The 103,239-nt window shown below is 45.3% G+C and overlaps 1 protein-coding gene across 13 annotated transcripts; it reads right to left on the bottom strand.

Moving 5' to 3' along the window:
* Positions 1 to 7,794: 7,794 nt before the first annotated feature.
* On the bottom strand, positions 7,795 to 102,944 carry MSANTD1 (Myb/SANT DNA binding domain containing 1). Of its 13 annotated transcripts, none has more exons than XM_090035481.1 (8): positions 102,894 to 102,921; positions 89,829 to 89,921; positions 58,261 to 58,354; positions 57,268 to 57,340; positions 49,156 to 49,248; positions 48,475 to 48,739; positions 27,088 to 27,372; positions 7,796 to 9,225 (listed from the first exon to the last, which is right to left on the bottom strand). In XM_090035481.1, the coding sequence occupies exons 6-8, from the start codon at positions 48,726 to 48,728 to the stop codon at positions 8,985 to 8,987; spliced, it is 780 nt and encodes a 259-aa protein (XP_089891607.1). In that variant the 5' UTR covers positions 48,729 to 48,739; positions 49,156 to 49,248; positions 57,268 to 57,340; positions 58,261 to 58,354; positions 89,829 to 89,921; positions 102,894 to 102,921; the 3' UTR covers positions 7,796 to 8,984. The 13 variants fall into 13 exon arrangements, 12 of the variants coding, with proteins under 12 accessions (XP_089891606.1, XP_089891605.1, XP_089891616.1 ...); XM_090035483.1 differs by having other exon boundaries at positions 57,294 to 57,340; XM_090035485.1 differs by lacking the exon at positions 49,156 to 49,248.
* Positions 102,945 to 103,239: the final 295 nt, after the last annotated feature.

Raw genomic sequence — 103,239 nt, 5'->3', positions numbered from 1 at the left:
TGTTCATCTTGTGGTCAATGATGACCCCTAAGTCTCTTTCTTCTGTAGTGCTATCCAACGTAGCACTGCCGAGCCTATAAGGATGCTGCAGGTTTTTCCTTCCAAGGTGGAGAACCTTGCATTTTTCGGTGTTAAACACCATCAAGGTCTCGTCTGCCCATTTGCTGAGCTTGTCCAGGTCAGCCTGGATCAGCCGCCTATCTTCTGGCGTGGATGCTTTGCCCCAAAGTTTGGTGTCATCGGCGAACTTGGCCAGTCCACTCCTGACTCCAATGTCCATATCATTAATGAAGATGTTGAACAGTATGGGTCCCAGGACAGAGCCTTGAGGGACCCCACTGGTCACAGGGCACCGCAAGGAGTGACTGCCATCAATTACAACCCTCTGGGTCCGACCACGGAGCCAGTTTCCCAGCCAGCGGATCGTGGTGGAGCCAAGGCCACAACTGGGCAGTTTGGCCAAGAGGTGATCATGGGATACCAGATCAAAAGCTTTTTTGAAGTCAAGATATATGACATCAATCTCTTCTCCCTTGTCCAGGTGATAGGTCACCTGGTCATAGAAGGAAATGAGATTGGTCAAACAAGACCTACCCGCAACAAACCTGTGCTGACTATCCCTTAGGATGTTAGCCTGGGCCAGTCCATCAAGGATGGTCTCCTTAATAAACTTTTCTAAGAACTTCCCCAGGATAGAAGTCAGGCTAATGGGCCTGTAGTTAGCCGGATCCACTCTCCTCCCTTTCTTGAAGATCAGCACCACATTGGCCTTCTTCCAGTCTTCGGGCACGACACCAGAGTGCCAGGAGTTTTCAGAGATCCGTGCCAAGGGCTGGGCTATGACGCTCGCCAGCTCCTTGAGTACCCTGGGGTACAGATTGTCAGGGCTGGCTGACTTGAAGGTATCCAGCTTCTCAAGATGTTCCTTCACAAGGTCAGCATTTATGGAGGGTAGGGGATCCCCATCACCCGGATCTCCCTGTCCCATAGCAGGCATGGGCGTCCCATGGGACTGATGAAAGACTGACGCAAAGTACCTATTTAATAGGTTGGCTTTTTCCTGGGCATCAGTTGCCAGTTGCCCCATCTGGTTTAGCAGGGGTCCAACGTTGCCCTTGCTTTTCCTCCGGCTCCCCACATATCTGAAAAAGGACTTTTTGTTGTCCTTGATGCTCGAAGCTAGTTGGAGTTCAGTTGCAGCCTTGGCTTTCCTGGTTTGCTCCCTGCAGGACCGGACCAACGCAGAATAATCCTCCTTGGAGGTGAATCCCATCCTCCATCCTTTGTAGGCTTTCCTTTTTAGCCATTGGGGGTCCGCTAGGTCCCTGGAGAGCCAGGAGCACTGCTGTGCCGCCTTGCTGCCTTTCCTCTGTGTTGGAATAGATTTAGCTTGTGCATTGAGGATCGCTTCCTTGAGAAGCATCCACTCTTCTTGAACTCCCCTCTACCTGGGGTCATGGTCCCTAAGGGCCTGACTGACAAGCCTCTTGAGCTTGTCAAAGTCGGCTTTTCTGAAGTCAAGGACTTCTGTGTTGCTGACTTACTTGCCAGCTACGGCGGATGGTGAAGGTGATCAGCTCGTGGTCGCTGTCACCCAGCTTCCCATCGAACACTGGGTCACCGATTAGGTCATCCCCCATAGCCAGTACCAGGTCGAGCAGCGCTTTGCCTCTCATTGGCCTATAGACTTCTTGAGTCAGGTAGAGGTCATCCACGCACAAGAGAAAGCTTTGCGACTGCTCGGATTTTGCTGAGTGATCTTCCCACGAGATGTCCGGGTAATTGAAGTCACCCATGACAACCAAGGTCCTGGAGCAGGCGGCCTCAGTCAGTTTCTGGACGAACTCCTGGTCAAGCTCAGGACTTTGAGTGGGAGGTCTGTAGTAGACTCCCACTGTTGTGTCCCCTGTGCTGTATTCCCCATGAATTTTTACCCAGAGGGTCTCTAGCTGTCCATGCCGGTCACCAACATCAGCTTGCAGGGACATGTAGCTTTCCTTCACATAGAGAGCTACACCCCCACCCCTTTTGTCAACACGATCCCTCCTGTACAGGGTATAGCCCTCTATACCTGTGGTCCAGTCATGGGTGGAGTCCCACCAGGTCTCCGTTATCCCAATGATGTCATAATTCTTTGCACTGAGCAGGAGGATGAGCTCCTCCTGCTTGTTGCCCAGGCTCCTGGCATTAGTTTACAGGCAGGCAAGTGTCCCCTTGGGGGCTCTTGCCTTGCCCACAGATTGTGCCTGGGCTGAGGCAGGGGTGGGCTCCTTTAAGTGCCTTGGTCTGCTGGCTTTTCAAGGGTTGCTCAGCGGGCCAGCAGTGGCAGTAGTCCTCCCATCCCCCAGCGGGCTTAGTTTAAAGCCTGGTGGAGCAGGTCAGCCAGCCTGGCTGAGAAGAGCCGCCTCCGCAGGGGGGAGAAGTGGAGGCCATCTCTTCCCAGCAGCTCGCTGCCTCTCTCGCCAAAGAGCGGGCTGTGGTCATGGAGCTTCCCCTGTCCCCTTTGCTCAGCAGGACATGGATCCAGCTGTAACTGTCCCTCCACCACCACCCCTACTGCTTTGTGGTACTGAGCAGCCCCAATATGTCAGTCCCCTGCCAATGCCATTGTCCCTCACTCCCAAGCCATAGCCCCTGACCCAGCTGGTGCCCCTCACTTCCCACCCAGAGCTCTCCAGCCCCTGCTGGTGCCCCTCACTCCCTACCCACATAGCAGCACAGGGCCCACAGCAGCAGCACCAAGCTTCCCCACCCCATTCTACCCTGCAGCACCTGGTCTCAGCCACTGAGCTGTGGAGGCCCCAAGGGAGGGCAGCGGGACAGGGAGCCCTGAGCCCACAGCAGGGAGCTCACCCCCATCTCACACACCAATCTGGGGGCACATGCCCCCCCATGAGCCCATGAGTAGTGGGGAGCCAGCCCTCCCACCCTGGACAAGCTGCCCACAGCTCCATCCCACTCCCCCCAAGGTCCCAAACCCTATGCACAGCCCCAGCTGGGCAGCAGCCCCAGCCCTGTCCAACTCCTTCCTTCCTTCACTATAGGGGCCTCAATTCCCCCACCCCTTTCCCCTACCAGATTTACCTGCAGGAAGCTGCTCTCCAGGCTGCACATACACACGGTGCCCACTGCCTGGTCACTCTCCTCCTGCTCCCCCCAGCCCCTTGCAGGCTGGAACTCTGCCAGCCTGCAAGAGGAAACCCACCATTTCCTATGTTTTTCTCTTGTAAGGCAAAAATCCAGGTTTTTCTCCTTAAAAACATGACCATTATTTTCCACATGACCAACCCCAACCTGATCTGCCTCACCCTGCCCCATCTTACCCCACGCCCCAACCTAGCAAAGGCTTCTGCCCTGGCAACCCTGTGGCTGTTCCCCAGCCCTCCCTCCATCAGAGAGTAGAAATTTAGGTAAGAATGGTCTGGGGAGGAGTAGGGATAGACCGCTAGTGATGGCCCCACTCCATGGGGCTCACAGGACTCTGGTTTTGTGCTTCTACGTGCCACTCCCAGCCAGAGTGCCAAGAGCACCACATGGCAACATGGAGCCAGCCCAGCCTGATGGTGTGGGACTTCCCATGGCTCCTGGCACTGTAGCGCACCCCAGGGCTGGGTTGGTTCTGTGCTGCACTGTGTGGGTCCTGGCCATGCAGCCAGAACTGTGTTCTGCTGGGAAGTACTTCCAAAGCAAGGGGAGGGACTTCCAGTGGCAAAGATCAGGGGTTAAGGGATGGGATTTCCAGTCCCAAGATGGCGACCAGGGGGCAGGGCACCAGTCAAGGGGCAGGCTAGCCTTGTGCCCCTCAACAGCTCACCAAAACTTGTTAAGTGGCCCTCCAGCCAAAACATTTGCCCACCCCTGCTTTGGAACCTTGTGAGGCGTGCAGAAATTCATCAGTCTTAGAAATGTAGCCCTTCAGCTGGGCCTTAATTGCAGAATAAGATCTGGGCTCAAATTTAGGTGGTTTTGACTCAAGGCCCCACCCAGAAACCTAGGAAAATTTCATCTCACCTGGGGGTCCTAAAAAAACAACTTCCCTATTCACAAGCAATTTGGATACCAAAAGTATATAAACATTTAATGGGGGACAAGAAAATAACCTTATCAAATATAACAAGTATAGAATGCCCCAATTATTAAATAACCCAAAATACTCCAAACAACAGAAGAAAATCCCCAAGTAACAAACAGCCCTAAACAACAAACCCTCTTGGTCTTTTGGTGTCAGCTTCTTTGAGAACTACTCCCACCCTGGGAGGTGGGATTGCTGCCTCATTCAGGAAAAGGTTGGGGAAAAAGAGTTTCTTTGGTTCACTGGGGAAGATTTCTATCCACTGGTTTCTGCTTGGGATCACTGCATACTGTGCCACTTCTCACCACTCAGGGATGCGACTTCTGCCATCATTCTGTGCAGTGCTGAAGCATGCTGCTTGCCACTTTTCAAAGTCACTGCTCTTCTGTTTCTTGCCATCAGGTTGACCAACTGCTGCTCTGTCAGCACTACTGGGGTAAGCTGAGGTATGCTGCCTGCTGCTTGGAGTCACTGCTGAGGATGCCCCTTTTGGATACCAGCTTGGGGTCTCACTAGTGATACAGCTCTCCCTCTCTCTTACCACTGAGATTTTACCAGCCTCTGCAAGAAAGCCCACTGTGAGACCCCTTGGCCTCTCCAAGCTCTTCAGTAACAGCCCTGAAGCTTTTCTCCCTTGGCCCTTCAGGGGACCCTCCTCTCCCAACTGTCATGGGACCTTCTCCTCCTGTATACCTAAGGAGGGCATTCAAAGTGGATCCACAGTGGAACAGAGCACATGATCATGCATGTATTAACACACACACACACACACACACACACACACGTACGTCTATGAAGTAGGCTTACAAAAATAAACACCCCTAAATCCTCAAAGGCAGGTCTTCCACAGTAGCCTGGCGCTCTGGAAAAGTAGAACCCTCCAAAAACCAGAACCCTGCAACCAAGAAGATCTATGCATTACAACTGCAAAAGCCATAGATCTGGCTCCAGCATCAGCTGCATCATCCAGACCTATCCGAGGAGCCTTCTTTGCCACTAGCTGACCCTCTGTGATTAGAGATACTGGGGGCAAGAGACTCTACCAGGTCTGCAATCTTCCCATAAACAAAAAAATCATTTTGGGTCAGGAAAAACCTGGTAGTAGTAGTCTTGAACTGGAGAATCACAGAAGAGTCCGGTCTCCTATTTTCTCTTTCCTCATTCAGTCTTACATTTTCATTTGCTGCCATCACAATTAGAGAAGGAACATTAGAAGGTGCACACAATCATTTGATACCTCTGGAGGGACTTTTGTTGCTTGTATCTGTTCTCTTGGCCCTGCAGCGGCAATAGGCTGGAGTTTGCTGTATCATCTTGGCTCAATCCACCTCATGAACGGGTAAGGCCAGTCTTGTAGGATCCAGCTGGTACAGTATGTCAGCTAGGGAGTGTGATTATTCTAATGTCTCCTTTGAGGAAATGGATGCTCTTCATGAATTCCTGAAGTTGCTTGAATAAGATTGCGCCCCCCCCCCCCCCAAGACAAATGTTCTTTTGAATTTCCATTTTCTGCTAAAGGGACTGAATGGCCACAGTGTCTCAAAGAGAAAAAAAGTGATCCTGATCCTGGGATCAGGAGGACAAATGTCCCTCTGTACTTGGAAGAAGCTGTTGAAAGCTTCCAAGCCAAAACTAGCCATACTGGCACTGGTAGGCATTTGAGCGGAAACATTAGTCTTCAAGGTGATCAGGGTCTGTCTTTTTATGAGCATATAGTGTTATAGCACTGGAATTAGTGCTGGCACTAATTAACTGGCACTCCAAACAAGCAGAATCAACAGTACCAAGGACTGAACCTGTGGCAGTACTGGGGCTTCTGACTGTGCCACTGGGGTATACAATCATATAGTGCCAGTGAAAAAAGGCACTGTGAGGTCTGCAATACCATGTACTGCTGTGTGCAGAATGCCTTAGTGCAGGCAGACAAGAGGTTGTGTGTTCTGGATTACTGGTGTCACAAGCAAAGTATCAGATTCAAATGGCACCATCCACTTTGATGAATGCTCTAGCCCAAGAGTAGGCAATTATTTTGGCTGGAGGACTATTTAATGAGTTCTGGTGTCCTTTCGAGGGTCACATCTATCTCTCTCTCTCCCTTCCCTCCCCCCTTTCCTGGAACTGTAGTACACCCTGATCCCCATCCTCTCTTTCCCCCTTCTCCCTGCTCTCTCCCCGGAGCTGTAGCATGCACTGATTACATCCCTTACATGGAACCTGCTGGCCCCATCTACAGTTTATGCCACCACCTGCTCATTGCAGCAGAAGCAGCCCTGGGTAGGAGCTGGCATCAGCTATGGACATGCCCAGCAGGTTCTGGGTGGGAATAGGGGCCTCCACCCAGGTCTAAAGCTGATGCGGTTGTGTCAGCACTGCACAGCAGTCCTGCCTGCTCATCTGGCATGGCAAAAACAGCCCTGCCTGCCCGCCTGGCACCACATGGTGGCCAGAGCCACTGGCAGGCCAGATCCCATGAGTTGGCGGCTGCCCACCCATGGGTCAGACACAAGCAGTTGAAGGCCCAGATCTGGCCTGCAGATCATATTTTGCCCACCCGTGCTCTAGCCCCTTATCTGATAAAGGTATCAAAGAGTTTCTTGCCTTTATGACTGAGCAGGGCTAGTTCTTGCATCTTTTCGACTCTGACCTGGCCATTGGCATTGGACGGTGATATGTTCATCTCTAGGTCTATCCAAATTTCGGCAGTCATCTTGCAGAACAGAGAAGTCCTAAGATCAGAGGTTCTGGTTCTTCAGGAACCTCTTCCATTTCATGTCCACCCCCAAGACTTCTCTGACCTGATAAGGGGGGGCTGGTCAAGGGCCACCAGGCTTTTAGTATCAGGATGAGGAAGAAAGGTACTGTGATATCCAAAAGCTTGCCTATGCCTATATCAACCATATAGTTGGTCCAATGCAAGATATCACCCACAAGAATTCTTGCCTCTTGCCTATCTCTTGTACCATTATGGCAATAACATCAGCTCAGCACTACTGAAGAATAGTCATTTCTCAAAATTGATAATAGCTTAATTTTTAGAGGCATGCCCAGGATGCATTTGATGTAAATAAGCATTACTCTTTGAAGTAAACATTACTACAACTTCATCTCCCAGGGTGTTTATAATAGAATAATAGAATTCATAGTTAGGCTAGCTCTATACTAAATAAAAATGGAAAAGCAAACATGAATTCAAGAACAAAATTTGGAGAGACGATGTAGCTTATAGTCAGAACAAGCATTAATCATTAAACAACCACTATTTGTGAAGGACAAATCTGCCCCTTCGCTTCCCTGTATCCATCATGGACATAAGTAGTTTCCTACCTCACCAGAACAGCTCAATTCTGAAGTGCCACAAATTTTCATTTTAGTTTCTTATGAGTGTCTAATCTGCTCTTAGATGAGCATTCTTGCTTTGAAAATGCAGGCAGAAAGCAGGGCGTGGTGGCACCAATTCTTTTAGAAATACGTGAGCTTTTGTAGGCAGCTCAGCTACTCTCAAAAGCTATTTTAATGTAGTACTGCATAAGACAATTAACAAGAACAATGCTTGGACTTCATCTTAATGGCTTCAACATCCTTGATATGATTTCAGCTCCCTCTTGTGGTATGTGAACGCTGACCACCATTTCTATCATCAAACTAGTCCATAAAACATACAGACTACTTCTATCAAAATAACTACACCAACAAGAAGATCTAGAAAAGTACTGAAAAATACAAATATTGCACGATGTTGAGACAGTCACATATTTGGATTATACAGTGTATTGTATCTCTGCATTGTACTCTAGAATGTAAACTCATCAAAGCAATAGTTGCATCCTCCAATATTTTGTACATTCTCAAGTACACTAGATGACTGGTAAATAATAAATAAGGTTCTCCTTTTCTTTATTTCAGTTGATATATATATTTATATACATACAATATAATATTTTTCTTTTGTGATGGAGAATAAATGAAATGTTTTAATTGTTGTTTTTTCATAAAGTCAACAAATTCCAGTTAATAATGAAAAAAATTATACATTTAATATCAAAATCAACTTCAAGTATTTTCAATACAGTTGAGTATTCAGGATATAGTAGTTTCATGTTACTATTTTTATCAAAAGTGTATTTGAGTAGATGATTTCATATTTCAGTTTTAGGGTACTATTTATATCAGGCATGGAATTTAAAATTATGTTTCATAGTCTCAGCTAGCTCTTCACAAGAACCAGAGTTCACACTGCAGAGCCACTGACTATATGTCAAAACTGGATTGCCTTTAGCAAAGTCAGAGATGCATTTAGTTGCTGGGGTAGGCAACCCCTGGCATGGGTGCCAGAGCATGGCACAAAGGCATTTTCCTTGGCATGCATGCCTCAGGGCAGACGTTGGGAAAGGGACTGAAGCTGCAGTGCCACAACAAGGATTGGGCCCTTGCAGCTCCCCTGACATCTGCTCCTAGCACACCAAAATCTTACAAGTCAAGGTTGCAAGTGTTTTTGGCACTCTGCCCAAAAACAGTGCAGACCCTGACTTACTTTATGTGGAAAATACACTATTTTGTTGTTCTACAATAGGTCAGGTTGACAATCCTTGGTGTAAACCAGTAGGCAACAATGCTGCTTGTAAATTAATAGCTGACCTAAGCATAAATAGTACAGGAAAAAAATTGTTTCCCAGAGCTACTCATTCCTTAACCTTTCAGTACAAAAATAGTTGAACTTAGGCATATATTGCACCGGTTTCCTAATCCTTATCAACTCCAGAAGGCTCTGGATAATTCTCACCCTGAATTAACTAGGATTACTCTAAGATTTTACTTTTCATGGAAAACCTGGGAAGATGGCAACCAACACTCATAAGGTATGCATTAGGGGATTTCTATAATATTAATACTTTGAGCAGCATTGACAAAAATCCTACACATTAGACTTGGAAATCATTTTCTCCAATAGGTTCATCATTCTTTCCTGTAGCTGTAAGCTTTGAACTTGAATGATGTTTTGCTGATCCAAGATCCTGCGCACCTCTCTACAGGTTTCTTCCATAGCTCTGCTTAATTTCTTTTGTTCTTCCAACATGGCTTCCATTAATTTTAGCTTCTTCTTTTGGAAACTGCAGCTCTGCAGTTTTCTTTTCTTAACTGGTCTTTCTTCAGCTCTGAAATACAAATAGTTTTAAAACATTAAACTCACATATCTTCAAAATGATCAGGAGCCTACAAGCTTTCTTGCAGTAGTGTAACTTAGGTTAGGCAACCTGGGCAGCAGCCACAGATACATACTTGGGGGAGGGCAAGAAAATAAAAGCCGCCATTGCAGCTGCACAGCTATGCCACCAGCACCACAGCTAGGAGCCACCACTACCACAGGCACCCAGCTGCCTTCTTAAACCTCTCTTTCTTGATCAAATTATATCTACTATGGCTGTTAGAAAAAATATATAAAATCCCCTCCCCCACCAAAGTATATATTTATAGAACTTCATTAGAAGTCAGTGGTAACCTGTGAAAGAGACCCTGGAATTTCCTTGCTTTCAACAAAAGTTATTTTTATATAATGCTTAAAATATTAGCCTTACACCCAGTCATTTCTTACTATAAGCACCAGGGTTATATAGACGAAGCATACTGATCCCCCACAAATAGCTCATCTTGTTGAAAAACTATTTATATTGGACTTAATACTGTAATTTTACAGCTGCAGTAACCATCCCCATCAGCAAGCACTGCTACCTTAGGATCAGTAACATATCACATTCTTGCCCTACAGACACTGCAGTGGTGAGCTTGCTCCCACATTGCTTCCTTCCAGTCTTCCTTGTGTGTCAATGGTTAGTGCTGCACCTTCTAAAGAAGTAAATGGGAAGGGTTCACCAGTATAACCTGATGCAACCTTGGAAAAAGTACATTTTTTATAGCACAATGTAGTCCTAAACTAAGAACCTTGTTTCCCTGGTTTATCTAGAGATGCTCTAGTTTGTCTTTGGTCAGGACCTCTCTGTTTCTGGAAAGATGCTAAAATTAAGCTGGCCATCACATCCCAGGTGGGCTGTCTCATTACTGCCTGAATGTGAGAAATGTGGCAGGATAAACTGCTACAGCTATGGGGGCACCACATAGTAAGAACATCAGAGGTAGAAGTGCTTTTTCTGAATCAGAACTTCCTAAACCTCAAAAGCCTGACTTCTATCCTGGGGAAGATCTTAGAAAAGTTTATTAAGGAGGCCATCCTTGAGGGACTGGCCCAGGCTAACATTCTAAGGGACAGCCAGCACGGGTTTGTTGCGGGTAGGTCTTGTTTGACCAATCTCATTTCCTTCTATGACCAGGTGACCTATCACCTGGACAAGGGAGAAGAGATTGATGTCATATATCTTGACTTCAAAAAAGCTTTTGATCTGGTATCCCATGATCACCTCTTGGCCAAACTGCCCAGTTGTGGCCTTGACTCCACCACGATCCACTGGCTGGGAAATTGGCTTTGTGGTCGGACCCAGAGGGTTGTGATTGACGGCAGTCACTCATCATGGTGCCCTGTAACCAGTGGGGTCCCTCAAGGCTCTGTCCTGGGACCCATACTGTTCAACATCTTCATTAACGATGTGGACATTGGAGTCAGGAGTGGACTGGCCAAGTTCGCCGATGACACCAAACTTTGGGGCAAAGCATCCACGCCAGAAGACAGGCGGGTGATCCAGGCTGACCTGGACAAGCTCAGCAAATGGGCAGACAAGAACCTGATGGTGTTTAACACTGAAAAATGCAAGGTTCTCCACCTTGGGAGGAAAAACCTGCAGCACCCTTATAGGCTCGGCAGTGCTACGTTGGATAGCACTACAGAAGAAAAAGACTTGGGGGTCATCATTGACCACAAGATGAACATGATGCAATGCGATGCTGCAGCTAGTAAAGCGACCAAAATGCTGGCGTGCATCCATAGATGCTTCTCGAGCAAATCCCGGGACGTCATTCTCCCCTTGTACTCGGCCTTGGTGAGGCCGCAGCTGGAGTACTGAGTCCAGTTTTGGGCTCCACAATTCAAAAAGGATGTGGAGAAGCTTGAGAGAGTCCAGAGGAGAGCCACGCGCATGATCAGAGGTCAGGAAAACAGATCTTACGATGACAGGCTGAGAGCCATGGGACTCTTTAGCCTGGAAAAGCGTAGGCTCAGGGGCGATCTGATGGCCACCTATAAGTTTCTCAGGGGTGACCACCAGGATCTGGGGGAACGTCTGTTCACCAGAGCGCCCCAAGGGATGGCGAGGTCGAACGGTCACAAACTCCTGCAAGACCGTTTCAGGCTGCACATAAGGAAGAATTTCTTTACTGTCCGAGCCCCCAAGTTCTGGAACAGTCTGCCAGCGGAGGTGGTTCAAGCACCTACATTGAACACCTTCAAGAGTAAATTGGATGCTTATCTTGCTGGGACCCTATGACCCCAGCTGGCTTCCTGCCCTTTGGGCAGGGGGCTGGACTCGATGATCTCCCGAGGTCCCTTCCAGCCCTAATGTCTATGAAATCTATGAAACTGCTACAGCTATGGGGGCACCACATAGTAAGAACATCAGAGGTAGAAGTGCTTTTTCTGAATCAGAACTTCCTAAACCTCAAAAGCTAGAAGCTTTAGCAGAAGAGAAGCAGGGGGCACATGCCCTGTTTGCCCTTCCCCTCAGCATCAATTATTTCCCACTGAGAGGGACAGGATACAGGGCTAGAGGGACCTAATCATCTGACCCAGTAAATTACTGTTCTTATCTACAGCCTGTGATATAATGTATGATTGCCCATAAGTGATGTAGGATTTGCATTGGTCACTCATTTGCATATCACATCTCAACAGTTGCAAAAATATGTAAGCTAGACAGAGTGCAGTCATGTTTCCTTCTGTTTGTGCAAGTCACAGAACATTTGCCCTTTGCCATTCCACTGCAGACCAAGTTCCTGAGCAATCTACCACATCAGTGTATGGCTGGTAATCATTTTAGCATATGACTTTATCTTTTTATCTAGATATAGATATTTAGCAGCAGCCAGTTATACAATACCTACCGTCTCATCTTTTTTTTTCTGCTCTTAGTTTCACTATGTAGCCTGTCAAATAGAGTTGTACACTATACCCCAATACATTTTACTTAAAACTTCTGACAAAAAAACTTTACTTCTGTCAACTCATAAATCAATACTTTCAGATTTCCCGATTTCCCATCATCATATGGGAAGGTAAGGTTATGTGTTTTGTACAGAAATTGTCTACTATTTGGATAAAATTAAATTCTTTAGAAAGTCAAATGGATTATTTATGGCATTTGGAGAAACCTTTGAAAAATCTATCATCTCAAAAGTTTTCTCAGGGAATTCCAGTATGCAGTCAGTTATACTACAAATTAGTCGACGCGTCCTCTCCTGAATGGTTCAGGTTCAGAGTTTCTCATTAGTTCCATAAGAGCTAGCAGCCTTGAGAGCATGTATTATGGTGTGCAAAACGGGCCCTATTCGATTCAGATTTGGCCCGAATCAGGAACAGTGATTTGATTAATTGATTCAGATCACTGTCCCCAGTTCAATTCAGCTGAATCCGAACCTGCAGATTCGATGCCAATTTGGAGAATCAGCGATTTAGCCACAGACACAGCTTTAAATGTTTTTTCGACATACCTCAAGGTACCAGGCACGGCTCATGAACACTGCGATGCTGGAACGGATGGAGCGTCCCACAGGAGTGCGGGGGAAGAGGGGGGGCCCACATGCTTGGTGGTGAACCCAGAAGTGGGCTGGAAATACTTCTGGTCCACTTCCGGGTCTACCAGGGAGCGCATGGGGGGGGGGCTTCCCTGCGCCTTCTCCCAACTCAGCAATCAGCCACAGGGGGACCCCGGGTGCTACTCCAGACCCAGGAGGCACCAGTCATCAAACTGGGGTAGCATGGCGGGGGGGGAAGCACGCTCCCTGGTAGACCAGGAATTGTTGGTGGACCATTTACTTCCGGGTCTGCTGTCGAGTGCTCTGGCAAGTTCCCCATGCTCCTGTGGGATGCTCCATCTGCCCCAGCATTGCAGTATTCACGAGCTGCCTGGTACCTTGAGGTATGTAGGAAAAACATTCAAAGCTGTGTCTATATCCAAATCACCGAATCTTTCCAAATCTCTCTGAATCAATTAGGAGGGTTGATTTGATTCAGAGAAATTAAAGGGTCTCCTGATTCAATTTGGATTTGGCAATTCAGCCACCAAATCAGGCCAAATCTCCACCAAAGCGACAGAAGCTTTGCACAGCCCTACCACATATCCATTGCACATCCTTATCTGAATATGTAGGACTGATCCATTTAATTTGGGTCTTATTTTCATAAATCCCATTTTCTCAACACTGCATCAAGTGTAGTTGTTTTTAGGAAGATAGTACTTCAATCATTATTCAATTAGCAACATTCCCCAGTGAAGACAACTAATGAAGGACAAAGGGATTAGTTACACAGAGGTGGTAACTAGTTTTCTTAATGTACAAACTCAATAGAAGCACAGTGACACTCCTTTGTGCTTAAAAATGAGACATTGTTACAGGGTGGAGTAAGGGAGTATATAGATTTCATAGATTTTTAGGGTTGGAAGGGACCTCAGTAGATCATCGAGTCCAACCCCCTGCTCTGGGCAGGAAAGAGCACTGGGGTCAGATAACCCCAGCTAGGTGCTTGTCCAGTATCCTCTTAAAGGCCTCCCAGGTAGGGGAGAGCACCACCTCCCTTGCATGCCCATTCCAGATTTTGGCAACCTTCACCATAAAGAAATTTTTCCTGATGTCTAATCTAAATCTGAAGTACTAGCTTCATCAGTCTCTGAAACACAATGCCTCTAGGAAACGATACGTTTCTCTTCACTGCTAACTACTTCAAGACATTTCTGTGGCCACATACGTACATATCTCTTCAAGCATGATTCGGTAGAGATAATGCAGTTAAAGAAAAAAGATTTTTTGCTGGCTTGATGGTCTGCAAGTAAATATAAAAATCAGTGCAGCTAAACATTTATGGATGATGCAAAGATTGGCAGAGTGATAAATGATGGCGGTCAGAGTGAAGTGATCTCCTGCTAGGTTATGCCTACTCAGTCTTTTAATACAGCAAAGGTATTTTAATACAGCAAAGGTCACAGTTATCCATCCACAGACGAAGAGTGTAGGTCATACCTATTTGTGAATGTCTTAGGAGTCAAGGTGGTGGCAGGTAGAAAGAGCTACCATCACCTGAGGTGCCTAGAAAGGCAGTCCAGCTACAGAGCCACCTCAGCCCCACTATGTGCCCAGGGGGCGGCAGAATGCACCACAGCGGATGGTGCGAAGCAGGCCAGGTCAGGGCTGTATCCAGGTTCTGGCTGATCCACTCTGGCAGGGATGAGTCTGGAGCAGAGGCAGGGCAGGGCCTGCATGCTATTGGTGCTGGTGGGGAGGCACTGCAGGGTGCATGGGCTCCAGGATGTTGCAGGGTGGGGGTGGGTGCTAACTGACTCAGGAGAGCACACATGGGGGGTCCCCATACACACCCCACCATACCCACAAACCCTTCCCCTCAAACTCCACAACCACACCCTTCCCCTCACAGAAATCACATACCCCACAAACACCCCCCCCCCCACATGCACACACCTCTGGGGGAAGCCCTGTTCACTGCTACACACACACCACCCCACCATACACATGCACCCACATCCCCCATACACACCCACCCCCACACACCCCAGCCACCCTCCCCCTCCAAATACCCCACAGCCCCCCACAAACCCCATACCCATCCACACATACCTTCACTTCCCCACAAATACCACCCACAAACCCCCACACACATCTACATACAACTCCCCCACACACACATCCACAGCCCCCCACAAACCCCATATACACCCACCTATGCCCCCCACACTCCTCCACACCTTCCAACAATATACAAGAGAAAGACTTCATTTTGAGCTATTATGCAATCACCTCTACAAACACCACACTGACGCACAAAAATCATGACACAATATACTTTTCAATAAAATTAAAATATGTTATTGTCATATGACAATATGTCAATGTTTTATTTTTAGTATATAATTTTTTTTTTCCAGTTTCAAGATGGCAAACCCCCTTCCCAAAAGAAGTATGTCTGGGGGCAAGGGGAGGGACTTCCAGTGACAAAGGTCAAGGGTTAGGCAGCAGGACCAAGATAGCAACCAGGAGGCAGGGCACCCTTCAAGAGGCAGGGCAACCTTTGCAGCTCACGACAGCTCACCAAAACTTGTTAAGTGGCCCTCCACCCAAAATAATTGCCCGCCCCTGTATTAAAGGGTGTTAAACTATGCTCAGTGCCCTCTAAACATCAAAGTTACACCATTTTAGGTGAGGCTTATCTTTGAACTGCTCTACCTATCTGGAGCTAGGTTATTCTTAGTCTGCTCCATGGAAATAAAGCAACCAATTTGCAGTCAATTCAGCATCCCAAAATTCAAAGCTCCCAGCCCCTCTACCCCTGACAAACTTTCCACCTTCCCAAGTTCTACTGCCCAGGGGGTGGTACTGGCCCCAAGCCAACACTTCTACCTTCCCCCAGTGGGTATGACCCCAGCCCACATGGCACCACACTACTGGGTCCAAGGACACCAAGAGACCTGATCCGGGCCCCTGGTTTGGGAGCCAGGCATACAGCTTCTCTTCAGAGGGCTAAGGCCTTTGCTCTGTATCTGGGTGGCTCTCCCCTAGCCAGGATAATTTGCAGGGGAGAGGGGTGGCTTTCCTCCACAGCCACCCGGTTTCCTGAGGTGGGAAAGAGGAGGGAAAAGGGCTGCCTAGCACCAAATGTGGCAAAAGCCTGGAGCCTGGGGAGGCATGCTTCCCTGGGGTCCATGCTGTTCCTATAGTTAACTCTCAGTAGCTCCAGGCTAGGAGCAGAGCTACCAGGCAGTGAGACTATGGAACCCAGGAAGGCATGCTTCCCTGGGCTCCATGCTCTCACCTTGGTTAACCTCAGAGGAGAGAAAGAGCCCTGGCTCCTGGCTTGCTAGGCCCTCTAGTGTCAAGTCACAGTTGTGCAGGGAGAAGACAGCATAAAGACTTAACCTGCTCTAAAACTGTTCAACTTCAACACCCCCTAGTTTTCCACAGATTTAGAATGGTCTAAGGGTAATCTGTAACAGCACCCTCAGTGTGATGCTGTGGTAAAAGGACCTAACATTATTCTTGCTAGTATTGAGAAGGGAGTAAGGAATAGGATCAAAGAGGCAATGTTCTGTCTGTATACAGCTTTGATTAAGCCTGTAAGAAAGTACTCTCCCCAGTTCTGATATCCACCTTTAAAATAAGGCACTGAAAAAGTAGAGAGCATGTAATAAAGAGCTGCAGGAATAATTGAGGACTGGAAAAAAATCCTTACAATTCTAGTGTGTTTGTATAGGGAATTAAGGCACTCAGGAAAGTTAAAACATATTAAAGTAAAGGTATGAAATAAAGGTAAAGTAAAGTAAAGGTGTGAAGTTAACGTGTATAAAACTAAACTACATTAAACCCCTGCATTAATGCTATCATTCAGCAACTGAGAAGCCTTCACTTGCTGTAACTGTAAGAAGGGACTAAAGCAACTTTACTTCTGAATGAGGACGTTCACATGGGACTTGAGTTTATTGTAAATTATATGAATTAACTTCACACCTTTAGTTAATTTGTCTTAGCTTTCATCAGCGTTCCCATCTGATCAGCCCTGAGAGACTAAAAAGCTCCTCAGTCTTTGTTAAAATAAAATAAAATAGATCCAGAGGTTATAGAATCATAGACAGTTAGGATTGGAAGGGACCTTAGGAGGTCATCTAAGCCAACCCCCTGCTCAAAGCAAGACCAGCCCCAACTAGATTATCCCAGCCAAGGCTTTGTTGAGCCAGGGTTTGAAAATCCCCAAGGATGGAGCTTCCACCACCTCTCTAGGTAACCTGTTCCAGTCTTTTACTACCCTCCTAGTGAGGAAATTCTTCTTAATATTGAACCTAAACTTCCCTGGCTACAACTTGAGACCATTGCTCCTTGCTGTGTCATCTGCCACCACTGAGAATAGCCTAGCTCCATCCTCTTTCTGACTCCCCTTCAGATAGTTGAAGGCTGCTATTAAGTTTCCTCTCAGTCTCCTGTTCTCTAGACTAAATAAGCTCAGTTCCCTCAGTCATTCCTCACAAGTCAGGTACCCCAGCAACCTCACCATTTTTGTTGCCCTCCACTGGACTATCTCCAATTTATCCAGATCCTTTCTGTAGTGTGGGCCCAAAACTGAACACAGTACTCCAGATGTGGCCTCATCAGTGCTGAATAGAGGGGAATTATTAGTTTCTTTGACCTACTGGCAACACACCTACCAATGCAGCCCAGAATGCTATTTGCCTTTTTGGCAACTAGGGCACACTGTTGGCTCATATTCAGCTTACTGTCCACTGTAACCCCCAGGTCCTTTGCTACAGAGCTGCTGCCCAGCCAGTCAGCCCCCAGCCTGTACTGGTGCATGGGATTGTTCCAGCCTCAGTGCAGGACTTTGCACTTGTCCTTGTTGAATTCCTTTTGGCCCAATCCTCCAATCTGTCTAAGTTACTCTGAATCCTAGTCCTAACCTCCAGCATACTTACTATACCCCCCAACTTGATGTCATATCTGTACCTACTACTCCCCCCAGCTTAGTGTCTTGATCACAGTGTATAAGTATTTTTGAAAGAAGAAAATACTGGATACTATAGGATTTTATCACTTCTTGGCCTTTCAGCTAAAATCCAGTATTGTAGAGAAAGACATAACAAGAACTAATGTCTGGGTGTTAAAGCAATTGCTGAAATTAGTAATTAGCCATTAAGGAGCAGGGTAGTCAGTCCAACCCACAATTCCTCCCGTCTGTCTTGCTGCTCAGCTGTCACCAATTGAGTCCCACATTCTTAGGACCAATTGTTTGGGACAGGAAGTGCTGATAGAGAGGAAGAGCTAGAGCTGATCAAGGATATGGCTTATGGCATTCTTCAGCAAGTACTTGCCTGTCACCTCCAAGAAATGTTCCACTGTACACAAGCTGCAAGCCACTGCAACCAACTTAACTTCTACAGGCCACAGGAGTTGCTTTGACCATAGTATCTAGGTAGTGAACCCCTAATACTGGGCAACCATGTCCTGCAAAGTAAGGAGCCAACATGGATCCACTCTGCAACTGAAATGGTAGCAACTGGTTAGCAGTGGAACTGCTGGGTGGTTTGGAACAGGAGTTGACTGGCCACTTCCACCAAAATCTAGTTGGCCATGCAGTGGGCACTTTTTCTCCATGCCAGGGAATCCTCAAGGCCCTCTGGAGACTAGAACACTGGGAGGGTCACTGAGATGTACGTTCTCACCAGCCACATAGTGGTGGAGAAGCACCACCACTCTCTGAGTAAAGTTTGGAATGGGCATGTGAATCTGTGCCAGTAGCAAAGCTTTTTCAATCCAGGTTATACAACCTGACAATCTGCACTGTGACAAATGCCATGTCTGTCCATACCCTAAATGACATAAACCCAGTAGATGTTATAAGCTGTCACTGCATTTCACGTCTGTCAAAAATAGCAACTTCCTATCCTTATCAACTAAATGGATCAGCAGTGTAGGGATGCATTTGGGTGCCAGGACAACATGGAAGCAGTGACTTTGGCTGCCACTGTGAACACAAATGTGCAGCTGCCAGCAGCAGCCTCTTGGTTTTTGCTCCACATGTCTCCAGAGTTGGTGCCAAAGGTAGCTGCCATATCAACCCATCTCTAATTATACCACTGGAATGGATGGACTGGTACGATCTGCTAAAAGATCAAGTTGTATTGCTTTTCAAAACACTATCATATGACAAATTAGAAGTCCTCCTTTTCTCCTGTCCAGGGTCTATTTAGAACAGTGATTTTCAACCAGGGTACCATGGCACTCTGGGGTTCCTTGAGATCCTTTCACGGACACCCTAGGGTGACACACACTGTTAAGGTGTGCAAACATGATTCACATGATAAACCCAGAAATTTCAAATAGCAATTTGTAGTGTTAAAAACATTCTGACTTGTAGTGGTCTTTGAGTTTTTTGTAAGAGAAGAATTGCTCTAGTATTTTTCTGTAGTCAAAAAACATGCAAACACTAATAGCTGACATTTTCTGAGGAGTGCCTCAGGTCTACCCAGGGGTGCCTCAAATCTAAAAAGGATGAGAACCACATATTTATATTATGTCTGTATGAGGGTGGCAGGTGATTCTGAGCAGGATATTCTTGAGTATGACTGCTGCCTCCCCTCCCATGTCCGGATTGGGACCAGGGCACTCCCCACCCCACTGGGTGGCCAAATTGGGATCAGGTTGCACTCTGCCCCCACCCCATGACTGGATCAGGCACCTGCCTCACCAGCCCCATGTGCTGATTCCAGCCCATGGACCGACCTGGCACTGCCCATTTGGCCTGCAAGGTGAAAAGGCTGGGTATCATTGACCTAGCCTGTTGGGATGTAGTAAGGTCAGCCAATGTATTTACACAGCCACAATCGCAAGAGGGCAGGAACAAACAGCCTGACTGATGGCAAGGATAAAACATCGTTAGCTGCCATATGGTCATACAGCATCTTTATGGTTAACTGTGTAATTGACTGTTTACATACCCTGAAGCATAAATGCCACATGCCCCCAGAGGCTGGGAGGGCATGGCGACTGCCCACAGGTGGTGGCGGCAGTGGGGGTGGCGAGCGCCGACCGGCAGTCAGCGGCCACCCACAGACGCCACCAGCAGTGGTGGTGGCAGCCAGCGGCAATCAGGGACTGCCCACAGAGACAGTGCTGGCAGTGGGGGGAGGGCGGTGCTGGTGAGTGGCAACCACACACAGGCACTGCCAGCAGTGTCAGCAGCGCTTTTTGCAGAGGGTGCACTGCTAAGCTCAGGGGGTGCACCCCCTACGCATTGCCAATGCCCTGAAGTTATAATAATCTGCTCTACAGATAGTCCTTAATGTTTAAACAACATGCAAGCAAAGTTAAACTGTTCGTTAAATTTTGTTAAAACCTTGTTTAGTTATCTTGGATGAAACCAAATAATTTAGAGGGGGATTCAAACTACATTCTAGCCTAGATTCTTCAGGCCTCATCCAGACAGGGAGGATTAAACTACTACAGTCCAAGTCCATTTTATTACTGAATAAGAAAATCCACGTGGGGGCTTAGCATGCATTACTTATACACACTGACTTCTTATTTAGTTGATGCACCTTAACTTACCCATATTAAATAGCTAAACTGCCATAGCTGATATCCAGCCACAGCAAAGTAGATCTGTGTAGTCCTGGAGGAAGCAGAAGCAGGAGGGGGCAACAGGGAAGGTCGCATTCTTCCTGACAAAGTAGGGCAATTGGCTAGTCACCTCAGGTTTCTGTATATGAATACATGAAGCCTGGGAAAAAAGCAGGAAGAACTGGAAGTCCTCATGCAGTCAAAGAACTATGACGTGACTGGAATAACAGAGACGTGGTAGGAGCTCACATGACTGAAGTACTGTCATGGATGGGTACAAACTGTGCAGGAAGAACAGGCAAGGATGAAGAGGAGGAGGAGTTACACTTAATGTCAAAGAGTTGTATGATTGCTCAGATCTCCAGTCTGAAACTGGAGATACGCCTCTTGAAAGTCTCTGGGTTAAGGTTAGAGAAGAGAGCAACAAGGATGATGTCATGGTGGGCGTCTGCTACAGACCACTAGACAAGGAGGATGAGGTAGATGAGGCTTTCTGCAGACAAGTTGCTGGAGTTTCCTGGTCACAGGCCCTGGTTCTCATGGGAAACTTCAGTCACTCTGCCATGTACTGGGAGGGCAATACAGCAGTGCACAGGCAATCCAGGAAATCTTTGGAGAGCATTGGCGACAACTTCCTGGTACAAGTGTTTGAGAGACCAACTAGGGGCCATGCTCTTCTTGACCTCCTGCTCAGGGAAGAATTGGTGGGGGATATAGAAGTGGATGGCAACTTGGGCAGCAGTGACCACAAGATGATCGAGTTCAGGATCCTGACAAAAGCAAGAAAGGAGAGCAGCACAGTATGGACCCTGGACTTCAGAAAAGCAGACTTTGACTCTCTCAGGAAACTGATAGTCAGGATCCCCTGGGGAACCAGCTTGAGGGGGAAAGGAGTTCAGGAGAGCTGGTTTAATTTTAAAAAACCTTACTGAAGGCACAGGAATAAACCATCTCAATGTGCAGGAAAAATAGCAAATATGGCAAGCGACCGGCTTGGCTTAGCAGAGAACTCTTTGGAGAACTTAAACACAAAAAGGAAGCTTACAAGTGGAAGCTTGGACAAACAACTCGGGAGGAGTATAAGAATATTGCTCAGGCATGCAGGGATGAAGTCAGGAAGGCCAAAGTGCAATTGGAGTTGCAACTAGCAAGGAGCATTAAGGGTAACAAGAAGAGTTTCTACAAGTAATTTAGCAACAAGAGGAAGATCAGGGAAAGCATGGGTCCCTTACTGAATGGGGGAGGCAACCTAGTGACAGATGAGAAGGAAAAAGCTGAAGTGCTCAGTGACTTTTTTGCCTCAGTCTTCACAGGCAAGGTCAGCTCCCAGACTACTGCAGCAGGCAGCACAGTTTGGGGAGGAGGCGAGCAGCCCTCAGTGGTGAAAGAATAAGTTAGGGACCATTTAGAAAAGCTGGGTGTGTACAAGTCAATGAGGTCAGATGCAAAGCATCCACGGGTGCTGAGGGAATTGGTTGATGTGACTACAGACGTTGGCGATGTGTAGGGGGTGCACGCGGGTGCACATGCACCCCCTGAGATTGGCAGTGCATCCCTTGCGATTGGCCACCACTTGCCAACCCCCCCCCCCACCAACACCACCGGCGGCATCCATGGGTGGTCGCCAATCAGTGCAGCTGGTATCAAGTGGAGTGCCCCAGGGGTCAGTCCTAGGGCCAGTTTTGTTCAATGTCTTAATCAATGACCTGGAAGATGGCATAGAGTATACCCTCAACAAGTCTGCAGATGACACCAAGCTGAGGGGTGTAGTAGATACATGGGAGGATAAGGCTAGAATTCAGAGTGACTCAGACAACTTAGAGGATTGGGCCAAAAAAAAAATCTCATGAGGTGCAGTAAGGACACGTGCAAAGTCCTGCACTTAGGATGGAAGAATCCCATGCACTGCTAGAGCCTGAGGACTGACTGGCTGGGCAGCAGCTCTGCAGAAAAGGACCTGAGGGTTACAGTGGACAATAAGATAGATATGAGTCAGCAGTGTGCACTTGTTGCCAAGAAGGCTAACAGCATGTTAGTAGGAGCATTGCCAGCAGATCAAGGGAAGCAATTATTCCCCTGTATTCTGCATTGGTAGGGCCACATCTGCTGTCCAGTTTCAGGCCCCCCACTATAGAAAGCATCTGGTCAAGTTGGAGAAAAACCAGCAGAGGGCAACAAAAATGGTTCAGGGGCTGGGGCACATGACTTATCCAGAGGCTGAGGGAACTGGGTTTATTTAGCTGGGGAAGAGACGACTGAGAGGGGATTTAATAGCAGCCGTCAACTACCTGAAGGGTCATTGCAAAGAGGACAGTCCTCAGTGGAGACATGACAGAACAAGGAGCAGTGGTCTCAAGTTGCAGCAAGGGAGGTTTAGGTTTAGGAAAACTCTCCCTGGGAGGGTGGTGAAGCACTGGAACAGGTTTCCTAGAGGGGTGGTCAAATCTCCACCCTTTGAGGTGAATAACAAGTCCCAGCTCAACAAAGCCCTGGCTGGAATGTTGTAATTGGGGCTGGTCCTACTTTGAGCAGAGGGTTGGACTAGATGGTCTCCTGAGGTCCCGTCCAACCCTAATTTTCTATGATTGATTCTATGATACAAGGCCTGAGAGGAAACGGCCAAAGTCTACCCTTACATAGCAGAAAGCTTCTCTTGCCATTTTAGCTTTAATCGTGCCACAATAAAAACTGTTGTATAGCTTTACTCAAAATAGGTTAGGTATCAGACTGATTGGAGGAATTTTTTTTTTTTAAATCCCAAAATTAATGCACCTTCTTCTACCAGCATAGCAGGAGCTCCACTGGGGCTAAAGTAACTTCAAGAGAATTCTCTAAAATATCATTATAGACGAGGAAAAGGTCTCTGAATGGCAGCTCCTGCTCACCTGATTAGTCAAGTAAAAGAAGGATTTGGGTATCTCATTTCCTAGTAGAATCTGGCCTTGTCTGGACTAGGTTCCCTCTTTAAAATTTTCTACCATTGCTGCTACTATCTTATCTCTGCTGACGGTAGCAAGAGGGGGAGCACTAGTATAGTCAGGGCTGCTTGCTCTGAGATTTAAAACTATGGGTCATTTATACATGTGCTCTGGGAGCAGGGAGCACATTAAACAGAGTGGTTCTGAGAGCTGCCCTAATTAAAGCACCGAGCGTCATGTTGATCAGTGTCCCCACACTGAAAAAGGGCAGCAGAGGCACTTTAACTGAAGCTCATCAAATGAGCTTTATTTAAAGCACCCCCACCACCATTCTTCAGTGTGGGGACACTGATACATGCGACACTGCAGTCTGCTGGAGCACAGTAATTACCACGTTCCAGCAGAGTTGATTAATCAAGTCTGCTCTAGGGGTGCACTGATACAAATTTTTTGGGCTGATACCAATGGCTGTTTTTTAACGAGCCATATCAGCTGCTACTGATCCTACTGCCGATATGCAGGTCTGGCTGGTAAGTCTGTTGTGGAGGAAGGGGGGAGGGGGGAGGGAAGGGACATGGGGGCGCAGATTGGGGCACTGTGGTGAGGGAGGGAGTGGGGCTGGGACTGGAGCTGGACCTGCGCTGCAGCTGCACACACGCATGGGGCATTTATCAGCTACATTAATCGGCCACATCAGCCAAAAAAAGCTGACTGCTGTCAATTTTCTTTATATTGGTGCCCATCTGATATGGGACCGATGTATTGGCACACCTCTAGCCTGCTGTGACGCGTTGTAATTACAGCACGTCAGAGCAACCTCTCTTCACGTGTATTGGCACCCATGGTTTTCAAAGCAATTCTGAGTAGGGTTAGAAAGCACAGTCAGTAAAATGCCAGAAACTAGCCTGCACAGGCAGTCTCACCACTGCCAGTGCTAGTGAAGCAGGACTTGTGGTAACAAGAGGAAGAAATTTTTAGGGGGAAAAAAGGCCAGTGAAGATAAAAACTAAAGTTAGTGAAGTGTTCTGAAATCTGACCTTACACAACTCATTACAATGCTCTCCCACACAGATAAGGGCAAGATTAAACACCAGGTCATATAATCATCCTGCCTCTTCCTTTGCAGCTCCACTAAGTTCCTGGCTCATCTCCTCTTACGTAGCTGAATCTTTTTTGTTACTCTTTAGAATCCACAGAGACTTTTCTAGTGTAAAATGAAGCTCAATCTATTCTCAGATACTTACAGCCGTAATACCTTTCATATAGGGCTTTCAGCTGCTTGTAATACAAAATGCAAATGTCCTGAAATTGTTCCTAAATAACAATAAATGAATACCTCAAATTTTTTTTTAAACTTCATTGAGTTCCAAAATTTTCTATGGTATGAATTTACTGGTAATGTTTGCAGACACAATTACTTAAGTTTACTATAAAAGAATATTCACAGAAATCAAGTTCTGAGGTGGCAAAAGAAAGTATTTGCATTAGAAATCTGATTCTAGGAGTTATGCATATCCAAGCCAAACTGAGTAGCAAAGACCTCAAATACTTATAGTGAATTGTTAGTGGAACAAGAATTGCAGCCATAAACCAATACAGTGTTATAGATCAAGAAATAGTCACAGAAATTATTCTATGAATTCTTTCAGACAAATACATTTGAGAAAATCATCAGCTGTTCAAAATAAATCTAAATATGCTTATTTATTGAATTAATTGGTCTCTCTGCTTTACTATTTACTCAAGTTCTCTCAAACAACTTCAAAATGTAGGCCTGAAAAGTCACTAATCCAGACTAGTTTGTCTGGTTTTAATTCTAGTTCAAAAGCTTCATGTTGCATGACTGACACACAATTTTACTGTTATCCTTCAGTACTAAACAGATACACCGTAAGGTTTTCTAGGATCACCTTATTTTTTTTTCTGATAGAAAAATGCAGTCAGATCTTATTTCCATCACATATTTTGGATGAAAAATGAGACTGGAAAAAACTGAAATGTATCAGGTCCACAGTATTGTCTTTGCTGATACCACGCTTTCTAGGGAATTCAAATATTTTCCACACAAGAAAAGCACATCTTTATTTCTTATGTTAATGATGACTTCAAATAAACACCATTTTAATTATATATAAAATGGCTGCAATGCACTTTAATGCACGAGTTGCAGTTTCTATCTTTAAAGTTGTTCTTTATACATTTTTAATAGGCAAATCTAGTGAAATGTCATTCTTACTACATTGAGGCTGATAGGAATAGCTGGAGAGAGACAAATTACTGTGCATCTAAACATGTTATTTTCCCCCGATTGTCATTTATATGCACTGCAGAGAACACTGGCATGTGTAGCGGGTGCACATGGGTGCACGTACACCCCCTGAGATTGGCCATGCCCCCCCTGAGAGAAGCACCGATGGCATTTCCGGCCACAGGCTGCTGCAGCAGGGGGGAGGGGCACGCAGCTGGCCCAGCACAGCAGGCAGGTAGGCAAGGTTTCTTTCTTTAGTTTCTGGGCTTGGGGGTGAGGGAGGAAGCGGGGTAGACAGGGTGAATCATTCACCCCTGACCCTGTCCCGCTCCCTGCTGCACTGTGGAGATTGTCCCACGACCCAGTCTGGCTGGGGCCCCACTCACAGTGAATGGAGCCCCGGTCAGGCTGGGTCATGGAACAAGTTGAGCCCAGTGACTCCTGCAGAGTCACAGTGCCAAGGGGGGCACATGCCCCCTCCCCCCCGATCTTTGCACAGGGCAAGGGTGGGCTGCAGCTGCAAGGCAAGCTGGGCTCTTCCTGCTCCATGCCCCGCTGCAGCCTTTGAAAGTGGTGTGGCACAGCGCCATGTGCCTCGCTGCCTGGGCTACCCAGCGGCAGGTCACATGGTGGCGCGCCGCTTTCAAAGGCTGCAGCAAGGCGCAGAGCAGGCAGAGCCCAGCTCACCTTGCAGCTGCAGCCCACACTTGCCCTGTGCAAAGATCAGGGGGGCCATGTGCCCCCCGTGGCTCCCTGGCACTGTGACTCCAAAGATCCACCGGGCTCTTCCTGGGGACAACTTAGATAGGGCAGGGTGGAGCAAGGGGCTCCGTCTCCTCCAGTCCAGCGCCACAACCAAAGCTGGCCCTGCTCCAGCTCCAGGTCCCGCTCTGGGCATTGCGGGGCTGGGGCCAGACCAGGGCCAGTGTGGGGAGGCAGCCAGAGCCAATGCAGGGCTAAGGGGAGGTGAACGCTGGAACCAGGCAAATGACCCCTGGCATGGGGGAAGGGGCAGCTGCACAGGTGCAGCAGACCCCGTCCCCAAGCCCGATCCCTGTCGGGTGCCAGCCCCAGCCTCGCTCCCTCCCCCGCCGATGGCCCTTTCCCCTCCCCTTCCCCCACAGGCTTTCACGCACAGCCTCCTTTCCCCCACCCCAATTTTTTTTTTCTCCCCCAGCCAGCAATCAGCTGCTTGGAGACTCCCCCTGTCATCAATCAGCCACTGGTGCCCCCCCAGTATTAGGAGGCACCAGTCACCCATGTCACAGAACCTGAGAGGCATCTGCTATCCCAGCGGAGTTATTGCATCTCATGATCTGAGTGACATTCACGCTAAGTTGGGGAACACTGTGCAGCATTTTTGGTATCAGTCCTAACCCAGTCTTTCCAAATCCCTTTAACCGCCCACAGATGAAAAACTTTAGTCCTGCAGTTAAGTTACTATCACATCTCACTTGTGATTTAAGAGCAGGAAAGACAGCACAAGAGCAACAGTGAAAGAGAGCAAAAGCGAGAGAAATGTAAGCAGTCTTACAGACCCAGCCTAATGTGACATGAGAGAGAATAAAAAAGGCTACCTAAGCTTGTAAGAAAGTAGGCTCGATGAGCTCTCTGAATGTTCATCTTCAAAACACTCTTCCCTTCCTTCATAAGTAAATTGGTTATATGGCAAGTAGAGAGGTGTAGACTTAGCTGATGGTGACTGTGAGGCTTCAGTCTGTGATGTAGAAGGACCTGGTTGCTGACTTTCATGCATTTTCACATCACTGTGTTCTGTTACTTTAGACAGGATCCTATCAATGGTTTTGTAATAAGGCCAGTCTGGTGCAACAGTTTCACTATCAGTCATGCATTTTAATTTCCTGTAATGAAAGACACATAACATTAAGGTCTGATAATACAAAATAAGCATTTCACGTAAATCTTACAGCTTCATTTAGTGTCGGAAGCAAATTTTCATATAAAACTTTGATCATTTGACAGTCAAACTAAAAATACTTAATGAGAACAAAGACAGTGTTTGGGAGTTTTAATTTCCAATAAGGTCATTAAAATTATGTTCAGGATTTTATCCTGTGATACAAAGATGCATATTTTCCAAAGCTGAGCTAGTACCACTGCAAAAGAACAACAGCTTCTACTAGTGAAGAGAAATATTTAAGTAATTTAAGTAACCAATATGCTTTTCAAACAGCGCTAGATATTTCCCCTTACCAGCTGCCAAACTGACCATCCTTACTGAGGTCTAACAGAATTTATTATTATAATAAAGACTACTGAGAGAGCCATCGCCTTTACACTAAATGGAACCAAATCTATGCCATGCCTTACTCCATTAACAAAAAATAGAGATTCCCTTTATACAAGTGATAGTGACATGGCACCAGCATGATGCAGGGAACAGTCATAGTGGGTGGGAACTATAGTAACAAGCATAATGCTGTAGATGTTTAGAGATGTGCCACAAAGTTTACGTCCATTTAGAAAGAGCTGAAGGATTCTTGACGGACTTGACTTGGAACTAGGCAGTTCTCAGTGGTGGCAGATGACAGAACAAGGAGCAATGGTCTCAAGTTGCAGCAAGGGAAGTTTAAGTTGGATATTAGGAAAAATTTTCTCACTAGAAGGGTGGTGAAGCACTGGAACAGGTTCAGGGGTGTACAAGATGTGGCCCACGGGCCGGATGCAGCCCACCAAGCCATTCTATCCAGCCCACAGGGCCCCTAAAAAATGTAGAAAATTAATATTAATCTGCCCTGAGCTGCTTGTCATGTGGCCCTCAACAGCTTGCCAGAACTCAGTAAGTGGCCCTTTGCCCAAAATAATTGCCCGCCCCTGGGTTACTGAGAGAGTTGGTAGAATCTCCATCCTTGGAGGTTTTTAAGGCCCGGGCCTGGCTGGGATGATCTAGTTGGGCCTGGGCCTGCTTTGAGCAGGGGCTGGACTCCATTGCCTCCTGAGGTCCCTTCCAGCCCTCAATTTTTATGATTCTATGACTTTGTCCTTCATATATATCCCTTTATGAAGGCATGTAAGGCAGTTACTTACCTGATCCAAACTTTCCTCCATCACACAGACTTGGTATTGTTTGTATACTTTTTGACCTCAAGAGCATATAACTTAAAACTGAAGTTCACAGAAAACTGTATGAACTGTAAAAAAAAAAATGGTCACTGAGAGCTTTATTTTTGGTTATATCCAGGGATCCAGGTTTTCCATTTCCTGCAGAAAAATGAGGATTTTCCCCTTTGAAGTGGAAAACCATGGGTTTCCCCTTTTGCAAACAGTTCTCCACAGGCAGAGTTTCAGCATGCAACAAGCTGCTTGCAAAAAGGATGCAAAACCCTAAACCCTGTCTGAAGGGAAGGGGGAGGAGGCATGGGCAGGGCCTGAGAATTTAAGACCAGCCAGGACTGGGTCAGACTTACTTTGCCTCCTGCAGCCTTTGGAGTAAGTAGGGCCTGGGGAGCTAGGGGGCTATGGGTTGGGAATGAGGGGGCCAGTGATTTCCTGGTCCCTGTGTGACCCCTGGATCTGATTTTACAGATTTTGGGGCCTGCTGATTGGCCCTGTAGGGAAAGGGTGGATGGGAGGTGACAGGCAGGGCAAGCGAGATGGAAGAGGGAAGGAAGAGGAGGAGGGGGAAAAGAAGTAGGAGAGGGTTACCCATGGGGCCAGATCGGGTTTGCCCCAGCCGCCACCCACCCGCTGTGCCCATGCTAGTCTCTGGCCCACTGCAGTCCCTACCTCTATCCTGCTGTTCCCAGGTGCTCACTGCCCAGATGGTCCCAAAAGGTGGCAGTGGGTACGTCAAAGTGCTCAGCATCCACAATGCCTGGACCAGATCAGGCTAGTGCAGAGCGTCTCGGCAGAGCAGCTCCATGATTTGCAGTGGGGACAAGTGCTGGCAGCCCCGGGCAGTGTGCAAGGGCTGGCCAGAGCCGCAATGAGCCTACAGCAGTCGGGGCAGCCCAACTCTGCCAGGACATGCTGCTGCCACCTGGAACCACTTGAGCGGTGGGTGCCTAGGAGCAGGAAAGCAAGGGCAGCAGGGCAGGGACTGTGGTGGACTGGGAACTCTCACTGGGACAGCAGTCTCCACTTGGTGGGGGCTAAAAGGTGGCCGGGGCAGACCCCACCTGGCCCCATGGGTGGCCCCACCTACATCCCCATCCCACTCCCCCTCCCTCTTCCTCTCCTCCCTCCCACCTGCCCTGCCTGCTGCTGGACTTCCCTTGGCTGGGGGACAGCAAAATGCAGGACACACATGGGGCACTGGCAGGGTTGGTGGGGTTATGGGTTGCAAATGAGGGGCAATGGCATAGGCAGGGGCAGGGCACTAGCATGTCAGGGCTGTTTAGTGTCCCAAAGCAGCAGGAGGTGACAACCAAAGTTGCACTTATGTCCTGGTTTAGGGGGACAGCTGCTCCCAGAAGGGAGTAAGTGCTGATTGGCCCTGTAGGCAGGGGCTGCAGATCAGAAGTGAGGGGCACTAGCAGGGCTGTGGCTTTGGAATGAGGGGCACTGGCATATCATGGCTGCTCAGTGCCACAAAACAGCAGGGGGGGCAGCTGCAGCTGGACCCGCATCCTGGTGAGCAAAGGGGGCAGGGAGAGCTGTGATTTTCCATAATAAAAAAAACCAAAATCAAATGCCAAAATACACAGGTATTTAGAATTTATTTTATTACAATACACATACACACACACACACAGAAGTACTCTTCACTTAACAACATCCCAGTTAATGTTGTTTTGTTATTACATCACTGGTCTATTAACATACTCGTTTAAATTTGTGCAATGTCCCGTTATAACATTGTTTGGCCACTGCCTGCTAGTGAGATGGGGGACGCCAAGTAAATGTATGTACATACATTTAGCCCCAGGCAGCCTGCAGAGCAGCTCCAGCAGGTAAGCGATGGGGGGAGAGGGGGATTGAGGCCCCTGTAAGGAGGGAGCTAGGCAAGGCTGGGACTGCTGCCCAGCTGGGTAGGGCTTGGGGCCCGAGGCCGCAATGCACAGCTGCAGGGCCCCAGCATGAAGCAGGATGGGGCTGCATGTGGCTGGTCTAGGGGAGAGGGAGAGCTGACTCCCCGCTGCCACATGCACTCCCAAGTCTGCACCCGGGGCAGGTACAGGCTGCAGGCCTGGGCTCCCACCCTGCTTCACTCCCCTGGGGCCTCCACAGCCCTGTGGGCATGACCCAGTGTGACTGGGGAAAGTGGGAATCTTCTCACCGCTGCTCACTGCCCCCCCACCCGCCGCCCTGGCGACACATCACCGATTTGTGCCGCTGCTTTGAGGGGCACAGCCCCGTGCACAGGAGATGCATTGCTAGGGCAGCAGGGGGGTAAGCAGCAGTGAGGAGATCCCTGCGCAGCCCTGCTGTCCCCAGCCATGCTAGGTCATGCCTGCCAGGCTGTGGAGGCTGCAGGAGAGTAAAGTAGGGCAGAGCTGGCAGTGGCTAGCAGCTTCTCGGCACAGGCTGCTCCCTGCCACCCTGCTTTCCTCCCCCGCAGCCTCTGCAGCCTGGCAGGCAGCAGCAGACCCATGCAGGGATCTCCTCGCTGCTGCTTGCCCTACCCTGCCTTGGCAATGTGCCTCCTGCGTGCGGGGCTGTGACCCTCAAAGCAGCAGCACGAGCAGGGGCACATCACCAGGGTGGGGGGAGGAGGGGGCAGCAGCGCAGAGATCCCCATGCAGACCCACTGTCCCAGGGGAGCAAAGCAGGGTGGAAGCCCAATCCCACAGCCTGCGCCTGCCTAGGGTACAGATCTGGGGGGCGTGGATCCCCACAGCCCCCTGGGATACGCGTGGCAGTGGAGAGCCGGCCCTCCCCTGGACGAGCCACCCACAGCCCTGTCCTGCTTCCCAATGGGGCCCTTCAGTCACACATTGCAGCCCCGGGCCCCAAGCCCCAAATGCCACCTGGCTGTGCAGCAGCCCCAGCCCTGCCCAGCTCCCTCCCTACAGGGGCCTCAATCCCCCTCTCCCCCTCACCACTTTCCTACAGGAGTGCACGCAGCAGTGGGGAGCCACCCCACCCAAGGCCGCAGCACAAGGAAAAGGGGGTGCTATATAATGGTTTTTGTCTGGGGAAAAAAATTTCCCTGGAACCTAACCCTTCCTATTTACATTAATTCTTATGGGAAATTGGATTCGCTTAACATCATTTCACTTAAAGTCGCATTTTTCAAGAACCTAACCACAACGTTAAGGTGTGTGCATATAAATGAATATATATATATAAATGAAACATCATATATTATACACATATATATGTACGTATGTAGACATACACATACATGTGTACATGTACATGTGTGACATTTCATTTTAAATCACAAAGAAACGCAGACCTTAGGTTTTTTAATCAGAGAACTTGGGGGATTTTATCAGAGCATTCTGGATTTTTTAACAGAGAAAACCAGGATCCCTAGTTATATCCCTCACTTTAGATCTTGCAACTGTTAAGCCAGATTGTTTCAAAGGGACAGGAGACAGATAAGAATAAAGATAAATGCTTCACATAAGTAAAATTTGAATTAACAGACCTAGAAAATAAACAAAAAACCGTTTCTGCCAGCAGAAAGCAGATTCCATCTGATGAAAATAGGAAAAGAACTGGATTTGATAGCTGACCTACCATTTTCATAAAATATGCACTCTGGTCTGGTGAATGGAGAGAAAGAATTTTTTCTTAGGTTTTGATGCACTTTAGCATGCATGCACGCTACAAGGTATGATGAGATCTTTAGCTATGGCAACTACATATAATCAAAATCAAAAGCAAAGCCTGTATCAAAGAAGTATTTTTATTCCCTCAATGCATTAAAATTTTTAATTATTTTTTTGTGTTTCGCAACCAGCTGATGTAATTTCATCAGAGAATATTTGACAGAACATGTATATTTATATATCTTTTAAACCTGGAATAGTTTGTCACAAAATAATTAAATACAGGACTGACAATAACTTGTCCACTTGATCTAATACCTTTTAACTTAGCTCTTTAAATTATTTGCAATAAAACATTTTTTAACTGTTTGGTTTACCTGGATCTGGAGGCGTGCACAGATTTAACAGCTTAAATATAGTACATCTCAATCTGCAATACTAAGAAGCTCACAATCTTAACAGCAAAGATTAATGATAATTAAAATGTGGGTTTTGTTGGGAGCTGGTGTTTGCTGAACTTGGACCTCTGATGGCAAACTGGTAACCCACATGAACCACATTAGCAGCATCTGTTGTCTGACGGAGCAGCTAACTACAAGTGTGGAGCAGCTGGCAACAGCCAATGATCTCCCCAGTGGTTAAAAACTCATCTCAATGGCAAGAGGGCAGATGAGCCCAAGCATGAGAGTCACTAATGGAAAAACGAGCGTATGAACTCATGTAGATCAACAACAGCTGAGACACTGGTGCCACAGTGTAGCTCTCCATACATAACAGGGCAATGTCACCAAGTAGCATGAACAACATCACTCTGAGGACATTTGAATTAACCTCACTGATAATCAAGGTCTGCATTTCCCTAGTCCTTCATAATTGCAGCAGCTTTTTTTCAGTTCCATTGGGCTTGAAGTATACTGGCGTTGGACTTCATTTGTAGTTTTATTTTTTATATAGCTTAGCATAAGCTAAAACTCCATTTTGTTTTAGCCATCTTAATGTTTTTATATTTTCTTGTTTTGTATGAATGTGGTATGTGTGTGGTCAGGAAAGAAAGAAAATGGAAACTAAAGATGCAAGCGGCAAGAAAGAAAATAAAAATATCACACCTACAGAAAAATGGCTGAAGATACAGATGGACAATCCAAAGCAAAAAATCCACTCTCTAAATCCAAAGGGCATCTTTAACCACAAAAGCTGAGAAGGAAACAAGTCATCACAGAGGTGCAGCTGACAACCCCGGTCTAGTGAACAAGCAACAGACATGCAGCTGCTACTCTAAAAGATGAGAGAGAGAAAAAAGACTTTGGTGAGAGGGTGGGGTGCGGACAACTTCTGCACGAGGCATCACTATGTGTCCGACAGACCCCCAGCCTTCTCTTCCTCATGCTCAGCTTGGTTGGCCACCAATCTGACTTGAGCACCTAAAGATGGGTAACATCCTAATATCTTGAATGACTACTTTGCCTCAGTCTTTCACCGGACCAAGGGGAAAACCATGCCAAGTAGAGTAGAGAATAAGCACAGTAGGAATATTTGCTTTCCTACTATTGCTGTAGAATTGATGTATGACCAATTAAAAAAACTAGGCGTATAAGTCAGCAAGACTGGATGATCTTCATCCAGAAGTGCTGAAGGACCTGGCCGAAGTCACTGCAGAACCCCTGGTGAAACTTCCACAACTCGTGCCACTCTGGAAAAGTCCCGGAGGACTGGAAGAGGGCCAGTGTTTTGCCCATCCACAAGAAGGGCAGGAGGGAGGACCCGGGTAACTATAGGCCAATCAGCCTAACTTCCATCCTAGGGAAAATCCTAGAAAAGTTCATAAGGAGTCTATCTGCAATAAGCTTGCAGAATGTAAGATTCTGAATGACAGCCAACATAGCTTTGTCATGGGCAGGTCTTGCCTTACCAACCTCATCTCCTTCTATGACCAGGTAACTCGCTACCCGGGCACAAGAGAGCAAGTTTTCATTGTGTACCTAGACTTCCAAAAGCCCTTTGTGATCTGGTATCCCACAATGTCCTCACGAGAAAACTGGAGGATTGTGGGCTTAACACGCAGGTGGGTGAGAAACTGGCTGCAGGACAGAACCCAGAGAGTCGTAGTGAATGGATCTTTGTCATCCTGGTGAGAAGTGGGCAGTGGTGTCCCACAGGGGTCAGTGCTCGGTCCAGTACTTTTCAACAGCTTTATTAATGATTTGTATGTGGGGGTGAAGAGCTCACTGGCCAAGTTCACGAATGACACCAAGTTACAGGGAAGTGTGGTCACACTTGAAGATAGGTTACAGATATAGGCGGACCTAGACAGGCTAGCAAGTTGGACAGAGCAGAATTTAATGTAGTTCAATGTCGAGAAATGCAAAGTGCTCCACCTTGGAATGAGCAACCCCCAACACACCTACAGGCTTGGTGGCACCAAACTGACTAGCATCATGAATGAAAGGGGGTAATAATAGACCACGGTATGACTGAGCCAGCAATGCAATGCTGTAGCCAGCAGGGCAAATAATACTCTGGCATGCATCAATCGATGCAACTCCAGCAAAGCCAAGGAGGCGATTGTTCTGCTCTATTCAGCACTGGTGAGACCACAGCTGGAGTACTGCATCCAGTACTAGGCACTGCACTTTAACAAGGGCATGGACAAGCCTGAGAGAGTCCAAAGAAGAGCCACTCATATGATCAGAGTCTTAAAAGGCAAGCCATATGAAAAAAGGCTGAGGGATCTGGGACTCTTCAGCCTGAGGAAAAGGGGGTGAGAGGGGACCTGGTACCAGCTTACCACTATACCAGGGCAGTACATAAAGGGCTCAGTGAACAACTGTTTACCAGGGCACCTGAGAGGAAAACCAAGAGTAATGGCCACAAACTCCTGGAAGATCAATTCAGGCTCAACCTTAGAAAAAACTTCTTCACAGTCAGGGTGTCCACACTGGAATAAACTCCCTCCAGAGGTGGCGCAATCACCTACCCTGGAAATCTTCAAGAGGAGACTAGACAGTCACTTCGCTGGGGTCACCTGACCCCCCCAGTTATCTTTCCTGCTTGGCGCAGGGGGCTGGACCTGATGATCCTCCAAGGTCCCTTCCAGCCTCACAATCTATGAATCTGCAGAATGGGGGTGTGTGCGTGTGTGTGTGCATGTGTTAATATGTGTCTATAAGTATAATGATTTAAGCAATAAGGATATCATGGCTTAATAGTTTGTGTTTTCAACAAACATGGTCACATACTACCCCTGAAAATAGATCCTGCTTGTCTTTCTTTATACACAGTACTCTTTGTGCGTACCACACTGGCACAAAACAGCAGTGGTGGCACTGTGCAAACTACCATCACTTTAATCCAATCACACACTCCCACAGTCATGGCATCCTTGTGAAAATCTTTAAGGATATATGAGTGACGGTGACAGACATGGCAACACTGGAAGTAATAGTCATGAACCTGCACTCAGATAGCAGTGGCTGTAATTACTGGATGTCTGAAGCAAACATAGCAGTTTCATCCAGTAAACTGCTGGGTGATTGAGGAGCCTTATTTGGAGAAAGCCCTTGGCTCATTCCAAATTAGGGGTAGCGCAAACAAGATGAGATGCCTTTAAACAACCTTTCACATAGACTGGACCAGATTGCCACATCAGCTGGGTTAATTTGTGCACTTGAACATCAAACAAAAATGTTTGCTTCCTTTATGTAGCCTCATGGAAAGTCCACACCCTATTGAATATACCTGAAGAAAACCAGCCTGCTCAGAGGACAGCCTGTCACCAGAAAACTGTAATAATAGAGATCCTCTCCTTGGACTGTAACCTTGTTGTGGTAAAGAGGCTTGTGTACCAATGACTCTTAGAGTTATGTCATTTGGTGCCTTGTACTCCTAGTAGGGTCTCTCCTGGCAAACAGGTTTGAGGCGAGGTCCCAGTCTAAGCATGGTCCAAACTCCTGAAGACTCCAACAGCAGAACACCTGAGGGCCTGCTGGTTCTCTGCGGCTGTGAAGGTGGATGAGGGTTGCCAAGGGATGGATCCTTGCCACTGGGTTCAGGGCTCTTTCCTGTTGAGTTCGTGTGGCTGTGGCTTGTGCACCAGCTTCCCCACATTAAAAGATGTCATGCGTAGGTCTCTGCCAGGCGTGTTAACATATCCCACAAACCAAGTCCTGTGGCGACAGATGAGCTGGGGTGGGGATAGGAACAGTGATCCCTGGGAGTCCCTGGTCCCAAGCCTGAACATAGGTGGTGGTCGTGTGATGATCTTTTTGCACTTACCAAGACAGAAATACAATTTGGCATCTGCAGCCATGACTGAGCAGTCCTCTTTTGGATCCCCTCTACTCACCTTGAATGGGGAAGGGGCCAGAAAAGGTGCCCTAAACATAGGCTGCATTGCTGCATCCAGTGGGATCACTCTACCTGTGGCTGAAACCAACAAAATTAAGCACTGAAATTTGTCACATGTAATGTCAACACTCCCATGGATTCCCTGAACAGTGAATGTCCTGAAAGAAGAACTGCTATAGATGTTACAGAACTTGCAAGATATGACATCAGTATTGCTGCTAAGTGAGACTCACTACGCAGATGAAGGCTAACTGCAAGAAGGAGGTGGCTACACCTTTTTTTTGGAAAGGAAAGTCACCTGAAGAGAGGCACATTCACAGGGTTGGCTTTGCCATCAAGAACTAGATTGTTAGCTTTCAGAACTCCTGTGAGCATTAACAAATGCCTTATAATTCTCTGCCTTAAGCTCAGTATGCCCCAACACATGACTATGAAGAAGTCAACAAGGAACAGTTCTACTGTGCTCTTGACACAGTCCTGACTGCCACTGGCAAGGAAAACAAGCTCATCCTCATGAGTGACTTCAACACAAGAGTTGGGTGACACTGAACTCTAGAGTGGTAAAACTGGGAAAGAGAGGGTGGGGAAGTCAATTCCAATGGTACCCTTCTCCTCAGAAAATGTGCAGAGCATGAATTGCTCATCATGAATACCATCTTCAGACAGTGTGACAAATATAAAACTACTTGGAAGCACCCATGCTCTAATCACTGGCACCTTCTCGACTCAGAGCCTTTGATCATACCAATGCCCATATCACCCAAGCCCTGAGAGGTGCAGATGATTGTTGGATGGACCACCTTTTAGACCAATCAAGGCAACTCATACGGCTTGCACTACAACAACATAAACAACCAAAAGGAATGTGGAAGAGATTCAAAATCAAGGCACTCCAAGACCAAGCTAGATATGAGGCTCTTCAGCAATGCCTTACTGAGAGGCTGTCTGACCCACCTGACTACATTGAGGACATCCAGGCACATTGGGAGCAAGTTAAGAACATAATTCACAAGGCATGCACTGAATCAATTGGATACTCCACTTACCATCACAAAGATTAGTTTGACAAAAGTAATGAAGCACTTATCCACCAGAAGAGAACCACGTTCTACAGTTGGCAAAATGAACCCTTCAACCAGCAAAAACAACAGGCTTACCACTGACCTAAAGGTATAGTTCAGAGGAGGTTGCAGGATATCAAGAACCAGTGGTGGCAAGCAAAAGCCATGAAGATCTAAAGTTTCACTGATCAACATGACATGAGAAGCTTCTTTCAAGCAATAAAAACCATCCACGGGTGACATTCCAATGACCCAACCCCTTGTGATCCCAGGATGGCTCCACCCGTCTCACAGAGAGTGTATCCATCAAACAACACTGAAAGGAGCACTTTGAGATTCTACTCAACTGTGAATCTGAGGTCCCATCTACCATCATCAAGTCCATCCCTCAACACCCAATAATAGAATCTCTTGCTGATCCCCCATCCTTCAAGGGAGTCTGGCGTCTCATCACTCAGACCAAGAACAATCAGGTACCAGGACCAGGTGGCATTCCTACAGAGGTCTTCAAAGCTAGCAGTGCAAAAACTTCATCAACTTCTCATCAAAATATGGGTTACTGAGGAAGCTCCATCTGACTTAAAGAATGCCAGCCAACATTGTGACCACCTGCAAAAAAGTGGACATGTCAATGTGTGAGAACTACTGAAGCATTGCCCTCCTCTCCATTGCTGAGAAGATTCTTACTTGCATCCTTCCAAATCGCCTCCTCCCCCTTGCTGAAGATGTCTTTCCAGAATCCTGTACAGGCATCAGATCTACCAATGCCAGCTGCACATCATGGGTGAGCTGGTCGTTGCAGACAGAGGTTTTCAACAAGCCCATCAATGGCAACTAAATGCAACAGAGACCGTAATGATGTCAGGGTCACTCAAGTCATGCAAGGGGCTGACTGCTGCTTGGATTTGCAGATAATTCAGTCAAAGCTAACTGAAAATTCAGCTGAAATACTGCATTGTTACAGATAAGTAAAATCATAAAAACTGGCAAGGAATGGATTCCTGCATTCTAGCCAATCCTGTTAGACATTGCTGATAAAATATTGGTTCAGATACCCTTTAACTGACTGCTGAACCATGCTTGAACATGATGACCCTGTGATATCTAACATGGCTTTCACTGTCTTCAAAAAAACCTTTGACACAGTCATTTCAGTCTCTGAAATCTGGTGGACAGGCTCAGGGGTTCTGAAAAGTTTCTTACAGTTTTGTGTCAGTTCCAAGAAGGACTGCATCGCAGCACAAGGATTGTCCCTGGTCTAACTGAAACTATTCCTGTCATTAATGAAATGAAACAAGGTTGTATTCTTGGAATCAAAATCAATTTTGTTCACAGTGCTATATGCAAGACTTGAAGAAGGCAATTAGCAACATTCCAGTTATTAAGATTCTGCACCTCTGAAATGTTGTTCAGTTATACATGATTGCAAGAAAGATTATGTCACTACTCAACTGCTCCATGAGTTGCTCTGTCTAGATGACTGTGCATCCAGGTTTTGGGCTCAAGGTTATATTTTAATGAAGACTGAAGTCATGCAATACTTGGTAAGTTACATGCTGTCCACATAGTATATTGATGGATAGTGGCTTCCTATAGTTCATGAGTTCCACTACCTGGATAGTATGCTGAAAAATCAACTTAGTATCAATGAGAAAGTTGCTTTTCCATGACAAAAAAGTTTGAGCATTTGGTAAGTTGACCAAAGCAGTTCTGGAGGCAACCAGAAAGAAAACTCTAAACACGATTACGCTTAGTAAGGCTATACTATTTTGTTTCATAGGTGAAAAATCTGGACATTATACAAGGCAACTTTGGCCATAGCTGGAGAGAGTTAACCGATGTGTCTTGCATACCTTCCTGAGGACCAGATGGCTTGACCAAGTACCCAGTGTTGAAATGCTGCAGTGAACCAGTTGGCACAGCACTGAAACCTTGATAACAATGACCTAGTTCCTCTAAGCTTGCCGTGCTATACACATGGGCAATAACTGCATGCCTAAGCAGCTGTGGTATGGTTAACTGGAGTGTGGTCAGCAAAAGCAAGGCTGGCTGAAAAAGCATTCTGCAACCCTACTAGATTTCCATCTTGTTTGAAGCAGTATAGCAGCTGACTTCTGGGAACTACAGCTGCAGGTACAGTGATGGCATGTGAAGTTCAAAGAAGATGTTGACCTTTTCAAGCAGCAAAACAGTTGCTGATCTGCAGGAAAAGCATGTCAGGCTTAAGAAGCAACAGCAGCAAAAATTACAGATCACATATTATCACAGGCTTTGTGGGCAGCATTAAAGGAAAGTAGTTGAAGCTTTTTGTCACAAACTAGCCTAGTAAATTATATGGCATGCTGGCACTGCTAGGAATTCTCCCAAGGATATTCCTGAGGCTAAAAAGGGTAGATTGCTTGGCTTTAAACGTCCTTAGCTGGATCATCCCAGCCATAATGGAAACAGGCTTTTGAGGAAGTATCCAGTTCTGCATCTGCCTACAACTGTAAGGATGCTGCTGCTATACACCACCAGACAAGACGGGGGACATGTGGCTTTAAATGCATTTGGTGAATACACCTTCTGCCTCTTCCTTACACTTATAACAGCACCAGACTACAGTAATCCTAACAAAGTGAGGTGGGAGCACTATGTTGGCTTGAGAGGCAGAAGCAGCAGCCACCGACTGTAAGAAATCTGGACTCAGGGGTTGGTAAGAACGACAGGAGAAGTGGAGATGGAGAACGAAGAATGGAAAAGAAAAAAAAGAGGTTAGAACTTTAAAAGAAGAAATGGGAACACGGCAGATGGAGACTGACAGCATTTTGTGATATAGTGGGTATAGTACTATTTTATTCCAACTCCCAACTCTACTCCACTGTAATGGACTAGAGCACAGGTAGGTCCATCCCGTCAGCAAGAGTTGAGATCCAGAGCCATCCAGAACCAGGAAGTAAGTCAAACAGCCAAAATCAGGTACCAGGAAACAAGCTGAAGATCAGAAGCCAAAAAGTCAAGACCAGGAGGTCAGACTGGATACAAGGCTGGAAAGGGCTTAAATATTGACCAGCTAGGTGCAGGCCTTAATACCTGGGCTGCTATCTTCAGTTGTTAACTACTAGTTCCACAGGATGACCAATTACTCCAAACACAGCTGCAAAGACTACTTTCTTCAGGTAATAGTTTCATAGTCAGTAGGGTCGGAAGGGACCTGAGCAGATCATCAAGTCTGACCTCGTGTCATGGCAGGAAAGATTACTGGGGTCAAACGACCCCAGCCAGGTGATTATCTAGCCTCCTTTTGAAGACCCCCAGGGTAGGAGCAAGCACAACTTCTCTTGGAAGTTGGCTCCAGATCCTAGCCGCCCTGACTGTGAAGTAGCGCTTCCTGATGTCTAGCTTGAACCTACTCTCAGTCAACTTATGGCTGTTATTCCTAGTTACTCCAGGTAGTGCTCAGGGGAACAGGGTCTTTCCCATTCCCCGCTGGTTCCCCTTGGAAAGTTTATAGACAGCCACTAGACCCCCCCTCAGCCTTCTCTTGTGGAGGCTGACCAGGTTCAGGTCCTGTAGCCTCCGCTCATAGGGCCTGCCTTGCTGCCCCCTGACCATGCAAGTGGCCCTCCTCTGGACCCTCCCAATGCTGGCCACATCCCTCCTGAAGTGCAGCCCCCAGAACTGGATGCAGTAATTTCGAGCTGGTTCTAGTTAGGGCAGATTTTTGCCCAGATTGTTTGTTAGCCCTGTAATCCTGACATCCAGAAAAGATTGCATTCTGATAGAATAGTCAGCTATAAAATCATTTACAATTATCATTATTAACTGGTCAATACCCAAATTCAGCTTTCACTCTACTCATTTAAAAATGTTTCCTAGAATTGGAGCTGGAGTCTGGAACAGTGGACACCTCTCACTGCTTTGGATCAAATGTCCCTCCAGTATAATTCAACTAAAATTAGTAGCAGGGATGAATATACTTTGCTACTATGGTCTCTCCCAACCCAATGCATCAGCACAGCACTAAGTGAAAAGAAGGTTTTACGTCAGCACCAATGTAAGGGCAAGATTTTTTTTAAAGAAAGCAAAAATGAAACTCTACAGGAACCAATAAATGCTGGGACAAAGACGTATAAAACATCTCCTTAGTTTAGGAATGGGCAAAATACAGCTCATGGGTCAGATCCGGCCTACCAAGTTGTTCTGTCCATCTCATGACAAGTCCCTGAGCCCTGCCCATTCCAAGTGCAAGGGGCAATGCAGGCCATGGCACATGCAGTCTGTCCTGCTGCCCCTGGGCATACAGCAGGGCTGGGGCAGGCCAGCAGTCCCTGCAACAGCAGCTCCTTCCAGCTGCTGTCACCAGTGATACCACCATTGCCAGACCCAGCCCCGCTACCCAGGCACCCTGGCCCATCTGCCTGCACCCAAGACCAGGTGCATCAGATACAGTGGGCAAGCAGGTAGGGTCTCCATGGAGACCAGACAGGGACCTGTGCGGGCAGGGCACACTCGGCTGGGTGCATGGATGGGGCCATAGGCGGGCAGGGACCAGCATATAGGCATGGGACGGACCAGCCTGGCCGGGGCTCAGGCTGGGATCGCAGGGCGATGACAGTGTGAGGCTGTGCAGGGAATGCATCATGGCTCTGCCCTGGCCCCAGCCCCAGCCCCAGCCACCCATCACACTCCCAGACACCGCTCCCCACCGGCCCATGGTCCTATCCCATGCGCCCAGCTGAGCGCACCCTGCCTGTGTGGGTCCTGGCCTGGTCTCCATGGGGACCCCACCTGCCTCCTCCATCCGGCACCCCTGGACCACTTAGAGAGTTTTGGTGAGCTATTGTGCGATAGGGTGCTGACCCAGCCCACAATAGCTCATCAAACCTCCCTAAGTGGCCCTCCAGCCCAAATAATCACCCTCTCTCCACCTTAGCTGATCCCCTTGGAGCAATACAGAGCTGAAGCAATAAGAGTGAAGAAAACCAAAATATCCAACAGTGACAGATCACCAGCTGCACCCAGTACAACAAAAGGGAGCCCAGGCCTATACTGGAAAGGAACCAATGGGATATGGGAGCTTTACAGAGCCCAATAAAGGAACTTGACTTGTCTGAAGTTAATTACTCTCAGTTGCTAAATAAAATATGGACACTTTTGATATCCAGAGTTAGTTCAAAACCACGTCAAATCAGAAATGACTGAAAATTCTCTCCAGTGAGTTAGTAATTCAGTGACTTAGCAGTCCAGTTCCAAATAAACAGATATTTAAGGTACAGAAACCATTACCACCGCAGCTGAGAGTCTAGCTGGCCATGTGGGAGCCCACAACCAAATAAGCACTAAGGGCCCATGCCAGAGCCTTCTACCTCCTGGACTGAAACCTGATAACAGAGCAACCTGCCCCAGCCTGATCCTTTCTTGAGGATAACACATTCTCCCCTGTGTATATTAATCAAGCATGAGCGTTATAACGCCTTTAAAATAAAATTATCAGAACATTATATTTTAGAATTTAAAAAAAATAGTATTTAGTTAATATAAACATAGACAATTGTAACTTGATTTTTTACTCTCTCTCTGCAGCACACTATTGCTGTTTTTAGTTCTATTATTATATTTGATATTACTACTTGCCTTGAAGAATGGAAACACGACTCATCTCCTGGGGTTTCTAGAAAAAGCTTTTAAAATAAATAATAAATAGCGCTGTTCCCGAACCAATCAATGATGAAGGAAAAAAGATATATGAAAGTACAGTACTTAAGTTGTGTATTTGTTATGAATTATTGAAACTGAAGAGAAAGCTGGTAAAATATTCAAATCGCATGTTCTCCAGTAATTTGCCTGCACTTATCTTTGACCATTTGCTGCAGCAAAGGTCAAAAATTCCAGTCACAACGCCATAGACTGTAGTGAAGAATTATACAAGCTGCCATGTTTTATTGTTATCATATACACGTAAAAATAAATAAATAAATATAAACTAATCTTTATTCAAATCTTGCATCTGATTCAAATTTACCAATCATTACCATTAATTGACTGCAATTTGAATTAAAAAGTAACAGCTGCATCCTGTTTCCATAGTCTTTGGGGTGGGGGAGGGGGAAAGGGGATGCGGAGGGATAATGGCAGCTTTGCAAATAATAAAATTTATATTCACTCAGTTATTTTTAAAACATCAGAAGGAATTGGTCAAAACCATCACATGGGATAATGTGCAAGCTCTATAAACCTTGTATTATATTTACAAGACTGCATATTATTTGAGCACGAATTTAACAGCAGCCAATACACATTGCATTGTCACATATTAAGATCAGTATATTAGTGGTGACAGGAATGCATTTTCTTTTGGAAGGAATAATTACTGGGTTATATGTGGTGAATGTCTCAAATAAACCATATAACAGAAAGATTTCAACGTTGATTCTAAACTGCTGGAGATGGCTTAGTAATCTATGCAGTACTTTGAAATCTAGTCTATCTGAAACTAACTCTGAATCCCAGCAGGACCGTCTCAGCCCTTCATCTTTCCAAGACAGATAAATGGGAGTCCACGCCATTTACTACACAGGTGTCTTTCAAAGACAGCATTAAAAACTGGTGGCCTGCCTGTCTTGAATGGATACATGAAATACTGTTGCACTTTCTGTGAAAGTTGAACGTTGCCTAAGTGGACCTGCCCAAAGTTTTCGTCCAGTACAGGCCCTCAAGCCCCTGAGACAGCTATATTCCAGGAGCGCATGGCGTAATTCCTAAATGCATTGCAATCCTGCTAACAGTTATTTCAAAGCTTAGTTCTTATTACCATGAAATGATCCCTCTGAATCACTAGAATTATCCATGGTAGTGCAACGGAAAACAGAAATTGTCCACCAGATCAGACTGGTGGCATCCGTATTTATTGCAGAGCCAGAAGTAACAATTACTTCTGAACGCAATGCAAGGGACCTGTTTGTGATAATTTGTTAGTAACGGTAACTCATTTCTAGTTCCAGACAGCGGTGCCCTGAAACATATCATTTTAAAAATACTGAATATCGACAAATCATCATCCTGTCAAATGTCTAACCTTTTGTAAATACTAGCAACTATTTTGCAGGTATATCTCAGTGATACCCAGAGGGAACGAGAGCCCTATTAACTATATGCTGTGTAAAAAGTATTGCCTTAATTAGTTTTACATTTCTTGCTTTAACATTTTTTTAATAGCATCAGTATTCCTGTATTATGGGAAAAGCAGCACCTGGCTTACATTCTCCAAAATGAATTTTTAAAATGTTTTCATGCCTCTGGCATGCTGCTGTTTTATCTTCTTCCTAACTAAATAGTCCTAAACCTTTCAATCTCTCCCTATCTTCCTATGCAGAAGTTTTCCATGCCTCTTGTGTCGCTCATCCTCCATCTCTAAACACTCCACACTTTATGTTGTATCTTTTTTGAGATAGGCAGGGTTTGAATTACACTTGGACGCTTGCGGGGGGGTCTGCAGCGGTGGCAACCAGAAGGAGCCGCTGCTACCGGCACTGCCACCTAAACTACCTAGAAAGGCATGGGGTGGGCCAGGGGCTCTTGTCTCTTATTAGAGGGGCTCAGCCCTCCCGAGACCCCCACCACCATATTTTGAACCCTGGAGATAGGGTGACTTGTAACAAAAACAGGATTTAGGGGAACTTACTTACTTATATAATGGCATTATGGTATTTTTTAGCATTATTTTTACCCCAAATATGAGAATGGATTAGGAGTGAACTACTGTGACTACAGTTCACATGCACAAAGTAACTTAACCAGCTGGCTTCAGTACTGCTAATAGTCTAACTGTAGCACAGCAACTCTCAACCAGGGTGCCATGAGATGCTTTTAAGGGTGATGTTCAATATTAGTACTGCTCAGTGTGCAAACACCGACACGATGTTTTACAAAATAAACCCAAAGATTTCAAATAAAAAGCCATAGTGTGAAAAAATATTCTAACTTGTGGTCTTTCCTAATTCTTTGTAGCAGAAAATTTGATGTATTATTTTGTCTTGGTCAAGAAACAAGTGAAAGCTGAGAGCTGACATTTTCTGAGGGGCACTTTGAATCTAAAAAGGTTGAGAACCAGTGCTGTAGCAGTACACAACTCAATGCAACCCACAAAGCCCACCCAAGAAATTGCACAAATAGTCAAGTGGGACGTTGGTACTGATATCTGGGCCTGTTAGTTTCATGCTAGCTCAATTAGGTCTATCTGAGCTGCAGTCTCTACAATGACTACAATGTAGACATGCCACACTTTTTTCACTAATTTTTGCTCCCCACACTGCACAAAAAGTAAGGCTTTCACTGAACAACCTAAGCAATAGGTTTAGTAATGTTTCAAAATCAGGCCATGAAGCGCTATGTGATTCTTCAGACTGAAAGGCATGATTTATAAACATGGATTATAAAGAAAATCATTAAACACAGTATTACCCATTTTCCATTTTGCACCCCTAAAGTTATAGATCACTCATATTTGCACCATGAGAATCCCAGGGAGTGCGGTGGCAGGGATATCACATTCACCATTGAACTTGCCTGGACAGTAGAATCAACAAAATTATTCACGCAGCTACTTTTATCAGGAAAAAAATTGCTTAAGTTAAGGAGGGAAAATAGTATTTTCCTTTCTATCAGTATCAACTAAGCTTAGCGGCTATATTAATAGGCATTTTAGAAATACCAAAGGAAGGTAGTATCCCACAAAATAAAAAAAAAAATCTAAAATTTGTTATTGGACACTGAAAAGTAGTAATAAATTACCTACTTAGCTCAGCTAGTTTTTCTAAATAAATACTGCGGGTCATTTTTCACAGTTGAATATATTTGTTACAAAATATTGTCCTAAAATAGACCATGCTTTCAGGAACTTGCATTTCAGTTCATGCCACAGTGCATTGAGGATACATTGAAATGTAGGGAGGCATGGCATATTCTCCAAATATCCATCAGGCAGCATAATAAATATTAAAAATCAGCTGCCCAAAAGCAAAGCAGACAGCAGAGTGATAACCAGCATCATTTACAGGTACATCACTGTGTTTTCTAACCCCACATACCAACCTTAAAACAAATTGGGAGTAATATATTTTGCTGCTTTACATCTCTATATAGCATAAGCCCCTGCTGAAAAATAACAAAACCATCAGATATTTAAGTATATTTTTGATTCAAGGACACACTGAAAGCAATATCATGCAGCATAAGGCAGCCTTCAGACTCTTCTAAAATGGCATCTTAATTTGTGTGTGTAATGCATTACAGTTAAGTGCATGTTGCAGTGTTGGGAAGCACATCAATATGCATGAAAAGCGCATCTGGAAGTTAATGAAAGGATAACTTTGCTCATTAGTGTGTGCATGCATGTTTTCATTTGCTCGTTGCCAGTGCTTTAAAACAAGATCTTTAATTAGAAAAATTTGGGATGGTCCACCTGATAACAAAAGGGGGAAAAAACCAACCCATCTGGAACAAAAGCTGCCAGAAACTACATGTATAGCAATTACAGAGCTTAATATTTTAAGTGGTGCTGCTAGACACCTGTAAAATGTAGGGACAACAGGATGTATTTGGGAGCAGAGGACTTGTAACTTATTGGACTTTGCAAAAGCCTGGCTTGCAGGAATTCCTGCATTCCAGTTCTGGAGCCAAAAGTAACTTGCTGTGCGACTTAGGGCAAATCCAGTTTCCCTATCTGTAAAATGGGTGAGGGGTGTTGTGAGGATTTAGTACCAGGCTGTAAAGCACTTTGTAAATATAAAGCCTTGAATATAAAATGCCAGTTTTAGCATTATGAAAACCTTATCTTAATCATTATGCTCGTGGGTCTGACAAATAAGAGGAAAGGGAAATTCAAAGTTAGACTGGGCTTACAGGATTCTCCCTAGTTTTCTTTCTGATGAGTAACATCTGCATTAAATACAGTAAGGGTGCCCTAAAGAAAAGCAAGCAATTTTAACATGGTTGCCTGCTGTAATAACCTTTTATTATTATTATTATTAATACCAGCTTTGAGGAGAGATTAAATAAGAGCCGCATATTTGATTTTCTTACATTACAAGCACATAACTAAAATCACCACTTAGCATTTCCAGTATGAGGCAGTTTGTGTCTGACAAAGATAAGATTAAAAAAAGAGCTATGCATATATTTCAGCTAAATTCTAATTTTTCTCTAAACAACAAATGCAGGAATTTCTCCCCAACTTCCTCTCATGACTGATACTGCCTATTCTTCATCACGTAGATCCCTCTGCCCTTCCCCCACGCCTTTGGAGCTGTATTTACAGTGCACATTGATTGTGTCTCTGCAGATATAATAGTTCTTTTGCGTGTGCTGCTTATAATTATAGCAATGTGTGTCACTCCGTAATAAGGCATCCAATTATTTTTGGCCTTGTGGACTGTAACCCTTTCAACTTGCAATGCCAAAAACTGGAAACTTAAATCCTAAATAAATGAGTCTGTATTTGAACTTTTCCTTCTAACACAGATTCTAACTGGCCACTTCAAACTGCAGTACTTTAACTGCAAGGAACTGCTGCCAGGCTAACATCATCAATCCCTAAGCAATAACATCTGTTTTAACACTACATACATTTTGATCCTTGTATTTCCTAACACACATTACCTATACAAAACAAAACAAGACAAAGTTGTGCCAGAGTTTGGAAATAAATGGGGGAGGGGGGGAGGAGAGAAATGAACAATGACGTAACAGAACTGACAGGAGAGCATTTTAAAAGCCATAGGAACAATCGTTAATCTTTTATCTATAGATTTCCTCTAGGAGATTCTTCCTGATAGGCAAATCTCGCTGCACTTTTCCTGCTAAAATCTCTCAAAAATAACAAGAATTAACTGAAGCTTACCTGTACTGGAATGTCATATTTGTAATTTTTATCTTTATTTCCTCTCCGTGGCGAATTTCTCCAGTCATTTCAAAGAGTTTGTTAGCCATTTTCTCATAAACTTTGGCATTCCTTTTAGTTTGTTTCAGTTCATCAAAAAATTCTTCCCAAACCAGCATTAAACCTCTCATTTCTGCATCAGTCCAGTTTCTGGCCCTTCTGTGTTTCTCAGTCTGAGAAGAAACAATGTAACTGGGAATTTCTGCTGCAGCCATTGCTGACTGACCTAAAAGGGTTTTAAAAGAGGACACTTAATATAGATTGAGTTTTTAGTTTAGGTTTTTGTAGTGCAAGACATGCATATGTGGATAAAGAATTTGAATGACAACAGAACATATGAAACCTTTTTGCAACAGCTTGAAGCTTGAGTGCACAAAATGGGGCCTACATCTGACAGGCAGGAATTTAGTTAAAAGCTTTTAAACAGAGAAACGTCATTTTGATGTCACGTTTCCATAGCAACAGAGCAACTGCATAAGCTACAACAACAAAAACCTTTTAACTGAAAGCCAAAGAATCAGGACAAAGTTGACAGGCCATCAATATTAAAGCTTTTAAACACTTTAGGTTTAACAAAAAAAGATCTATGCAGCCTTTGAGAAGCTACTTTTAAGTTTCTACTTCTTTTTAGCTTTCCCTTACCTTTTAGGCAGACAATCTGCTAGCAGGGGGTCATGGTCGCCTGAACGAGCTTTTAAGTTGCGCCTTGACAGACTCTCTAGGAGGTTGCAAAGACTGAAGCCATGTACACAAAAAAAAAAAAAGCTTTTTACAAAGATTTTCTGTAAAAAGCTTCACACACCTTTATGAAACCTATCTGTACCTACAATATAATACATGCAGAAGCAGACCGTCTCATTAAAAGGTGTCTGCATCTGTTTTCAGGTATATCCACAAACAAATAGCATTTAAGTGAGATCTATATATTAATTTTTTTTATCTGAAGCCATTTTTTCCCTGAGATATTTTGCTGCTGATAAACATATACTGCAGTCCTGTCAGTATGAATTTGCCTTTTGTAGGTATGCATTACTGTGTGTGTATTTTGTATTCCTAGTAATTTAGATGCTATTTATGCTATTTTATGCAGCCTGCGTTCTGCCTTAAGACTGCAGCAGAGACATTTCACCTGCTTTATGGAAGACCTAAAAGGACTGTTCAATGAATTTAAAAAAAAAGGCTGCAAGATGCTTAGAACTGCGAATACATTGCTTTGTTGTAAAGTAAGCATTTCATGGTAAAGGGCTAGATTCTGCTCAAAGTTACGCCAGTGAAACATCAGTGATTCATCTTATTAAAATGTACACCAAATTAAAGGCCAAATTCTGCCCTTACTTCCACCCATAAAACTTCATAATATCTTTCATTAAACGTAGCAGCACGCATAGGATTTGGTAATTCAAGCAATGTGATAAGCTAATACAGAAGATGTTAATTCTCTACATCCCAAATAAAGCTGCAACTTGCATGAAAAACACACCATTGCTTATTTTCAGTCTCAGCGTATAGCAGCAATAACGACCTCACTGCAGGGCATTTCCTGGAGATTAATGACAGGCGGGGGTTAATGGCTTGAGGCTCACCCAGCCAGTCGTTAATCCCCAGGAAATGTTCTGTGCTTCAATCCTTAATGCTTAAGTATCCTATAAATTGTAAGTCTTCACATAACCACATCCTTGATCTTAACAACAGTTAAAAAATGCACAGATTGGGTTGCATCCTGGAGAGTGAGAACACATAATGGTCCTAAAAGGCATGTTAAATAAAATTTGTAACCTCACTGTCTTCCCTCCATTTTAATTCATCACAAATTGCACCAAAAATGCACTATAGAATAAACGAAGGGGAAAAAACCAAAATTGCTCCACCTAATTATTTCTAGTGACCCACCCCTGAAAATTTTCAATGTGGGAAACATTCCTGCTGACTCACTTGCTTCTTTAGACAAAACTTCACATCCAAGTAACATTGTGGCATTCTTTTTTAAATTGGTAGCACCACAGCCTAAGAACTCTTCTAAAAATTGTAAATAGTACCATATGTTGTCATGATGATCCTTGTATGGTTTGTCTCTTGGGCACCCAGCTGGGAGACATCACATGATCAATAGACAGATGGTGGTCAGCAGAGGATCAACTAGCAACAGGTTAATTTTATTAATTTATTTCTGCATATATTTTTAAACACCCCATCACATTACCTTGGGTTACACACAACTATGCTAATTAAAAACAATTCCAAATTCAGCTAAATAGTTTTAAGGCTAGCGGCAAAGGACAAGGATAACACATTTAAGAAAATAAGATGATCACTTAGGAAAAAGGTCTCTAAGCTATTGCTAAAATTAACGAGTTTCTAATTTAGGACCAAATAATGATCTTGCATTTCTATAGAAGCCTCTATCCAAATAGCACCTAAACTACTCTTCAACAGTTTATTAATCAGTGTGGGCATTATTCTGCCCTGTCATTTATCCACAAAGACTCCGAAAATATTTAATACTTATTGTAACCAAAAACATATTAAACGCTTCATATAAAAATATCAAAGATATAGTCTTCTGCTGCCTTGTAGAACCAATCTAGTTTCAGATAGGAAAACTAGGTAGGGAAAGGTTGTGATGGAAGCCAACAAGGACAAGTTCTTCATGTGCTGTCCACATATATTCTATTTCTGGTGCTCATATACCTTTTTTGCATACAATCAAATTATTTTGTACAGCAGTGCCTGTAGGACCTGTGTTTATGCCATACCTCAATTCTTCTTGCTCCCCATGCAAGCCAGGGTGAATCCCTGCAGCATCTGCTTTTCTGAGCACTGCTAAATTCTACTTCTCTTTTAGTTACTGGGGGTATATTAGCAGAATTACTAGTCTAGCATAGTTCCAATAATTTAGTTTAACATCTGTTCTCTAAAAAATTCCCTCCACCATACCAGAGCTGTTCAATTATGAAGGAATCCAAGTCTCAAGGATTCAAAATCTGTCCCTCCTCTAAGACCACCATTTGTATTAATGAGACATAAGTACCCCTTCTTCATTGGTGAAGCACACATTCCAAGTAAGTGCTCACTCATTTTGTATTTGTTTGTTTTGGTAATAGGTAAAAAAAAAAAAAAAAAAAAGTAAGGAAACCCTATGTCAATCTTTTCCTCCTGAAACTCTCCATATGGTCTTTAAACCACAGAGGGATAAATACCCAGTCCATACATCACTTCCAGTGTTTTAGTAATATGTACATGTACTCCAAAATATAGCACTTGGTCTCTCTCAAAATAATTACACTCAATCATAGCTGAGTTAAGAAGAGCAACTAAGACTACAACAGTCAAATCACCACAGGAAAGGGTGTTCTCAAGGTGACTGCAGACATGTCTCCTTCCCAAAGACGTGCAAAAATCAAAGTATAAATTCCATTATATATCTGCTCGCAGTCTTACTTCTCAACCAAGAGCTACCTGTTGGGCCAGTGAGTTGCATCAGATAACTCAGCACTGATTCCTCACCAGGGATAGAAACAGACATTCAAAAAGCTGGAACCTGAATTGACTCAATCTTTGCCGATTAATCTAACCTGCCTAGGTTGAACCAATTTGTAACTGAACAGACATTCCCTCTGGACTGAGGAAATGTAGGCACATGCCTGCAGTTGCTCAGGCCAGGAGCCAGGAGGCACTAGAATGTGCCCTCAGCTGCAGGGAAGCTGTGCTGGAAGCTGGGGGTAGCCAACCTGGGCAGTAGCCTTGGCTGAACTGGCCAGGAAGGGGTTTAATGCCCCACTCTCTGTCCCACTGGCAGGGACCCAAGCCAGGTCTGCCAGGCGCTCTTCCCTTGCTGCTGCAGTGGCAGGGCTGGACATGGCAAGACACCAGCCAGCATGGCCCCTGCGGCAGAGAGAGTGGGGAGAGCGGTTTTTCCCCTCTTCGCCCTGTCAGGGCCACAGCTGAGTGTGCCTGCTCCAAATGCCACCACCACCACTCGCTTCCTGCTTGGGGCAAGCAGTGGGATAAACTCCCTACTGCCCCTTCCACTGGAAGCCAGAGGGAGAGGGAATAACCCCCCTCCCTGCCACCGCCTAAGGGGCCCTGCTGCCCAGCGTCTTCCTGTACCCCCTCCCCACCCTTGTGCTACTGTGTGCTGCCTGCCACAGCTCTGCCCCCCCTGCAGTGTGCCCCCCCACTCATCAGGAAGGGGCTCATTCTCCCTGACCCCATGACAGGGGCTGCTGCCCCCATCAAGAGCCCTTCCCCCTCACTGCTGCAGCAGGGGGGAAAGGGCACAGCCAGAAGCTGGCCAGCAGGGTCCCTTAGGGAGTGGGGAGGAGCCTGCTGGCCAGCCTCTGGCCATGCCCAGCCCTGCCACTGCAGCAGCGAGGGGGGAGCATCCAGCAGATCTGGCTTGGGTCCCTGCCAGTGGGACAGGGAAGGGGGAATTAAACCCCTTCCAGGCCAGTTCAGCCAAGGCTACTGCCAGGGCTGGCCATACCCCACCACTGAAGCAGCCTGCATGGAGAAGTGCAGGTCCTGCTGGTGGGAGAGGGGAGGGAGTGGGAGAATAAACTTCTTCCCTGCTCCCTTCCAGGGCCAGCGTCTGGCCAGACCCCTGCCTGCCCCTGTTCCAGCTGGAGAGCAGAGGGGAGGGGCCAGCCCTGCTCTGCTGGAGCAGAGAGCCCAGCCCAGAGAGCATGCCGGGATGCTGGGGGACTCTGGTTTAACTTAAACCAGGAAGGGTCTGGGACAGAAGTTGCATAAACTGGTTTGAACTCAAACAGTTTAGTCTGATACTACATTCAACCAGGTTTATCTCAAACCAGTTTCAACCATTCTGAAACTGATTTATGTGCACTGAACTTCTGTTCCGTTACAAGTTTAAAGCAGTTTCTGATCACTTAAACCAGTTTGTGTGTAATGTCTGTCTCTAGCCCAAACGACCATGTTATCACCTCTCTGAGATGCTCTTGCAAGTACAGACTCGGTACCAGTTCAAGAGAATTCAGAAAATCTGATAGAGTCCCTCAGCAAGAATGCTCTTACTACAAATAGTTTGATCTGGGCATGTTTAAACAGCCTTTGAACTATGGTCGGCAGGTCAAAAGACAACACACAGGGCTTTTCATCACTGCAGTGACTCAGTCCATTGAACAGCACTTGGTTTGACGACTCCTGAAGGAAGTCTGCACCACAGAAGACCTAGCCATGCCAGTACACTTGGCCATATTACATGCCTGACACTGGAGAAATCTATAATTATGGTGGCAGGTCATGAAAAGAATCTGTTCGGTATATCATCTGTCTACAAGACCACCTTTTTAGAAGACATAAAAATCAGCTCAAATAGCAGAGATTCATGCCCTCTATCATTCACAATAGACTCCATCTCTAAAATTTTGCCTAAGGCTGTTTGGGTATTTGTACACATGCATGTGCCACTGTACACACTTGCTGAGAAAATGGTGGTGGCACACTTTTGAATAAAAACACATCAAACGTGTTTTAGTTCAAAAGCTCACCACCGCCATTTTCTGTGCGCTGATGCACATTTCACCATTTATACAAATGTCTGCGATGCAGTGCCAGGCGCATCAGCTTGCATGCTCCACAGACTCCTTTAATCGAGTCCTCTCTGACGCGATGGATTTCCAGCACATCGGAGCAGATAAATGCCCTGTGTGACTTTCAAGTGAACCAAGTGATCCACCTTCTAGTTTAACAGAAGCATCACTCTAGCCCAGAGGAAGTTGAACATCACAGCCTAGACATTGGCAAGACTCTAGTCTACTATTTGAACAAAATAAAGCCATTAAGAAAAATGGTGTCAGACAGTTTCTAACCACTGCAAACAGGGTTAAAAGTCATCCTATATCCATCCAAACACTGTGTATGGTAGAAACTCCTATAAAATATCTCATATGCACTTCTACAAATTAGACTCCATTCTATTAGAGATCAGGCAGCTTCTGGAGCCTCCCTCAGGAACTTTTCCATTTCTAAAATATGGAAGATCTCAGTTGACAAATGCAACCAGAATTATTCCTTACCTGAAGCATCATTAAGATGCAGTGCCTGCTTTAACAAAGCTCTCTTGCAACCATTATTGAAGTGGACACTGAACACCCATCCAGATGATAAGATCATTGCTTGCTAACCACCCAGATGAGTAAATATGTGGACAATGACTCAGAGATAGAATTGGGATTTTCAAAAATATGTTAGATGTACCTATTCCACAGTCTGTCCTCCTTCGTGGATGCTCCAGAGTTCTAGTACTTTGATTCGCTATTGTGAATAAACTAAAGGATGATTTAGCCCACTTATTCCTTTATGCCCTTGAATGAGTTGGCAAGAAAAATGTATCCAAGCCAGAGGCATGGGCCCCCCAAAATGCCATTGCTGTTCAAATTTAGTGTATTCCACATCAGAAGTGGTACACACATACCCTCCTTACATTTCCTAGAGATGACTGGTATCCTCCCCTTATAGTATTAAGAATGATAAAGTTGCCCACTTCTTAAAGGCTTCTTGCAGAAGTCTTTTCTTGGTGTTTACCCGGTCTGAATGCTGTGCAGTGCAAAGACGGAAGATTTACTGCAGAGATGGAAGGCACATTCCCACTATTGCTAAAAACTGTAGCAAGGTAGGGTCACTTTTCTTGCCTTTTTAAAAGATGGCAGATTGCTGTCAATAAAGTGTCATTACATGAGAGGGTTGGAGACCTGCCAGACTTCTCAGGAAGACACCAGCCTTGCAGGTCAGAGCTGCCATCAAGGAGTATCCTAAAGCGCACAGCCTGTGTCAGTCAGTTTGTCTCACTGACCAGGACAGTGGGAAGGGGTATTCAAGAAAAACTCAAGGTTGTGAACCAAAAGCTCCCAGGTCAAGACTGTATGACTACATGCAGACCAGAAAACGTAACCTTTACATAACCCTAATAGCTTCTCAGGGATGAAAGCTGGTAGGCAAATAAATTACTGTTCCTAGACATATGGTAGCTACACCCTACACAAAAAACAGAGACCCTTCATCAAAGGGTCTGCAATTTAAGCAACACAAGGAAAATAAAAGCAGCAGAAAGAGTACAAAGGGGGAAGGACAAGTGATGAATACAATTACTGAGCATACCATGGTTAAATCAGGTTCTGTCTAAATGTAAGTTAAATAAGCAAATCTTCCAATAGAAGTAAGTCTTTGACAAGACCTGGAATGAGAAAAAATAACTCTAAAAACTGGACAGAAAAGTTGTTTTGCAAAGGATTTTGATATTTCAAAACTGAGTTTCATTGCAATTCAGAACGCAAACACAAGGTGTTGACATTCTCTGCAAAAGGGATTGCAGGCCCTCATAAAGGCTATTCTGGTGGAGACCTTAGGAGCCTCAGCCTGGCAAGAGACGTGAGCGTGGCTGCTTGCGAGCCATGACCCACAGGGGTTTTTCAGGCTACCAATCACAGCTGCCAAGTGGCTTCCTGAAGATCTTGTCAGGTAAACCTGGAAGAAACTACAAAGGTTTACAAACCCCAGGCATGGTTTTCCTGGGAATTTGTTGAAACTGAGCCATCCCTGCAAAAAGTTCTGGTTTTACTGAATCGGCAAATTCTGACCAGAACAAAAAGTGTGTTAGACTGTTTCTGACCAGCTCTAACAATGACCTTGTATTTAGTTTAAGATTGCAGCAAACGTGAATACAACATTATTGCAATGTGCATTAATTTCCTACAGCATATATTATAAAACACGACAAACTAGGCAAAAAATCATCAAAAGATGCTGTTTCCTTAGTCCTGAAATTATTAGAATTAAACGTATATCTTTTTCAGGTTCATAAAAAACAAAATCTAGCCTTCTTGAACATCTTGACAGTGCATCCAGTGCTTTACTGGAAGTTATTTCCATACCTGAGTTCATGTTTTTACCTAGCGCTAAAAACAGGTCTGCAGGGCTATGAAATAGGAGCGAAATTACTGAGAGCCACTAACAGACAGCAGAGTTGCAGAAGAAAGGTTAGCTTGATTAGTGGAGCATCCAGACCATTAAAAAAGGAGACACCTTTGTGGAATACAGCTTAGAAAGAATCAGAACACAGATTACAATGAGCCATAATTCAATTGACTCCCTCACTGGTGCCTGAATAGAAATGCTGCTGCCACTGCTAGGCAGTTGATTTTATACTTTGGGTGGACCGGGAATCAAAGGGGTAGACTGCACCATTGCACCCTCCCTAAATCTTCCTCAGCAGTCCATGTCAGCATGGACATTTTTTTCAACGATAAGACTAGGAAAAGTCACAGAGGTAGATGCCAGAGTGAAGCGGAGAAATGGGGACCACCATCATGGTCCGACAAGAGAGGACAAGAGAGATGCTAAACCAAATCGAGGGAAGGGAAATATATACATAGCCCTGAATGTGCCAAATATAAGTAAATCGCTGCTAGGAGATAGCATTCACATTTATACTGGCAATAATTAGATTCAAACTTCAAAATCCTTAGCCATGTACGGATATAAATCTTTCACAACGTGCCCAATTGTGGTAGGAAGAAACTTTCCTTATATTCCACAATTACCTGCTTCAAAAGTGTCAGACACTAGCAGCTGACAGACAGGATACTGGACTAGCTGAACCATACGTATTCCTTGGAAATTTAAAGGTGCAATACACATAGAACAAAGGCATCAGTTACAAAGGAGACAGACACATCACACCTTCCTGTTTGAATTTTTATCTTAAAAGGATTAGAATAATCTTAGAGGTTTGCTTACTCTTAAAGTTGTTTGCAAGTTCTTACCACTTGGAACAGTCATAGGATATGTGGATACCAGCTATGTTCTTTTTCTGAAAAGTAAGCAATAAATAACATTACAATGAAAACTGGCCACTTCCCTAGCAATGCTTTCCAGATTTCTGACTTAGGAGAACTACCCTTGATCCTGCTTCCTTAGTGGTGTTAGTTATTAAGATTTACTGCTCATCTTTGTTCTCCTGATATATTTTAAAATACTTGTAGAGCACATAAAACCATCCTTTTAATGTTAATACAAATATTTCTTCTTCAGAGTTAAATCTGACAAAGACTATAGATCAGTAAACAGATCATTATAGTTTGCCATAACATAAACCAGTTTAGATTTGAGATTTTTTTTAAAAAAATCAATATTAGTCAAGATTGGTATTTAGGAAAGTATAAGATGTTAGTACTCAGCGCTACTTCTTTACATCACAGGAAAGTGGAAGAACATCCCTGGCAGCGTAGAAAGAGAGATAAAACCAGAGCATTTGCCATATACTTATAGTACCTAGATGTTCAGACCTATGAATCTCACCTCAACAAAAAAGTTAATACTGCCATTTTTGTAGTCCTTTGAGGAATGCCAGTGGGAATGAAAAAAATAATATAAAAATGTGTGAAAAAAATGTCATCCCCCCATCACTCCAACTGTATCAGGCAAAAGATGGAGTTTGGAACTTACACAAGTTTCCAGCTGAACCAGCGTCTACCCCATTTCAGTGGCAAGTATGAGAGCTGTGTTGAATAAATGGGTTCTAGCTTGCTTTTGTTCCAGAAGCCGAGTGCTTTTGGCCCTGGATCAGAGACAACCAGCCTCAGAAAAGCTACAGTGTAAGTTGCTGGCAGTTCCCTGCCAGAACCCCAGCCTTACTGCTCAAAGTTTGCTACTAGCTTGGCAGCCTGCTAAATCCACCTAGCAGCTGTTTGTATCCGCATGCTGTGTTCCTGACTCCCTGCCAAAACTCACTATGGGAGGACACCACAGGAAGGCTCGCAGCTTCTTTCAAATACAGTGCGCCTCTTCAGCTGACAGGCATACTCCATACAAAACCAACAATCACCTGAAAGTAGAAAAGGAAAGGGTTTTTTTTTCACACAGGCCCTCTCTCAGTGGGTGACGGTACTGTGCTGCACCGTCCTGCAGTTAATTAGCCAGAAGTTTAAAAAATAAGAAATCCAAAATCGACTACCAAAAGACCCCAGAAAAATGCACTGAAGCTTTTCCAGCTCTAGCTTTGCAGTTTTGCCCATAAGTTCCCAGAGCCCCAAAACACACCTACCTGTTGGCTTTTCGTTTCAGCTCTCCAAAACATGAAGGGAAAATTTGTACGGGGTGAGGGGAGAGTCAAGATAATAGGTAAACTACAAGGTGCTTCCAATTTAGTTAAAAGGATCCCAATGCCTAGATATAGGGCATTTGGCTCTCGCTAGCAAGACTGTTTTAGGAATCCAAGTTCTTTAAATTATTTGCAACCCATAACATTAATAAATAGAAGAATGTGCAACTCCCTGAGGTTCTCCAAAATTAAATGAGGTAAAGTCACCAGTGCCACTCCCGTGCTATATGGCTGCACCGCCATTGCTGATACAGTTCTATCACAAGATCCAACTGCAACAACAGCAACTCCAAGGTGAACTTTTTGGTTTTTACAATGGCTTGCCAAACAATGACACCCATTTCGAACAGGATCACAGTCCTTAAGAATCCGAGATGGATACGATCCTCGAGAGCTTCTCAATTGTCAGGGTGTGTCCTACCGGTGCTGGTCTTAGCTTTGTTTTCAAAATCATACTCAAATGTCTCCAGGAGATTTTAGTTTTCCCATCAGAAAACTGTTTTCATGTCATCTTACAGCATGCTATGCTGCAGGGCTTTGCAAAATTTCACTGTTTCATTTCGAAGCTGTTTCAATGCATTTCAAGCAAAATCAAAACAAAACAAAAGGCTTTGAAACAGCTTCAAAATGAAACGAGGGCACTCGAAACATTTTAAAAGTTCTGAAACGTTTTGGGTTTCAAAGCCAGGCTTATTTGGCTTCAGCACCAGTCCCAGGTTGCAGAGGTGGCCTCCTCTCATCCAGGGCACAGATTCAGGGGCTCAGACCCCTGAGAGGAGTCCAGCACAGCCCACCAGCCCTCCCAGGGGTGCAAGCCCCCGGATCCGCGCCCCAGATGAGGGGAGGCTGCCTCTCCTACCTGGGACTAGTGCTGGGCACGGGTTGCACCCAGCACCAGAGAAAATTGCTGCTGCTACGTGTCTGGCACAGCCTGGCAGCCCTCCCTGCAATTTTCATCCAAATCAGGCAAGAACTGACAACGTCTTAGGTGTTTTCATGACTCCCCATTATAGCCTATGGGCAAAATGCCAAAATGCATCAAAACAGTGAAACAGTTTCGACGAAATGAAAAGGAACAGTGCTTCGAAACTAAACAACAAAACGAAACACTTTCCCTTCAAAACGGTGACATGGACACCGAAACAAAACGATGGTGTTTCGCACAGCCCTACTATGCTGTGACATGACCTGTGACACCCAGTTACTCAGCTCACAATCTTCAACGTTGCAAATTGCTCTGGAAGAATTGCCTTTTAGCAGAGAATTTAGAGGAAATCTTTGAATGATGAGACACTTACTTACAACTTCAAGACAAACCCAAACCTAGACTTAGAGCTGCCAACTCTGTTTGAATCTGTTCTGGGAGGTTTCATCACATGGCATACTGACGTTAATTATGATGTGTAGACTTTACGTCAGGAAGGCAAACGCAAATTGCTGTTACATTTTAAAAACTCACTGGACTACTGTATACATCAGATTCAACATTTCGTATGGATTTTACTGAATACCCTATCATTTGTCTCCCAGGCAACTCTCAGAAGTGTCCTGGAGTTTTATGTCTAATTCCTGGAGACTCCAGGGTGATCCTGGAGGGTTTGCAATCCTACCTAGACTTCTCAACTTTAAGGCATTATCACAAAAGGCAAAGGAGGGATAACAAGCCTTCAAAGGGAAGAGTTTATATAACGTTTGTCCCTTTTAGTGCAAGTATACAATATTCAGTGTCCTAAGTTTCGCACCCCCTCATCCCATTACCTGGAGAACTTGATTATCTGAAGTAGTTATTGCATTAGTATAATCCAATATATGTATAAAATGTACACAAAAGTCCTATTCTATGAATAGGAGAGAAGCAGCAGGAGGCAGTTTCTTGCTGAAGGAAACTTCCAAGTCCAAATTCCATTCCAAATCTTTCTTTCCAGTTTACACTGTGCCCAAAAGAGTGTGCCCCCCCCCCGCTTACTGCCGTGCTACCAGTGCGGTCTTTTCTTGCCATCTCAGGGCCATGTTATCTTCTGATTCACTCTGGCTGTTTTGTTTTCTGTTTCTCACACACGGCTCCAAACCCAGCATTCGCCAGACAGCATGGTTCAGCTCTACCCCAGCCTTATCATACTGGTTTGATTTGAGCATAGGCATCTATTTTTTCAGCTATCACTAAAGTAAGTGACATGCACACACTTGCTCCCTCACTGACGCCAAATGAAAGGCAACTAGCAAGCCGATCAGCCCAGAGATCAAAGGCACTCATGCTGGCAGTTACCAGCGCCTACCAACATAACAATATTCTTACCAGATTTATCTGTCTCAAGATGATAAGGATAAAATTTGAAGAAGTCATTTGGTCTCCTTTCACAAATTCTTCTAAACCAATGAGCCCCATCCAAATCTAGGAGGAAAACTTTCATAATTCACTTATCAGCTGTCAAATACCACCAGCAAACAGCTGTTATGATGCAAAACAATGTCTTGTTGAGTTGGCTTGCCAATTTTTTCTTCCCATTAAATGAAATAAGATGTCAGTGTTCTAAGGGTGCATGCAAATGTTTATTTCTAAAAACCCTATTAAGCTCTTAGTCTCACTATCTTGTGGCAGTGAGTTTCATTGGTCAGCTATGTCTTGTGCAAAAATACTTCCCCATATCAGATCTTAAATGAATTTCCTTTCAGCTTCATTGGATGGCTCCATTAGTCCTACATAGTAAGCTAATGCATGGAATTACATGTGCCCTTTATTTACATAATGTTTATATATATATATATATATATATATATATTTTATATATAATCTATTATTTTATTTCTTTCTTAACTTTCTATCTAAGCTAATTCTGACTGGTTGACCAAGCCCATATTCTAGATGACAGGATCCTATTATTTTCAACATTATGATCTATTCCATTCCTTATTCTTTGACCTCCACCATACTTAAGTAGGAGTTCATCACTGACCTCTTTTTCATCCCCTTGATATTTCATTGACGTGTCCTTCTGTCCTTCCTGTTCACATGTATATCCCTTTGGTCCTATTGCCACCTCAAATACTTCCCTCCCTCAGTGCCACCTACCTCCAAGCTCACGGATTGTTAACATTAGCAGGTGAACAATCTCTAACAGGTAGCAATCTCTTTAAGACATCCTCCGAACAGGACCACTCCTACCTTGAAATGCTTATTTGCAGCCACAGCCTTGGGAACAGACTACATGTTCCCTTTCTTTCTAGAGGGGAATCAAAACAATTATTCCACTTCTCCACTCATACTTAAGGCCAGAGACAGGGAAAATGGGTGCTTGCCAGTACTGTAAAAAAGCTCTAATTTCTTCTCTGTTGCCACTGTCTGGGTTGCTCAGCACTCCGCTGCTGCACTACACAAAGTCTCTAAACCAGGGGCGAGCAATGATTTTTGCTGGACAGCCGCTTAGTGAGTTTTGGTGAGATGTTGAGGGCCACAACAGTAGCCCCACCCCTTGACGAGTGCCCCACCCCCTGGTCACTATCTTGGGACTAGAAGTCCTGCCTCCTAAACCTGGACCTTTACCACCAGAAGTCCCTCCCCATGCCTCTGGAAGTACTCCTTTGGGGAGGGGGAGGGGCTTATCTCAGAACCAGAAAAAAAACAATTCATATACTAAAAGTCAAACATCTACTATAATATATTTTAATTTTATTTCAAAAAATATTTTTGTCCTGATTTGTGTGCGTTTCCATAGTCTAGTTACAGGTGATTGCATAACAGCTCAAAAATAGTCTTACTCTTGTATAGTGTGTGGGGGGAGCATGTATGTATGGTGGGGTTTGTATGTGGGTGGGTGTTTGTGTGGGGTTTGTAAAGGGGTATGGCTGTATGTGTCAGAGGGTGTAAGGTATGGTGTGGGTATGTGTACAATGGGAGGGTTGTGGGTGTGTGGGGTTTGAGAGAGTGGAGTGAGGGTGTGGGGACCCCCCCTTGTACCCCCAATGGTGCACAGCCCCTGCTGCCAGGAGCAGCAGCAATAGCAAGCAGCAGCCCCTCAGCATGCTCATGGTCTGTGCAGGGGCAGTCACCAGGCATCTCCAATTAGTTCTGGGAGCTGCATGTGGTGGCCAAGCTGACCTTCCTCTAGCCCACTGAGCTCACGTGCAGCTCTGGGGACTTGTGTGCCACCGGGAGGAAGCCCCATACAATGGAGCTAGTGGCCTTCCCCACTCCCAGCCACTACCTGCAGCTCACAGGACTCCGCCAAGAAGGGAAGGGGCCTCCCTGCCACTTCCAGCAGAGTCCTGTGAGCTGCATGTCGTGGCTGGGAGTGGGGAAGGCCACTGGCTCCATCATGCGGGGTTTCCCCCAGTGGCATGCGAGTCCCGGAAGCTGCATGTGAGCCCCGTGCAATAGAGGCAGGCCAGCCTGGCTCTGCTTCTTAGTCAGCATGTGCAGCTCCCACAATTGGATGGTACACAGCTCCAGCCAACAGTGGCATGAGCCACAAGCACCCCAAGGGCCCACCACCTGCTGCAGCTGCCACCACCACCTGTGTGAGCTGTGTACCATGGGGGAGACCCCACATCTCCCACACCTCACGAGCTCTACGTACCTACACCCACACCCTGCCCACCTGAGCTCTGTCCTCCCAGCGCCCCACTGGGCACAGTCCCCAGACTCCTGCCAGCCCCAGCCTTAGGCTCCACACTTCTGCCTAGCTGTAGTTTCCCAGTCTGCTGCCTGAAATGAACACTGCAGCAGGGACACAAAAAGAAGCCACTGCAAGCTGGGGAAGCTGAGCAGGTCCCTTGGCGGCTGCAGCAAAGGCAACAGTGGCCCTGCCTGGAAGCTGTGCATGCTGGCTGGCCTAGGGCCCTCCCATGCAGGAGGATGGGAGGGAAGTGTGCAGGCTAGGCAGGGTACAATTAGATGGTGGACTGGATGAAATGACCTGGCAGGCCAGATTCAGCCCATAGGCTATATTTTTCCCTCCTCTGCCCTAAACAAAACCAATTCATTCCCACAATGCTCTGTATGCTAATACAAAGAAGCCTCTCTCTCTCTCTCTCTCTCTCTCTCTCTCTGGCAGGGACTTTTAAGACACATTCGCATGTATACTACTTTTATTCAATCTAATGCTCAGCTTCCCCAACCCAGAGATTACAGAAGCAGCCACTACCATGGCAAGGTATGCACACATGAGAACGGAGCAAGCACAGTTTACTTGTCAAATAAGATAAAAATATTATATTTAGCAAATGCGATAACCATTGCAACTTGGGTATCTAGGCTTAAAAGCAAATCATGTGAAGAGTCATGATGTGCACCAGAGTACGAAGAGGAAACAGAGGGGACAGTCAAAGGTTCTGATTCTTGGAAATAGTGCAATTTATCTGCAGATGGACAAACTGAGGAACAGGCTTCAGCAACAATTTTTGGAAGAGCCCACTAATTCTCACTACCTTCATTCTGAAGTACCTAAACTAAGATCCCTAGGGCTTGATTTTCAATAATCTTAAGCATATACATACCTCCAGCTGGAATCAATGGCTGCTGGAGTGCTCAACCTGTCTAAAAACCAGGGTCCACATATTTTAAGCTGGAAACTGAGGTATCCAAAACCACTCAACCATAATTTTTAAACTTTGCCAAATGATGTATACAAAGTGAGCCAGTGGCAAATGTGAATAGAGATAAAAAATTTCTATTTGTACCTGCATCTCAAGCACTCAGCTAATGTGGACAGAACCACACAGAACTCACTTGGACCCCCATGGTCATAAGGAAACCTCCAACTGTTCAGAAGGGTATTTTTATTTATAAAATAGCTTTAATGATAGCATAGTCAAGAGTATTCTTCAGCAAAACACAAGGAAACCACTGCATCTGATTGCAGAGACTTGAGACTAAACAATTTACGAAAAAATATCCACTTAAAACACAGCATCACATTCCTTTAGGTTATAAAAGTGGCCAGTGTTTTTCATTTGCTTAGCAAACTGAAAGTAGTAATCCATTTCCCAAGGGAGGCAGTTCTGTGTAACTTTTTACAGGAAGCAATCAGTCAAGTTGCCTAAGGCTTTAAGAAAGGCTTTAGGTCTCCACCTATTCACCTAACTGCCAAGGATTTTGCAGACCTGCTTGGGTTACCTTTATTTCCCATTTTACTATGGAATTCAAAGTCAAATACCACCAACAACCAGCTGTTATGATGTAAAATAATGTCTTGCTGAGACAGCTTGTCAATTTTTTCATCCCATTAGATGAAATAAGTTGTCAGTGTTTTAATTGTTCATGCAAATGTTTATTTCTAAAAACCCTATTAAGCTCTTAGTCTCAATATCTTGTAGCAGTGTGTTTTACTGGTCAGCTATGTCTTGTCCAAAAAAATATTTCCCCATATCAAATTTTAAATGGATTTCCTTTCAGTTTCATTGACTGGCTCCAGTCATATATGGTAAGCTAATACATGGAATTCCATGGGCCGTGTGCATACGTGCGTGCGTATGTGTGCAAGTAAAATATATCACCTGTCTGGATAACCTGGTCCAGTGTTTTACTACCCTCCTAGTAACAATTTTTTTCCTGATATCTAACCTAAACTTCCCTTGCTGCCATTTGAAACGAGTGTTCCTTGTTCTGTCATCTGCCACCACTGAGAACAGTCTAGCTCCATTCTCTTTGGAACCATTCTTCAGGTAGTTGAAGGCTGCTATTAAATCCCATCTTGGCTTCCTCTTCTCTAGACTAAATAAGCCCAGTTCCCTCAGTCTTTCCTTGTAAGTCATGTTCCCCAGCCCCTGAATTATTTTCCCCTCCACTGGATCCTTTCTGTATTGGGGAGCCCAAAACTGAATGCAGTACTCCAGATGTGGCCTCACTAGTGCTGAATAGAGGGGAATAATCACTTCCCTTGACCTGCTGGCAATGTTCCTACTGATACAGCCCAGTATGCCATCAGCCTTCTTTGCAACAAGTGCACACTGTTGGCTCATATATAGCTTGTTGTCCACTGTAACCCCCAGGTCTTTTTCTGCAGAGCTGCTGCCCAGCCAGTCAGCCCTCACCCTGAACTGATGTATGGGATTGTTCCATCCTAAGTGCAGGATTTTGCACTTGATCTTGTTGAACGTCATAAGATTTCTTTTGGCTCAAGCCTCCAATTTGTCTAGGTCACTCCTGAATCCTAGCCCTACCTTCCAGCATATCTACTTCTCCCTCCAGTTTGGTGTCATCTGTATTCTTGATGAGGGTTCACTCTATGCCATGTTCCAGGCTGTCAATGAAGACATTGAATAAACCAACCCTAGGACATACCCTTTGGGCACTTGGCTTGATACCAGTTGCCAACTAGACATAGAGCCATTGATTACTACTCCCTGAGCCCAATGCTCCAGCCAGTTTTCTGTCCACTTTACAGTCCATTAATCCATCCCATACTTCCTTAGCTTGCCTGAGATAATGTTGTGGTAGACCATATCAAAAGCCTAGCTAATTCAAGGTATACCACATCCACTGGTCTCCCCACATCCACAGAGCCAGTCACCTCATCACAGCGGGCAGTCAGGTTGGTCAGGCATGACTTGCCCTTGGTGAATCCATGCTGACTATTTCTAATCACCTTCTCCAAATGCTTAGAAGTGGATTCCTTGAGGATCTGCTCCATGATTTTTCCAGGGACTGAGGTGAGGCTGACTGGTCTGTTGTTCCCTAGATACTTCTTTTTCCCTTTTGTAAATATGGGCACTCTGTTTGCCCTTTTCCAGTCATCCAGGACCTCTCCTGGTTGGCCATCATCTTTGGAAACTCATGGCAATGGCTCTGCAATCTCATCAGCCAACTCCCTCAGCACCCTCAGGTGTATCTTGTCCAGCCCCATGGACTTTTATATGTCCAGTTTCTCTAAATAGCCCCTAACTTGTTCTTTCACCACCGCTGGCTGCTCACCTGAAATCAAATAGCCTCACCCATCCTTGACAAAAGCAAGTCCCAATCTAAAATATGCATACATAAATGGAGAAAACCAGGAGTTGAGTATTCTCCTTCTTTAAAAATCATACCACATGCCAACTGTATGGAAAAATCAAACTGAACCCCACTCATAGCCCCTAAAATGATTTCTGATCAGACCTCAATGTGAAGTAATAGAAGAAATGAACTAATCACTCCACAGGCTATGCAAGTATTCATTCATTAATTCATTCATACACTAGGAAAAACTTCTGTAGTAAAGCACTGATCTGACAGGACCATTTACTGTAGATCAGTCCTTTGTTATCACTAACATAACCTTTAAGTCTTCACTGACAATAACACAGTACACAGGTACCACTGCATACCCAGTCATCAAGTCCAGCACTGAAATGGCTGGTGTGGAATACAGAATACCCCCAAGACGGTCTTGGGTAAATCTTGTCAAGTCTAGTGTCAGTCTATTAAATTTCCCAAGTAAAGAGATCGCTAACCTGGAGAATGTTCCAGAACCATGTGTGTAGACTACACTGCCTGCACTAGTGAGTGGGATTGGCCAATGGCCAACACAGGGGTCCACAGCAGAGAAACACACAGATTGCAGAGTTGGCACCCTTGAAAGGACCCACCTCCTTCCTGAAGCAAAAAGACTTAGTATGCAGATAAAGATGCCTCAGCTCAGCTGAAACCCATGGTCATGGAAGAAGGAGAAATGCACTGCCTTGCTCTGCATAACTGCACTCACTAACACATCATGCATGTAGGTCACAGTAGAAGTGATTTAAACCAAAGACCTTATATATCATCATTCCTAAATTGCAATATGCAGAGTGGTTTTTGCTGTTATACCTCTCTCATTTTTAAGTCAAAAACATACTAATTATTTGTGTGGATTATGAATAAACAACATATTTCATTATAGAGATACATTTTCAGTGCTTTATAAAGCCTGGTACAGAGTCCTCCTATACAGAAATAGGACGTGGCCTAAGGACTTTGAAACTTGCTTCCATTTTTAGCATAGGCAGGACCTCCCCTGTATTCATGGAGTACACTAAAGCTTGACAGTCCAGGGCTGTAGCACAATGCAGTGACATGAATAAGCTTCAGTCTACACTAAACAAAGGAATAATGTTGTAAGTGGATCAAGGAAGGGAATTGTAGCTACTTTCTGGAATAATTATTGTAAAGAAACAATAGGAATTAACATGCTCGTTTAAGACCAATGGTACAGCTCAGGGGTGTCCAACATATGACCCATGCACTGGATCCAGCCCAAAGATGTATCTGTCCATCTTGCCTGAGCCATTGTACCACCACGAGCAGGACCCACTGGGTTAATGCAGCCACTGCTGGAGGCAGATACCCTCTCCTTTCCTTTTGTTGCTACTAAATTTACTGGTTTAGATTGCAGTAGGCAATGGGGGTGAGCAGCAGCAGCATTAACCCCCTGGGGCTGACAGGTAGTATGGTCCACCAGTTGATTTGAGTTTGGCACCCCTTGTCTAGGTATCTAAACCTAGTATCTCTGACAATGGCCAGGGGCACACGTTTCAGAGAAAAGTGAAAGAAAATCTCAAATGAGCAATTATGGAATATCCTACCAGAGGGCGCTTAACGCATACAGGTTTATATCCCTTCTAAATTACTAGATTCATTGTAGTTTAATTAATATTCTTAATAATGTAATGTATATCATTATTAGCACATTATCATATTAATATATATGTGAACTTTTTCTTCACAAAAGTTTATTCATCCCTGATTCCATTAGTCTATAAGGTGCATCTCTACCCTGCCTTCTGCCTGACTTCTAACATAGCTACTACTACCTATGTTTGATATTCTTGTTAATTCCATATTTGTAGGACAAGCCTGCGAGGCATCATCTACACTAACTGTTTTTCTTTCCAATTTCTTACTGACCCAAGCAGCATGTACATTCATGGAAGCACCAGTGTGGCTGGGGATCTAGGGGCACCTACACATGTGCCCAACACCTGCTACAAAGCATGCTAATTAGGACAAGACAGAGCAGACTCAATCAAGTCTGCTGGAGCATGCTAATTAGTATGTTCCAGCAGCCTCCGTATCACATGTATTCAGCATGTATTCATGCTTCAAAATGGCGGCAGGAGCACTTTAACTAAGCTTATTGAACGAGCTTTAGTTAAGGCACCCTGCCACCATTTTGAAGTGTGGGAGGTTGAATACAAAAGCTACTGCGGGGCACTTTAATTAGAATGGCTCCTGAAAGCCACTCTAATTAAAGTCTGCCCCATCCCACCCCCAGAGCATGTGCAAAGATACCCTAGATGGCTTAAATTCCCCACTCCCCACCTGGGAGCATGTGTAAAGATGCCCTAGGTGGCTACTGGCATTTAAACACCTTCTCATGTGACCTTGCTTATAACAAGTCTGCATGCTACTGTGCTTATGGCACTAGCACTCCGTATTTTACTAGAGTCAAGGCAGTGTGTAACAGGAATTTTAAGAAAAAAAACTTAGTATAGAAACAACCATACTCAGCTGGTGATTAATAGCAGTTTCTTCATATCACGCAGATGTTCAGATAGCCACAGTGACCGAAGTAATGTAAGTATCTGCTTGTTAAATATTTTAATTTATTTTCCAGTATTTATTTACACTGAAAAATTATTTTCCAGGATTTTGTCTGAGCCTTAGGGTCCTTCATAGATTCATAGATGAAATACTCCATCAATAAAAGAATCCCTAATATGACATCTACAAAATAACTATTTAAACACAACTACATAATCTGGTTTGGATACAACTTCTTTCCTTGCTGTGGGTAGAAAACAGAACCTTTAAGATGGCATTCAGCTATTAAACTTACAACCCATGAACTAATAGGACTGAAATCTTGGTTTTCATGTGTCCTATGAAGAAGTCTCCTTTTCAGAGTCTTGGTCTCTGCTCCTGTGGGTATGGGTCCCTGGCTCCTGTCTTTTAAGGTATTTTCCTTCCAACTATAGTACCTACCAAAAGATATGCAAAATTTCAGCCTTTCATGGAAGCTGTTTCTTACACACGTTTTCATGAAAATTAAGTAGTCCTAAGGCCTTCTCCTAAAGTTATGACTACAGCAGTTTCACTTTTAATTTATTTTCCAGTATTTATTTACACTGAAAAATTATTTTCCAGGATTTTGTCTGAGCCTTATGGTCCTTCAAATCAAGTTCATTTACTTGCTTAGCTGGGGGGGGACCTTCAGAGGTTGTTATCAGCAGTGCGATTCGTAAGTCCTCTGTAGGAATGTTACCGTTATTTTTTGCTGCAGAAGTGGAGAACTGTGAAGTCACAATCGTGAAGGGGAGCTAAAGGTTGCATACAGAAGTAACGACTCTTTTTGAAATAAACTGTGCCACTAGCACCACACTAACCCTTCCTCTCTCCCACCTATTTCAGAAATTTAAAAAACATCTGCCTGAATTAGAGAGGAACTAAGGGACAGCTGAAAGTGGGAGCCCTTCCCTCAAAAGTTCTTCCCCATCCTATCGTCGGTTTCCATGGGTAAAAACGTCTTGGTTCTAAAATGCCAAGCAAGTGCAGCATGCATACGTGTCCCCAGCAGACCTGAAATCCCTTCCAGGTTATTTTACCGCAAGGAGGCACGTCATTAAAACTGACTGAACATTTTTGTAACAGTTTTCCTTTGGAAAATGCAAATTTGTTGAAAATTAACTGGTTTGGACCCAATACGGCAGAACAAGTCAAAATTAATCGTTGACTTTGCTTAAGTTATGCTGAAGCATTTCATTTTGATGAGGTAAAAATGTTTTGCCTATTACTGCAATTCGTTTAGACTTTAGTGTTCTAATTTATATTTGATAATATTTTCTTTGAAGGATTGTTAAAAATAGATGCTCCCATATTTTTTTTCCTTCTTGGAATTCTCATGCCGGAGAAAAGATTGCTTTCTCTTTTCATTCTATAGCAATAACAACAACACCGGAAGTTTCCTCTAGAATGGAAATTCCATTTTCAACCAGCTCCATCTGAGTATGAATTTACATAGATAAATCAACAACAAACCAATGCTCAATTGCTCAAAGAAATTGCTCAATTAATAATTATTTTTATATTACATATGGCACAATGTATTATTGTGGTTTGGACAAGATGGTGGTTTAAGAAAAGTACTTGCCAACAACAAAAAGAAAACCATGAGATAGCTGTGCTGGAAAATATTTTGACATACTTGTAAGCTAACATAATTCAAGCTGCCGTATGGTCATAGTTTGAAAATTGTCCAATAACTGTAATATTTTATATGTTTTGTTGCAAGAGACGTTGGTATTTGTTATGGCTTTAAAAGTTGTATTTCTCGGGGGAAACAGTCAGCTTCTGGCTAACAGCAGTTCTGTGTTTTGGCATCTATGATTAAAATCTCTGAACTCCATGAACTTTTTTACTTAATTTTCAATAGCCTGGACAGAAGGACTTTTTTTCTCTATAAGTATTTACCTCAATAGGCATGAGACTTCAGTAACATTTTCAAGCACATCCTAGAGAATCCCACAACTTCCTTGCTTCCTAGAAAGGGAATTTGGTTCAAGGCAGGCTTTGGCTGTGTACACACACTCATGTAACCTGGGAGATTTATCTTGAGTTTGTTCTCCTGGTTCAAAAAAAAGAAAAAAGAAAAACTTACCCAGAGATGCCCGAACAGATATTTGAATGCTGAGCCCCTGAAGAGCAAAGAGCTTGCAGTGCTAATGCTGCATGGACAGGGAGTGCCTGTGCACACAGATCAGTGTGCTCTGCAGGCTCCCTGAGTTGGCCTGGGGATAGATTGCAGCAGTGCGCAGGCAACCTGATTGGCTGATCCAGACTGCTCAGAGTCAGCCTGCATCTTCCTGCAGTATAATGTAGAGACTGGGAAGGGGGCACATTCTGCTCCCTGCTAGCATAGAGTAGTAGAGTCCAACCTAACTGATACACTGTTATGGTGGAGTAGGAGCAAAGCACCCTGGGATGGTGGAGGACTGTGCTGTGGCTTCTTTCAGAACACTCAGTTTTACAGACATTCACTCTCCCAGGAGAAAGTGTGGGAGTTGCTCTCTTGGAAGTGATTTAACCCTGGTTGTTCCCTGGTTATTTTCTCCTGGCATGGCCATTATTGCTTTGGGAGAAATATCCTGAACATTGGTACACTCATGGTTTCTCTTGGGAGAGCAGTGATTCTCCTAGGAAGAAATTGAATGTCTGTATGCGACATTTGACGACTCAGACTCCACACAGACCACAGTTTGCAACATCTCTAAAAGCTGCCACAGTTGCTGGAGATCTACCAAATCCAGCCATGTACCATGTAGCAAAAAGAGGCAGCTAGCTCAGGCCAGTAATATCTCTAACTGTGTACTAAACATTTTCAAGTACATATTACAGCAGAGTTCTTAGCTGCTTGTTTCATTATCTGACTAGGCTTAAGTTATAGTCTTAAGATGTCAGCTACAGCTTTGTGAGCTACAAATACCTTTTTATTCAGTCATGCACTTATCTCTAGTTAACACTGACTGAATAAAAAGGTATTTGTAGCCCCAATGAGCTGGCAAAGGGTTATAAGCTGGTGCTGAACATGGAGAAAGCAGCCCACTAGTGTCCTGTGCCACAGCTGCCTGCAGCCCACATGGGGCTGCCTGTGCCTGCTCAGGACAGCCCCTCATAGGCTGCGAGTGGCTGCAGCAGGGAGCACCGGCCACAGGGCGGGGGAGGGGCCACTTTTCCCCCGTGCTCAGCACCAGCTTGTTCCCTGTGAGCAAGCAGGGGGTCGGAGCTGCGCGCAGCCCCCCTGCCTGTACCACGGGGCTGGGAGTGAGCAGGTGTGGGAGCCAGCGGGAGCACGGGGCCCACACCAGTGTCCCGGGGCCAGTGCCAGTGGGGCCCAGAGCAGGGTGCCAGAAGCACAGGGTCCCAGCCGGCAGGGGCTCTATGAAGCCATACCAGCACCCCACTCTCTGCTTGTGCGGCCCAGCCTGGCTCCACAGGCCCCTGCCAGCCTGCGCCCCACTCGGGGCCCCACTGGCGCTGGCCCTGGGAAGTTGGTCCCAAGACATTGATCCCAAGATGGTGACCGGGGGTGAGGCACCTGTCAGGGGGTGGGGCTACCCATGCGGCCCCCAACAGCTTGCCAGAATTGGGTAAGTGGCCCTTCACCCGAAACAATTGCCTGCCCCTGATTTAAACCTACATTAAGGGAAACAAAAGGTGAAATGCAATTGAAAGAGATTTTGTTTAAAAAACAAAAACAAACCAAAAACAAGCAAATTCTTGTTAAAAGGATTTTTTCCCCCTACACTAAAATGTGTAGCATCTCTCTTGGTATTTCGTTCCTTCAGCTATGAATACAGAAAATACAACTAGAAACAACCTTTTGAAAGAAAAGATAATATTACAGGATTCCTTGAAACTATAAGCACATAAGTAATATTTTGTGTGCATGTTTAAAAAATAGCTTTGTAGCTTGCACAAAGTCTCACTGATATAAAGAATTAAGCACATTAGTAAATTTTGTTGTAGATCCACAAACTGAAATAATACCATTGGATACAAAGCTTGAACCTGTATCTGAATTTTCTTGAATGTCTGAAATTCAGGTTGAGGTTTACATTGGCTCCAGGGAGAAAAAAAGTCAGTGCAAAGTGATACTTTAAACTTCAGTTTCCTCAAAGTTGAATGAAAACAGCACTCAACGTTTTGGTTACATTTAAGTTTTGTATTTAGATGGAAAAGTCATAAAACAGAGGATATTACAATTTACAGACCATAGTGCATCGCTGGTTATCCAAACCCACTTGGAAGCTACTAGCTGAAAAAAACATTTGGCCAGCTGAATTCTTTTATACACAAAACCCCAGTATTTTGGAGAAATTATACATGCTAATGCATGATCCACAATTTAAAATCATATCATGCTTAATAGTAGAGAGACTGAAGGTAGTAAAACTTAAGAGAGAACAGCTTATTATACAGTACCAGCACTGAAAAGCTACAGTACTGCAACTTAAGAATAGAGAAACAGTATGGCTTTAAATAAAGCATAAAGGAGAACAGCTTGTTACACAATATCAGTTAGCAGTCAGTAAAGGGGAAAAAAAAAATGTTTCCATTTGGATAAGCAAGGTTTCAGATAACCAAGGATGTAGTAAAACAAAACCTAGCATTCTTGAGCACCTTGACAGTACCTCCTCCAATATTTCACTGGCAATCTGAGTTAAGGTTTTCTGATAGTTTGAATAGTTGATCTTTAACACTTATTGAATGAAAAAACCATTAGGAATCAGGTAGATTATGGGCCATGGAGTCAATGGATTCCCTCCATGCTGCCTGAATATAAATGCCACTGCCTCTCCAAGGCAATTGGTTTTAAAGTTTGGTAGAGCAGGAATGGAAGAGGAATGCAACTGCGCCACTGCATTCCTCTTAGATCCGCCCTGGGGACTCTACTCCACAAAAATGAATTGAAGATTTGGGTGGTACAGTATGCTCAATGCAAAGGTGTGGATGGGGTTTTCAAAACAGCACTTTCAATATGTACACAGGGCTAGTCAGTGTTGCTGACAGTTTTATTGCAAGTCTTTAGATATTAGGAAAAACTCTCTCAGTAGGAAGGTAGTAAAGCAGTGGAACAGGTTACCCAGACAGACTGTGGAATCTCCCATCCATGGAAGTTTTTAAGACATGCTTTAGACGAAACTTTGGCTTGGATGATCTAGCTGGGGCTGGTTTCACTTTGAGCAGGGGGTTGGACTAAATGCAACACAATTAAGCCACAAAAAACAGGTGAATTTCATTGATTTAACTGCATTACAGATTGCACATATGGGTTTTTCTTGCAATTTAAATGCCTTTTTGGTGATTTAAAGTAAAACGCATCCCAATGTATTTTAGTTTGGAACAGCAGGAATTAACCCATGGATCTGTCACATGAAAACAGAAATGCACTCAAACACATGTAATGAGCCCCTTTGTCCACCAAATGCCACTGCAACTTTTGCTCACCCCTTTGTCCACCAGACATCGCTTTGAATTGCAGATAGGAGAAGAGGATACCTGAACTTCTTAAGTAATTGGGTGCAATGTGTTTGATCAGACGCCATGTGTTGCATGCCAGACGTTGCAATCTATCCAGCCCGACATGGATCAATCTTTGTTCTCCTGTATAGACACCCGTGCTCCCCTCCTACCCCTCCCCCCTGGCCAGGGTGGCAATGGCACTGTCACCCCATAATCTGCCCCTGGTTCCATCCAGGAATGAAGAATGACTTGGCTACCTAAAAGGGTTAAGGATACAGATTGATACCCATATTGGTCTAGAGGCAAAAGGAATCAGAACTTGTGGTGGATATGATGTCTTTTAGTAGACTGATTGGATATTTGCAGAAATATTTCTTGATTTGCAAGCTTTCAGGTACACTCACCCTCACTTTCATTTGCTTTCAGAGTGAACGGCTCCCTCCTGATCACAGGATTTTAGCCCATAGCCTCCACAGACAAGCTCACCCCACAGTCAAACCCATGGCAGCAAGAAGCCCTGAATGAGAATGGCACTATTACCACATTCTGACCCTGGTTCAACCCAGGAATGAAGAACCACTTGGGAGCCTAAAGGGGGCACCATGAACTACTTTCAATTGCCCTTCAGCAGTAGCAAAGCATAGGGGGTGCACGGCGTGCAAGTACACCCCATGAGAGTGCTTAGTGCACCCTGTCAGCCAGTGTTCCCAGGAAGGGGGAGCAGGCAAGAGCACTGGTGCCCCCCTGAGAGCGCCAGCCGGGGAGTTGTGGTGCCAGGAGAAGCAGTCCCCCAGCAGCCGGAAGTGCTAGCAGTGCAGCTAGAAGTGCCAGTGGCACGCCGCTACCACTTGCAGGGTTGGGGAATTGGCTGTGGGGGACCACCCTCCCCCCCAGTCTGTGGGATCTGCCTTAGGGGGACCCCCCCCCACAGTTACTGACTGTCTGCTGGGAGGGGGGGGCAAGTGCCCCACCGACTCAGGAGGCACCAGTCGCTTATGCCCTTCAATCAGAGCAAATGGCACCTGCCTTCTCACAGCACTGAATGCAGCCCATAGCCACTACCATGCTTCATAATTTTTTTTTTTTTTTTTTTATTGTGCTGGCTGCCACACTGTTCATGATTGCACAAGGTCACCCCACAGTCAGACCCATGGCAGCAGGCAGCCCTTAATGAGAATGGCACCATCACCACCTAATGCACTGTGCCCCGGACTGCTTTCAGTTGCCCTTAAAGCAAACGGCAACTGCCCTCTCATAGCAGTGAGTGCAGCCTGTAGCCACCATGCTTCATAATAAAGATTTTTTCCTCTTGTGCTGCCATGTCAGTCATGATTGCACAAGCTCACCCCACAGTCAGACCCATGGGTGCTTCTGCAACAGCAACAGGCAGCCAGCCCTTACTGAGAATGTCAGTCATTAGGGTTACCATATTTCCAATTTAAAAAAAGAGGTGCCCTGGTCCAGCCCATTCTGTTGTCCCTCACTCTAAGCCACAGCCCCCTGAACCATCCTGCAGCCCCTAACTCGCAACCCAGCCACCCCTGGCTCTGCCAGCGCCCCTCACTCCGAACCTGTAGTACCCCTCCCCCTTGTGCCATGCTGTTGCCACTTGGGGATTTACTTCTTTTTTTAAGTTTCACAAGTTAAGCAACCCTCCCTAATGTTGCAAACAGCTGTTGATTTGGCAGTGATGATGATAACAAAGCCAGGAACAAAGACTGGCTTGATGATCTCCTACTGGCCACCCACACTGAAAGAAAAGAAGACTGAAAAGGGTTTTTTTTACATAATTAACCTTTACTGATTTATTAAGCATAATTTACATAAATAAACAAATGTTACAGCATTTACAAGGTAATCATTATCAAGAAACAGTACTCTTCACCTTTTTAAACCTGAACCAGTATGCAACGAGTTTCACTACAATAACTTTTTTTTTTTTAACCAGCAAGCAATAACCATAGGGATTGTTTATGCTTAAGTCAGCAAACAAGCAAAAACCAATAATTAGCAATAATCAGTGACTATCACTGCACATGAGCAATACAGGTTTTCTACATTTCCGAGCTAAACTACCCTTCTCTCTCCCTTTCTTGTGAATGCCTCCAGTCACGTTGCCTGGCCAACACTTGGCCACAGACACGACATGCCTGTCTTGCTGTCACCTGCAACCACACCGCACAGGTACTGATGGTGCTGACAATCCTATCTGTCCACGCATCGTTATCAGGCTTCCTATGTGGTCTGTGCTTTTACAGCGGCAGCAGCGGCGGCAGTGTATCAAGTGCAGCTGAAAAATCAAGAAATGCGGGGAATTATTCTGTGCTCTGTGAATCAGACAGGGGATGAGAAGCATTCTGGAAAAACCACCAAGAAGGGCTTGCCTACCTGTCCAACTTGTTGGACTGCAGGCCCTGAATGGCTGCAAACAATTCACCAGAAGAGCACACCTGCTTTGCTGTTCCCTTCGCCTTCCTGCACGACAGTCCAATGCCTCTGCCTGTCAGTTTAGTTGTCAGTTGAATTAACACCCCCACCCATGTCACAGCCCCAGCCTAATCTCAGGTGTCAGTTCCTGTCAGTTGACCGCAATCCCCCCGCCACCCCTTACATCATAGTCCAGCCTGATCAAGAGTCAGTTCAGATGTCAGTCGACGTGAAGGTTCCCCATGGCTTTACATACCGGTTGTGGAGGATGATGTCCCCGGTGTCTGCCCTTCGGCAGATGCGTCAAGGGCCAGTACTAGTGAATTGCCACTGTCTGCCTTGCTTGAGGCAGCAGGACTCGCAATTGGACCCATGGTCACCAAGCTCTCAGGAGCAGAGGATAGCATGGATACCTCTAGTCATCTCATTGCCTGGTGTTCAAGTACCTCCAGTAACAGTTACTATTACGTGCCTTGTTATGCAAAGGGGGTGCTGTTGGGATGAGCTCTTGCTGCTTCATATCAGAAAACAGCTCTCATTCTGGGACTTTACCTTGCATTGGATCGCCGTCTTGTTGTTCCTCCCTGGCAAGCATCCTGGAGACATCCAGGTCAATGTGTAAGTTTGCACTCGGGCTGTTGCCAATGCTGAACTTACTTAACACCTCAGGGTCCCCCAGCACCCACACCAGGCTCTTAGTTTCTGCATAGGACCAAACTGCCCTAGTCTTATGCACCCTGGGTAGCCCTCCTTTCTCCCTGGTCTGCTGTCTCCTCTCTGCAGCATCAGAGATCTCGGATCAATAAGGGGTGTCTCTACCCAGGCCTCCAGGCCTCAATTTATGTCTCCTGTTCAGCAGATCAGGAAAAGTTCACCCCCCCCACCCCCAGCAACCCTCATTTTGGTGCAAAAGATTTGTACAACTGACATGCTGGCACCATCCTGGCAACTTTGTTTCTCTGGGCATACTTTCTCTGGACGAATTTTTGCAAGAAGGTGCCTAAAATCTGTGGACAGTGTAGGTAAACAATGAGCCATGTACTCATGGGTATGCCAAGGAGGGTAGGCCACAGAGCAACAGGGGGCTGGCCATAACTCACCCATGTGTCAAGGCACCAGTCCCTGCTCACATTCTCCATATCCGAGGAGGCAGAGAGTCAAGATATGAATGAATGCACGGACGCACACTGACAAACCTTGAGAAGAGATTAAAGGTATCAGGAACTGTTCTGGCTTGAGAAGACAGGGAGGAGGGGGAGGCTTGGTGGCCCACTTTTTCCCCCAGAGTATTGTTTGACCCCTGGATGTCCAGGCATCTAATTTTGCCCCTGTGCTGCAAATCTGCAGTGTGGGGAGTGTGTTTTTGTTCCCACATGTGCCTCTTGCAGCATTTCCAAGGGGTTTGAGATGCTGCAAGAGGTACACGCATGCTCATCTGGACACACCCCTTGTGCCCATCCATTAGTCCAACACTGGCATGAAATTAATAACCACTTCTCCATTTTGAGTGCTGTCATTTACCCTTTAAAATATTATGCGGTTCTACGATTCCATGGCTGCACTCAGCGGGGAACTACTTTGCCCCATGTTAACCACCCCTTTCTCCCTGTACTTTGACTGTGTCATCAGAGGCCAGACTTGAGGCTTCTGTCTGTGCCAGTGCCAGGGAAGGGGCATGCATGATCACAGTTGGTTAGGGGGAGGGGGTGGTCAGGCAGGGGCCCTTGATACCAGCATCTGGGTCACTAAAGTTGGCAAGGGCTCTTCTCCCCAGAACCCCCCATCTGTGGCAACAGGCAATTCTGAGCACAGTATTCACGAGCACAGTGAAAACTGCTACTGTTGCATTGCAGAACAGAGGTTAGCAGAGCAGCAGTGCTCCCAAGACTTTGCGCAAAAGCAGCAGCCTTGAGGAACCACTGCTACCCCCGTACCGCCACTGAAAGATGCCTTTCCATCATGCTGTGTCTGATTTTTCAAAACCCCACTCCCCTAAACCACTTAATTCATTTGGTCTTCTTAGAAAAAACCTGACAAATGGTTTTCCATGATCCTACAGAGCTGCTAAGCATGACAGCCTGCTTTATGAATATCGGTATTGGGTCATTTCTTTCCCCAGCATGCATGATAGTAATCCTTAAACTACTCAGATCCCCAGTATGCACTATTAGGATAGGATGGCATGACAGCACCACCGTGGCCACTTGTTCACACCACACCCACAGACATGATAAAGTTTACACACAATTTTATTTATCATTCCCTTTACTTTCCCCAGTACTAGATAGGTGTGCACATGCCCCTCACACACCAGGGCAGGCATTGATTCCTGTGGCAATGTCGTCCTTGGTATCGGGGTCAAGGCTGTGCAGTGCTGTGACAGGTATCCGTCCAGCCATTGGTGGAGGCTGCATGGCAGACAAGGCTTGCCCTACACACCGTCATAGTTAAGTGTCCCAAACCAGGGATATGGGTGTGCACGGGGCACCAGCAGGAAGAGCAGCAGCAGGGTATAGTGGCTCAGAAAACCTTCAGCCTGCACAAAGACCTCGTTGCGCATGGCCTGGAGTACACGAAGCAGTGGCACACTGTGTCCATTGGAGAGGGGAGAGGGGGAAGTCCCTGGGGTCCCTCCCCAGAACGCCCCACGGGGAGCTGGCAGCTCCCCAGCAAGACCCTTACAATCATCGTTCTGCAGCCCCATGTGACAGCCCTGGGCACCGGGGGCTGTGCTGTAGCAGATCAGAGTGGCTGCCCTACACAGGCAGATAGGGACTGGGGAAACGTGCTCAGAGCAGCTGCAGCAGTTACCTGTGGCCATCACCCAGTGGAACGCAGGAGGGACAAAACCCGAGCCCGATTTTCCCCTCCCCTCCCCCAGTATATGGGGCACTGAAGTGCAGGTGGTCCAATACACCACCAACCATTATTTACATGGTCCCCCACACCCCTCATCCAGGAATAGAGGCCACCAAATAAGGAGAGGTTGTGGAGCAGCAGCAGCAAATGGTAAGTTTGCAATTGCGGGGGGTGGCACCTCTTGATACAGGCCATCCTTAACTTTACGACGTTCGAATTACAAATGGCACTTATGGCGTTTATAAATCAACAACCTGTTTCAACTTTCTGATGTTGCTTTTGACTTTACAACACTCAATCCAACACCACGCCGTGCCAGCGAACAAGTTCACTGCGCCACCCATCTCCCTGACAAGACGCTCGGTTGCTGTTCCAATGCCATTTTTACATGGTGAAACTTTCTTTAAATTTAGTGTTTCTTTTCCCATAATAATGACAGAAAAGTGTAAATCTGGTGCAAGTGATGTTTCTAAGAAATGTAGAGCAATTACTACAGAAGCAAAAATGGAAATAAGAGGTCCGAAAGAGGTGAGACACCAACTGAAATAGGTAGAGCTTTGGATATCTCCCAAACAACTATCATGGGGATATCCAAAGACAAGGTAAGAATTCAGGAACATATTAAGGGCTCGGCTCAACTGCAGTCAACTGTGACAGCAGTGTGTTGGACGTACTGCTCAGGTTAAGAAACTGTTAATCATTTGGCTGGAGGATCAAAATCAATGCTGTGCTCCTGTCAGTTTAGGTGTAACTCAGGAAAAGGCTAAGAGTCTTTATGATGATCTAAAGCAGGGGTTTTCAACCAGGGGTACGCGTACACCTAGGGGTACTTGGGATGGCCTCAGGGAGTACTCAGCAGTAGGTGCCACCACCAGCACTTCTGCCACTGCCGTGCCACTGGCACACTTGCCAATCAGCCGGGGGGGACCCCTCCCCCCAGTTGCTATTCAGCCACTGGGGGACCCCCACCCCACTTGTCAATTGGCTGCTGGGGGACCCTTCTCAATCCCCACTCGCTGATTGGCCACCAGGGGACTCCTTTCTTCTCAATCAGCTGCCGGGGGTACACTGACCCAAAAAGGTTTAAAAGCCCTGATCTAAAGAAATAACAGAGGGAGAGTTCGAATGCTGAGTATTTTAATACAAGTAGGGGGTGGTTTGTGTGTTTTAAAGCCAGGGCCAATATGCGTAACATCAAGGTCACAGGTGAAACTGCCAGTGCTGATGAGGTGACAGCTCGTGCTTTTCCTGACATTGGCTGAAATCGTTGAAGAGGGTGGGTATTGTTCTCGGCAAGTTTTTAATGTTGACAAAACTGGGCTCTTTTGGGAAAAAATGCCATCAAGAACCTACATTGCTAAAGAGGACAAATCCATGCCAGGGTATAAAGCAGCTAAAGATAGGCCCACTCTTTTGCCTGGTGCCAATGCTGCAGGTGACTTTAAACTTAAACCTTTACTTGTGTACCATTCAGAAAACCTTAGAGCTTTCAAGGAATATTCTAAGGCATTTCTCCTAGTGATATGGAAATCCAATCCTATTGAAGAGGTGACCAAAAATGTTGTTGAAATGGGCAAATAACTCAACTTAGACATTGCACCGGTGGACATTGATGAATTGCTGGCATCACATTCTGAAGAATTAACTAATGAAAACCTCACTGAGTTGGAACAGCAAAAAGTGGCAGAGGAAGAAGAAGATGCACCCCCTGTTGAAGAGATTCCTCCTCGTAACGTCTTGACAACAAAAGCGATGGCCGAGGCATTTCAATATTTGGAAGCTGCCATGTCCCTGTTTGAGGAACACGACCTCAACATTGAAGGCAGTGCATCAGTGAATAGGGGCATATCCAGCAGTACAGCTGCTACAGAGAAATTTAAAAGCAAAAGAGGAGAACACCTGTCCAAACTTCTTTGGACACTTTCTTTAAGAAAGCAGAAAAGACTCCAGGAAAACCTGCAGCCAAGACTCCTGAGAAGACTCCAGCGAAGAGCCCTTCAAAAAGTTCAACCAAGTCACCTCAAAGAAGTCCTTCCAAATCAATATGATTGCTATTCACAATATAAATACATTAATGTAGCTATATGACTCATCTATAATTGACTAAGTACAGAATTCTGGTTTTGTTGGGGGGGTTTTTTGGTTTGTTTTTTTATAAAAATAGGGTATCAGGCCTTGGTTCAAGAACTAACTTTTCCCCCGTTTATAACATAGTTCCTGTGAGAAAATTAGTTCCAAGTTACAACGTTTTAACTTAAGACGTGGTTTTTAGGAACCAATTATATTGTAAGTCTAAGGACCACTTTAATATTTCAGGGTAACTTTTGGCTTTCTTATTATTGCCTTCCAGAAACCCCTTGCATGGTGGATGCTGCCTGCTATGCCCACCACTCTGGCTACACAGCATTCTGGGTAATATTCATGTAATGCCAAATCTCCCACGGGAGATTTTGTAGTCTGTAGGGAGGAAATCAAGAAGGTGGTTTTGAGAGTCTGGGCCAAAACCTGTCTTCTTTCTTCCCTTGCAGGATGCTTAGAAGAGCAGAAGTTGACAGACAACATGAAGAATAAAGGCATTAGAAGATAGAAGATTATAGAACAGATTATAGAATAAAAAATATAATAAAAGAATAAATTTCATAGATTTCATAGACATTAGGGCTGGAAGGGACCTCGGGAGATCGAGTCCAGCCCCCGGCCCAGAGGGCAGGAAGTCAGCTGGGGTCATAGGATCCCAGCAAGATAAGCATCCAAGTTACTCTTGAAGGTCTTCAATGTAGGTGCTTGAACCACCTCCGCTGGCAGACTGTTCCAGACCTTGGGGGCTCGGACAGTAAAGAAATTCTTCCTTATGTCCAGCCTGAAACGGTCTTGCAGGAGTTTGTGACCATTTGACCTCATCATCCCTTGGGGCGCTCTGGTGAACAGACGTTCCCCCAGATCCTGGTGGTCACCCCTGATAAACTTATAGGTGGCCATCAGATCACCCCTGAGCCTGCGCTTTTCCAGGCTAGAGAGCCCATTTTCTCTCAGCCTGTCATCACAAGGTCTGCTTTCCTGACCTCTGATCATGCGCGTGGCTCTCCTCTGGACTCTCTCAAGCTTCTCCACATCCTTTTTGAATTGTGGAGCCCAAAACTGGACTCAGTACTCCAGCTGCGGCCTCACCAAGGCCGAGTAGAAGGGGAGAATGACGTCCCGGGATTTGCTCGAGAAGCATCTATGGATGCAAGCCAGCATTTTGGTCGCTTTACTAGCCGCAGCATCGCATTGGAGGCTCATGTTCATCTTGTGGTCAACGATGACCCCCAAGTCTCTTTCTTTTGTAGTGCTATTCAACGTAGCACTGCCGAGCCTATAAGGATGCTGCAGGTTTTTCCTCCCAAGGTGGAGAACCTTGCATTTTTTGGTGTTAAACACCATCATGTTCTCATCCACCCATTTGCTGAGTTTGTCCAGGTCAGCCTGGATCACCCGCCTATCTTCTGGCATGGATGCTTTGCCCCAGAGTTTGGTGTCATCAGCGAACTTGGCCAGTCTGCTCCTGACTCCAATGTCCACATCATTAATGAAGATGTTGAACAGTATGGGTCCCAGGACAGAGCCTTGGGGGACCCCACTGGTCACAGGGCACCACGATGAGCGACTGCCATCAATTACAACCCTCTGGGTCCGACCACGAAGCCAGTTTCCCAGCCAGCGGATCGTGGTGGAGCCAAGGCCACAACTGGCCAGTTTGGCCAAGAGGGGATCGTGGGATACCAGATCAAAGGCTTTTTTGAAGTCAAGATATATGACATCAATCTCTTCTCCCTTGTCCAGGTGATAGGTCACCTGGTCATAGAAGGAAATGAGATTGGTCAAACAAGACCTACCCGCAACAAACCCGTGCTGGCTATCCCTTAGGATGTTAGCCTGGGCCAGTCCCTCAAGGATGGCCTCCTTAATAAACTTTTCTAAGATCTTCCCCAGGATAGAAGTCAGGCTAATGGGCCTGTAGTTAGCCAGATCCACTCTCCTCCCTTTCTTGAAGATCGGCACCACATTGGCCTTCTTCTAAAAATAGATTTGAATAGAAATAGAATAGTCTATACTATAAAGATAGATTATAAATAGAATAAATATAGTTAGAATAGTATAATATAGTTAAAAGAATATAGAATAGAGTATAAAGCATAGAAAATTACTTATTGTTATTTGCAGTGATTTATTTAAATTTTATATAAGGAAGAAAGAATTTTATATTCGTATACAATTTTATATTTTCATACTGTATTTTTTAAATGTTTTATACTGGGTGTTTTTTCTTTTTGAGGTAAAAGTTTTTTATTTTTTTTAAAGATATTTATTAAGAGCTATTTATTTTGTAACTTTTATATTGGGATTTTTTTTCTCTCTTAACAAAAAAAGTTTATAATCATGTTATGGAAACAAATTAAGGTAAGGGTTTCAATTTATGCAATTCCTTCCAGATGCAACATGTTTTCTTGCATAGGTGGATTAGCATGGGAGTCCATATGGTTCAGCGGTGTGGGAGGGGATAAACGTGACTTGGTGTGGAGACCCCTGCGGCCAGCTATGGTTTCAGAGGGATGCACTTCAGGAGAGAGGGGATTACTGATTTGCCAGCACCTGCTACTATAACTTAGCACAAAGGAGATCATCGGGGTGGATTGTGATGTGGCTCTCCCTGCTGTAATTTACTGTGAATTGCGCGTTGAGCTTAAAATCAATTTGAAGGCTGTCACCTATAAATGCTGATACATCAATTTAAAACAAAACATTTTAAATTTAATAACTCTATTTAATTTAATGAGGATTAAACCCCATCACATGTACAAGCGCCTGAATTTTCTACAGTTCTAGCAATATTCAGCATTTCCCTTAATCAATCAGTCACATAAGAATCTCAAATTCAAAATCAAGACAAAAAAGATTCTAGCATTAGCAATCATAAAGAGACATTTGGAAACATAAAGCATATGTAACCCTTTAACTAAACAACTGACTTCTTATAGACATGATAGTAATGCGAGTCATGAACAGGTTGTGGCCAGACTAGTTCAGGAAGGGAATTCCATTTGGTCACAGACTGGGAAGCAACAGATCCTCTCTTCAAACATCTTCTCAACTCCAGAAATTGCACAATGTGCAGCTCTCTACAGATTCTGAATGTTTTATCAGGATAATCTTGGGATAAACAAGTAACTGTAAAAAAAACCCAAAAACTAATGCACCTCTGGATTCCAAGGCTAGGGACAGACACTACACAAACCAATTTAAGTGATCAGAAACTGGTTTAAACCTGTAGCAGAACAGATGTTCAGTGTACATAAACCAGTTTGTAAACTGCTGAAACTGGTTTAAGATAAACCAGACACCCTCAGCATCCCAGCATGCTCTCTGGGCTAGGCAGCACTCTCTGCTACACAGAAGAGCCAGTCCCTCCCCTCTGCTCCCTGGCTGCAGCTCCCCTCCCCTTCACCACTCCTGGCTAAGCAGGAAATCCCCCCTCCCCTCTGCCTCGCGAGGAGGTGTCTGTGTATTAGCTAGCAGACCACATGCTGACTACAGTCTGTGCTGAATCAGTAGGTAGAATCAACAAGTAGCTAGTAATCAGAAGCCCTGATCACCTGATGGCATACTACCACACTCTGAAGGAGGTAGGTGCACAGGCAGTATTCTCTTCTGTCCTACCAGTGAGCGGACGTGGAAGACAGCATGAGACGTGCATCGCAGAGACCAACTAGCGGCTTCGGGACTGGTGTCTCAAGATGGGCTTTGGCTTCCTTGACAACAACCCACACATCATGACAAAAAACATGCTCGGATGGGATGGGCTCCACCTTTCCCCTAAAGGTAAGTGTGTGTTTTCTTCTAGGTTGGCAGATCTCCAGCGGGCTTTAAACTAGGCTCGTCAGGGGAAGGGGGAGACGAGGTCAGGGGAAGGGGAAGACGAGGTCAGAGGAAGCCTTGAACTGCCAAACCAAGCAACACCGAGAAGTACAGCCCAGCCTAGGCCGACGAGCAGAACATATACACAGGTAAACAACAGGGGCCAGGGCAATGCTGAGAGTAGGGGGCCAGTGCACACATCCACAGGAGGCCTCGAATGCCTCGAAACAAATGCTTGTAGTATGGGAAACAAGCAAGAGGAACTTGCCCGCCTGCTAGCTGACATCAACCCAGACATAGTGGGGCTCACTGAAACGTGGTGGGACCCAGCGCATGACTGGGCAATGAATATCAAGGGCTATAGGCTGTACAGGAGGGATAGGACAAGGAGGAAAGGTGGGGGCATGGTGCTCTACATTAAGGAGGAATACACATCTTCATCAATTAGCACAGAGTCAGAGGAGGGGCACTCTGAAGTGCTCTGGGTTAGAATACAAGGCAGTCGAGGGCAAAGAAATTAAACGGTGGGGGTCTACTACAGATCACCTGACCAAGGGGAAGAGCTAGACCAGGAATTCTTAAGTCAGCTCACAGAGGTAGCTAGGTCAAAGGACGTGGTCATCATGGGTGACCTGAACTTTCCAGACATCTGCTGGGAAAAGCATTCAGCCAGGTCTGACCGCTGACATAGGTTCCTAGCCCAAATGCAGGACCTCCATCTAACCCAGGAGGTGCATAGCCCCACCAGAGGAGACACCTTGTTGGACCTGGTACTGGCCATGGGTGACGACCTGGTGAAGGGGCTGTGGGTGCTTGACCACCTGGGGAACAGCGATCACCACCTGCTGGAATTCACCATCCAGCGCAAGGTGGCAAAGGCCTACAGCAAGGCAGCAGCCCTAGATTTCAGGAGGGCGGACTTCAATGAGCTAAGGAAAATAGTCGGGGAAGCACTGTGGTCCCAGAGGGGAAGGGAGCCAGGTGTCTGAGAAGAGTGGTCAGTCCTTAAGGAGATGATCCTCCAAGCCCAAAAGGAGGTAATCCCAACACGGATCAAAGGAGGCAGGAGGGCACAAAAGCCCCCATGGCTCAACAATAGCATCCGGGAATGTCTCCTAGCTAAAAGGGAGGCGCACACCCAATGGCAGGGAGGGGCCATCACCAGGGAGGATTATACTGCAGTTGCTCGGGGATGCAGGGGGCAGTCAGGAAGGCCAAGGTGGAGATGGAACTGGGACTAGCTTCCCAGATCAAGGACAACAGGAAGTCCTTTTTTAAATACACACAGGCAAAAAGAAGATACCAGGTAATGCGGGGCCCCTGCAAAACAGGCTAGGAAATTTGTTCGTCACACCAGATGACAAAGCTAACCTATTTAACAACTCCTTTGCCTCCATTTTCCTGAACAGGGACTGGATCAGCCCCCACACTGGGCCCCCCCTCAGGCCCCAAGGGAGGCGCACCCAGGCCAAGGGTCAGGGAGGATCTAGTCAGGGAGCTTCTGGAGGGATTGGATGTATTTAAATCAGCTCGTCTGGACGATCTCCACCCCAGAGTGGTGAGGGAATTAGCTGAGGTCATTGCGGGACCCCTGGCACGGCTTTACGAGCACTAGTGGTGCTCTCGTGTGGTGCCAGAGGACTGGAAGAGGGCCAGTGTGGTTCCCATCTTCAAAAAGGGGAGGAAGGAAGACCCAGGAAACAATAGGCCAGTTAGTCTTACCTCAATCCTGGGTAAGCTTTTTGAGAGAATTATTCTGGCATGTGTCCACGAGGGGCCAGCAGGGGAGATTATGCTTAGGGGCAACCAACACAGGTTGATTAGCGGCAGGTCCCGTCAGACCAAGCTGGTGGCCTTCTATGACCAGGTTACCAAATCCTTGGATGCAGGGGTAGCAGTGGACATAGTCTTCCTGGACTTTTGGAAGGCCTTCTACACCGTCTCTCATCCCGTTCTCATTAAAAAAAAAGCCTGCGAGACTGTGGTGCCGACACCTACACAGTCAATTGGGTCGCCAACTGGCTGGAGGGCCGCACCCAGAGGGTGGTGGTGGATGGGTCATTTTCGACCTGGAGGGATGTGGGAGTGGGGTCCCCCAGGGCTCGGTCCTCGGGCCCGCACTGTTCAACATCTTCGTCAGTGACTTGGATGAGGGGGTTAAAAACACCCTGTTCAAATTTGCTGATGACACTAAGATGTGGGGGGATGTAGGCACGCTAGAAGGGAGGAATAGGCTGCAATCGGACCTAGACAGGTTACAGGGGTGGGCGGATGAGAACAGGATGGGACTCAACACTGACAAGTGCAAGGTGCTGCACCTGGGGAGGAAAACCGGCACCAGACCTACAGGTTGGGGAACTCCCTTCTCATCAGTGCAGAGGCAGAAAAGGATCTTGGAGTCATCGTTGATGCCAAGATGAACGTGGGCTGGCAGTGTGGGGATGCAGTCAGGAAGGCCAACCGCACCCTGTCATACATCCCCAGATTTATCTCAAGCAGGTCCAGGGAGGTGTTCCTCCCCCTCTATACGGCACTGGTCAGGCCGCAGCTGGAGTACTGCATCCAGTTCTGGGCGCCGCACTTCAAGAGGGATGTGGACAACATGGAGAGGGTCTAGAGGAGGCCACTCGCATGATCAGGGGGCAGCAGGGCAGGCCCTACAAGGAGAGGCTACGGGACCTGAACCTGTTCAGCCTCCACAAGAGAAGGCTGAGGGCGGATCTAGTGGCCTGTTACAAACTAGTCAAGGGGGATCAGCAGGCACTGGGGGAGTCCCTGTTCCCCCGAGCACTACCAGGAGTGACAAGAAATAACGGTCACAAGCTGGCAGAGGGCAGATTTAGGCTAGACATCAGGGAGGTGCTACTTCACTGTCAGGGCAGCTAGGGTCTGGAACCAACTTCCAAGAGAAGTGGTGCCGGCTCCTACCCTGGAGGTCTTTAAGAGGAGGCTAGATGAACACCTTGCCGGGGTCGTTTGACCCCAGTACTCTTCCCTGCCATGGCAGGGGGTCGGACTAGAGGATCTGCTCAGGTCCCTTCCGACCCTACTAACTATGAAACTATGTCCCTCTGCTGTTTTCTTAATGGAGCGATAAACACTCTTCATCAATTCCCTGCTGGGCTAGTCAGAGCTCCTGCTGGAGTCTGACCATGCCCTCCTCAGCTCCATGCTGTGGAAGGAAGGGAGGGAGAGCTGCCGCAGCACGCCCCGGCTTCTAGCCTGAGCCACTGCAGGCACGTGTCTGCATTTCTGGGATATCTGTCCAGTTACAAAACTGATTTAGCCTAGCCAGGTTAGGCTAACCTGCAGAGGTTTAATCAATTCAGGCTCAGGCCTTTTGAATGTCTGTCCCTAGCCCAAGTGTGTACCAAGAGTTTCTATGTATTACTGCACAAAGAACATTATCTCTTTTCCCTAAAAGAAAAATCTTACTAGAAATTGTAAGGCAAAAGGAGAGAGAGAGAGAGAGAAAAAAGGATGATATAGTGCTTGGGAGGAAGGTAGCAAAGAAAGTTAGTCTAAAACAAAAATTAGAAAAGGCCCTAGGAATAACCTAGAGTTAAGAAAAGAGACTAGAGTCTTAGGACACACAAAGCTTTTTTGGGAGGAAAAAAGTTTTCAGCATTAGCCTTGAGGAACAGCAGTTAATTTGTTTAAGACTGACCACCAAACAGAGTCAGTACAGCAAGAAAAGGAAGTTGTCGTGGGTCAGAAATCCAGCACTAAACCTCTATACTAGTCTAAGTCAGGTTGCAGTAATCAGTGCAGAAGGCACCTGGAACGTGCGAGTGTTATGGTTTTTCCATATACAAGAAAAAACTAGCTAAGGGACTCCACAGAAGAGAAAGAAACCAGCGACTCACCTACCACCCTTCATCTCAACTGAAAGCAACAGAGCCGCTTTTTATATTTCAGTGAGTACTTCTCCCTGTTTCTGTGTACACTTCACTACTTCCCAAAGTTCAGGACACAACGTAACTGTTTTCAAATGCAGGTTTACAACATTTAGATTTATCATTTGTAAGAGAAAACGTTTTGTACCTGGTGCCTTGGAAGCAGATGACCCCCCATGAGCCAGGAAGTCAATGCAGGAATCTTCACGGCAGACCACGGAGTTGGGGCAGAATTTAACATCTGTGAGACAGAGGTCGACAGGACAATGAAAGGTGTGGGAAGGAGAAAGAAAATATTTCAGAACAATAGAGGGGGAGGGACAGAAGGAGCTAACTGAAGTTATCTTCTACCTGGGTTTGGTTGAAGTAGATAGAATTAGTTTTAGTTTACAAGTCATTTAGCCTTTAAAATTGCATGAACAAATATACTCCAACTACAAATGAAATGCAGTACAGAGAAAACGTTAGAAGCAAATTTAATTTAGTACCATCCTTTACTGGACCTAAGAAAGGACATTTTGTGCCTGATGACTTGTCCCTTCCAACTGTAAATTTGGTCAATGAAGGATCTTGCCAAACAAATCTAGCTTCCAACTCTAAGTCTACCTCAGCTGCCTACATCCCGTGTGATCTTACTCCTAGCTATTACCCCCTTATCCCTCCTTACCATGGCAAATACTTGTCTCTAGCTGCCCTTTGCCTCCTTTAAAAAAACCCTACTTCTTTCTACCCTCCCACATGCAACCCATCCCGACTTTTCCTCTCACCTGCCAGCCTCTCCCATAAACCCTGTCCTCAGAGAACCATAAATCACTAAACTCCGGTAATGCCTCTGTATTTTAATGCAGGGGTTGGTGACCAACAGCCATTGATCCACCCCATGGATGCGGGGCTTCGACAGCTGGACTGATCCAGCTTGGGGCAGGAGCAGGTGTGTGCACAGAAGATGGGAGCTAGGACTCAGCCATTGCCACCACCACTTTTTCCAGCATCCGCCAGCGCTGCTTTTCCCTGCAGCAATGGCGGGCTTCAGCAGCAGTTGCGTTGCACTGCCGCCACAGGGACAAGCCCTGGTTGCAGACACTCTCCCCAAGCAGCCTCTGGGAAAGTAAAGGTGCAGCTGACTCCTAGCGCCCAACTGCAGCGCACCAGTGACCTGCTGACCCAAACTGGGTCAACTGCCCCACAACCTGGAAGTGCTGCCAACCTATTTTAGAGCACATTACTTTCTTCAATTCACATTGAGACCCGAGGGCTGTTAAGGGGGACATTTGCAGAATCCCCAAGTATACAAACACTGCCATGGAGAAAAATGGCTCTTAGCACCCCCCCAAACGTACCCAGTCTTGGTCACGTGCATCTCACCTGGGAATGCCTATTCCCAGGCCTTCTGGAGATGGAGAGCTTGGTAGCGACAGTAAGATAGGAACCCAAGTGGCTTTAGCACCTTATTCCTTGCTTTGCTGAGAAAGCGATAAAGAGGACAGGCCCCCTATATACAATTAGGGAAGCAGAGTAGGAACACCAATAGTAATCCAGGAACCTTAATTATCAAAAGAGAATTAGGCATTTAGGAGCAAGGTACCTAAACCTCTTTCTGGATTTGCCCTTAAAGCTCATGAAAGGTCAATGGAAAGAAATTAGGGTTCTAGGTCACTTCTGACAATCGGAAGAACACTCTTACACCACCTTAGTGGATTTTGAAACATTATCCTAAGAGCTTTATCCACAAAGCCCAGTACACATCAGTGGAAGACAGGAACAGAATCAATGTTTCCCTATGGACCTGTCCACTGAATCACAAGTTTTACAACTATCAGACCCGAACAACAAAGTCTCTTTCCAGGCAGACCCAGAAATTAAACAATGTTTTAAAGAAACTAAAGCAAAAGCAAGTTTATTTAAATACCTTGGACTAAACCAGCAGTGCCAAGTTCCCAGGCTGTGGACTAAATGAGTGGGTCCACAATATCACTCTACCTGTGCCTGACCCAGCCTGCCCCTCACACTGACCTGATTTGGTCCACCACTCCCAATCCTATACACCAACCTAATCTGATAGATGGGGCTGCGTCATCTGTCCTGCAGGGCTTGGAAATTCAGTGGCAGTGGAGCAGCAGCAGTGGTGATTGCCACCACCCCCTGATGCCAAATTTCTAGGCCTGTGGAGAGACCCACAGGCTGGATGCCACTGCTCTGTGGGCCAGGTCTGGCCCATGGACTGGAGGCTGAGCTCTGGTAAACTAAACTATTATGCCCTACATCACTTACACCAGTGTTGACCCTGATCTGTTATTTTAGAGTTAAAACATCAGAGTCTTCAATTTCTTCTAAGCCTTCTAAAAAGTTCTACCTTTGATTTACGTGTTTGTTTAAGCCAAGGTTAAAAACAGTCCAGGCTCCACATTGAAGTGGATTGTAAAATACACAATAGTTTGTAAGGCTATGGATGCTTTCTTAATCTAAATGGCTCTCGAGTATTTTATCTAGTTGCTTGTTTTCTTCCCAAAAAAGAAACCAGTGTTATCTGCAGATTGAAAGAGTTTAGTTGCATACACTTTACTAAGACAGTTCCTCACAAATGTTTTAAAACAACTGTTGCCAACTGGTTTTCATCACATACCCATGCAATAAAGCAAGAAATAGTTCTGCATTTAATTGGATACAAGACTAAGTTAATTTAAAGATTATGGGCATCTTTATTTAAAATATCAGGAGTCTGATCCTCTTCAGCTTTGCTGTCCCTACAATTCTTTCAAAGTTTTTACAAAGGGCTCTTAGTGCAACCACTACTTCCAAAATTTAGAAATTATAAATAAGTGCCTCGGGAGGAAACAAAAAGAGGCACAGTGTGATTTTTCTGAAATGCATCAGAGAGAGATTTGGAGAAGACTGAAGAAGTAAATACATATTTTGCTAAATTAAGGGTTGTCTCTCTAAACAGGGACAAATGAGAAGCTGAATAAATGGAAATATTTGTAATCTCTTTTAAATAATTTAACAAGATGGTTTCTTGGTTAAGAGATGGGCCGGAGCAACACAGTTCAGTTCTAACATGCGTCTCCCTTCTTTTCCTCAGCTTTTAGGGAGATGTTTGAACAGGGTTTTGGTTAAGGATTCAAGTTAATCATTGTTGGTTATATGACAGCATTAAAAAGTAATCATCAGTGATGTAACCTCTCCAATAAGAATGACAACAGACACAACAATTTTATTTCAGTTTTGTGCCAGTTATTTAGGCAGAATCCTCCCCAGTTACATAAATAAGGAATTCAAATAATAATGGTAATGGTGATGATGAAATCAGTGGCAAGATACATTTCATGCATTTGTTCTCGCAAAAGCGCAGATATCTGCTGAGGGAATTTGGCACTGCATTGCTATACAATCTGCTATACAAAGCTTTTGAAGACTCGAGCATACACTTAAGGATTTTTTAAAAGATGCTAAATTATGTATATTGTCATGAGATACCTATCTAGGGTTCCACATGCTGCTCATGACCACAGTAGCCGATCGCTTGTTAAAAAACGTATGCATGCAATTGTTTCCATGCTAGTTTTTTTGGCAAAAGTTGTTTGGTTTGCATGCATAGGAGCACTAGAGTAGAAGTGGACTTAATGTTGTTGTTGGCATTGTAATAACCGCGTTGGCAAAACCTGCTCACAACTATTCCATAATTGAATTAAAATCAGTCTGGAGATTCCAAACATGTTCCCAAACACTGAGTACAAGTTTTGTAGTTACACATGCAAATTCAAACTACTTAGGGCTGAACTAAACCCTACACTTTAGATTAAAGCTAAGAGCTAAACTAAGTTCACTTGCCTTTCAGTCAGTCCTTCTGAAACCTTAAACAACGGTGGATGGAAATGCCTGTTCATTCCTTACAGAAACATTCACCTTGAAGTTGAGCTTGGATTTATTTTCAAGGTTTGCTTCTTTATGGTATTTAAGTCACAGTCTCTGCACCACAAATCCCCATCTATAAAAGTGAGATGGCAACACTGCCCATGACAAAGGCTGTTTTAAGGATGTGGACATTATGCCAGAGACATTCAGGTATTGTGATAATGGGATTCATTAAATATCTACACAAAGTAGATGATATGGATTTACCTCTTTCCCCAAAAATCACTCGGAGGCTGACAGAACGCCCATTTCAACATGGCTTTGTTACAAGCAGGTCATGCCAGACCAACTTCATCTTCTATGATCAGGTAACTCGCCACGCTGGATAGGGGAAATGAGGTTGATGTTGTACACCTGGATTTCAAAAAAGGCTTTCGACCTGGTCTCCCATGATGTCCTCACGGTTAAATTGGAAAAATGCAGCTTCAACTACTTGACAGTCTGGTGGCTAGGAAACTGGCTCCATGGTAGGACCCAGAGACTACTGATAGACAGGACTGAATCATCATGGAGGGAGGTGATCAGTGGCATCCCTCAGGGCTCAGTACTTGGACAGCACTATTTAATATGTTCATCGACAATTTGGATACGGGTATTAAATGCAAACTGGCAAAGTTCACCAACTGCACCAAACTATGAGAGTGTGGTCACGCTCCAGGACTGACAGGCTGGCGCTACAGGCCGATCTGGACAGGCTCGTGAGGTGGACAGACCTCAACCTGATGTCGTTCAACACTGAGAAATGCAAAGTGCTTCATCTGGGGAGAAATAATCCACAACACACTTACAGGCTCGACAATGCTACGCTAGCCAGTACCACAACTGAATGACACCTGGGTGTCGTGCTAGGCAACAAAATGAACATAAGCCACCAATGCAATCCCATAGACAACAGAGCTAATCAAACACTGGCAGGCATCTACCAAGGCATCTCAAGCAAGGCTAAAGATGTCATCCCCCTGCTCTACTCAGCCTTGGTGAGACTACAGCTGCAGTACTGCGTCGTTTTAGGCGTCACACTTCAGGAAGGATGTGGAGAAGCTCAAGAGTGTCCACAGGAGGGCCACACGCATGATTAGAGGCCTAGAGACGAGGTCACATGAAGGCTGAGAGACCTGGGACTGTTCAGCCTGGAGAAGAGAAGATTCAGAGGGAACTTGGTGGCAGCTATAAGTAGATCAGGGGAGTTCACCAGGGCCTGAGGGAGCACCTATTCACCAAGGCCCCCCAGGGGAGGGCTAGAAATAATGGCCACAAGCTGATTGAAGACCACTTCAGACTCGACATAAGAAAAAAACTTCTTTACAAGTCAAGTATTGAGAGTTTGGAACAGGCTCCCCCCAGAGGTGGTACAGTCATCCTCCCTAGCAATCTTCAAAAAAGTGTCTTGACGCCCATCTCGCTGGGGTCATCTAACCTCAGCGGTCTTTCCTGCCCAAGTGCAGGGGGGCTGGACCCAATGCTCTGTAAGGTCCCTTCCAGCCCCTAACAACTCTGAAACTATGAAAAACTTTTAAACTTTCTTCCACGTGTCAAGGAAAACTAGTTTGATGCATAGTTAACAAAGGTTATATGAGTGACTGGTGCTAGGCCCCGCGTGATGCGTTATGAGAAAACAATTAACCAAATACAATATTTTACAAAGCTTTAATAGGCTACCCAGCATTTTATGGTCCACTTAAAACAGGCATCCCTATCTAAAATCTGTATCTTGCTTTTGTATGGAGATAATGATAGAATAACCTAATAAGGTTTCACAAAGGTTGTGTCTACACCTAATAGGATTGATTGTTTAGCAATGCGAGGACAAATCCTTCAAGGACAGAAGAAGGTCGCACTGGCAAAAAAGTCCTTTTGCTGAAATACCTTATTCTACTTTCCCCAAGCGAAACGACCTATACTATAGTATAAACTGCCTCAATACTAGGGCTACTGCTAGCGTTTTACCAAAATTTAAATTTAGATAATGCTCAACTCCTATGCTTTTTTCTCACACAGTTTTTGTACATAACCTCTCTCTTGGGAAAGTAAAAGCAGAGATTTACTATGTGATTTCTTTACTCTATGAGAACTATCTGAGTCATCTTACTGTATGCATGTTATCTACATACTAGATGATGTCTCCCCACACATTGAACAGGTTTCTGGTGCTTTCTAAACATCTTCTTTTTCAGGCCTGTGTGCTCTCTCTATTCTTCCTAGAACTCCCTGACTTGTTCTTCCATCCTTCCTTCTGCTTCCTTCAACCCTTACCCCTTCTGCACTGTTGCCAGTTCTCCTGCTAGTTACTCTCTAACCCCTACAGACAATTCTGGGTGACCCAGGTCCTCTTTGCAATGCCCACATTAAGAACCGACGGGGAAAAACTGAGACTGCGTCGGTAAAGGCTTCTGGTAATGCACTGATGAGATGAGGTTGTGCTCATACCAAGGAACAGCCCGACACTTCCCCAGTAGCACCTGGGCTCCCCTCCCAGGAACTTCCTAATGTTTCTCTCCACACCCCCATCCAAGCAAATGTTTTAAACTAGGTCTATCCTGTTTGCTGTCTCTGCTAGAAACATATGCAACTCCTGATTTTCACTTTGCAAATTTTGCAGCAAGCTCAATCCCCACACATTTTTTTTTTTTTTACAGTTTCCCAAAAAGGTTTCTCAAACTTGATAGAATCTTATAAACATCACAGTCTGCCCAGGCACAAAGAACATACAGCTCAGGAATAGACTTATTAAATTAGGTTAGACCCTATCTGATCCATTTAATTGGTTTTCCATTTGTCCTTCACACAGTATTTTTTTTTTTTTTTAAATAATTCTTGAGGCCTCAACAGCCCTGCTTCCTTTATGTCATTTTTATTTATTTCTGTCCTACTCAATGCAAACAACTACATAATTTATACTAGGGCTAGCTATCCAACTGCCAGCCTGGGAGGGGTTAACAAGTGGCCCCCAGGCTCCCACTACCCCTTGCTCCACTCTTGCTTCCACTGCCTGACACAGCCTATGGTGCCAGGTAAGCCAGCAGCCTGAAGCACCCATGGGGCACAGTGCCACAGGGGAGACTGCAGGGAGCTGCAGGTAAGACAGGGTACTGTGCCACATAGTGGTGACAGGTGGAGCACTCGCAGAGTGCCCATTTGCATGCATGGCATGCAGCCTGGGGGATCCATGACCTCTACTAGTGTCACCCCCAGCCACTGGCAAGTTGACCAGCCTTGTTTTATGCAGTGCTGGGTGTACTTTTAATAAGAATACACTGAGTCAGTGCAATGGCTGAGGAAGGAAAGCCTTATTACTTAAGTTTTCTTCCCCCCGCCCCCGTGATACTCTTACCTAGCCCTCTCATGAAGAGAGTTGACCAGGCTGCTGTGAGATGAGGACTTAGTACTTTGGAATCACATTCATTACAAATGTATTCAATGCCATCGACATGGATAACAAACGGCATTGTGCAGGACATGAGTCTGGTCTTCTCGGCATTGTACTTTAACTGCATACTGCCGAAAAGAGGAAAATTATTTCATTCTGCCCAGGAAGATCCCATCTAGTTCAGTTCTTCAACATCTATAGCAGAGAGTTTGGGTGATCATTTAAAAAGTTTTCCCTCCACAATATGTTGGGACACACACACACACACACACCACAAAACTGAGTGGTACTGCTGCCACCACCTCCTGATTTTCATCTGGGAGGTTGTAGCACCATTCTGTCATCTTGTGCATGTTTTAGGATTTCATGTCCTTCCAGTGTTGAAGGGAAATTTTATGATTAGCATACCTGGTATGCAAAGTATAAATCATTAAAAGTCTGCCCCCTCTAACACTTCCTAAAAAATGCAGGTTTTGGGATGATCATAGAATTGGCTTCCTTGTACTAAATATAAGAATTGGGGTTAATTAATCATCTCCATCATCTGCTTCAAGAAACTCGCAGCATTCAATGAACCAAATAGTGTGAGGATCTGTTGTGGACCAACTTAATCAGGGCGCTCAAGTTATTTGAATTTTTTTTCTTTATCATGCTATAATATGCATGGCATTTTACTAATCCTGGTAGTTGCCTACCCTGAGCATAAAGGTTAGGGACAGAAGTTACATAAACTAGTTTAAGTGATCAGAAACTGGTTTAAAATCTGTAACAGAACAGAGGCTAAATGCATATAAACCAGTTTAAAAATGGCTGAAACTGGTTTAAGATAAACGTGGTTGAATGTGGTATCAAACTTAACTGATTTGGGTCAAACTGGTTTATGAAATTTCTGTCCCAGACCCCTTCCTGGTTGAAGTGAAATCACAGTCCCCCAGCATCCCAGCATGCTTTCCAGCCCTGTGCTGGGCTGGACTGTCTTTTCCAGAGAGCAAGGCTGGCCCCACCCCTATGCTCATAGCTAGAACAGTGAGGGCGGGCTGACAAGTGGGTGGGGGAGGCTAGCTCAGCTGGGGATGCAGCCCAGTGTATGGGGGGGGATTGTCCCCCCCAGACAAACCCCACCTGGGGTCTGGCTTCGGGGGGGGAGGGGGGCAGGGATAATCACTCCTTCCCCCACTCAAATTTACTGTTGACTGCAACTGTGAACTACAAATCCCAGGAGGCACTTGGAAGCGGGAAAAGGAAGTGATGAATAACTCTGCAGAGTCCTACTACTGTAATTCTAGACTGCAAATCCAAAAGATCTCAGGGGCAGCAGGAAGAGGAAGTAAACACAAAGCCAAAGAGCCATGCTCTAGCTCCCCCTGGTGTCTGGCCTGAGCCACTGCAGGCATGTGGCTGCATTTCCAGAATCAAAAGGTAAATGTCTGTTCACTTCCATTTCAATTTAATCTGTGCAGTTTAGACTAACCTGCAAAGACTGAATTGATTCAGCCTCAGGCTTTTTGACTGACTGTACTTAGCCAAAAAGATTAAGGTCTGACATAACGAAGAATTGTAACTTCACTTTAACTTACATTAATGTTAAGAAAAATACTTAACTTGGCTTAAACATGGCTGTAAGCCAAAAACACAGTTACGATGGTCACAATAGATGAGCCAAATCACATTTGAAAAACTGTGCTTTGACAGCAGTAAGAACCCATGTTTAAATATGTCTTTTGTACTTCATTTGTAAGGCCAATACAGAAAGGGCTTCTAGCACTCTTCCCTTTACACAGTTTCTTTGAAGGCATCCAACACACTGAATCCTTAGCAGCTTCTCTCAGGCCTGTCTTCAGATAATCAAAACAATGTCCAATGGATAATTCAGAACTAAATTCCATTGAATCATGGGAGGTCTACTATAAGTAAGGGCCTGATTTCTCCCATAATGATATAATGCATCATTAGGATATTAGGTCTGGATTTTCAGGCAGAGTTTTCACTAAACCTTGACTATAGGCATATGCCTCTTGGTTTTTATTTACATATTTTGCCTTCTTTCCCAAGTTGTCTCTAGACATTTTAATTACTCCAAGTCTTTCTTCTGTTCCATTTGAGAATTCTCCTGCCATAATTCAGAGATAAAAATAAGGGTGCCTTCCTTACCTGAACTCTTACTTGTTGCAAAACTGAACCATCCTGTGAAGATTCTGAAGAATTCAGATAAGCATCATCTCACTTTGGGTTTCTATCTAGACTAGAGGTGCACCAATAGAGATTTTTTGGGGCCAATACTGACAGCCAATATTTAATAAGCCATATCAGTCAATACCCATCTGATTCCAATATGCAACCCAGTAGCGTGAAGAGTGGCATCTGACTGGTAAATTTGTTGTGGGGAAGGGAGAGGGGGCAGATCAAGGCCCCTGCGGTGAGGGAGGGAGTGGGGCTGGCGCTGGGGCAGGCACTGCAAAGCTGAGGCAGAGTATGGGATGGAGCTGTGAGCAGCTTATAAGGTGGGGGGCACAGGGAGTGGGCAGCTTCCACTGCTGCATGCAGTGAGGGCACGTGCCCCCAAATCTATGTACAGGGTGCGGGCAAGCTGCTGCTGCGGCCCAGGGCTGGGGTAGTGCCGGGCTCTTCCCAGCAGGGGGCTGGGCCAGGCTGTGCCTGGGGTGGGTGGTGGCAGCACTTGGGGCGGGGGGAGGTCAGGGAGCTATGTATGGCAAATTTTGGGGTGGCTGCGCCCCCCCCCCCCCACAACCTGCCCTCCCAGTGCCACCACTACCTACCCTGAGCACAGCCTGGCCCAGCCCCCACCGGGAAGAGCCTGGTGCCATCCCAGCCCCAGGACATACCTAGCAGCAGCCCATCCTCACCCCACACAGATCCAGGAGCACACCCCCCCATACTCTCCCGGGGTGCAGAGAGCAGCAGGAGCTGCCTCCCCCCTCTTTCCCTACCCCCCAGATGAGCCTCAGCTCCATCCCGTGCCCTACCCCACCCTGGCAGGCAATGCCTGCCCCAGCCCCACTCCCTCCCTCACTGCAGAGGCCTCAATCTGCCCTCCTCCTTCCTTCCTGCACAACAGACTTACCAATGGGACCTGGGTGCTCTCCATGCTGCTAGGCTGCGCTCCTGGCCGCCTGCGTGATGTGCTGTGGCTGTGCGCATGCACGTGGCATTTATTAGCCACATTAAATCGGCCACATCAGACAAAAAAGCCAGTTACCAATACTCTCAATTTTCCTCATATCGGTTCCGATTCAATATGGGACTGATGCATCAGTGCACCTCTAATCTAGACTGTCAACAATAAAATATTATGCCAAAAAAGACTATTCTTGAGATTCTGCATCTAGCTTTGCCAGTTCAAGAGGTTAACTAGTTCAGACATATAATCAAAAGTCTTGGTGTTTAAGTGAAATTGGTCCTAAACTTTGAGGTTTGCTCACCTAAAAGGTTCATAAGATATAGGCACTCAAAGAACAAAATCAGTTTCTTCCACTGTGCTCTATAGTTACTTCTGCAGTCAAAAAGGGTGAGTAATTTGTGGCTACAAGACTAAACTTAAGTGAAAAAATGCACAGGCAGGCACACATCTTTGTCATTATATAAACACATTACTTCTTTGAAATCTGCTCAGCTTATTTAGGTTCATCTAAGCCCCTCGGCTTTTCCTACTGTAATCACATTTAACAGATCTAGACCATGGTTTATACACTTTTAATCACTATCAGTACGAACAGTCCAGGTTTTAATCCCATTTTTCAGAGGCAGTTGTCAAATGAAACATTCTTTCGCAGGATTTTCCTCCTTTAGCCTCCCCAGTACTGATCTTGCAATTAGATCTGTGATGGGCGGCTCTTGTATGCTTGGAGCTCCATTGTTTTAAGCAGAGTTCTGTGCTAGAAGTCTCCGGGACAGATCCAATTGCAAAAGAGGAGCTGTAAATATTACCCGAACAGACCTAAGACTCCTCGTAACCAGTAAATTAGCTTTCCAGGATTTTATTTAAAGCTTGGAAAAAACAGAAGAGATTAGTCTTAACAAATTCAAAGTTCATTTGCACTCCTAACTTCATAGTTTAAGTGTATGCTTCCAGCTCTGCCTTGGGTATGTTGATGTTTACATTTGAAATATTTTTTAGCAGCACCCAGGACATTAAAAGGACCTGGACCCAGTAACTCAGGTATCCTGTGCCACTGTCTGGGATTGAAGGGATTAAGAGTTATTAAACATTTATAGACAACCTGGCCAAAACTGAATGGCTCTGTTCAGAAAACAATGGCAGGAGGACCTTGCATGCCTTCAGTAAAAGCAGCTTCACAGGCCAGCCCCTGCTGAAATAAATTTGCAACTCAGCTAGTCTTTGCTGCCGCTGGGGAAGTTCATGGTTTAAGAATCTGCACAGAACAGAATTACCACAGTGGGCAGCAGTGAAACGATTTAAAATACTCCTTTGAATCAGCAAGATTTTCCTTTCCGTCTCCCTTGGCCTTGTTCTGTTCCACAGGAAACTTGTATACCTGCTGCCCTTGCTATTAAAGATCTCGAAGTAGCCAATTAGTCTGCTCTTCTGTAGTACCCCAACCGCTTGGTTCTCCTAACAACAAAGCATTTTAATGAAGTGCCTCTGAGCCTCAAAGCGGTAGGCACGAAAGGGTTAACTCGGCCACATTAAATCATGCTAGGAGCATTCCAGAGGAATGCCATTCTGCAGCGGGGCTGTAAAATGAATAGCTCTCCCTACATATGTTCCTTCTAGGCAACAGAGAAAGAAAAAACCACTTGTATTTTAAATCCAGCATCAGTAACTCACTCTGCAGGACACAGCCAGGAATGGTCAGAAACCCACAGGTGGATAATGCTAAGATTTGTGTGGACGTCCACACAAAAAAGCAATACGTGCTGCCTTACCTCTGAAAGTTGTATTTGGCCTTAGGTAGAGCCGTGCCATAACTTCACCACCTGCTTCAGAGCGAAGCATTTCACAATTTTAGCAGCTGAACCTGTCCCCCCCTCGCACACAACCGCACAGTTACACACAAGGGTAAAGCATAAAAAACCTACAGTCTTAAGTATTCTGGGTATTGATCTATATCAAGCTGTAAAAACAGAGGTATTAGTGGTCTCTTAGGAGCCTGCTGTAAAAGCAATTGCAACTGCAATTAACAACAGCATATCCTCAGATAGAGAAGATCTAACCAGAAGCTAATTAGGAGGGCAAACACTGAGGCTTGTTAGCTGAGATGCTAATGAGAATTATACTTGAGTGGCAGCAGACTAGCTATTCAGAGTTAATTAGAAACCTCAGCTGATAGCATATTGCACTTAAGAGCTTTCAAAACAAACAACTGGAAAAAGCTGTCCTGCAGCTAAGGATACTACACACAGCATTGGGAGACTCCTGGGCACAGGAAGCAGCAAAAAAAAAAACCCAAAAAACCCGACGTTCTAAGAAATCATGGGAATTTTGCAGTGCCTGGGGAAGATAAAGAGCAGGCTCAGGAGGTACGTGCTCTTATATTTTCTGGGGTAATTTTGTTCTGTGGTGATGGATTCATATGCTGCACTGGCCTGTCATTTCTGTAGCCTTGCTAGTAAGTGTGAAATTGCACAAGAAGCAGAGTTCAAAGTTTACTGTGCATCCCAGATACCAGCATGGCTCTTGTGTACAAATGGACAAAAACCTTGGACCTTTTAAATATCCCACCCAGAAGCTTTTCACTTTCCAGCTCCCAGCAAAGGGAAGATTTCTGATGTCAGCTATAACAGGGTGAAACAACTGTGCATGTTGTTTCTACCACGCCTCCTGCTTTCCCTACTCACTGGATTCATTACTCTCTCCCTCCTTTGTACACTTATGAGGTTTCCAAAAAAATATATATATATCAGTTATCTTGATTGTAAAAGGTAATATTCCTGTAATGTGGATTGTGGCCTTACCTGGGCTGAGTTGCATGGCTGATTCCTGCTATAAACAGAACACTGCGAGGCAGGCAGAGGACTGTGTGTTTAAATGTTTCCTGTGTGTCTGATTGGAAGAGGAATAGCCAGTCACAGGACAGAGCAGAGCCGGCCAAACTCCAAAGTAGGCTGATTGTTTCGAGAACAGATTGGATACTGTAAAACCTGCATGCTTGTTTGCAGAGTGCTTAAATACGGGACAATATGCTAGTGTCATTTTAGAACTCATCAGTGGTATTTTCAGCACAACCGAGATACTGCCCATATTGCAAGTTGTACCAGTTCAGACAAAATCTGTTTTTGAATGTATTTATTAAAAATAATG

This window comes from Crocodylus siamensis, chromosome 2, assembly GCF_052110815.1.
Source record: "Crocodylus siamensis isolate JL-2025a chromosome 2, ASM5211081v1, whole genome shotgun sequence".
NCBI classification, from domain to species: Eukaryota; Metazoa; Chordata; order Crocodylia; family Crocodylidae; genus Crocodylus; species Crocodylus siamensis.
Note: the sequence above shows the minus strand (reverse complement) of the source record. Positions and strands in the feature narration are given on the sequence as shown.

Bases quoted from the DNA above. Each gene is read 5' to 3' on its own strand.
- MSANTD1 (XM_090035479.1), bottom strand. The intron at 48,740-89,828 runs GTACAAAACGTT...AAACCCTTTTAG, and splicing joins ATCTGCTTCCAAGGCACCAG to GTCAGTCAGCAATGGCTGCA. The intron at 9,226-27,087 runs GTAGCCTTTTTT...TTTGTATTTCAG, and splicing joins CTACTTTCTTACAAGCTTAG to AGCTGAAGAAAGACCAGTTA.